The 138613-nt window shown below is 38.2% G+C and overlaps 14 protein-coding genes and 2 long non-coding RNA genes across 21 annotated transcripts in view; 7 read left to right on the top strand and 9 right to left on the bottom strand.

Moving 5' to 3' along the window:
- LOC131784871 (monocarboxylate transporter 4-like) overlaps positions 1-4415 on the top strand; it is a 5719-nt gene extending 1304 nt beyond the window's left edge. Inside the window, exons 2-4 of the mRNA XM_059101700.2 lie at positions 1797-2410; positions 3108-3480; positions 4222-4415. Coding sequence (XP_058957683.2) covers positions 1797-2410; positions 3108-3480; positions 4222-4415 — 1181 coding nt within the window. The remainder of the gene's footprint in view (positions 1-1796; positions 2411-3107; positions 3481-4221) is intronic.
- A 1360-nt stretch (positions 4416-5775) lies between these two features.
- On the bottom strand, positions 5776-13293 carry LOC131784853 (coiled-coil domain-containing protein 42 homolog). Its single transcript, XM_059101683.2, has 9 exons — positions 13099-13293; positions 12946-12997; positions 11416-11592; positions 10877-11034; positions 10231-10313; positions 8922-9031; positions 7913-7972; positions 7433-7660; positions 5776-6556 (listed from the first exon to the last, which is right to left on the bottom strand). The coding sequence occupies exons 1-9, from the start codon at positions 13167-13169 to the stop codon at positions 6341-6343; spliced, it is 1155 nt and encodes a 384-aa protein (XP_058957666.1). The 5' UTR covers positions 13170-13293; the 3' UTR covers positions 5776-6340.
- A 597-nt stretch (positions 13294-13890) lies between these two features.
- Positions 13891-16225, bottom strand: LOC136282363 (uncharacterized). Its single transcript, XR_010718230.1, has 3 exons — positions 16027-16225; positions 15003-15082; positions 13891-14310 (listed from the first exon to the last, which is right to left on the bottom strand). It is a non-coding gene; the product is annotated as an uncharacterized lncRNA (long non-coding RNA).
- Positions 16226-16352: 127 nt separating this feature from the next.
- On the top strand, positions 16353-20346 carry LOC131784779 (uncharacterized). The gene is made up of 4 exons (XM_059101606.2): positions 16353-16824; positions 17818-18218; positions 18884-19049; positions 19556-20346. Exons 1-3 carry the CDS (start codon positions 16759-16761, stop codon positions 18951-18953), a joined length of 537 nt encoding a protein of 178 aa, XP_058957589.2. The 5' UTR covers positions 16353-16758; the 3' UTR covers positions 18954-19049; positions 19556-20346.
- Positions 19257-19900, top strand: LOC136282570 (peroxiredoxin-like 2C). The gene is made up of 2 exons (XM_066170248.1): positions 19257-19301; positions 19556-19900. The coding sequence occupies exons 1-2, from the start codon at positions 19257-19259 to the stop codon at positions 19898-19900; spliced, it is 390 nt and encodes a 129-aa protein (XP_066026345.1).
- Positions 20347-20574: 228 nt separating the features above from the next.
- On the top strand, positions 20575-43916 carry LOC131784844 (uncharacterized). 5 transcript variants are annotated; one of them, XM_066169448.1, is made up of 20 exons: positions 20575-20745; positions 23505-23541; positions 23838-23925; positions 31364-31435; positions 32077-32322; positions 32560-32874; positions 33612-33977; positions 34703-34864; positions 35134-35340; positions 35891-36277; positions 36795-36938; positions 37460-37621; positions 38426-38819; positions 39335-39540; positions 40108-40147; positions 40704-40775; positions 41186-41255; positions 42164-42259; positions 42562-42768; positions 43454-43916. In XM_066169448.1, exons 2-20 carry the CDS (start codon positions 23509-23511, stop codon positions 43625-43627), a joined length of 3441 nt encoding a protein of 1146 aa, XP_066025545.1. In that variant the 5' UTR covers positions 20575-20745; positions 23505-23508; the 3' UTR covers positions 43628-43916. The 5 variants fall into 5 exon arrangements, with proteins under 5 accessions (XP_066025545.1, XP_066025543.1, XP_066025542.1 ...); XM_066169446.1 differs by having other exon boundaries at positions 20575-20800; positions 32083-32322; XM_066169445.1 differs by having other exon boundaries at positions 20575-20800; positions 32080-32322.
- Positions 26334-29896, bottom strand: LOC131784780 (uncharacterized). Its single transcript, XR_009340229.2, has 3 exons — positions 29825-29896; positions 29213-29696; positions 26334-28238 (listed from the first exon to the last, which is right to left on the bottom strand). It is a non-coding gene; the product is annotated as an uncharacterized lncRNA (long non-coding RNA).
- Positions 43917-53818: 9902 nt separating the features above from the next.
- On the bottom strand, positions 53819-60839 carry LOC131784816 (epithelial discoidin domain-containing receptor 1-like). Of its 2 annotated transcripts, none has more exons than XM_066170071.1 (7): positions 60641-60839; positions 59023-59113; positions 58052-58350; positions 57065-57206; positions 56092-56424; positions 55271-55416; positions 53819-54757 (listed from the first exon to the last, which is right to left on the bottom strand). In XM_066170071.1, the coding sequence occupies exons 2-6, from the start codon at positions 59084-59086 to the stop codon at positions 55295-55297; spliced, it is 960 nt and encodes a 319-aa protein (XP_066026168.1). In that variant the 5' UTR covers positions 59087-59113; positions 60641-60839; the 3' UTR covers positions 53819-54757; positions 55271-55294. The 2 variants fall into 2 exon arrangements, with proteins under 2 accessions (XP_066026168.1, XP_058957630.2); XM_059101647.2 differs by having other exon boundaries at positions 53819-54791; positions 60641-60838.
- Positions 60840-62153: 1314 nt separating this feature from the next.
- LOC131784805 (atypical kinase COQ8B, mitochondrial) lies at positions 62154-69958 on the bottom strand. Its single transcript, XM_059101637.2, has 13 exons — positions 69415-69958; positions 68012-68078; positions 67409-67480; positions 66769-66894; positions 66481-66566; positions 66162-66302; positions 65697-65778; positions 65323-65416; positions 64590-64731; positions 64206-64313; positions 63728-63793; positions 63086-63172; positions 62154-62936 (listed from the first exon to the last, which is right to left on the bottom strand). Exons 1-13 carry the CDS (start codon positions 69823-69825, stop codon positions 62664-62666), a joined length of 1755 nt encoding a protein of 584 aa, XP_058957620.2. The 5' UTR covers positions 69826-69958; the 3' UTR covers positions 62154-62663.
- Positions 69959-70426: 468 nt separating this feature from the next.
- Positions 70427-77655, top strand: LOC131784811 (coiled-coil domain-containing protein 85C). The gene is made up of 7 exons (XM_059101642.2): positions 70427-71100; positions 71345-71448; positions 71961-72038; positions 73182-73242; positions 74444-74496; positions 75507-75680; positions 76045-77655. The coding sequence occupies exons 1-7, from the start codon at positions 70569-70571 to the stop codon at positions 76135-76137; spliced, it is 1095 nt and encodes a 364-aa protein (XP_058957625.2). The 5' UTR covers positions 70427-70568; the 3' UTR covers positions 76138-77655.
- A 369-nt stretch (positions 77656-78024) lies between these two features.
- Positions 78025-84070, bottom strand: LOC131784812 (cyclin-K). Its single transcript, XM_059101643.2, has 9 exons — positions 83851-84070; positions 83403-83484; positions 82881-83012; positions 81812-81917; positions 81223-81280; positions 80773-80939; positions 80017-80150; positions 79565-79613; positions 78025-79031 (listed from the first exon to the last, which is right to left on the bottom strand). Exons 1-9 carry the CDS (start codon positions 83985-83987, stop codon positions 78238-78240), a joined length of 1659 nt encoding a protein of 552 aa, XP_058957626.2. The 5' UTR covers positions 83988-84070; the 3' UTR covers positions 78025-78237.
- Positions 84071-84119: 49 nt separating this feature from the next.
- On the top strand, positions 84120-91545 carry LOC131784782 (elongation factor 1-gamma-A). Its single transcript, XM_059101607.2, has 9 exons — positions 84120-84166; positions 84298-84444; positions 85669-85732; positions 86449-86591; positions 86718-86861; positions 87641-87770; positions 89090-89288; positions 90526-90823; positions 91343-91545. The coding sequence occupies exons 1-9, from the start codon at positions 84155-84157 to the stop codon at positions 91493-91495; spliced, it is 1290 nt and encodes a 429-aa protein (XP_058957590.2). The 5' UTR covers positions 84120-84154; the 3' UTR covers positions 91496-91545.
- A 623-nt stretch (positions 91546-92168) lies between these two features.
- Positions 92169-96143, top strand: LOC131784808 (tRNA (guanine(6)-N2)-methyltransferase THUMP3-like). Its single transcript, XM_059101640.2, has 3 exons — positions 92169-93625; positions 94229-94391; positions 94831-96143. Exons 1-3 carry the CDS (start codon positions 92641-92643, stop codon positions 95153-95155), a joined length of 1473 nt encoding a protein of 490 aa, XP_058957623.2. The 5' UTR covers positions 92169-92640; the 3' UTR covers positions 95156-96143.
- An 85-nt stretch (positions 96144-96228) lies between these two features.
- LOC131784809 (uncharacterized) lies at positions 96229-99827 on the bottom strand. Its single transcript, XM_059101641.2, has 5 exons — positions 99720-99827; positions 99388-99646; positions 98795-98831; positions 98266-98485; positions 96229-97801 (listed from the first exon to the last, which is right to left on the bottom strand). The coding sequence occupies exons 1-5, from the start codon at positions 99754-99756 to the stop codon at positions 97317-97319; spliced, it is 1038 nt and encodes a 345-aa protein (XP_058957624.2). The 5' UTR covers positions 99757-99827; the 3' UTR covers positions 96229-97316.
- Positions 99828-100712: 885 nt separating this feature from the next.
- Positions 100713-102545, bottom strand: LOC131784855 (DNA polymerase epsilon subunit 2-like). Its single transcript, XM_059101685.2, has one exon. The coding sequence runs from the start codon at positions 102504-102506 to the stop codon at positions 100938-100940; it is 1569 nt and encodes a 522-aa protein (XP_058957668.2). The 5' UTR covers positions 102507-102545; the 3' UTR covers positions 100713-100937.
- A 575-nt stretch (positions 102546-103120) lies between these two features.
- On the bottom strand, positions 103121-137687 carry LOC131784814 (anaphase-promoting complex subunit 1). Its single transcript, XM_059101645.2, has 60 exons — positions 137453-137687; positions 136414-136467; positions 135205-135370; positions 133871-133965; positions 133039-133118; positions 132854-132924; positions 132318-132448; positions 131279-131546; positions 130361-130520; positions 129986-130084; positions 129590-129674; positions 129265-129330; positions 128372-128446; positions 127612-127663; positions 127426-127514; positions 126812-126872; positions 126555-126733; positions 126054-126110; positions 125368-125486; positions 124616-124685; positions 124458-124528; positions 123994-124088; positions 123315-123400; positions 123157-123213; positions 122782-122866; positions 122080-122137; positions 121605-121651; positions 121027-121149; positions 120819-120886; positions 120425-120478; positions 119896-120002; positions 118986-119063; positions 118759-118848; positions 118446-118557; positions 117492-117632; positions 116550-116599; positions 116291-116475; positions 115882-115973; positions 115478-115564; positions 115158-115205; positions 114251-114333; positions 113912-113990; positions 113058-113132; positions 112471-112544; positions 111541-111631; positions 111127-111180; positions 110755-110811; positions 110254-110390; positions 109799-109885; positions 108945-109062; positions 108402-108479; positions 107986-108053; positions 107472-107547; positions 107085-107132; positions 106624-106710; positions 105922-106017; positions 105673-105786; positions 105098-105173; positions 104211-104339; positions 103121-103514 (listed from the first exon to the last, which is right to left on the bottom strand). The coding sequence occupies exons 1-60, from the start codon at positions 137579-137581 to the stop codon at positions 103423-103425; spliced, it is 5559 nt and encodes a 1852-aa protein (XP_058957628.2). The 5' UTR covers positions 137582-137687; the 3' UTR covers positions 103121-103422.
- Positions 137688-138613: the final 926 nt, after the last annotated feature.

Raw genomic sequence — 138613 nt, 5'->3', positions numbered from 1 at the left:
TACTATTTAAGCATACATTAACTTGTACGCTTTTTCAGCAGCATGTGTTTTTGTACATTCCTCTTCAGGAGCAACCAATGTAGAATTCGTATCTGCTTTATGTTTTTCACGACAGGGTGAACATATAGCTAATGGAAAGATAAAAGAAAAGTAATAAAAAATACCCTATAAGACAAGCACTGTAAAATAAGAAAATTTTTATAACAAAGAAATCCTCCAAAAGTTGTGTGTTTTATTCTTACGTGAGCCTATCGGCACAGATATATCAAACAACTGAAACACCTCCTTGGCCATGGCAGGGTTGATCACGTCACGACTTTTGACGCTGGTAAGTGGTCCTTTGTGCCTTGGATACTGACACAGCTTTGAAGGCCTTCAGTACTTGCCCATACCATAGCGATGGCGAGCACAAACACGTAATGTTTTCACTTCTTCATGAGACAAACAGTCGAGGCCAGCCCTTTGAAGGATGACCTCGTATTCTTTCAGATTTGCACGCGACAAAAAACAATTTTTAGATGTGTAGTTACATCATCTCGACATTCATACAGAAACACTGTTTCCCTACGACCACGTGAAGATTCGCAGTCCAGGAGACCCTCTTTTGACAAAGTACAGGCATCCGCCATGATTACTTGGTTGTTTCTATTTTTACATCCGCTGACCCCTGTAAGTTTTTGAAAGGGAATACTTTACATTGGGACAGATTTTGCTACAATCAGACGTAACAATTTCGCGGCTCGATATTTTTGGTTTAAAGCGAAACTGAACCAAAAGAAATTGATTTTTAAATAGTATTAGGTAACCTATAGTTGGAAGATAAAAATCGGCCGATTTTAATTTTGAGCCAGAAATCATCGGTCGTTTCTTAGGCGCAGGGCCTTTTAAGTTTTTTACCATTCGGTTACTAGTTTTGTTACAATTCGTTTTCAAGCGATTCTCCTTTATCCTTTGAAGATAGTCTTTTTGTGTGTTTGTTTTAAAGTTTTAGCTAGTCTTTCTGGATATTGCTTTTATATGGGAATGATTGGAATGTTGGTTCGTATATTAGAATTTAGCTTAGTTTTATAGTTGTCGTTGAAAATTTGCTTCGCTTGTGTCGGCCACTACATTTTTTTAAACAGTGTTACGATATAAGTAAAGATTTCGTAGACAAGGTTGTGGTTATTCATCGTGTTGAATAACAATAAAGCTAAGTTTTTCGTTTGTCTCACAATGTAGTCACGCGTGATGTAGATCTCGATGTTTCGACTGCATACTGCTAATATCACACCTCAATCCCACATTAAGGTCGTGAGAACAACGGAAATGATATAACCAACTAAAGTTAGCACCTTAAGAAATTAATAGAGAACAGTATAGAGAATATTCAAATGATGCAAACTGCCCAAGTTAAGTGATTTTCTCCAGCACAAACTGCATGGAGATTTTGCTCATTACCAGCCCACCTGACAATATTTTTATGCAAATTATGGCCATTACTCTCTCTCCACTCTGATAAAATACTGTTGGAAGTACGCAGGCATAAATTACCAGGCTGTGCATGTATGTATAAGTGGCGAACATACACATGAACTAATCCCAATGAGTGCATTGCTCATGATCTGATTATAATAAGCACATTCGGAGTTGTCAGTTATTTGCACCTTTTGAACATGTAACTGCTTGGTGTATGTTGGAGTAATAAATTAAATTTCTTTAATCTAAACTCATCATTACACACACTACCAGTTTTTATGTTGTTTTGAAAAAAAGTCTAGTCACAATTTTTTGTTTGCCTTTATTTTTTATTGCAGCATGGGTTGGCTCACTCGGAATAGCCTTAATATTTGTCCTTGGACCTTTGACGAGCATGTTAGTGAATCGCCTTGGCTGCCGTTTAACAGCAATGTTGGGTGGATTATCAGGATCCATTGGTTTGTTACTCTCATCTTTTGCTTCAAGTATTTATGTTATATATGGGACTTACAGTATTCTGTTTGGATTTGGAGGCAGTTGCATTTTTGTGTCATCTTATGTGGTAACTTCACAGTACTTTGAAAGAAATCGTTCTATAGCAACTGGCATTCTTGCATCAGGAACAGGGCTGGGTGTTCTTGGCATGGCACCAGTTCTTCAAGGCTTGTTGGACTCCTTTGATTGGAGAAAAACTTATCGTCTAACTGCGGCAATTTACTCAGCTGTTTGTGTCCTTGGTCTTACATTTAGTCCAGTTTTAGTAGATAAGGGAAAAAATACAGCTGAGAGAGAAAATGAGGGACTTGAAGACTTAAATGAAGAGGAAAGAAGAAGAATAGGAAAATCAAACAAGTGGATAGACTTCTCGGTCTTTAAGGAGAAGGTGTTTGTAGTTTTAACACTTTCAATGTCAGTAGCCTTTATTGGGCACCTCACCCCAAGGTTACACTTGGTACGTTGCTGATAAGATTATTGCTCAAAGAATAATACAGTAATTACCTCGCTATAGTCACCCAGAGTAAGACCAGTGAAAGTTTGCTTAATGACTGGTTGGTCATGTTAATAACCATTATAGTAGAGTAGAGTTCAAGGTGGTCTGTGATCTTACAAGTCATGTTCCAAGTCAGATGACTACAAAGTAGTGGTGTGATTTATAATAACCAGAACACATCATCTCTGAACACATCAACTCTGAGAGTGAACTTGATGGCCAGCTGCCTCTCTGGCCCTAGCCTGTTATCAGGCTCTCATTATAAGCACTAATAGGCACAAGCTTTTCTTCACCTTTAGGAAAGTATGAAGCCAAATTTTTAATTCTCCTTACTGTCAACCATACAATTCTTGTGTTATTTCAGAAAATTTAGAAAATTGGATCAACTTATTATCTCCAAATTGATATTTTTCTTAATTCTCATCACTTGCCTGGTTGATATTGTATTGATATTGTAAGGAGAAATTCTCTCTCTTGGTCACTCATGGGAGTTAAAGGGTTAATTACTCCCAGCTCTTGCCATATGCCACTTGTACAGATTTTCAGTTACATATGATAACTGATAAGGACAGATTATAAAGCCAACCATTTTTATTTGATAACTAAATGCCCACGAACTTCAGAATTGAATACAAATTCCTGTTCATTCAATTTTTAGGTGAGGTTTTCAGAGGGCCTCCATGTTTCAGCTGATGCTGCATCAAGGCTTTATATTTACATTGGTATCACAACATTTATAGGCCGACTGCTTAGTGGAATCCTGTGTAACATACGTGCTGTGAATCCTATTTACGTGTTCATGCTTGGTCTTGCACTAGACGGCTCATCTGTAATTTTGCTCACTCAAGCCAAAAACTATGGCAATCTTATAGCATTTTCTTTTTTCTATGGCCTGGCAGATGGTTTTGAAATAGGCACGTTTAACATTTGCATGATTAATAATTACACAGAGCCTAGGAAAAGAGCATCTGCTTTTGGCTTAAGTGCTATCTTCTATGGCACAATGACTGCAGCTGGACCTCCCTTAGCTGGTAAGTAAAACAGAAATCACCGAAATGTGGAATTATTCAGAATTTTGTAATTGCAACCAGACCTAAACCAACAAATTTATAAGAAATTGCTAAATGTAATCGGTAAGATAGAGGTCAAAATTATGTTTAGTATTTTTTTCCCGTCAAGGCTACCTTTAAATTTGAATCTATCCATCGGCATTGTCTAGTTTGGGGCAGGTGAGGTAAGCAAGAGACAACTGATAAGAACACAATAGGATGTGGGTTCATCAGCAAAGAGAGAATTTAAGCAAGCTATATATTTGAAGCCTGGGGAGGGGGGGGGGGTGGGGGTGTACTTCCTAATGATAGGCTAATGGGGTTGTGCCACTGGATGGTGTCACATTGTCATGGCTGGATTGGCTCTGATGGGGTTGCATTTTTAATGGATTTCCTGGAATGAGATCACATATTTTCAGGATTTGGTAGTAAAAAAATTATGTTTAGAAGGGATTTGAAAATTACAAGATTGGCTGTTATAAAGTGACTGAATTGGGATCACAAAAATTACACTCTTCCAAAAGTGTCCAAGATGGGGTCTTTGATTGACCACAGAATAGATTGCAATAGGGTAGGGTCCTGATAGGCTAACGGCACATACTCAGCAAAAATTGACTATAAGAACCCCTGGCTGCTCCCCCTTCCCCCTTCCAGGATTTCAAGAAGTCTGCATGGTTGAGCTAGTGAAGCTGTCATCATTTGTTGTTGCATTTCCATCAACAGGTTTTATGACAGATTACTTCCACACTTATGTGCCATCTTTTATCATGGTTGCTGTGGTAGAGTTTACAGCAGCAGCACTGCCTTTAATCCTTGTCTGTGACAAAAAACAGATGAAATATAGACTTAATGAACATTCTGAGAGAGAAGATAAAGGTGAACATCTGAGACCAGTGGTGTGGGAGACAACTTTGTAAAGAACACTAACTTGGACAAAAATTATGCTGACTAGTTCTCTACCGGTCATAGCCCACGAAAAATGCACAATTTGGCAGAAATGGTCAAGTCAAGTCAAGTTTGTTCTTCCGTCTTCCCAAATACAAAGCAGCTTAATTCGTTTAAATCAATATTAGCTAACAAATTAATTTTTCACACTTGTTGATGGTTTAGTTTTTAAGCCTCTCCATGAAGTCTTGATGAACGGCAACCTATGACAGAGAAAGCCAGACTCGTTACCCTCCTCAGTACCCTATGTGACCTGCCACCCACTACAATTGCCTGTGACATGCAACCCTCGACCTGCGAACGGTAGTTCGCAACCGTTACCCGACAGAGAAAGATAAAGGTTTTCACCAAGAAGTCCTAATTATAGACATAAATGTTACAGTTCCCAAAAGCATGTTTCAGAAGGAGGGAAAAGAGGATGCTGAAGAGGGTTGGAGTAAGGACGCAGCCTTGCTTCACGCCTCTTTTGATGTCAAAAGGTTCGGACATGCTGCCCTCGTATTGGATGGTTGCCTTCATACCGTCAAGAAAAGATCTGATCATGTTGTGAAGCTGCGGGGGGCATCCGATCTTCAGAAGGATGTTGAAGAGCCCGTTCCAGCTCACCAGGTTGAAGGCCTTGGTCAGATCTATGAAGGCAATGTAGAGGGGCTTCTGCTGTTACCTGCACTTCTCCTTTAGTTGGCGAAAGAAGGAGATGATGTGCACTGTAGAACGTTCTGCTCGAAAGCCGCATTGGGACTCTGGGTAGATGCGTTCCGCCAGCTGTTGAAGATGCAACAACAAGACTATGGCACACGGTTTGCCCATGATACTTAAGAGGGAGATGCCTCTGAAAATGTTGCAGTCGCTTCTGCCGCCTTTGTTTTTGTACAGGGTGACGATCTTGGTATCTCTCATGTCTTGTAGAACACCTCCTTCACTCCAACACTGGCAAAGGGTGTCGTGTACAGGCTGCAAAAGGGTGGTCTTGCAGTGCCTGATCAGGTCTGGGGGGGGGGGGGTGCCATCATTTCTATGTTCTCTCATTACACAATCTAGTTGTCAAAGAAATGTAATGAACAAATGATACGGCCTTGGCCATCACATGATAGGAATAAAAGGTCGGGGATAACACTTCCGTTCAAAGACTGTCTGCAAATAATATCTGTAAAGTAACCTCTATCTGTGGCTACGAGGAAGGAAATGAGCAGGAAGAAATTCAAAGAAGTTTCATGACGTACAAAGAAACACCAAACAAATGGAATAAACTTATTAAAGAAATCGATTTATTACTGTAAAAAATTGTCATATATACACAATAAATATAATTTCAGCATTACAACATTGTTTCTTACAAAATTCCAACGACTTGTAAAAAACGCATTCATAAAAAAGGGAGATTCATGAAAAGAGAACAGTAGGAAAGTTATTGATTCAATGTTCGAAAACGTTAGAGATCAACTTTGATTTTTAAGCTAATGATCAGTAATCTACTTCCAAGTCATTTCCAAAAATAATGTGGATTATTTTATACTGAAGTATTCACAAAACTACCTATCCTCCCTTCCCATTTGCTCCCACTTTTTGGGGACCAGCAGCCCACGCAGTCAAGAGAGTTATTGCACCCCTCTCTATGAAACTCTGCTGCCAAAGAACAAATTCTTTTAGTTTGATTTATCCCCATGTCGATTAACACCGAGGGACTACTGCATTTTTCCCAATAAAATTAAGTGAAATATAGAAGTAATTTTTTCATCTCAATCTTCATTATTGCAAGCAGGGGTTGTGGGCTGAAGGGCAAAAACTTCCTTTACAACAATTGCGTCAGAGGTACACCTCTCGAGGCTTGGCTTACATAATTATTGTTATTATTTGCTGCTTAAGTGGAGACTTCTCTGCAGAACTGCAATTACAACTATGATTGCTTGACATCAGCAGCAAATCTCAGCGCCATCTGCACATTCTTGAGACCTCTGGATGGACTAGACTTAAATGGCGAGTCTACCAGTGCATGCCGGGATACTCTGTTCTTGAGGATGCTTGATGGACTGGGTTGAAGTCCTTCAGAGGCCGCCGCGGACTCTGGGAGTTTGGCCAGCTTCAGGATGTCAGTGTGCTCTATGATGTGTTCCTGAAAAATGAAGAAAGATTAACTCATGTCGTATTATCATTACAGAGGCTACGAGCTAGAAAACGGTTACTTTGTAAGATTTAAAGAAAAAGAAAATGGTGCAATGAAGATGTCCGACGTATTTCCGCGTAAATAATACATAAAAAAAACTTGCTGACTAAATTCAACTATTTTGGTTACATTCTGAGGGAAAAAACAAAACCTCTTCTATTCTAAGAATTGAAAGCTTACTTATTTATTCCTTCCAAGTGACTCATGGAATAACAAAACCAATTAATCGTTGTTAGTAAGTCTCAAAAAATTGTCTCACACTACTTAACGTTCTTCTTTTCAAAAATACGTTCTTGTACAATAGAAAATAACTGAGATACTACCCACGTACTGATTGGTCAGTAGAGCGCTTTTTCGATTGAGCGTCCTCGTACAATGACCAAAGTAATCACGAAAGCCAATCATGGGAAGGAAACTATCATGGAGAACCAATGAGAACTCAAAGAAAAAAAAAGCAAACGGCTTGAAGCGCGGGAAAAAACGAGGACCAAGTCGCGATTGGTTTTAGTTTTGAATCCGATTGGTTAAGAAAGTGGCACGATTTCTTGACCAATCACATAACGAAGTAAACCCAATAAAGAGCAAGTTCTGGATTACTTTCGACAGTCATTTGAAAATTGCTCTACACACCGTTCACTTAACCGCACTTACCAAGCTGAGGCAAGAACCCGCATTGGCATTCTACGACAACACTAAAAAAAAATTGCAACTCACTCCCCTTTGACCACGATTGAAAGCTATTCCTCATGTTCTCCCACCATTTTGTGTAGGTTAGAGTATAACTTTAAGCGTAATCAGAAACAAATCTAATTATCAAATACTTACTTGAATTACTTTGAGCTTTGAATCGACATCGAGTTTCTCTACAGGCGTCCCTCGCAGTCTTTGACACTTTTCTGCGATGTTGTCGATTGCAAGTCTTATGCAGCCGAGCATTTCACTCTGTTGTCTAAAAACGCCTTTACTACTGATTAAGAACTGATCGACTTTCTCCTTTCTTTGCACAGTGTCCTCCAGTTTTTCTTGAAGAGATGCTAGTTCACTGTTCATAAGCTAAGGGGAAAACAATTGTTATCAATTGCTGAGCTTTCAAAATCACTGGGTGGTAGAAGTCTATTTAATTTTCCCTGACGTTTCTTTAGATATATTAATTAAAATTTTCCTGACGAATCAATATTTACTAACTAATCCACCCAACCTCAAAGAGTTGTCTCTCCGACTTTTCCCTAACTTGTGACGCTCATAAACACGTTTTAAAATTTCACTGTAAAATGAAATGTATAATGGCTATGAATTGATTCTCACCAATAAGTTCTGAGTGTGTTCTTGATTCATGTCTTGTAATTTCTGCTGTTCTGCTTCAACCTGATAAGATTTTTTAAAAAATCATAAATATATACGAAGCCCTCAACTCCTCCAAAAACAAAAAGTGGTCTTTCAGGGCCCATCCCTTGACTCTCCTGACTCACTTTACCATCCCTGCAACTCCCATGATCTAATTAGTAATTCTCCCAACTAACTGCCATACATTTTCTTTTTAAATATACCTAAGAATTTGGTGTTATATCAAGATAAGACTATCTGACTGATCAGTGGTCTGTTCTCATAACCTTTTTGCAAAATAAAATATTAAAATTGCAAAGAGAATTTACATGTTAACCAGTTCTAGGATTAAAAGGGTTATACCTCTCTAGACTAGAGGCTCACTTTTTTCTGCTCAAGAGCTTATGAATATCAATTTTTGATCACGAGGTAGTCAATGTAACCCTTTAGAATAGCCTCCTAGTTCACTGCAGAGAGCACAGATTGTACAAAATGTCCCCTTAACAATTCTGTGGTGCCCATTGACACAAAAACACAACACAATGAACTCCCCAAAGTTCAAACATGAACAGTGAGATCCAGAAAGCAAAAGTAAACCATCAGCCAGTGACACGAGTCATCTAGCTAATGTTTCACAAGGGAACAGAAGCCCAGGCCTGAGTTGTTTAAAGCTGGGTTAGGGTGAAATTTGATTTCAGGCCTGAAAGCTTTAAAAGAAATTTCAGTTCATATCTTTTTGGTTACAATTTGGTCATTGGATGTTCTAAAAAGAATAGGTAAAATTTTCCCTTAAAGGCTTTTGATCAGAGAAATGAAGAAACCTGGATTAATTTAACATTGAATTAGCACTAATTAGCCTTCAAATGACTGGGCCCAGAAGTCCATCTCCTGACTGCATGGAAAAGAGCACCACAAAAATTGATGGACAATGGACAACTAGTAAAATCCATAACTGTCCTCCTTCCAAAAATTACTCTGAATTCATATTCACCTGATCTGAAGTGTCCCCTAACATCTGCACCAGTGATTGGTTAGTTGCACTCAGCGTTCTAAACCTCATCATGATTCCCATCAACATGGAGTCATTTGCCTCAAGGTAGTCTTAAGTGAGAAGAAACAAACAATCCCTTTCAATTAACAGTTTTAATCACCATAGAATAAGAACAATGTCCATTTTTTCAAATACTGCTTTTCCTCACATAAGAGCCTGGGCACTTATTAAATTATGAGCTAAAAAGAAGGGGGGTTGTTATTGGAGGGAGTACCTAATCTGGGGGGGGGGGGGGTGCTTATAATTCTCCTAGGTTGATTTGCTGTAGTTGAAGCTTATAAAGTTTTAAATAAAGTGGCAATAGAAACAAGTTTTCCATGTATCCCTAAACCTTAAGAAAATGAGGCAGGAGAGGGGGGGGGGGGTGTTTTCTGGCGAGGGGTGCTTGTTTGACATTTTGGTCTAGGGGATGGATGCTTTCTCAGGGAAGGGCACTTTTAGAGCATGGGAGCTTATTTGAGCGGGGTGGGAGGGTCTTTACTGGAGAGGGGTACTTGTTTGACATTTTGGCCTAGGGGATGGATGCCTTTTAAGGAAAGGGTGCTTTTAGAGCTTGGGGGCTTATTTGAGGAAATATAGTACTTGTAATCTTGTAAGTCTTAATTACTAACTTAGAGAGGAATAAAAAACACCCCTAAGCCTCTTCTTCCAACTAGTTTGAAGTTAAATAAAAGATTAAAAAGTAACAAAGTGTTGATTAAACTTAAAAATCCCACACACTCCTTTCTAAATTGATATGTGCAGATCACCTTCTGATGAAAAGCAAAAGGTGTTGATTACAAGCATTGTCAAATTTAAAATTTGTTTGTAAAGTGTCTTGGCGTGAAAGAATAAGCTCTGATTCTGTCAAAAGGTCTAAATTATGAAAGACTTCTTGAGATTTAAGAAAATGTATACCTAACTATATACTTAGGTATATTAAAAAAGATTTGCATGCTATTTCAGTTTGTGTGAAAGCCTAAATATTTCTTTCTGTGGTACCTTCACCCTTTAACTCCCATGAGTGACCAAGACAGAATTTCTCTTTACAATAGCATAACAATATCCAGCAGATTAGTAATGAGAATCAAAAAATTATCAACTAGGGGATTATTGATTGATCCAATACCAAATTCTTTGAAATAAAATCACAAGAAATGTGTGGAAAACACCAAGGAGAATTACTCATGAGATCTTTCTCTCAGGAGATGAAAGGGTTAGGGTGTCTCTATTTCATGCTAAACATTAAAACTAAAAACTGTGCTGGTACCTTCTGGTAACTGATCAAGAACTTTCATCAAAAACTTTTCATAAACTGAGTATCTTGCCAGCTTTGCCATCAGAGCTTCTTTTCTGGGAATAAATAGATGAATTGATAACTAAATATTTGTGCTGAGCAATGAAATTATTCCTCTAAACTGTTTGTGCATTGTAAAAAATGCTGCAAAAATTAAGCCACATTAAAGTGGTTTCAGAGATGACCAAATAATCAAGCAAACTACTTTTCCTTAACTCTTTAAATCAAAATAATTACCTCAATTTAGCATACCATTACTTTAATACTTAAAATACAAAGAAAACGCTCTCTCCAATAGTTTCTCATAAGTCGGTGAAAACAACTTAGTTTTCATTACAAAAAACCAGTCAATAAAGTAATTATAAAATAATTCAAATAGTACGCACGCTCTGATTGGCCATAAAACCATTTTACATGAGCGTATGTAGACATGGTTTTCGTTCCTCTTTCATTAAAGATAAGCTGGAAACCACTCTGCTTTGCGTCGTGGTTTCCTACGCTTGTCTCGTGTTCTCCCAACCTCCCACACGTTTACATCAGGCTATGTAAACACAGAAACCATTTTACATTTCTTCAATATAATTTAATCTGAAGAGCTCCACAAGTCTAGTATGCATACCTTGTTTTCAGCTGCTCTAATTCAGTTGATAAAACATCAAGCTCCCTATTTTTCTGAGTTTTAAGTTTTAATTCTGTTTGATACTTCTGTATTGCTCTTCTTCTCTTTGCATCATTTTCTTCTATAAACTTCTCAAACTTTCCAACTCGTTCACGAATCTACAAAATATCACAATACAAAATACCTCTTTGATTTTTGTCAAAACCAGTAGCTTTAACACTGAGGAAATTCAGGTTCTTGGCAGAAGAACAGTATGCAAAGCTTTTCAAGAAGCATCAGTTAATTTTATCACCTTGCAGGTAGACTACATGCATGAGCAGACACTCCATTTGGGCAAAGTCAATCGCCCAACTCCGAAAAAATCAGGAAAAGAATTAAAATTGAGGTTGGGTGCTGTATGGAACTGTGAGTGAGGCATGCAAAAAGTAGGCATTGCACTCACCAAAATTTTTAGATTTTTACTGATTTTTTTAAGACCTGCGGTTAAGACTTCACCCAAAAGGAGCAAAGCCCAGTTAGGTTTGAATTTTTTCCTTCACCTGAGCTTGTTTCTTTTTTAGCTCCTCCTCTTTAGCCTTGCAGGCTGCCATGCGTTCTGCAAACTGACGTCTTTTGATATCCAAATCTTCTTGAACCTTTTCAACTTCAACTTGTTTCTTAAGTAGTAAAGTTGACTGTACTGTGTTAAGGCCTGTGTCAAGCAGTTTACTTGCTGACTACAAATTAGAAAAAAATAAGAAAAACTTCATTCAAAATTTGAGGAATAAAGAAATTGCTGTGAAAACAAAGCAACAAAAATTGTGAAAAAAAGAAAAGCACAAAACAAGACCAACACTAAAGAGGGTCTTTCATTTTCTGGGGACATATATATACTTTAGGTCTGTTGTCCTGGGCAAAGTACTATTAGTAATAAGACGCCTGATCATAGCCTTCCCTAAGCATGCCTGTCTCAATAAATCACAAGGTCCTTGCATTTAAGGTCTGTATTGTGCTCTAGTCCAAGACATATCCTCAGAGCCTCTCCCCATCAAGGAGTTATTTTTCCAATTAACTGTCCAGGGAAAGCTGGAAGCTATCCGCAATTGACACTGCATGGTCAAGGATCCCGTAGGTGGAAGAAGTGGACATTCTCTCTTCACTTAGTGGGCTAGGGTTAACTGATAATAGGCAGATTTTGACCACACAGCCATTACCAAGGCAGCATATAGTTTTCATTTGCACGGAGTAAGCACAGGGTTAAATTAAGTCAATCTGAAACACCCTGCCAAGAGCCTGTGTGTTTAGGTCGACCACTACCCACATGTTTGATGGACTTACACTGTGCATTTGTATAAGCTTTCAATATTTTTCATGTGAAGTCAAAAGGAGAAGTTTAATTCATGGTATACAGTAACAGTACAGGGCACTGATCCAGAACTATTGAACATATCTCCAGAAAACGTATTACGTTGACTTACAACTGTGTTCGTTGATGATCATCTCGTGTTAATGATTTCGTTTTTAAGCAAAAAAAAGTGTTTTAATGTCCGACGAATGGCCACTGATTAATTACACTACTTTTATCGGACCCTATGAATCGTTCATCGACTCAAGGCTTGGACTTGCGAGAAGGGTTCACCGCGCGCGAGAAGTAACATCGAGGAGTTTAACTTTGTAGAGATGCTTCACAACTTTTCCTTATAATGCCCCCGTAACCGTATGGCGTATGCTACGCTGTTGTACCGAGGAGTATATGCAATTATTTTCAGAAAATGAAAATCGCCATGTGGTGAAAAAAGAAATGTAAACAATTTCGACATTCACTGTTAAAAACCTTGCGGTAAAACGAAGTTAATAAGTTAAAAGTGATGGTTGCATTTCAACAATTTCATTAGTTCTCTACCATCTCCATTACCTATTCATCTAACCAAGAGTTGCGCAAATAGTAATGGAAACATAAATTCAAGGGGTTCCAGCGGAAGTTTCGACCAAGAGCTGTTTACCAATGAAAGAGATATCATATGAAAACGCTTATTAAAACCGGAACAAGATGCTATATACAGCATTTACATAGAATAATAGAACGATACCTCTTCAACAACGGGAAATTTGCGAATCTCGGCGTCATCTTCCTCTTCCTCTCTGTACGAAGAAAAAAACCGCAATTCAAATAGGTTAGGAGTATTCTCGCAACTACTAAATAATGCAAAAATTATGACATCCAAAAGTGGCTTGGCGCTTACCGCAACTGTGTTACAAATACGTTCTTTTTCTGCGGTTCTAGTTCAAGCCTGTATGATCCTTCCGCAGACATGTCTGTCTGTTAAACAAACCCAACGTCGTCGAAAAAAAATAAAGGAGATAAAGTTCTCTAAATCCCTCAGTCAAAACGTGTACCCAGCCGTTCTTCTCGACGTTCCAAGATGTTACGCTCTACATGTTCGAGAATTCGTTGGTCTGTTGCCATAGCTACGGCAGTGACTTGTAAATATGGGAACTGTGTACTGGACTATTAGAAAAGTACGGGAACTTGATAATTCTCTCAGCATAAAGATTTTAAAATTTACGTCTCTCTGCTGGACTGATCCGAAGATAACATATCATATTGAACTCGTAATAATAAAATAAACCTGAAAAGATATTAATAACAACTTTTTTACACCAGACATCAGCCTAATGTCTCTCAAATGTGTAACAGCTCAGTTAACCTTTAACTCCCATGAGTGACCAAGACAGAATTTCTCCTTACAATATCAGTACAATATCAGCAGACAAGTGATGAGAATAAAGAAAAATATAAATTAAGGGAATATAAGATGATCCAATACCAAATTCTCCAAACAAACATCACAAGAACTATGACTGACAGTAAGGAGAATTACTGATAAGATCTTGGGAGTTAAAGGTTTAAGTATGCCAGAGGAGAGGAAAAAATGTCATAATTTTTTTCTCTAATATCATGTATTGCATAAAACATTATATATGGAGGAAACATACCAGTATTTCTTTTAATTAATTTTTATTTATTTACCAATTTTACAATAGATAGATCATTCTGAGCAGCTAATTACTTATAAGAACCACTTGTATTAAAAAAAAACAAAAATACATTTACAGTGAGTGCCATTTTAAGCTGTTTCAAGTTAATTCCACTCTGGAATCACATCCTGAGAGTTCTACTTAGGGCAGGCACTAAAATTTTTAACATATCCGTGAAAACAGATGTCAGAAGATCTTGCAGAAAATTAAAAAACTCCCTTGTGGTCCACAACTTCTAGAATCACAGAGAGTTCTTTTCTCCACATGTCTATCTGTTAAAATCCACTCTGCAATCACGGCTTTCCCATCTTGTTACAGGTACAAACAGATTGCCACAGTTTCTTTCTTTGCCAATTTCACAAAGGTTACTGGTCTTCATCTTCCTTGAAAGGATCTCTTCTTTTAATTTTAAAAAGCTAAACAAAATAAAGATTGTTAAAAATGAAAAAAGTTAAGTTTGGTAACTACCAAATGAACATCAATGATATCTTAGTCTGACTCCCTGAAGTAATAGAATTTAATTCTTTCTTTCAACCCTTTGATCCCTAAGAGTGACTAACATCTAATTTCTCCTTACAATGTTATCCCTGAATCACACATTAAGGTTATGAGAATAAAGGAAATGATCACCAAATGAAGAAGCTCTTGAATCCTTTGACCCTTAACAGTGACTAGCATCTAATTTCTCCTTACAATATCACCCCTGAATCACACATTAAGGTTATGAGAATAAAGGAGATGATCACCACCTAAAGAAGCTCTTCATTGTTACAAAAATTCTCCTTGTCAGCACCTTAGGAAATGTATAGAGAACAGTATGGAGAATATGTATGCTGATGTTAGGATGTTAAGGGTTAATAAAAGACCTCTCTTGACGCATGAATGTAAATGACCACCAGTTATGAACCTCTTTGTAGAACAATTCACTGAACACAATTTTGGCTTACGATTATCACATTCAACTTTAATTGCTCTCAAGCACTGTTCCTTGTTATTTGTAAAAACGTATCAGATCATTGAGCAATTTTGCCAATCACCAATGTCAATAGAAAAAAAGTGAGGCAAAAACAATTTTTTCCAATTTTAATATTTGAAGTTATAAACTTACTGGGCTCTTTGCCATGGTTCTTAGATACTCCTCAAGTTTTTGTATCCCAGGTCCCTTCTTGTACAGCTCTTCCTCAGTTGCTGTAATTAAAAATGTATCCTAAATTTTAAAAATACACAAATGTATTGTAATAACACTGGATCTCTTCCAATAAAAGGACAGAGCAGGCCACCTGGTTCGCAGCCATGAACAGTTGACTGGGGACCCTCTCTTTTGGTGGTAAAGGAATTTTTTTTCTACACATTTTGTTGCTGAGACACACTATCACATTATCAATTTGATTTTAAGGTCTAATTGTCCAGATGGGAGAAGTTCTGAGAATGAATTTTGTCAATAAAGGTGACTTACATTTTAACAACTTCAGCAGATGTCATCATCAGAGTCAACCCTGATGATGATTTTGACACACCAGTTCCCATCACTGACAACAGCCCCTCTCAGGAATATTATCCAGTTTCTCTTATATTCAAAACATTTACTGTATTACATCATAAATGTGTCACCACATATGGCCAAATAGCACAAGCTCAGTACAAACTGTTTTAGTTTGACTTGTTGGACCCTGATAAGAGCTTCTGCTGTAAATTTTGGTGGGGAGCCCCGCTGACATCTTCAAATTCTGACCCTGATTAACACAAAACAGTTCAAATTCTCAAGGAAAAATGCAACTAGAAACCCTGTCCATTGCAAAACACAGAAAGCTTCAATTTGACTTTGACAGGTCATTGATGAACAGACCAAACGTTATTAACTACAAGAAACACAGGAAATCCTCAAAATCTGCAATTGATACCTTGTAAGCCGAAAAAAGGTTACTCTTCCCACCCCCTTCTGGAGACATGGGCATGGCGAAGTTACCTTCAGGTCTAAAATCAATATTTAAGCTTTCACCTCTTGAAAATATTTTTTTGGTATAATCTTACGCTGTTATAAATAGACAAAAAGGAATTTTTACAAGCTCCTGGTCGAGATGACTCAGAGAGAGGATTGTAAAGTTTGCCGGTGACAGCATGGAACTACTTACGTTTGATTCTCTCCCCTTTGTACCACTTGTAAACCAACACGGCTTGAACACAAGACATCATTGCGATCATAGAATACAGAAGATGGTTATTATATTTATCTGCAAATAGGCGCCAACGCCACCATGGATTCATTGTTAATGTGTTCTTGATCACAGAAAAAAGTCAGCTACCAATCTTCGCTGTAACGACGGCCGCCATAATTATTTTTAACGTGATAACGCTGACCATCTTAAAGCGCAGGAGGACTTTTTACTAGCGTCTAGTCTCTACTCTGGGCCTTATCATCCAACAGGAAGACCACCCTGTGAGTAACCCTGTGAGTACCATGGGCATCTCTTATGACTCTTATGGGGCATTTAACGCTTTCCTTTTCGTCCTCTTGCATGTTGTGGACATGTTACATGTTGTAATACCAACGGCGAGAGTGATTCAGTGAAAGTACGACTCGGAGAAGCAAAAAACTACTACAGCGCGGTGCATATAAATTTCATTTTACCTTTAATGAGATTTTTAGACGTGTGAAAAATTTATTACTCAGTCCGATATTTGAAACCGTCCTACATTTATTGACCTCTTGCGTGACAACAAACTCGTCGAGTGATTTCCCTGTGAAACAAAATGGCGTCTGATCACGTCGTGGCTGGTTTCCCAACGATAAACTAAATCGTTTCGGGATACTTGGAGATGTTTTAAAGCTATTTCGTCGCTAGGGGATGGAGTAAATTTGAGATATGTCTGACACAGAGGAACCTAAGAAAAAGCACGCGAGACTTGAAAATACTGAGGAGAACGACCAGGTTAGTAGTTCATGGTAAGGTACTGACGTGGATAATTTAAGGTGCTCCTCAGATTTCATGGGTTCCTGAGCGAGGGAATGTGATAGTGGAGCTAAATAAAAAAACTATGGGTAACGGGTAGGAGGGTGTTTAGTACGTGATTTGAGAAAGGGCCAACTGTTATTTATAGAGAATAAAGAATATGAAGGTGAGCTGCAGTTGCTGATCATGATATGCAACTACAATCGAATACTGAAAAATTTCAGACTTCAGCAGGATGCAAACCCGTGCCCCGCCAGAACGTTTTCTGCTATTTCTTTGATTACATTTCATTTGCATCATCTGCAGATCAAAATTTGATTCATTCAATTTGATTGTATTGCAATCAGTTTCCTTAATGGGTGGCTTCTTAGCTCAAGCATGTGTTTTCCTGTAAAAGCTCAAATTTTTTTTACAGGCTCCCCAACGGCAGTTCTTTACTTGAAGCTCGACAATAAGGAATTTTCTCTACTTCAATATTTTTAAGCCTTCATGCAGATGCTTGGTCTCACTTTGAACTTTCTGAGCCTTTAGCCCTTTAACTCCCAGAAGTGATTAAAATGTAAATTCTCCCTATAATATCCATACATTATCCAGCACACAGATAGTGAGAATACTCAAACTCATCAGGTACAAGATATTACCTTGATTGACCACCAAATTCTCATAACCAATTTACAAGAAAATGTCTAGCAGCTACAGGGAGAATTGACACATCATAGGAGTTAAAGGGCTAGCCCCATCTGTCCAGGAATGGACAAACCCGTAACCCAAACCATAGATTTTCAGATCCTCATCCAATTTTTTAATCTTCCTTTTTTGCACTTTCACTGATTGCAGCTGCATAATCATTTCTTTACTTTTATGGAGTGTACAGTTCCTTGTGCTACATGGCAAAACAGCACCTGTTCAGAGGGTTGGGAAGGGGACACAGTAGTTCTAAAACAGCATTTTTATTGAAGTTTTCTTTTTCAGGAATATGTAGGGAAAACATTACTAGAACAGCTAAATCATTTACAAAAGGTTCTGACAACCATATTAAATGAAGCACAGCAAAATGCTGAAGAATCAATGGAGGAGTTTGTTGCAGACAAAGTGCGTAAAATGGGGGCTATGATTGGACATTACTTTGATGCATTTCAAACACTGAATGTCATGTCAAGAAGAGATATAGATGAAGAAGTCGCCAAGGTCTGTCATGATAAATCTATTCGAGATGCAGCTGATGAACTCTTTCAGGCCGAGGACGAATGGAACTCTTTCCTAGAAGAAACAGATGCAAAGATAAATCCTTTATGTAAAGACAAGGCAAAAGAATTAGTGGAAGGCTCACACGGCCCTTGTGATCTGAAACTTATTGATGTTCACACAGAAAGGTTGGCAAAATGGTCAATAAGGTGTTTGCTTATTGTGATGTAATTATTTTAACTGTGTTTTTGTCAGAAAGCCAGCATTTTCATAGAGGACATGAAAAATTATCCATTTAGGCACTAATAGTTTACTGAAGATGTTCTAAATATTTAAAAGATGTCCTAAAGATTTGGCTCAAATGTATCCAATGCTATGCCCTCCACAACTTAAGGTTTAAGATTATGATTTGGAATGATGATTTAGGATTAATGATTTAGGATTTTGCATTATTTTATACAATTAAAAAGCTTGGGTCTCTTATGCTGTGACGGATGAAATTTCACAGCTGGATGTGAGAAATTGATTGGCACATGTGATTTGCCATGATGTCAGAGTTTTCAATCCACAAACATGGGAGTTGGCAGTTACTTATAAATACCTTCCCAATCTTTTCATTGAATGGTTTTATTTAGAGAGGTGTGCAAATTTTGTACCTGATTTAAAGTTGAATTATCAAAGTAACTGCAGCATGGTAGAGTAGCTTCATTTCAACATGTCTAATAATTGTAGCACATCCTGGATATGTTGTACAAAAAGACTTTTTGAGATACTTTTAAATGCTTGCTGGAACAATTTTATACCTTACATAGCTACGAGGACATGAATGTTTTACTTTTCTTCCCATTGTTAGGGAATTCTCCATTCAGGATTTGCTAACATCCACATCTACAGTTTTTATACTTTTGCGCCACTTTGCATGACTGCCGTGACGTGACCATGTAGCCCAAGTTGAGTCACAAAAGACAAAATTTGAGGCCCTGAATGGAGAAGTCCTTATTATTAGCTTTGGAAATTTGGTGAGTACATGGAAATCTTGCGCTGCTATCTTCTTGGTTCTGCAGTTATCTGTAGTAATCAACCAACTAGAAGGGTTGCCTAGTAGTTTTGGCTTGGGATTTTGCAAAGTTTGGATTTGCTTTCCTTTTTTTTTTATGATAAATGCAAAACATTTTTCGTAGAATCCAAAGGCAGAGGTTTCAGTATTAGGGCCAGGCACTAGGAAAATGGACAGACCATCGAGGCAACTTTGCCAGGGTCATTGTCTTTATGTAAGACCAAGTTTTAGGAATGGGATACAAAAAAATATTTGCAAACAGTTTACATGAAAAAAAAGTTTTCAAAAAATGGTTGAAATTTCTACGTAAATATTGAGGTGCAAGTTCGAGGCTTGTACAAGGATCACCTGTGGAGAAAGCATGTGGAGTCAAAAGGATGCATACCAGCATGTGTCTCCCTTCCACAGCTTGTGTTGTGATTGCCTTTGCTCTCTGAAAAACAGTAATTGTCATCTCCCATGTTTCAGGAAGGAGCAAAAAAATGGCTTCAAGATACAAACTGTGAGTTCAGGATGTTTGTTGACCCAGAACGTCAGCTGTACAATGCGCTTGGTCTGAAACGCTCTGTGGCTAAAGTTTGGAGTATCTCTGCCCTAGTTTACTATGCAGAGCAGAAGCGTGCTGGCAGGAAACTTGTGGCCATGTTTGATGAAGATGACCCCACCCAGATGGGTGGAGACTTTGTGTTCGATAAAAATGGTAAACTTGCACTAATCCATCGCAGCAAGGTCTCCACAGACAGACCCTCAGTGGAGAATCTTCTGAAGTGTGTTAGGGATCTTAGTGTGCTTAAGAATAAAGAGAACAGTTAAAGTGGCTCTGTCACCTTGTCGTTGAGATATAATTTTGCTTGTTTCTGCTAACCAAGAGCCTTGAATAGGCCACACTGCAGCTGTCAGTAGATCCATTCTCATGGTAATTTAGTGTGTTGTTAGTGGCATTTTTCACCATGTTGACTGCTTCATAAGGAAGCTTTCGTGAACTTTTTTTCAATTGACTGCAGCACTGTTTATTTGCTTAGTATATTATAGATGTGAAAATATCACGGCTAAAAGCACATACAGCTCATGAGTAAATAGAAGCTGAGAATGATAGCTTTGACTGAAACAGTCAATGAAGTCACTGCTGGAAGGAGAAGCTTCATATATGAGCTGTTAAGCTAAAAAAGTAGGAAGAGGATTATTGTTTTGATGTGCATTCATCTTTTACAAGGTTTTTAGCGATGTGTAAGAATAAAGAAATAGATAGTGTTAGTAAAGTATTGTACTCGCTGTATTGTGAGTAATTTGAAATTCTGTTCTGTGAGTTTTTTAAAAACAGAAACTGCTAGCATCGAAAGTACCATGCTGATTTTAATGACTTTTTATGCGTGTTCTGTTTTGCTCTTCAACCGTTCCTGCGAAGGATTGGACGAAAGCACTGCACTAAGGAAGTCCGGACCCTTTGCATCTGTCCAAGCATACCCCGCGGCCTTCACGATGACAGCTTTCCCCGAAATAAGGTCATCCATCGCATCTTGAGTAACATATATTAGTGAGACACGAGAAGAACTCGTAGGCAAACAATGTGGACACATTACTCGTCGGTTCGGTTTTGTTAAAGAAAAAAGAAGACATGGAAAAGTCAACGATGCAATAAAGGACGACACACACAAGCTGTGGGTTTATTATCCTCTTCAATTTAATGTGTAGTCCATATCTTGTAGATGACAGGTAGGCTTGTGAGAGAAGAATTCATTCCCAGTGTTCTCCCTTATTTCAAGCATGACAGGTAAAATAAATTTTCAAACCGGCAAAGCAATCCTTTTACCTGTTGAATTTCAAGAATTCCAAGCCATTTTAAACGGTAATAAGGGGTACTCCAGGCGGTAAATGTTACCGGTTACCGCCCGAAAAGGAGAACACTGGAATCATTCCACTTTGGACTCGAAGCTTCTAACCTAGGTAATAACAGAATAGATATGGACAATGAAGGAGCTTGCAGTTGTGAACAAAGAAAGACGGAAAAAAAAATTAAAGCTACTTTTCTCATCTTGTTTTTCCCAAATCGTGGCAAAAGCTGAACGATGAGCAGGAGTTAACATGTATTGAACAGAAAATTTGTGTAACTTCTAGGATTTTCTGGTCGTAAAAACACCTCACTCTGTGAAATACAAAAATTCTCAGCCTACCAAACAGAGTGCAAAACTTATCAACAATGAGTCGCAATCTGTTTTTAAACTCGTGAATCAGCAATTTTTTAAGTCGGAATTAAACGCACTCCTTGTTCTTTACCCGACCCGACACAGACCTCTCTAGCTTTTTCGTTTATCTGCTACTATCGCGCTACTGTTTCGCTCCGTTTTACTAACTGAATTCCTGGAATAAGCTACAATTTATTGGCATAAACGGTTGATAAAACCATTTTACGAGCATTTTTCTTGTATATTTAAGACAAGATGGCTAATCATCTATTCTTACTTACAGTATTTACGATGCCGCAGTGCATCTGTTGCAAAAAATACAGCCAATTGGATGCTTCTCCAAAGAAGCACTTAAAGATGTTGTCATGAACGATCTAATCAGAAACTAGGCTCATATCATGAACTCATTATAGAACTTTTTCACAATTATACTACTGAGTTTGAACATCTTGTGCAAACTGACACCTTTTGCAGCAATTGTATGTCGGCGCAAAACTGAAATATTTCGTGCAACTTCAGGGCGACGGAGATCCTTTACTCAGTGTGTGTTCCTTGCAAAGGGTTTCTATAGAAGTGAAGTAAATTTTTATTCAAACTACTTATTAACATCTTGAGGTGAGTGAGAGCAGCCAAGTTGTTTCTCGAGTTGAAAAACAAACTGACGTTAATTTTTGCTACCAGATGCGTCAAATATGAAAACTTTTATTCTTTCTCTTACACACAACTCAAACAAACCGTTATCATCTCAGTTTTATACCTCGCATTAGGCATTATGGTGCGGGTAAGACTCGAAATTACGGAATTCAGAACAAATTTGTTCATGTCTAATGCATACATGCAGACCGACAGCGAAGGAAATTTATTGCAAAATATATGATTGCGCTGATGCAGTCCTGCAAGTTTTGTCCTGCGATTGAATCTTCTTTCAATTTTGTGAACTTAAGGGATATTACTTCGATAGTGTTCTAAATATTATGAAGGTTTTCGTATTGCAACTTACACATACGTAAAAGTGATACCAGAAGCTGTTTCAGGTTAAAATATGATCTCATCTTGAGCCAAGATCGGCCACTAATATATTAAAAATTTCAAAACTTGTCTCGAAAGTCAAGTTCTGTTGGACAGAATACGCACTCGAATGGGTCAATGATTCACTGTTCAAAGTTATCAGCTCTTTTCAGACGAAATCCACACTTTCTTAGTGACTGGAAAAACAATCCATGTTTCTTAAAACGGCAAAAGTTGTCTTAGTGAAACTTTTTAAAAATCCTTAGACATAGCAACATGTTGATAAAAAATAAATTTAGACTTCATTCACACGATTGCTGGATAAAAGGGAAGTTGACATCAACTGATATATTTTTCAGACAAACACCAGTTTCCTTCTTTGAATTTTTCGGATCTACATCTCTGAAAATACAAATTAATTTCAATAGATAAATCGTGCTACTTCGTGAGATTTAAGTCAGAATTTAAACAAATTCTGACAAAGAAACGAAAAAAAAAACCATTGAAAAATAGAGAAACAGAAAATCGATACGAGCAGCTGCTATTGATTCGAGGAATAAAATGATCTCGTTTGATGTTTATACTTCTAGTTTTTATAATCATTTTTCGATTGGGTATACGAAATTTTAAGACGCCTTCAAGTGTGACAAAATGTTCTCTAGAATATTTCCATATAAACTTTTCAAGGATCTATCAGACACATTTAATATTCAAAACTCAGGAAAATTATGCGTGTTATTTATCTTAAAGAACCAGCTGTCCATAGATATTAACAGGAAGAAAAATTAATCAAGGTATATAGGGCGTATAGTTAAAGTGCACATAAAAAAATACGTTACATTGGGTGCATAATCTTCATTTTGTATTCAGCTTAAATTTCGCCCAAAATGCTTGAAATTAAAAACAAATTTAGATACCTGTGACTGTATGCACTAGACTGGCTTTCATTAATATTGCCAAGTGTCGAACTGCCTATAAATAGAAATAAAAACTGACACCACTAATATTTGTTAGAGAATCGATATAAGCCGAAGAGGGCTATCAATATTGCAGGCTCTCGCGTATTCCTACTTCACTGAACGAACAATTTTATTTCTTCCAATTCCGACTCGAATCTTTACCGAAGCTTGGTTTATCTAAGATGGAGATAAAATCTTCAAGGAACATCTGGTTCAATACTAGTGTCAGTTCATTGAGTAGTACTCCTCTTTCCTCCAATTCTTTAGGAAAATGAAGACTGAAGGGAACATGATCTTGATTTTTGTGAGTATCGAGTTGAATCTGGAAATTTTATTGGTTCAAGACATAACTCATAGAAAAACAGAAGAGGAGAGTTCTCTCTTACTCAAAGAGGGTCATGACTCAGCCCGTAGCGGCAAGCTTTATGCAGGGAATCACTCAGGCTCTCGCTCCTTTCCATAAACTTGTGGTGACTCAGGGCAGCTTATGTATTTATCACCAGCCAACTAGGTGACGAAAGGATGTTTCTGTTGTCTTACATGTTTTCTCTTGTAACGTCCGAGCAATACTAACATATGACGTCATTTCTTCTTCTTCAGTTGATTGGCACAATATGTACTGACATGGTATTTACTCATGAACCAGGAAGAGGCCACCATGGCCGTCATCGTCCCCAGGGAGGGGGAGGTAAGAAATGTTTTCTTCTAAATTAAAGTGGCTAGGACATGCGCAGAGCTGAGTCATCGTCATAACATCATTGATTTTTAATTCTTTATTATGTAATTCACAAAGGTAAGTGAAGCTGCACAATTTTTACATTTTTTTATGCTGTGTATAGTTAAACCAAAGGGATGGAAGTCTGATAATAACATTTGGCATCGATCTAAGCAAGCTGCTGATACATTGCTCCATGAAAAAAATATGCTTCCATCAATCTGTATCAAGAAACGTAACACAACTTCCACGAAAGATGATAAACTTTCAGTTAATTAATCTCGAGATTTTGAACAAAGAATTATGAACAGTTAAGCAACAATCGATTGCAGTTTGTATTCAAATATTTCGTATGTAGTTATTTATGTAAAAGTTGGCAACACTTTATTGAAAAGAACCAATTAAAAGTTGCTTGAGAGAGGAAATTATTTCTTAGGTAATTAAAAAAAGGAGTTTTCCAGTCATTAAGAAAATAACTTGGTTTCTGCTATGAAAGTGATGCATTATAACTTTGCGAGAGTTAGTGATAAGAATTAATATCAGCATTAGTGTATCAGCTAGAAAGATACAATTATAAACTATACAAGCATTTCGCATAAGAACAGCTTTAGATCGTCGTAGTTATCAACACCTGATACATATTTGGTTATTAGTTAGTTATTAGTGATTGATATATTAATAATAACTGAAAAGTATCAGTATGAGCTTGCATGTTATCAATTGATATTAAAAATGTAAGTTGTGTTGCGACATTTTTTTTTTTCAAGTTTCTTGCCGGAAGGGGGGTGCCATTTATGTTTTTATGCATCAGTAGTAGTAAGATGAAAATCAGGTTCAAAGTGATAACACTAAAGTATCAACAACGATTAAACAGTATTAGAAGATATGCATTAGTAGGCATGATTGGTATGTGATAACCTCTTAGTTATAAACATCAATGAAATACCGAGTGAGCTTTCGCGCGAAAACTTGATTTCTTCACACGTGAAGATAACATGTTATCTTCACACATGAAAATAGAACTGTTGTTATGGTAACATATAAAAATCGCGCCTTTCGATGCAGTGCCTTTGATTTAGCATTTCATTGGTGTTCATAAAAAATATTTTTTTAACACTCGAAGAGGAATTTCGTACATCCGCGCGACCATGTAATATCCTTTATATTAGTTTACAAATTGATTTAATAATGGTTACACAATTGATATTCTTGATCTTCTTTGATATATTTTTTATGTTATCATTATTATCATTATTATCAATGTTTATGTTAATTTATAAAGCATTTTTCAACTTCCAATTTTTGTTAGCTTTATTGACGGTACCATGTTCAGTTAGTATCAAAATTAAGCCATGAAGCTAAATATGAAATCGGAACTCGTTACAAAATGTTATTGAAATCGATGATGGCGTTTGTCTCTTGTCTTAGGATGATGATTATTGTTTTATTAATTCCAAAATCAGCAGCATCTACCATTAGATCACGTTCTTTAATCAAAAATAGAACTGTTTAGTACATTACTTAGGTGACTGTCAGAGTCACACTGTCAACACTCTCAAAAGCTTTAGCATGAAATTAACGTTTTCTCAAAGATTAGTCGGTACTTTTTATTATTATTGTCAATTAGCTTGGTTTTTAGCTTCTTACGGGTTTCTTCATCATTAACATTCTTATGATCATTAGTAATTAGCATTTATAATGTATGCTTTGCTTTATGAATTGCAATCAAAGAACTATTCGAGGCTATCATGAAAATGTTAAAAAGTGATGTGTGTGTTAGCGTTAGTATTATCACAAATGAAGTACCTCTTATTTCAGTAGTAGGATATGACAACGTGACTCATAAATGTTAAGATTAGAGCATTGAAAATAATCCCATTATTTCTCGTCAAATATTATCACAAATGAAGTACCCCTTATTTTAGTAGTGGAATGTGATAACGTGATTCAAACATGTTAAGATTATAGCATTGAAATGAACTTATTACTTCTCTTGTGAGAATAGGACTAGGTGTCGTTCAGTATCGCATACAATTATTGTGACAATGACAAGGTTGATAGCCTTGCAGCAATGTGAGGATGCAAAATGTTTTCGAATAGACGTCGTGTCAGGCATTTTATTAAAAAAGCATTTCCTAAATAGTGATGTTAGAATTAATGATGTTATTTCTAGATATAAATCACTACCGCTTTTAAAATAAGCATCGCGTCACGTGAAATCCAATGAGCCAATGATAATTAAAGTAAACGAGCTGAAGCGCGGGAAAAGTTAGCACCATGTCAATTTCATTATACTTTTGCATATGATTGGTTGAGAGGATAGCGCAAGTTTTCAAGAACAATCATAGAGAAAATGGTAGTAAATGTGATGAGATCTTGAATAATGCTTGGCAACTTTTTATTAAATTAGTTTTCAGATAAAGAATTAGTATCGCAGTTAAAATGGCTGTTAGTATTTGCATGGAAATGTGAGCGTTAGAAGCAAGGCTGTTAGCACCAGTATCAGAATTAAGAGGTGGAGTCATGCTAGTAAATCAATTGTTAGTAGCACAAGCATTAATATCGGAGTTACTGTCAGAGTCGAACCTTGTTATTAGATATGGAATTAGCAATTGCAGCTAGAAGAAATAGAGCGGAGCAAGAGTATAGCGTTTAAAAAATTGTTACGTCTCAGAATTAAAGCAAAATTATTGAAGTTAGTCAGGCTAAATAAAATTATGATTAGGATTAGTCTTGAAACATCTGATTGTAAGGTGCTGATATTACATATGTATCGACATTAAGCTTTGCCTTTCATTTGTAGACAACTTGGATTACTCTGTGTCAATATGATTGGTATTACTGTGGTGTTAAGTTCAGCGGTATTAAAAGCTTTCTTTAGTTTTTGTCTTATTGACTGGTTAAGCAATATTCCAGTAAGCATTAGTAGCATTTTAGATCCTGACATGATATTAGCTAAATGAGGGATATCAAGATTAGAAACCGTGGATGAAAGTAATAAGGAATATTTGGTTTCAAATGAGTGACGAAAGACAAACTTGTCTTTCTGGTGCAAAGCTTTCAAAGAAGTGAACGTTAGCTCCCGAGTAATTTCGAGCATTCCTACTTTTAAAAGCACGTCTGCCTATATGAATGACGTATATTGAATTACGCTTGGTAATCACGTGGATTCTTATCTATGTGAATGACATGTCACGGAGCATTTGCTTATTAGACTCGTGAAGAAAATCAGATATTGCCAGATAATAGTTTAAAAGTATCAAAACTCCTTATGGCAAACTCGTTAGTATTGGTTTCCTCAACTAAATTCAAATCTGAACAACATGAAGCAACATTATTTCTAAATGCATGGTCGAATTTGAGCAAAATCGTTACTGATTGTGTTATGAGGCACTTGGTACGAAATACTTAACAATTTTGTGTTATGGAGTTAGATGAGTTTGGATATCAGCATGCAATTAAGTGCAATGTGCCTGCAGTTATTTGGAAGTTTACATGGAATGTGTGCCTATGTTAAAAAACAAAGTGTTAGTACAACGTGACAGTTATGGTTATTTGTGATGCTTAATTGTTGATTTTGCAACATCTGCAATGTTAGTGGTGAACATCTGAGTTATCCTTCTGGTATGTGATCAGGTAATTTGTGAAGAACCGTGTTAGTCTGTGATTTGGTAGTAGGAAAAGTGGTTTAGATTTAGCTTCTCTCATGTGATTATTGAGTGTGCTCGATCAGCCAGCTGCTCTTTGGGTCATGTCATGTTCAGTAAAAAGCCCTTGATTACTGTCGCAGGCAGAGGTTGAGTGTGTTGTCAAGTTATCATTAGTAAACAAGTTGTTGCCCATCTTTTCAAACCATTCTTAGAGCTTGGCGAGGCTATGAGCCACTAAAGAGCTTTTCGATTGAATGTCGTGAGACCAGGACCAGAGAAATCACATCGATCAGTCAGAATAAAGGATAATATCCCAATTAGCCAATAGCAACCCAAACCAAAACCATGGAAACTGCTTCAAACGCGGGAAAACGCTAATGACCAAGTCGGGATTGGTTTCAGTTTTTCATTCGATTGGTTGGAAATTGGGCGCGAGTTTTTTTAGCCCAATCACAGAGCGTAGTGAAGTAAACCAAAACAATTCATAATTACTTCCAACACACAATCGAAATTGCTCTGAGATGCAGGTATCGTTACGTTAACTCTGAAATGTGAACTGAAGTCCTCTTCTTAGCACTGCATGGACATGATATCTTGCTCTGTCAATTCCAGTTGTGAAATAACGTTGAGGTTTTTCTATCAAAAATAAGTGTAACAGACGCAAGAGGTAAATCCTTACTTGAATGAATAAAGGAATAAGAATCCCTTATGACTATAAGGGAATGATTAGAAATTATAAAGTTGAAAAGTAATCATAGCCTTAACTTTTGCATTCTCTTGTGTTATCTTATGACAGAAAAAACTCGTAAAAATGCTGCACTGATTTGTGTACTTTTTTTTTTGGTGGGTGGACGCCATTTGTTGAATTGTGAATGGAGTGGTTTTTGAGATTAAAATTAATGCAATTCATCCTCTTTCTTCAAATGAAACTAATCTATTGGCATTAAACAAGAAGATGTATCAGACAATAGAGTGCTTTTTGATTGAGTATTATCAAGGCAAAGCCAAAGTAATCCCTACAGCCAAACAAGGAAAGGAAAATACCATGCAGAGCCAATCAGAACTCAAAGTAAAAACAAGTAAACTACCTAAAGCGCGAGGGAAACGCGGGAGACAAAGTCGTGATTGATTTTAGTTTTGCATCTGATTTGATGAAAGAATGACGCGACTCTTTCCGAAAAAATCACATAGCGAAGTAAAGCCAAACCAAAGCAATCAGGGATTACTTTTGAGTCATAAAAAAGGACTCGCCCTATATAAAATCTTCGTCATTTTTGATTTGTTAATTTTAATTACAAACCCTCAAAGAGTGTAAACATATTCACTGATGTTAGTGTCGCGATGTTATATTTCATCGGGCTAATATTTTATTTCGAGCTTTCTTTGGAAAGGTTCTTTTAAAGAAATGGTATGGGTTTTATGCTATTGTGTTACGCACGAAGTGTGTGAAGGTTAGATGTCTTTGTACTAACTGAGGTCTAAGTGCTTTTTTAAGACAACCCAACTGCGAAGTTTGATGCTTCTTCAACGCCAACATGAATAAAATTCAACTAAAATTTCATTGTACCTTCTGAAAAGGCATCAGCTTGTGATTTTTATATACCACTCACCTTTTGATGAACGCATCATATATCAAACAAGGATTCTAGCTTGTGAGCCTTCACCTGCTGTTTGAGTTTAACGCCTTGTTAACTGCCAACAAAGTGTCACAGCATTTTTGAATTCCCCTCCGGTGGTTGCCCATTGTAGTCTTACTCGTTGTTTAACAATAAGCCGATGAACATAAAGATTTACTTCGTACAGTTTTTCAGGCTTGCCTCACACACACTGGGACAGGCTTTGCTGAGTGATATCATACTTATGGTACAGCTTTATCGATCTTTCTTTCTCTTATTTTCGGTCGTGGCTTCACTGTGCTCTGTTGAAGTTCACTTATTGTACATTTGAATAAAACGGAAAATTTGTTCTTATCCGCCATTGCCGCTTTTTTGGCTAAAACAGATGAGTCTTCCTGCTTCTTCAGAGGAAATATGAGCCCTCCCCTTCTCTGCTTGATATTGTTAGGCAGACAAAACCGTCTCTGAAATGAGCAATCTGCGCGCAGTAAACAAGGAAAATTAGAAGAGATTGAAATTAACCTACCTAACCCTAAGCAATTTTATGATAATAAATGATATAATTATGTAATTGTCAAAGGTAGAAAAATATCATATTTCACAAACCTGGTTTTAGGTTGATATTGGTCGAGACCGGCCCTTGCTGGCACAGCATGAACGCTTGGTGGAAGAATGACACACTCACCGCAATGTCAATTGATTTTACGGAAAAGTTAAAATAGCGTGAGACCGGATGAAATCATTTTCGTTGCTGCGTTTTGATTGGCTAGAATTTCGAGTTGTTGATGTAATAAACTATTCATGCATGGTTTTATGGATGACTCGGTTGAAATGGCAGCGACCTATTAAGACAAACATAACAGGTCATTCAGCTCTGTGGGTACCGACGCAATCCCGGTACCTGCTTTTGTTAAGTGGCTGTGTCGCAAAAATACACTGGAAATTTTTTAGGTGTGACAATACTCTGACTCTTGCCAATCATTAAAAACAGAGGGCAGTGTGTTCAATCAATTATCTTTTCTTCCGCGCGGATTTCTGAAACACTTTTGTAGGATAGCTATTTCGCAGCAGGTGTGGAGCATGGAGTGGTTGGTTTACTTGACACATGCTAACGCAAACAACTGACTGAACAAAATAAATATCTGGATGTAAAGCCTGGAATTCAAAACAAAACCTATTTGTAATTTTTCTTACAGGTAAAATCAAATATCACAAGTTTGCAGTCTATTTTTTCCAAGAAATTTATAAGAAAATTTGTCCACAGAAATGGACTGAAGTGTTTGGCAAATGAATGACCTAAGACTTCTCAAGGGCCATTAGATATTATAAGCCACTTATGTTTAGGCGGCTTATTTGAAAATCTGTGTTCACCCCGGAAGTGTAAACATTGGATACAATGATGCCATTTTTTTTTAAAGATGGCACAAATAATTTTGTTTTCTATAGTTGGAAATTAAGCACTTATGGAAAATAACCGGAAACATTATCAGTAAGACTTAAATTGCCTTTGGACAAGAGTCAATCTTTTCAGCGGATAGAGGACGAGATCGTCAGAATACATATTTGAAGGCTTAAAGAAGCTAATCTTACGGAAAATTCCGTTCATCCAAAATATCTTTTTATTTCAAATTCATAGCCTAAGGATTGATCTAATTTCGTTAAAACTACGTTCTCCTTATAGATTTCGGTCTTTGTACTGATCTTAGCAAAGAGAATTGATCGGTTCATTATAATTTTAAAAAATATTCGACAGTTAACAATTTCTTTTAGGACTTAACGCGTCACAAGTCTGTTTGAGTGGATAATGTGAAAAGAATAGAAATTATGATCGTAATAACGCTAAAGCGTCAGCTTTTTTTTACTCGTTTTATCTTATTACTTAATCCTATTAGAAATGCGAAAAAGGTACCTTGTCGACTCATTTATTAAGAAGTAGCTTTTTTTCATGTTATTGTGATTGAAAAGTCATAATCCCCACCCTTATGAACCTCCCATCGCCTCCAAGAACCAGGCCTTATTTTCACTTCTGTTCACGCTACTGTGATCAATACTGCAAAGATCGCTTTAATATTCACATATATGATCTTCATATATCCACAATCAGTTGCTCATAGAACAACATAAACTCTCTTTGGTCCACTCTAGGGAGACCTCATCACAGGCCCCCCAGTGAGAGGCCCTCAGGGCCCTCAGGGTATCCCATAAAGAGAGGAACCGGTGAGTAAGTTAAGCCTATCTTGAGTGTTTTTGTAAACAAACCAGCGAGGGAAATATTTTTTATTTAGGCACCAGTCATTTTTATCGCCTGAGGGGGAGGGTCCAAGGACTTTAGGGGATCGCGTGGTTTTGATTCCGAGGGGGAATCAGTCATCACCAACAAAGTATAAAGAGAGACTGTAGAAAGTTGACTGCCAATTAACTGCCAAGAAAGGGGGGATGGGGGGTGAGCAAATTAATGTTACAGAGCCTTATGGGGGATCACGTACATCTTATCATGACACACCAAAATCATTTGACCCCCCCCCCCCAACCCTAACCTCTCAACCTCTCTCCGGGCGATTATTAATGACCGATCCCTGAGTGTTTATTCAGCGACTATCGAAATCACTGTCCTTTATTAAACGAGGTGTGTATTTTTTTTACATCTGATATACATCTTTTAAAAGTGCTAACTGTAACCGACCACTACATTACGCGCCCATGCACCTTCTTATTTCTTTGCTTTATTTGGAGAGTTGATACCTCAAAAATTGCATGGTCCTCGTTTATCAACACCGTTTGTTACAACATGACCAATGTTTACGATAAGTCCACCTTACCATGGACATGTTGGTTTTTTTTTTTTTTTCATATTCCAAAAGAAGAAATACCCAGGTGTCTTCTGGAAGATGCATCATCCATTCTAAGTGCCCGATTAAACGCAAAAGCCAATGTTTCCAGAAAAAGCAACTTCGCTACGTTTTTTGCACGCTGCAAAAGGGACGGAAGTTTCAAGTGTTATCAGGAGTGGCCAGCAGTTGGTTTATCGTGGCAATCAGATCATCAAGGCCGCGTAATGGAGAACACCTTGACAAGGGGAAAGATTAGTTGTTCGCGCGAACAAGGTATTACCGATTTGCCAACGTTTCGGATGTTTGGACCCGAGCCAACCTCATTAATCCTTTAACCCCTAAGAGTGACTAGCATCTAATTTCTCCTTACAACACCTTCCCTGAATCAAACATTAAGGTTATGAGAATAAAGGAAATGATCACCAACTAAAGAAGCTCTTGATTGTTGAACAAATTCTCCTTGTCAGCACGAAAGCAAGTGGACAAAATGTTAAAACTGGATTTATTTAGATTTCAGGTTAGCCTTGGTGTGCACTCATGGCTCTAGAATGTTGCGATGCAGGCGAGGAACCATTCTTTACTTTATGGACATCAAAGCAAATCACGTCCAAGCCCCCAACCATAAGTGCAGTCGTCATAGAGAAAACCATGGCAACAACACAGTGGCACGTAATCGTCTTTGTAACGTGACGAAGATGATCGAAGAATTACGCAGCCGTTGCCAAGGGAGAAAGGATTGCTGGATAAAACTAAGTGGAAGCCTCATAGGGAAAGCTTGCACAAGAGAGGTGGCATTCTTACGGGTGAAATACACTTGTGAACAAGGTAAGGATTTTATAAGTCTTGTCTTAAGTTGGCTCGATACCGTTTTCGCCTGTTGAAAGGTTTGATGACTTTTTCCATTGAAATTCTCATCTAATCAGTATCTTCCTCCATCATTTGAGTAGTTTCAAAATTGAGTGTCGAAAATAATCCTGCGTTGCTTTGGTTTCGCTTTACCTCGCTGATTGGTCCAGAAACCTCGCTCCCTGATTGGTCCAGAAAACTCGCGCTACTCTCTCAACAGTCAAAATGGAAAACTAAAATCAATCATGCCTTGGTCACCCGCGTTTTCCCGCGCTTTAGGAAGTTTGGTCATTTTCATTTTGATTTTCATTGGATCTTAAAGGTATTTTCTTTTCTTAAGTGTCGGGTTTAAAAACACCAAAATATGAGACTATTAATTATTAATTTTCGATTGATCGTCGTGATTACTTTGGTTTTGATTTTACGACGCCCAATCGAAATGTGCTCTAATTATTCGTCTCCCATTTTAATGCTTTTAAATCCTTTTTAAAGCAGCCAAAATTATGGAAAAGACTTCTAAAAATAAAATGTTGGGTGAAAAATCGAGAATTTAATCTTATGTTAACATGGATGATTTTGAATTTGGTAACTAACAAGCCCTATCATGTGACTTCATTGTATCGAATTTTAGACATAAATCTGGGAGCTTATAATAGCTCACCCAACATGTATACGAACCAGTGCAATATCTTATTTTCTCTACATTTGGTATAAAGGAGTAAATGATTCGGTTGAAAATCCTGAGAGACCAGACCATCCAACGTATTCGGATCACCTTGACAAGCTTTGCCCTGAGACTTATGACGAAGAAACAGATGATGTCAGTGGTGATGATGATAGTAACGCATATGATGACTACGTTAATGATGTTGATGATGGCTTGAGTGATAACGATGACGATGAGAACTACCCCACTGGATATGACGAAGACGTTCATAATATTCTTGACGATGAGATGGCTCAGATCAACGGTTTCCTGTTCAAGCTGTTTGAGCACAAGAGCGGAAAAGATCACCGCCCGCGGTATAACTGGATCAAACAACCTGACTTGTACAACGAATTCAAATTTAATTTTTCTTCAGGTAAGACCAGTTTACAACTTTAACATAACGCAAACTTGTAGGAAGACGTTTGTCGTCTTGTTACTAACGTGGGACAAGGAAAAAATTCTGAGTCCCTATGTGGAATCGAACTTCAGACCTTTGGATTCCGCGCTGCAATGCTTTACCACTGAGCCACAGAGACTCTATGGTGAGCGAGGTCTATTACGAAATCGAAGTCCATATGACACGCTTCTTACATACTGCTAGGATCAACTATGTCGATAGCGTCATGTCCTCACGGGGAATTGGAATTTTTTTTTTGGTCCCACGCTCGTGACAAGACGAAAAAAAAATTTCTTTATTTCTTTACCGGGCTCAAAACTTACTATCTTTCCTATTCTATTTATAACACAAACGTGCATATCAAGGGGTTAGTTTAGGCCAAAATTTATAAAGAAATTTCACCCTTTATAGCTTCTGTTACTTACATTACGGAGAGGGAATATAAGAGGGAAAGTACCCGGCTCACCTCAGCGAAAATCTGTTAATCAAACAAGAGAGGTCTGAAAATGAAAAGCGGTATCTGCAAAAATATTTATCAAAGAATTTGAGCATATTAATGATGGAATGCTTTTTCCTTTGCTTTCATGTCTGAGGGAAAAAACCTATCCGAAGATTTTATTACTATGGTATATCTTTTTAATTTATATCTTTGTGGTATTTACCTACTTTTTATTCATTTATTTACTCATGTTATTTTTCAGTTTGCCCGCAGAATCAACCACTGCTGTCGAATTGCAACCAGAGACTGTGCGAGGATGTGAGGTGTGACAATCGGAGGAATGTAAGGTGCAGGGTAAACCCATGTGGTACTTGCAGACCCGAGTGTTACGACGTGGAAGGAAACAAAGTGCAGACTCCTCGAGGTAAGAATGAAAAGTGATTTAATTCTTAATAATCTTCAGTGAGGAGCTTGAGGTGTTATCCAGCTCTTTATTGGGAAATTTACGAAAAAATTCGCCCAGCTTTCAATTAGTTGATGTATGAATACCCAGAAATTAGGTTTATCTACAATGTTACGATTTGCTCATGCGCAAGAAGAGGTCTGAAGATTTCAATTTCTGGTTAACACTGAAATTACCAAAAGCTGTTGTGCTATATATCATCCTTGTTAGAATATTGGTTTTTTTCACAGCCTTAACAAAGTGCGAGTATCAGCGTAAAGAGATGCGCCACCAAAGTTTTCGTGGCCACGTTCCGAGATGCAAAGAAGACGGAAGCTTTGCTGAAATTCAGTGCTATCACGAGGTCAAGATATGTTGGTGTGTTGATAAAGAAGGAAGAGAGAGGAATGGTACGAGACAAAAAGGAGCCCCCTCAAACTGTAGCGCAGGGGGCCAAGGTGAGAGAAACAAAATCACTCTGTCTTTGAGTTTAGAAGGAAATTCCTAAAGCCACCGTCGTTATGTCATTTTGACAGATTGGCTTTTTAACTAAGGCTCGTTATCTTTGGACGCAGGCCAAGTAACAAGTACCAGGTCTATCGCGAAACGTGCTCAAGTTCGTCTCTTCGCCAGCCTCGACTTGATTTCCTCAAACCAGGTTTCCTGGCGGTTGTTTAAATATACTGAGCCAGTTCAAGATCTAACGAACATACCTGCCTCTCATATACTAGAGTGCTAACCCATCTCCCCCGAGAGTATGAGAAAGGTTAACGAAATTTATAAAGTGCATATATTCAGCTTAACAAAACAGAATTTCGAAGAAAAGTTTTAAGAATGTAGGCGCTTCGTCGGTGGAATAGATTTAACCGAACTGTAGCGCGTTCTACAGGTTTTCGTTTTACGAGTGAACGAAATATGTAGGTATACCTGCGATCGAGTACGCAGAAGAATTAAAACTTAGCCCGATCATGCTATTTAGAGTGATGTTGTACTGCTGTATCGTTCTAGTCTTGTCACCTTGTCAAACAGCCCAGCTCAGCAACAGAGACCTCAAAAAACATCTCCGTGTGATGTCTAAGAGGTACGAAAGGACCGCAAAGACTTTAAGACTTAGAGCACAAAATGCGACCCAAAGGAGGCAGCAAAGGAATGAAAGCTGGCAAAATATTAGGCAGTGGTCGCAACGGGCAAGAACCTGCCGCAAACTTGCGCGGATAACTCGCCAGCACGCGGTGTATACAACTGTTCCGAATTGTGCTGCAGACGGAAGTTATGACAGCAAACAGTGTGCATGGTCTAAAAAATTCTGTTGGTGCGTTGACGAAAATGGGGGGCCAAGGGGAAAAAAGCAATTAAAGCGATATGAAAAACTCAACTGTTCCAGGACTGCAGCTGGTAAGAATGAGATAATTTACGATCGTTAGGTAGGGCTGAGTCTGCTTTTGAGCTGCTGGGATAGTACAGAGACCAATTTTTTCGATTGAAAACTACATAGACAAAGGATGAAATAACATCTTTTTAGCTAGAATTCACAGTTTTCGTCTAAAACGAAAAAACACTCCGAGTAGAATCGACTATTCTATGCCAAAGTCTGGATGTTCCCTCACTGTTTCCACATTTTCTCATGAAATAAAAGCTCTCAAATTCGTTTGTCACTGACTTGAATTACTGGAATTCCCCTCATTCAATTACTTGCGGAAATCAATTATCGTTCCTTATCATCCGTTGGTTGAATATGATTTCCCTTTTTCAATCCAAACATATTATAATTTTGGTGATATAAATTTGGTGTGAGAACAGAACCCCCGGCTGACATTTGTCGTAATTTTTTTACCCAAAGAGTAATTTCTTTTTGATCGAGTTTGTAAGCGGCTAAATTGGATCGATTCAAAGCCAGCCTTTTCTGTTATAGACAAACCAGGTATGTGCCCTGTTATGCCAACGTCCGCCGCCTACAGGTGTAAATCCCAATGTGCGACTGACGCGGACTGTGAAGGGGAACACAAATGCTGCATGATGGGATGTGGGAGGAGGTGTGTTCCTCCGAACGAACCAGGTAAGAAACAGGCACGGTGGTGTATCTTTTAATTTTTATCATTTTCAGTTTCCTTCGCAAATGAAAGAAAGAAGAAGCTAAAATGACAGCAAAAAGGTTCAAACCCCAGACTGGACTATTACTCAGGGTCATAAAATAACTGGGAAGAATTTGCTGCCATTGCTTTGAAATCGACAAATGATTAGACATTCTGGTCTTCTCGGAATGTAGGCCCCCGTCTCTTGTCTCTTCTCCGTACTAGTTAGCAAGGGACGTTAAAAAAGAACCCACATACTTCCCGTAAAGAGTAGGGAACATGGCTCCCGGTGTTGTGATCTGGCCTCGTTATTGTTTAATTTAGTCCGCCATTTAAACCAGCATTGAGCTGAATTGGAGCAGCCTATCTAAATATCCCAAATACATACATGTAACAAACGAAGTGAGGAACCCCACCCTCATACTTGAAGCCCCCAAAAAATTATTACAATTATAATTACATCGATCTAATAAGAGAGACGAAAATTTTCTTTGTTTAATTGCAGTGTGCCCTAAGGACAAGCCTTTCAAACTGTGCATCTATGACAAATGCCTCTCATCCCCAGGCTGTTTCAATCATCCCACAGCTTATTGTCGAATGAATTATTGTGGAGGATGCGTCGCTGAATATTTTGATAAACAAAATCGAAAAGTAGACTGCAGTAATGGTAAAGAAAGGTCTTTAATACTTCAAATTATTTTGATGCATATCACGATTCTCCATGACTTTACAGTCCTCATCATAATGATGATAATTCCAGCCATCTTTTCAGATGGTGTGACATATTTACTTTAGACATTGCCAATCGAGCGAGTGGCTTAATGGCTCAGTTGATGGTACCACTCGACCATCATCGGAAAAGTTCCAAACTTTTCGAAGCTTGAGTTTTCTTGGGCTTTATATTCTTGACATATTTACTTTAGACATTGCCAATCGAGCGAGTGGCTTAATGGCTCAGTTGATGGTACCACTCGACCATCATCGGAAAAGTTCCAAACTTTTCGAAGCTTGAGTTTTCTTGGGCTTTATATTCTTGACATATTTACTTTAGACATTGCCAATCGAGCGAGTGGCTTAATGGCTCAGTTGATGGTACCACTCGACCATCATCGGAAAAGTTCCAAACTTTTCGAAGCTTGAGTTTTCTTGGGCTTTATATTCTTGACATATTTACTTTAGACATTGCCAATCGAGCGAGTGGCTTAATGGCTCAGTTGATGGTACCACTCGACCATCATCGGAAATGTTCCAAACTTTTCGAAGCTTGAGTTTTCTTGGGCTTTATATTCTGCCTTTTCTGCAATTGCAGACCAAAATGCTTCTTAAAATTTTTTCTTTTAGACGAAATTGAACTGGAATTCGACCGTTATCAAATTTACGATCATCAAAATTGACTGATGTCCCTGACGGTACTCAAAACAGAATATTATAATAATTCCTGAGTGAGGTATTTGTACACGTATGTTCGTAGGAACTCAGTGCCAAATTCAGCGACATTCGGCCTCAGAAGTGTACAAGAAGAAGTTTTTCGGAGTCTTTGGTACTCTGCCAGTGGTCATTCCAGGATCTCAAGTTGAAGACTACGGTCCAGGTAGCGTAGGAGGACAGGATGAAAATGGTGGTAGCCAAACAGGCATTAATGTTGGCAACCCAGGTATACAGAATGGATTTCGAAATGGCGCCTTGGGATCAAGTGGATCACGTGGTTCACGTGGTCCATGTGGATTCAGTGGTTCAAGTGGATCTAGTGGAAGTAGAAGATTCAGAACCCGAAGAAGAGGGAAAGGATCCATCAATGGATTTCGCAAAGGAGATCAATCTGGACAGGAAAGACGTACAAGCAATAACAACGAAAACAATGGAAGGTAAATCTCCAGGACTCTACTGAAATCTTCCAACGATTTGATTGATGAGTCTCTATCGTTACTGCGCTGCCTTCGATGTCTTCTATCTCAAATGCAAATTGAAGTCCAGTACTTAATTCAACTAGAAAATGATGAGCTTTAGTCTTTATAGCCCAGAAGGCTGATACTTTCAGAGCTCATCCCAGTTTTCTCTTAGAAATTAAAGGATACACCTTAAGTCCATCGCAAGGAAAATCCTTGGCAATTCCTCAAGTCTCATTGACCTTTTGGTGGTGTCCCATCTATAAATGAGAGTAAAAGATGTTGTATGAGAATGCAATATAGTGATCCTGCCAGGCATCGAACCTGAAACTCTCTATCTCCAGTGTAGTTTGCTAACTATAGAACTTAGCATTTATCACTAGGTCATCGAATCTATCACAAAACACGCAACAGACATGTAGAATCAGTAGCAGTGCCATAACTAACTATGGCCACTAACTGAGTTTGATTGAATGACCGATTGTCTCCTGCAGGGAGGAAGACCTTGGTGTGTTCATCCCTGTGTGTGATTCAAAGGATGGAGCGTTCATAACAGAACAGTGTAACACCACGGCTGGTGTATGTTGGTGTGTGGACGGAAATGGTCGAGAAATACTTAACACGCGCGAAAAGGTGGAAAGAGGAAAGAGAAACTGTACAGCAGCTGTTATCAAGTTCAAAAGCGATGAAAAGAAAGGTGGTAAGTCTAGATCATTACCAGATAATGAATGGACAGATATCACAGTTCTTGGGTCGCCAACAGAGTATAAAGGAGGGCTAATTGTTCATGTTTGTTAGAACACCGCTATCTGTCTTTGATAGAGAAAGTGGTAAATCTTATTCCGGCATTTAATTCTGATAGAGGTAGCATTTGTTGAGTCTAGTGCAATCTCAAGGTTCGAACTGTCTTGGAAATTTGTGATTCAAGTTATGACGTTTTAGTCACATGGTACCAAAAACTGTTTATAATGTTGGCGGTTTATCGGCTAATTTATTCCCAAAAATCCTACTCAAAAATATGACATATTACATGATACATTAAGCCAAGAGAATACAAACTGAGTAAATTCTCTTGATTAAGCTTAATTTTTTATCTGTAGACACTTAAGAGTGATCACTTTCAAGACTTCAGGGTATATGCTGGTCTCTGGAGAGTGGAGACATTTAAAAGATTGAAAAAGACTTGCTATCTTAGCTCTGTATGTTTGAACTGAAATGAAATGCATTTCCGCTTGAATTCTAACGGTTTTTTTATCATGTTGTTAAGTCAAACGTGGAGAAGGAAAGAAGGGGCAGAATGAATTGAGGTAAATATTACAATCTTGATACAGATATTTCTCGTGTCGGGATGGAAAGAGGAGAGCGATATTCTTTGGTAGTTAAGTTTCTCCTTCATTTTACATGACTATCTGGCGTAAATATGTCTGCGTTCACAGGGTAACCACAGAAAGCAAACCTCCAAAAACGTTGGTAGATTTTTGTAAACAAGCCCAAGAAATAACCCCGTAAAAATGTCGATGCTGTAGACCCACACAGTATGTTTTATCACGAAAAATTTTGTAAGGGTGGACTTCATGAGGGCGGAATTTGATTGGGTAAACAACGTTATTCCCTTACTGTAGGGCTGTGAGCAAAATACAGGTTTTGATAGCGTGCATTATTTCATTGCGGTTTCCAAATTTATCACTCTTGATAAAGAATCCTTCAGAGATTCCGTAGGCTGTCAGGACTCTACGACTTAGAAAGGCCATTATCACGAATAATGTAAACCAAGGATTTCACAACAGGTTTGAATTGACAGCTTGATCATGGAATTTGATAGGGAGGTCCTTTAACACTTGTGCATGTTTGTATTCTTCACAGGGTGGCAAGAGTGACTTTAAGGCTGGCGGGAGACTATGATGAAGTCGCTGCGAACAAAGAACGTTTTATCAGGTGCGGGCATTTAAAAACAAGTATACCAAATCAAAGCAAATGCAATCTCAGACAACTCTCCACACTTGCGTGAGAATTTTTTTTAATCGTCAGGGCTTGTAGAGTAAATGGGTGGAGCCCTTTTGATTAAAAGTGGTAGGTACCCATTCGTTCTGACGAAGGGCTAACGCTCGAAACGTCAGCTTTGAAACTCTTTGCGGTTGCCTATTTACGTTATAAGCTCAGTTGATAATAATAAATGACCCTGTTATACTCTCCCACCGAGACAGCACCACAGTTTCTTCAGAAACTCACCCCCTCTACTTAAGTCAAACTTCAATCATCATCTACATCTAGCCCTCAACGTAACTAGAAAGGATCTATTCTATACAAGATGTTTATTTGCATCTTGTTTTCCTGACCTTCCCTAGGTACGTAGAGGACGAAATTGTCAAGAAGTGTAATAATAGGATCAGGAAGAAGCAAATTCGGAATATCAAGGTAACTGAAATAACTACAATAACAATAGATAGCTTCAGCGTAAACTTAATGGAATTCGGAACGAATTCCCAGTTGTCTTCCCACAATCACAGAACGACACATGTTGCCATTCAGAAGTGTTTTACTTGGAGTTAGTAGTCTAAGCCTCCATTAATTGGCCAGTATGAAAGGCACTGGGTCACCAAATTCCCTGGGCCGAGTTGTTCAAAGAACGATTAAGCTAACCGGGGATCAGTAACAATTCTTGATTTAGTTTTGAAACTGTACAGACAGTTTTAAAGTTTATATTTTTCCCTTCATTTTTGTATTACACCAAGGTAAAACCCTTCAAAACGTAAGCCCTAATATACACTTTATCTCACGAGAAATCAAGGACAAGTTAAAACCTCGATCCAAGGTTATCACTAACCGCGCGCCTCTCGAAGAACTGGGCCCAATTCTTTGGGGATATTGAACTGAAGAGTGACAATCCCAAGGCTTTTATTACAGTAGCGCATAAGAATAAATAAAAACAAACAAACAAACAAACGATTTAAAAAAAAGAACAAATAAATAGAACAGAACAAAACACAATAAAAACGAAAGAAAGTAAATCTCAATATTTATGTCATTCATTAACTTCCTGACCAAAACAGATTTTTCCTACGGTATTAATATACTTTCAAGCAGAAAGGTACTAAAAGGGAAGATGGTTATCAATCAAACGGTATTGTTTGAATGCACAAGAATTTCCCTTAGCAAAGATTATGCGAAATTTAATGCCGAAAGTCGGGAAAAATGATGTTTAGACGTTGGGGGTGAAATGCGCTGAAATGGGGAAGTGATACCTTACGAGAGAGAATAAGACATTATTGAATATGCCTGAGTTACCAGAATGCTAATGTCAATTTTTTCGCTCGGGCGGTCAGCTCGAAAGGGGAGGCATCAAAGTGACATTCGAGATCGTCGAAGATAGTGAGTCTACGGCTACGCTGGATGAAATCTTGGCAACGTTGGAAAGTCATGTGAGTCAGTTTTAATCATCAGGCCATCACTTTCCTTGGTCTGTCTTTGCTTATTCTGTGGCTGCAACCTGATTCAGATTGATCAGTGATTTACGTTTCCTTGTTTCATGCCCCACTATCTATCCTGTTTGCTTTACTTTTCGACTTTCTCTTTGGAAACGTGAGCCAACTTTGGTTGCGATTCACCATGGCTATGACTTGAAACTGTCATTGGCTTTATCACCAAGCTGCTTGCACATGGCGATTTTCATAGGTGATTACCTGTAAGTCCTAACGTTGCAACTTTGTTTTCTGTAAACCAGATTAGATCCAAGAATTTTGTGGTCAAGATGCAAGACAAAGAATACCCTTCGGATGGAGCCTTTCAGGTTTTGTTGCATGTTCAGCGTGATGACGACCGAAAAGAGTCTGAACCCAAACGTTTGCTGGCGATGATAGACGCAGCTACTATCGGGGCCTTTAGTGGGATTATCCTTTTTGGAGCAGTGTTGTTCGTTTTGAAGCTCTGTGTAAGTATTGACCAGGACTCAGTTGTTCGAAGGCCGATTGGCGTTAACCTAGGGTTAAAATTTAATCCAGGTTTCTTTAAAAGCCTTTGAAGGGAAAATTTTCCCTATTGTTTTTAGAAGATCCAATGATCAAATTGCAAAAAAAAAGACTTAAACTGAATTTTATTTTAAAGTTTTCAGACCTGAAATCTAATTTCACACTAACCTGGGTTACCTTAACCTAGCTTTGAACAACACGGGCCAGGCGGTTAGTACTAATCCAGGAAAATTCGAGCTCTGTTTTGATTTTTAGTACAAAAGAGCGTATCCAAGGGCCGGATTTTGATGGTTGTATCTTGCTTCAAGGTGAAATTGATTGGAAAAAAACACATAGGTAACAGACCTGTTTTGAAAGCTGCAAAGCCAAGTAAAAAATTTGCAAATCGCATAAGTTTGCATGTGGTGGCTCAGAACCGTTTCGTTACTTCCACTAATTTCATATCCTTGAAAAGAGTGTCAAGTTCCTTCGTGTCAGGGATTCGTTTATCCCGGCCTAGCAGATGGTGGAGAATTATGGCCAGTGATGCTCTTCTGAAGCTATAATCTATTTCAGTTGATTGCGCCGCACTTTATCAGCTTTAATCTTAAAAGGAGTGTCAATTTTTGTTCCTTTTAATGACTGAATTTTATCTCTCATGTGATCTAGCTCCGAAGGAAGAAAAAAGACCCTGAGAACTGGCAAGACAAGGTTGAGGAGAAGCCTCCGGTGGAACAGTACGTCATGCCGGGGCCCGAGGCAGTGACGAATCTGCCTCCTAAGACTGGGCCTGAGCTGGAGACAGGGCTATCATCAAAGCCTGACTCTCAGGATCATGTTTGAACTAAGATGTCGAATTTTTCCTTTTGTAGCTTGCAACAGTAAAATGCAATGACTTTACTTGGTAAACAATTAAAGGCTTAGCATTAATGAGAAAGTTAAAGTTAGAATAGTGTAGAAAATTTCTAGCCATCTCGCCTGTGAGAGAGTTAAGGGAAGGAGAAGGGCCCTTCAGTATTGAGCTCCCTTCTGAAGGAAGAGTGGAGAGCGAGTTTTTTAAGCCGTTGTAGTTTTACCATTTACGCATGTAACCATTTGTTGATCACTCTGCTGATTAATAATAAACCTTTGATCGAAAGGAACTGTGTATTTTTTCAGGATTTCTTTTGTCTCCATACATTCTATGTTTTAATTATTTTTTTTCAACTTTCTCTGAATTTTTCTAAGGGTTAGGTATCAGCCTTTTTAGGGTACCTGTAAAAGACATTTTCCGTTTTCACTTCTGCAGATCTTTCTTTTGAAAGCCTATCAGAGCAATACCTACGTCTGTGGATTGTCGAACGGAGGAAATTTGGGCCACTTTCTCTACCATTCAGACTAAACCTGACGTAACTTGGTCAATCACGTTTTTCGGCCTGTTTATTAAGTACGAATAATATTTCCACTTTTGGTTCTTATTGGCTCGTTTCAATATTTACCTTGTGCTGATTGGCCATCGTGATTATTTAGGTCTAGTGATGTGACAGTCAACGAAATACTACACCATGCAATTTACAGTTACATACATTCAATCACGAGTGCATTGATAAAGTTTGACTAGTGCAAGTTAGAAACTCCTTGATCACTACACTCTCCGAAAATAAAGGCTTTCATGTTGAATAAATTTTTCTTTATTTGCAAAATATTAAGAAAAAAAAACAAATTTTTAAAGGCTTAAAAAAACTAAAAAAATTAAGCACTTTGATAGCCCTATTAGACCCACTTAAGTACAAAGTGGCACCAAGAGGGGATTTTGTTCAGAAGCTGAAGCTAAATGAAAATTCCTACCAACTGCTTGTTCAATTCGTTATTTTTTACCACTTGGGACCTCTTTTCCGTGAAAACTTATGCAACATTATGAGTGAGTATAAATCCAAAAATGTACCCATGTCACCTTAATTTGCCTTACACAGATCGGCATCAGTTCATCGAGGTTCCTTGGTGCCTTTAACTGCACAGCGCTGCAACGAGAACGCCTGATAGCATTACAAGGCCACTCAAACCAGCCCGTGAGGCTGCGTTGCACATGTCTTCTTCACAGCAAGATATTTTACAATCTGACGCACCAAGATGAACTTTGCAAACGGGATTTGCAGTCTTTGTGCAATAGGTTTTAGGTCCACAGGACTTCGCAAACACTTGGTTAGTTTTGTCCTCAGTAGAGTAGTGAACCTTATAGCATGTAACGTCATTTCTGGCGCACGTCACTTTGCTTGACTTTTTATCGTCGCATTCTTCCCAAGATTTTGTGCTTGAACATTTGTGACAATCCAGGCCAAAGGCTAAGATAAAAGAAACAGTATATTAATTTATCGTGAGAATTACCATCGGAAATGATTTGACTCTTGCCCTTTTGCCTATTTCAACGGCGAATTTAAACAGGAAAATCCATGACAGTAATTTTGAGGAAGCAGTTGTTGAAGTCCTAAATGTAATAACTGTCCTAAATGTAATAAAGTCCTAAATGTAATAAAGCCCTAAATGTAATAACGTTCGGTCCTAAATGTAATAAGCCTCCTATGCAATCGTTTAACTGCGCTAACATTGAGATGTTAAATAACAGCTGTTGCACCAAAGAATCCTCTGACCAATATTTATGGAATATTGCGGGCTCACTGATATTAATCAGCGGCTTTTTATTTGTTAAAGACGTAGGTTGAGAAGCATTGGCTACAAAACCTTATTCTAATACTGATGTGCTTTTGGCATCAAATTGACGGACGCAGAAGCAACGAGAACGTTGACTAATAGCTCTCTCTATATCATTGGCTCAGACTCTTAAGTGTAACAGATTTTGACGAAATACTTCTGTCCTCAGTGCTGAAGTTAACACTTGATGAACCAAATTACAAGGAAAAAGAAGTCCACCGACTTATGCGTTAGACAAATTCTGGGCTCAGAAGGGCATTTTTTGTACTGTCTTCCCTTGCCAGATTTGTACGGGTTTGCATAAAATATATTCATATGCGTTATTGACCGAACGTGAGGTCAAAATGGCTATATATTGGCCGAGTTCTTTTTTTTTCTTGCGTTTTTATGGACTGAGACGAAGTCACGGTCCATAAAAAAGTAGAAAAAGAACGAGGCTAATATCCAGTAATCTTGACCATACAAGAGATGTGCAAAATTTCAATAACGCTACTGATAATAATAATTTTCTTTTGGATTAACATGTGACACAGCGAAATCATTCAAACTGCTCTAAAATGGTGCATCACTTCTAAAGACTTTAACACGAACGATAACATCAACAATAGCATGCTAGTTCATCATCAATTGTAGTAAATTTCTTTTCCAAAAAGTCTTAATGGTTACGTACCAATCGATTCCATCCTATTGAGCTTCCAGCCAAGCACTTGCCCACTTTGGGCTGGAAATGATTTTCTTCAACTCGATCAATAAACCGCTATAAGGACCATACTTCGACTGCTGATATTTCTTATGTCTAGCAAGTAAAAAGACGCTGATTGATATCAGCGGGCCCATAATGTGACATGTATACTGGTCAGCGGTTTTTTTGGAGCAACAGCTGTCACTAACATATCAATGTGGATGTCCGCCATAACAAAAATGCACTGCAGGAGTTAAACGATTGCATTAGAGGCTTATTACATTTAGGACTAAATGTTATTACATTTAGGACTTTATTACATTTAGGACCAAATGTTATTACATTTAGGACTTCAACAGAAGTATGGTCAAGTAGAGAGCGCGTTGGATTCTCCAGCCGGAGATCCTGGATCCGTGAGACGCAGGACATAACGGGCAAGTAGACAATGACTGAAGGAAATGGATAGCTTTGTTTCTGTCACTGACGTCAAAGCGTCACACATATAGAAAGATTTTGAAATAGAGGGAGGAGGGGGTATTTGGTTATTATCTGGAAAATCGGGAGGAATAATATTCGGGGAACAAAATCCACTTTGTTCGGCCCCAAATGGAGGCGTATCAACGACATCCTTTATAGATGAGGGCTTTCTTTAAGTGACTACGTGCCTGCGACAAATTCTATACAAAACTATCATTGCATGACAAAAACTAGACGATATATTGTTTACTTTTAGCACAAAAGTTATAAAATATATAGAAGCTGGATATACTAATCAGACTTCAATAACCTCAAATGTAGCACATTTGCACTGTTAATTTAGCGATGAAATTGACGCTCTCTGTTTGAGAGGATCACTCCTTTCATGGATATTTGAAATAATGGTTGTACATGCAAATCGTTCGATATTGTTCAGAATGCAAACAGCAGAACTGACAAAAAATTACAAAACACAATTCGCTTAAACAAAGTTTATCCTTGGTACCGGTAATTTCCTCCATATTGAAGAGCAGAAAATATGCCGGCTTTATTTGGTGACAAGTTCAATTCGGAAGTGAAGATTTAAAATAATTATCACTTACAACGAAGAAAAGGCAAGCAACTCCACTGATATCACGTCAGATCCGAAACGCAACAAAGGGCAGTCAAACCGCCTTTGAATGTCTGAGCTATAAGTAATATCAAAATCTCAATTTATTGTCACAATAGTCAGCCAAAGTATCGCTTCTTTACGGTTGTTGGGTCTTATGAGAAACACGACACTTTAGGTTTAATAAAGAATTTGCCTACACTGTCAGGCGAATAGTCAAAATGCCCCTTAACAAGAATCGGTAAACAAGGGCGCTAGCTCGAGCAAAAAACCAACACAAAATCCTAGACCTTGTGAGGAGTCCAACCTCAGACCTCATAATTTTGTGATCGAATATTTTACCAACTGAGATACAGAATACTCGAAGGCGAACTAAGCGATATAAAGTGTTTCTGCATGCAAATAATAAGTCTTTACTAAAACATTCGCTTCTTCCGCAAAGTGACACAATTCCGCGCCTAAATCTAGCAGTATTTGTTATAATTCCTTACCAGCATAGGGGATAGCGAGAAGTACAATAATCACCACCTTGAGCTTTAGATTCATGTCGTTCTCCTTGCTTCTCAGCTCGCAGCTTTCTCTTATTTCAGTGGAACAGCAACTCAGACGGTTTCTTTGCGATGGATGATTGAGCAGAATATGAAAACTATTCGCATAAATTTAATTTGCTGCATGATATGGATCTTTCATCCTGATACACATGCTGTTATTAAGTTAAATGACGCGATCAACCACAAATCTTTAAATAGTCCTTTCTGGGGCTGCACTTCAGACTGAATTCAATAGAAGCGTTCTGAAAGTAAATTCTCGTAAGCGCAACCTCAGCCTTCAACTGCGTAAAATCCGCCCGATGCAATTTCTGTATTCTTGCATTATAATTCGCAGTTTGTTTTAAAACGCGAGTAAGCGGGCATTGTTTATCCTATGTATTTTTATCTTTTTTCTCCCCTTCTTCATTTTCCGAAGGTTGAGAACACTTGTTGTCCTTTTAAACCTTCCGGGAAATTCCTGAAGACTTCCTCGGAATTCCCTTTAAGTACCACTTAGTTATAGAGACTCTAGCCTCCTTCGAAGTCATTGTTTGGTCAGGCATCACCTCCCCTACCAACATCAACGGTTACGAACCTGGAGACTTCCTATACCACGAATGGCTCCTTTTGAGTATCATCCCCGTTGAAACAGCGAGCTCCAGTGATGAGATATTCTTACGCAGCCTAATGGTTTCCGCTTATGGAAGCTTCAACCGAGTATTTAGTAAATAAACCCCTTCAGGCGGTAGTATGTCGGCTGATAATGTTCAGTCGCGGCCGAGAGATTGCCCAAAAAATTATATTTGGCTGAGAGGGGAAGCTTCAGAGGCAAATAAGAAATTTTGAGGGCAACCTCTCTCGGCCAAGGTTGTTATCAGCCGATATACCAGCAAGCCAGACCTGGGTTTATTCAGTTTATAGTCCTTCCATTAATTTCATATCGCGTGTCGACAGAAAACTTTGTTTTCTTTATTTTTTGTACATTCCGAGCAGCATTTGAGACCAGTTTCGTTCTGCCTTTAATCATAACTATTACAATTTCCTCAAATGTGATTGGTGCATCAGCTGCTTCATTTTTCATTAATCATTCTGAACAGTTGTAATCGGACAGTGTAATCGGACAGTTGGCTGTAATCGGACATCTGTAATTGGACAGTTGAAGTAGTCAATCATACCAGGTCCACTCAGCTAAATCCACCAATCAGAGCATTGGTCACAATAACCATAGCGACAACCACTTATCCAAAGAAAAACAAGGCAATTTCCAAAAAGGAGGAATATTTAACTAAAGATATTGTCTACACTGGAGATATTTGTTCTAGGTGTATTTGTTTGTTTCGGACATTGAAATGGTTATGATTAATTGGTAACAGGATTTCTTGTCGTCCAATTCTGTCAGTAATCATACTCATGATAAACAAATCGGACTCCCGCTTCGCGGTCGTCCAATTTTGTTAATCACTCGTATCATTGCAGACCGAATTGGACTCCACTCGGTCCTTTTACCATTATTAATACTAGCCTCTACAAAACCAATTCGTTTTCCTTCTATGTGAAGCTGAATTTTAGTTCCTCGTGACGTAAAGTAGTCAATTGAATCGCGCGAGAATTAAGGGTGAGTTATAATCGCATCTAAATGCGTATGCGAACTTTTACTTGACTTTTATTCACGTATCTTCAACAAATCTTACAACTGTGATACTCTGACAGACGAACTACTCGAAAGGATCATTTTTTATTCCGATGATTCTCGCTCTTTCCAAGATTTGCTCTTAGCACATACCTCCCATAATTAATCGCGATCCTAAAATTACATCATAGCGCCCAGGCAGATCTTTCTTCATGCACGGAACTCTCGTTTGTGCGACATTCTGATAATTGATGCATAAAAAATTATGTTTAACATGAAAGCATTCAGAGGTTCGTATCTATTTCGTGTTCACTATACGTTACTTTCGTAATTTTTAAGTTAGAATACTTCACTGAAAGTAACCGTTCACAAAGGTGAGTTTACTCAGCTCGAAAGAATACACTGAAGTTATTTTCCGACACCAGAACAGCCACTGACACCAGAGCGCATGCGGCCAGCAGCATCCCGCTAGTAATGGTATATGATCCAATATTGCACAGATCATGTTCACAACAGTAACTTTCGCATGTGGCATTCTGTGTCGTGGCCGCAAGGCATATTGGGTGATTTCCCTCGATGCAGTCATCTTCTTTTGCGCAGAATTTTGTGAACGTTTTCCTCATGTGTAGCTTGTGATGATAGATGGCTTTGTGGCACCTCTCGTTGTGTACATCGGGACAAGTGTATTCTATGCGTTTTTTCTCGCAGTCTTTCCAAGAGCTCCAGCTGTCACATTTATAGCACTTGAGACCTAACGCTGCAGGGGGAAATATCAGATTTGTTGAACCGTTGTTGAGTTAGACCGTACACTTGTTTTATGTGTGACAAACGTTATTCATGCATATTCCTAAGTTCTGTTCAAAGTTTTCCATCAAAGCCGAAGTACCGGGAAATTTTTCGAGAATGATGCATGATCAAAATGGCATGAGCAAAATGATGAAGGTTTGCAATAGAACAAAAGAGACCGAACCTCCTCCGTATTCGGCACAAGAAACGAAAGCCAAATTTCAAAAAGGGGAAAAATTACAGCCAAAATTGACAAAAAAAAAGGAAAACAGATTATTTAGAACGTAAAAACCAAAGAAGCGATTTTAAAAATGAAAAAAAGAGGGGGGTAATGGGAAAAGCTTTAGACGCCGCTTGAATTGGTCATGGGAACATGAAAAATTCATAACCTACAGTGTGATAAATAAGATCCGAATACTGAGGTAGACTAAGTGTGTACAAAATAGAAAATTGTCAGAATTTGTTAAAAGTCAGAGCACAGATGAAATATATCTTTTTGTTGGTTCCGTTCTTGATAGCAACGTTTTTAAGGTAGATTATTACTTTTTAAAGTAAAGCTGGCTTGAAGAAAATAATTTACAGCCTGCTTGTCCATCTCACATATTGAGCGCCATGATGGATAACATAGGTTTACTAATCATTTGAATTTCGGCGGAAATGAAACAAAAATATATTCAATGGAAGGCTAAAATTTTTTGATAATGCTGCGGGCATTCTCTATTCGAGAAGTGAATATATCGAAAAGACCGACGTCATGAGAATTTTTAAGAATTTAACCATTGATGGAATAACTCATTCTTTCCATCTGTTAACCAAAAGCTTACTGATAGAACTAAGTGGATCTTAAAAACATCAATATCTGAATTTCGAAAGACTTTATCATTTAAACACTTCGCTAAGAACAGTTTTCACTCAATGGACCATTGTAAGGAACCTAAGGCTGAAATAGCTTGAGACCGTTACCCGAAATAAAAATAAAACCTACCCATGCTATAACTGTTGTTGTACGTGTGGTTAAGATAAACAATTTCAACAATCGATAGGAGATCGAAAAGAATCATTAAAAACTGGATTTTTTCCACTTACCCGACGGGATAAAGGAGAAGAGAGCCGAGATAACACAAATTTGTCGAACGTGGGTAAACATGGCGATTGCTCTTTAAACAGCTACGACTTCCAGATGGAGAACACCTTTGCTATGTACGTGTTGATTGCAAATGTCATGGGGGAGGAGTGGGTGACAAAGGGAAAACGAGGATTTGGTTGGGAGAGAGTAGAGAGGCAGACACGGATGCGAGTAGGGATTTTCTTACTGGAAATCTTCAATTTATTCAGTCTCAATGTTTAAATGCAGATTATTTCTACCTATTTAAAACGGCATTATGTTATAAACGCAATCTGGTTGCAGAGTCTAGATTGACACCGGAAATAAATCAGGTTGTCTGCTTACTTTGTTACAGGTCGACATTGAGGAGTGTTTCATTTTCTTTCCCTATCTCTGGTTAGCTGACTATACTCTATAACATGACAATATTCTATGCTAAACATCTTGCTTAAATTCACACTTTTAGCCCTTCAGTCTTATCTTGGGAATCGAGAGAGCATTACATCGTGATCTCTTGAGACATTACATTTCGACAGACAAGCATAAACAAATCTTTTTTAAAGCCTTCTCTAACCAGCCACCTTAGTGCAGTTCTTTAAGGGACCAAAGCGTGAAAGGAACATCTTTGACAAGATTTCTAAAAGCCAACACTGCTACTGCGCATACCAGCATCGTCATACCGTTGGCATGAGGTTTTGAGCCCCCGTTGCACAGATTACCTTCACAACAATCAATTTTACATTTACTAGCGCCTGCGACCTTCTCAGCGTTGCAAGTTGGGTTGGCCTTTTTTTCACAATGTCCTACTATGCCACAATACTTCTTGTACATTTCTTCATCACTGTGTTCGAGGTAAACTTTTATGCAGCGATCGCTTAATTTCGGGCAAGTCATATTTCTGTGTTCACAGTCATCCCAGGAAGAACTGCTGGCACAAATGTAGCAATTCAGGCCCATCGCTAAGGAAAAATTAGTTGTAATTTTATCATTCAAAAGATTTTAAGTCTGTCTTATGGATTAAGGTCGTATCTACACTTTTCTGTATGAATTAAAGACACAGTTTAGATTTATCTACGAGCGCTACCCTAGTAATAATTCTTGTACGGATGGAAAACATTTGATCAGTTTGCAGTATGAACGGGATTTGTTATCATTATTATTATTTCTAGTTCATACAGATTGAAAATGCCGTTTTCAAAATCATTATGGGTAGTTAGGAAGGGGTCTTGTATTTTAATTAAAATTAAAACTCCGATACCAGAAATGAACAGCAGTAGCTGGATTCCAACTCCTTCAGTCGCCCTGGATCCAAAAGGTGTCATGAGCGCGTAAATGCGGGCAAAAATATTTCTACATTTACCAAAAGAATTTAAACTGTACAACAGGTCTTGCCATCATATTTTCGTCAATAGATTTCTATAGCTACAGCTGAAGACAGAAATCAATTCCTTTTCCCTTACTAATGGCTTCTTCCTCAACAAAACATTAATGTTTCCCCTCGCTAACACTTACCTAATGAAATGAAAACACCTAGGAACACAGCAGTGATGAACACACTCATAGATTTCATACTCGGGATCAGAGCTCGCGATCCTGAGGTTGATTATAGACTGATGCGGTACACTCATCAGTATCGACACTTATGCAAACTCAGTGGGTACTTCTTGGAAAAACATTACTAAAATGTAAATATAATTTGACTAGTACCCAATCAGGCGTTTGGGAAAACTAAAGGAAAATCGTAGCAAACGGGGTGTTTATCAAATTTTCAAACAAGATTTGATCGGGCGCGACCTTGTAAACTGTCCACGATGATAAACTTTTTCATTTTGACACTCGCCGGTGTCCAATTTTATGTCTTCAAACATTCAATCGAAGTCACATAACAGACCTGAAAATCACTTTGTGGATAGTTTGGATAGAGTGCCATGACAAACATGAAGCGATCTTGAGCTTAGTATCGACGGTAACCTGCAATTGTGAGGAAGTTAGAGCCGGCCTCTTTGAAAGAAGCAATTAGCGGTTAGTATGAATGAAAACGATTGGAAATTCCTCTCAGTGGCCGCAAGAGTCTTTCCTACTTGCTAATGAATCAGCTTTTAGTTCTTTTTGTCAAATTGATTTCAAATGGCGATAAAAATTACTAGCTAGCCGAGCAAATTATGAACCTCATTTATTTCGACTAAATCTCTCAATCCCCAAATTTCAGGGAATTGAATAAGGTTCTCGAAAACCAATTGGTTATGATTGGGCGTAGTTAATTGTTGTGGTTGAATTTTTTTTGTTTGAGAGGATGGCACGAGTTTTCAAGACCAATCTCAGTGTGAATAAAAAAAACAAAACTAATAAAAGCAATTATGGACTAATTTTGACACTGAATGGAAAATCACTCTAATAAAATTCATCGAAATGTCTTTCGCAAAAAGCTAAGTGTGCGCCGTAACCCTTTCCGCGTCCTTCTTCTCCAAACATTTTTGTTCTCATAAAACCCACACTTACATAAATCTATGAGCTGCATGATGGACCTCCAGTTTTTGTTTTCTTTTTAATTCATATCAATATGGATCGGGATCAAAGTATTGACGACTCAGTTACTTATTCCTTCGTTCTATAAAGTTACATGGAGTGATGAAGGAACGCTTACAGCTCAGCTAAAGATTTAGAAATCTCAGATACAACGAAGTATTACATTATAATCACTCTGTATTAAAAAACAATTTAAGCACAGGCTGGATGCCAATAATCCTTAAGACTTCGCTATTCACGGCATCCATAAAACAGAGTGTAATCCGTCCACGGGATTTTGATGAGACTGATTCATCTGTAAGATGCCGTTATCCAGAGATTGCAAACGAGCGCATGACTACGATTCAAAAGTTCTATATTTTTGTGCAGAAACTTCGCCTGTGAAACACTTTATAGAAACTAAACATTAATTGTCAACTTAGCTGCAAAGACTAATAAGGGCAAATATATAAAAAAGTGCATTCACATCATAGAAATGGCCAAGGACAGAATGGGCCCGTCTCTCCTTCTACTTTTGCAATTTAGCGCCACCTTGAAGCAAGCCTTTACTGAGGGTAGCTAAAGGGAGTCTAGATGCTGTTTCACGCACGAGTTTTAGACAAATTCACGAGTCACATATGTTTTAAACAGAATTTCGAGCGGCACGAATTGAAAAGGGAGCCTTCAAATCAGTTTTCCTATGTGCAAGGTGTCAGAGAAATCTTGAAATTCTCATGAAATGAAAGATAAAATTCACGCGTCACATGTTAATTTTGGCGATAATCGCGCGTCACGTATAACTCCTTTACCACCCTCTTTAGACTTGTTTTAGAGATATATTCAAAATTGTGCGTATCTGAAAAAAATATTTATAGCCAATTCCACGATTCCACGGTCAAAGTCTATGTTCTTTAACATACGATGGCTAAGGGAGTCGTCTTCATGCTATCTCGCTTGAACCTAAAAAATCAAAAAAAATTCCAGGCTACACCACCTATCAAGACTAAGAAAAAAAACGGTAAAATATAAGCCGTAATTTGGAAAATAAATGAATTTATTCAGGAGCTAATTTAGAGGTAGGGGGTGGCCAAGGGTAAACTCTTTTGTCGAGGGATGGGAAGGAAGGTTGTCACGAGCACACTTTTTAGTGTTACTTTGTGGGTTATTGCTCTGCACAAGCCCCGCCCCCCCGCCCCGCCCCCCCGCCCCGCCCCGCCCCGTCATACTGTCAAGTTTCCCTCATAACTCCCTGGTACCAATTTTATAATCCTGAGTGGAATAGAGCGAGGCACTTGGAGAGTTAAGTGTGTTACCCATAAACGCAAAAAAAAAAAAAAAGACCCAGTCCGGCTAGACCCTGGATTAGACTCGACTCTTGGATCTTTGCGATCCGACGTGTTTATCAGATAAGGCTATAGGTTCAGTTAAAAGGTTGACCTTACTGAAAAAAAGATTATTTAAGTCACTACCTACCTGTGAGCCAGACAAATGCAAAACTTAATACCAGAGGGTCAAGAGGCCGGAAACTGAGATCCACAAGGTAACCAACCAACCGATGAAAGAAATCTTTCGCTGTAGCGGCTTCAGCGTGGTGGCGTCGGACGTTGGGGCTTCGGTTGCTTTTAAAGATAACAGACCCAGTCGTTAGATAGAAAGAGAGAAACCTGTATTTTTTTTTTTTTTGCTGTAAATTTTTTTGCAATTCATTTTTAAGCGAACAGTAAGCTGGAGAACTTTGAATGAATGAAATCCGACCACTGTTTCTAATTCCAGTCCAATTCAAGCAGGGCGCGTAAAACATACAATTTTAGAATGTGGATTTGACCCTAGGTGCTCAAGATTTCTGGGAGCTATGATAGATTGTAATGCGTTCAATAGTCATGATGAGACTGTTGAGATACTGTAAGGCTGGGCTAATCACAAAACGAAGTAAAACAAAAGCAAATCTAACTGTGGATGACTTTCAACAATCAATTGTACGATGCAGTGTTCATAATTAGTGTAATTTTCGACTAATTGTCGCAAAACCGAAACCAAAACTATCACCATAGTCAATCCTCGGTAAGAACTCGAAGTAAGAAAACAACAAACAACAAACAGACTACCTGAAGCGCGAGAAAAAGCCGGAGACCAAGGCACGATTGACTTTAATTTAAAAACTGATTGGCTGAGAAAGTAGTGTGAGTTTTCTAGACCAAGTAAAAAAACCAAGGAATACCGGTTTTCTTTCATCACTCATTTGAAAATTGCTCTATAGCAAGTAACGATAACAAAAATTTGGAGAGGACACTCACTGGTAGCTGGAAGTTCAATCCTTATGTCGCCCACTGTTTCTCTTCTGTCATATTTGCAGTTGATTGGAAAGAACATGTCCATCTTATAAGAAATCCCAACACCAGTTATGCGACGGATAATTTCGTTGGTGTACTGTATGTAACTATCATTCAGAAGGATTCTCTCTGTCCCGCAGTTCCGCAGAGGAATATTGAAGAGAATGTGAGTGGCATTTTCGTCATCTGCCAAGCAGCTTGTATTTTTCAGATGCATTCCTTCAGCTTCAAGACCTGGGTAATGCGCTTTCTTGAATTCGGCGATGATGTATTGTGGCGTACATGTCACCTTGGGACCTGAAAAGAAAGATGTATGAACATTAAGGACCAGTAATTTTTTATCGTCTAAAGGGGGCATCCCCCTCGTTGGCAGTTAAATTTCTATAGTCTCCCTCTATAGGAACGACTGATTACCCCTCCGTTCCCCTTAGCTAACCTTCCCCTTCCCCTTCCCCCTCCCCCCCTCGTGATCGATAATGACTGACCCTAACCGCTACTTGATGTCTGTAGTTCAATTTCGGTACAGAATCGGTGTGGCGGTTATTTGATTAACAAACAACTTAACGGTAATAAACTATGGCTAGTTTTTGAAAATGATAAAAAAGAAATCGATGACATTCTTGTTCGTTAAAGGGAGAACACATTTAAGAATCTATCGTTGGTTTTTTTTTTCATACATGAGAAGGCGTTTTATGATTCGATGTCTATTTTTGGAGATTTCATTTCTGCTTTAATGGTTTTCCTTTTTTCTCTGCTGCTATTAAAAGGTTTTTATGTCGCTCTCACTTCGAGAATTATGAACATTATTCACTTACTAAAACACCAGACCATGTATTATTATAAGAAGTAAATTTAAACTTAAAAGGCTAACAATATAACACCGATGTCTTCGGGGCCGTTTCTGGGTTTCAATGTATGTTTTTTATTTGTTCAATACCTGGAAAACCGTATAGGTCCAGTCGGGCACACGGAAAGTTTCGGATTTTTCGGGGATATAAACGAACATATCTTCCAACTGGATATGGCCCCAGAGGGTGAAACTCAGCCTCTTCTTCCAACTGGTTAACTCTGACCAAAGTCTAAACACAACAAAAATCATAAGTCTGAATCTTTTTCAAATCACTTCAGAAAGAATCAGGCCAACATAGTAATGCATTGTAGTGTTTCTTTATTTTTTGGGTAATGATGCGTTGTGTTTAAGTACTTTGGTATGGTGCAAATTATTATAGTGCAGTGGAAGGCAGTGTAGTGCAGTTAAGTGTAATTTAGTCAGCGTTGTCAGTAATGTACAGAGCCGCAACTTGTCACACCGTGTCGCGTCGACTGTGCCGTGTCGTGCCGTACCGTGCCGTGCCGTGCCGTGCCGTGCCGTGCCGTGCCGTGTCGTGCCGTTGGATGTGATGTGGTGTGGTGAACGCAACGGTCAAACGTAAGGCATGCGTGAGAGGATTAGTTTTAGGCACCCGTGCGCCAATTTCCAGCGCAAAATTTATATGAAAAACATAAGAAACAACCGCTGTCTAGCAGAATATGCGAAAGAAAATTGAAGCAATGATTTAAATCTGTAACAATACACAAAAGTAGGGAAAAGGAATACTCGAAACTTAAAGCTTATTCAAGTATGAGTATCTTGTTCATTTACCATTCTGTTTTGAGTTTTACCAAAAGGGTTATACGCTTTTAAAAATCGTGACTAACTGACTTGTGTGGTCGTTTGTAACTTGTGTGTGACAACTTGATTCTGACAGTCTATAGAAGCACTCCATCTAGTCGTTAAAACTTTCACACGTGCGCAGACTTTTTACCAATGTGTTAGGTCGGCGTAGTGTTGAGTAAAAAAAACAGTGAAGAATTTTCTCTGCCAATACGAATTGAAGAAACTCGACCGGGAACTTGCCCATAAACTGAAATAAGTGTTCCTCACCTTAGAATATGGACTAAAAAAACTGCCATCAGTAGAGAATTCCAGGTCGAATGAGTCGACGTTCCCGTGAATTCCACCCTGTACTATAACACCACACACGACATAATCTTTTCTCAAATCAACCTGGAGATACTCATTATTTCTGCTTTCCTGGGCGCACCATCCCTCACCTTCCGTATCGCCTATGCGGGCGTGAAAAGGGGCTGTCTCGGGACTTAAGAAAGATGAAGCTGTGAATTGGTCGTCTGAAATCTTACTTCGGTCATTTAATCCTATGTTGAATTTCTGGCACTGTTGACCTTGAAAAGAATAAAGAGGCATACAAATTTGGTTTTGTGTAAGAATCTCTCCGATGATGAATTGCACGTTCTGGTAAATGATAAAAAAGTGCTTACTTCACACCTAAAAGAATGTTCGTGTAACTGACTGTTGACTGAATTTCTGACTGCTTCAACTGAAGAATGTCTGACTGACGGATTGATTGTGAGGGGGACCGATTAACTGACTGATTAACTGACTGATTCAAGGAATCAGTGAGTGAATGATTGTCTGAACATCTTTTCTTCATTTCTGTATTTTTCTTCAACATTATTATTTTGTCATTTAAAGGCGTTTGTGTGGGGAAATGAGCAGTGCCCCCCTCCTTTATCTCTGGCTTCTCGATATAATTCATAGTTACTGTGAAAGTTCTTCCATGTGATGTTTTTTCTGACCACCTTTAACCACGCTCTGTACAGACTTTTTCAGACCTCTTCTCTTTAAATGGTTCTTTTCTCTATGCTGCCTATTAGGTCTAATCTGAATGTGAAAATGCTTGATTACAAGTTTAAATCACAACATCATTGCTTTCTCTTCTGCAGATTTCACGTGGGAAAAACAAACCGCTTGTCACTACCTCTTGTCACTGCGTACTCAGCGCAGTGTAAGCAAAATATTATATTTTTGTTGTGGAAGAAAACTTTTCGTCCTACCTTCAGCACAACGCCAACCAAGAAACAGAAGCTCCAATATTACCAACCAGGATAATTGTCGCATTTTTGCTGCTGTCTTCAGAACTCTTAGCTTCAAAACAAACAGAGCAGATTAGCTTAAAAGCAGGCTCTCAAGCACTGATAATACTGCATGTATTTGTATCAAATAGACCGGACTTACACTCTGGGTCTTAAACTGATAACTGAAAAGAATGAGCTGCCTTTACTATGGCAAATGCTTAGACATTCTAGTCTTCTTTAAGGACGATGAACCTTAAGTCCCATCTCCTGCATCTTCTCTGTACTTGTTAGCAGGGAACGTTAAAGAATCCACGCATCACTCGCAAAGAGTAGGGAACCAGTAGCCCCCGATGTTGTGATCTGACCTTAACTGTTACTGTTTATCCAGGCTCACATTTAAACCAGCTGAACTGGGCCGGCCTGTCTAATTATCGTAAATAAATAACTAATAAAATAAATAGTTTATTATAAATTATTTGAGCAAATTCTGTATTTCTACAAACAGTGACGTCAATGTTAAATTTAGGGTTAGAATCAGCAGTCTTGTCAGAAGCTGCTCACCGGGTGTAGAATTTCCATTTCTTATGAGCCAGCAGTTTTTTTTCAGTTTTTTTATGAACCAGCAGTTTTTGATCGTTAAAATGTGATAATTAATTCAAGCTAGGGCACGCAAGATTCATTGTCTTGCAAACAAGATTTACGAACAGTTTCTAGTTGTAATAGTGTTGTTTGATCGTCCGGGTGAGTGTAGTCCTGAGAAGTACTGCCGAGGGTAATGGTGACTGACGTTTCGACAACCTGAGCTAAAGTCATCGTCGGAGTCAAATATTTAGGTTTATGGTTGCTCTGAAGGAGCATCCAACCAAACCAAATATATCTCGAGCAGAATTCTCTCTAGTAATTCTGTTAAATTATCTTGACTAAAATATCTTTTAATCCAGCAAAATCTTGAAGTTTAGGTAAACTTTTCTGTTTGTTAAGACATTTCTAAACAACGTCACCGAAGGAAGATTCACATTCTTTTCATGCCGTTACGATCTCCTTAGTAGGCACAAAATCCCTCGGTGGAATTTAAGCCAATACAGGCAATCCAGGATGAAGAGAATGAAAAAAAAATGTGAGGCCGTGTTAATCTTGTTCAACCTAGGTAATAACAACGGATTTTATCAAAGTTTCCAAAATTGCTTCAGTGGGTTCAACGGACCATGAAAACAAGCTTAGAACACTCTGGAAAGACAAATAACTTTCTTCGCTTTCGTCTCATTCATAATATTGGAAGTTCTATATGGCAAAAAATCTTCTATTTAATCCTAAACACACTTAAACTGCATTATTTTACATGTATCCTTCGTGTTTTCCGCTCATTGTTACTAAGTCATAATATTGATAGCGTGAGAAAGGCTCGAGACATTTTGAATGACTTTCAAAACAACACAACCACAAAAAGTTTCGAAACTTGCCGAGTTCTTGCCTTAAGCTTTTGAATAATCTTGATCCTTACTGCTAAAAATTTAAACTAGTTACCAAGTACTTAAATCGTATTCATCATTATGAAATAGCTTGTGTTGCTAACAAAATAAACAAATGTCTAACTTACAGCATCCCAAGCTCGATGGTTTAATTTACTGATCCTCCACGTGGTAAGAATTCCACGATTATTGCGAAGGGAAGGTTGTGCTGTTAGTGGTTTCCTCAAGACTTATTCGCCTTTTGACTTCGGGAATTTATTCCACACAGATGTGAGCTCTGTTGAGCTTTTACTACGCTTGCGTGATGCTTGCCAAGCTTGCGACAATTTGATCATTGTGTTGGAGAACAAAAATGAATAGACCACGAATTTATTAGTTTGGGTTACTTACTATCATTGGTAGTTGATTACGTCTCCGGCAAATGCGAAGTATTATGCATTCATTTACTCAGTGAACCGGTACATACCTTAACAGCAGTCAATAAGTTATTTTCCTACTGGTCTTCCAAAAAGCATAATTCTCATGTTTGTTATACTTTTCGATGTCGCGAAAAATTCTTTTATAGCGGCGGTTGTTCCGTTGTTTAAAATCTTTCCCACAGTGGTTCAGGGAAAGTCATTGAAGTATTAACTTCGCTGTAGAGGTAGAGTTGGACTCGTTCGACTGCAGTTGTCATAGGAAGCCTTAAACAGAAATCAAAACAAACGATCTTTCTCGATTTCACAGGAATTAATTCAATCAACAAACTTTTTCTTTTCTTACTGAATGTGGAATGGTTTTGATTGGTTCGGTGCTATTCCAGCAGTTTAGCGATGATAGTTAAGACAGTACAGCCTTCATTTATGATACTCTTGATATTAGCAAGAGTATCCCGTAAATAGAGGTGTTCCTTCAATGAAGCATTTAATTTTTCTCAACAGTGTCTACCATAAATGATTGAGAATAAAGAAATTGATCGCGAACTTAAGAAGCTAATAATTGTTAGACAAATTCTCCTTGCAAGTTCCATAGGTAACGTACAGAGAAGGGGCCTTGCACATTAATGTTGGGGTGTAAAGGGTTTGTTTTTGATGGTTCCTTTGACACAGATTACACTCTTTTAACAATTAACCAAATCCACTTTTGGGAAAATGAGTTGCACCAGCCGTTGACACTTTCAAGCAAAGAACGCTTCCTCGTTTGCGTGTACAAATAACCCCTTCCTGGATTACGGATAGAGAGCAGTAACGGACAGTCACAATGATTTAAAGTATGACTTTGCATACGTTCCAGTAACAAATCAACACCTGCTCCTTATCGTTGATATAACGTGGGTATCGCTTATAATTTGAGCGTGATTATTGTTCTAGTCATGGTAACTTTTACATGCATTTCGCGGTTTAAAAGTTTGCGAGGTGTGAGAGATTTAGGTGACGCGAAAGTTACATGTGCAATTGCCAATTTCGAGTTCTTTGAGGAAAAGTTCATAATAGAGCCATAACTCGTTTCCATGATTGTGTCGTACACGTTTAGCAAGCCCCTCTCCCCCTCCCCTCAAAAAAATAAATGACAAAAAAAGCTCAAAGGTTTCACCTTTTCGACTCATTTCACTCCAGTTCTCAGTAACGTCATCAAGAGAGACAGACAACACTACTACTTAGCTCAGGTCGGAAAGTATACCTTTAATCAAAAACAGTATTTTCATCATCAACAAAATAATTTTCCTTTTTATTTTTTATTAAGTCTTCAAATGGTCCACTTTCAAAACGGTTGCCCGCGAGTCAGGGAGACTGGATCTAGCAAACGAAGTGACCTTCCAGGAAAAAATGAATATACAACGACATTTATCACTTTCTATCCCTGTTCAAAAATGCCTTTTTCCCATAGAAAATCTTCTTAAATACATGTTTAGCTGAAAGTTTGAAGCAAAGGGAAAGACAAGAAGAGAAACAAACCGAATTACCAAAAACAATTTCGCCGCTTTTCAGTCACTCTTCCTTAGAAAACACGAGGATGACTCCTCTTCATATGCTCAACCCTGGCCTCTTGGTTCCCGCACAAAGATATTGAACCTGGACTATTGAGTTTCAACAGGAGCACCGTGGCTCAAATTTTGCTTAATGTGGTGACCTAACTAACAACCATGATACGCATGTGTAAGTGGAGTCCCATTTAATCAAACTTATACTTTTCCCATACTTCGTCAAAAAGCGGTTTGCAGTTGATTGAGGCAGCAAGTTTGGCACACAGTAAAAACGAACCCGACATCTTCCGATGGAGGGAGTATGTTTCCTCGGGGGGTGGGGACAGGCGATGACGCAGCATGACCGGTATGAGTTCCTTGATGCGACTGGTGGTGTCCTGGGCCTGAAAGTCGAACGGCTCGTTCTTGGAAAATGGCTCTCCAAGGATCATTACTGCGTCTGCGTGTGCGTTGATCATCACCTGTACCATAAGGAGAACAAGAAATCCGTCAAATGGATTAAAAACAGATCCCATCTGGTGCGCATTCAAACGACTTGTCCACCATACCATTGACAGGGAGCCGAAATGACCCTGGACTCGACATCAAGAAAAACATTTTGAATAATCACCTTCGACTCGTATCCAGTAAGAAATCCAAGACCGATAGAGTTTTCAATCACCATGTCTCGGTCTCCAATGGCTGCACCTCGGATTATCTGGGAGAGAAAAGGTAGGCACGCACAGTTTACAGAGACGTGTTTAGAAATGGTATGAAACGTGGTTTGCAGATCATTGGAGGATGGAGGAAGTTACCTCGTTTGATACAGTAGAGAGGAGAGAAATTCTGGGAATGAAAACGTTACTACAGGAAAGTAATCTGAATCAATGATTTCTGAATGAATCAGTGAGGGTATATGCCCGTAAAGTAAACCACGATGGGCACCTCCACATCCTTGAGGAGAGATATCACCGCCTAAATAATCTGCGATGACAGAGCAAATACAATACTTCAAATGGTACTGTGCTGAAACACAGATTAATGTTGTTATTTGGTTCATTTTCTTTATCTTCTATTTATTGCTGAGATTCTGAGCTACTTACCCAAAAAAATTTAAAATGTCTGATTTTGATGAAGGAAGAGGAGGGGGGGGGGGAGGTCGTTATAATTGCTGCAACCCACCCTACCCCACCAGTGTCTAACAGCGGAGGAACACAGGGGCAAGGTATGCCCTTTTTAGCGCATAAAGGAAAAAAAGGAAACACACCCTTACCTTAATATACTTATCAACAAATGTCTTGCCATACGTCCGAGAGGCACCAAAATCAAGTAGACAGATCTGAAAAGACGTAAATGAACTTTTATCAAAACATCGCCCTTTGTCAAGTTGTAGCAAATTCAACTGATTTGGCATTCAATTAGCTGAAAAAATTATAGCAAATTTACTGGTTAGAGTTGTAAACTCATAACGGAAAGATGTCATAGCTCAAAAAATGCAATAGAAAGGTACAGATTGTCTAGGAATAACTTTGCACAGGTTGGATTGTCATAATGTGTTTTGTTTCATTTTGTTTTGTTTTATTTTAAAAGTAAAAATGCTGCAAATTATCACCTTGAATGAGAACCTGGCAGAAAAAAGCCAAGTTACACCATGATTGAAAAAAGCTCTCACCTATAATAACATTAAAGTAGCCTTGGGTTTTCATATTTCCAGCACTTTCTGTTGGATATTTATTTTATGCTCAACAAACCTGTCCAGTGGTAGGATTGTAGAAAAAATTTGACCAGTTAGGATCTGTTTGCATAAATCTGAACTCAAACAGCTCTTTCAGACAAAGTCTTAGGATGTCCAGGCACACCTGTAAACAAAAATAAAGCAAAATGAGGTGGATAATTTCGACCATAACTGGAACATTTTTCATGCTCATCTCAAAATTACCCAATATGTCTCACGTTAAATATACTAGGAAATTCATCCCTGTTTCTTTTCTGGTCAAGACACAGCCATTAAACACCATTATGGGTCTGATAATTTGAAGTTTCTACCTTAAACAAGCACGGCAACCTTTGAAGCCAAAGTTTCAAGCTTGCCTGAAGGAACATGACAGCTAAATTTGTTCACATACTAGCAGTACCTTATTAATGGTATCTTGGTCAACATTTTCAATTTTGTCCAGTGATGTTCCGTCTATCAGCTCTGTAGTCAGCACTTGTTTGGATGTGAGATCTTCAATAACCTCTGGTACATAGAATTCTGGCATATCCTTCAGTAATTCCCTTTGAGGAAAGATCACATAATAAGTAAAAATCTTAGGCAGTATGTAAAGGGTGGACGTTCAAGCTGTGGATATTAATTTTTCTCACTCCCAAAATCTCAGTTACTGTAGTAATTCTCCTTTCTGTCTGCCACACAGTTCTTATGATGTTAGTGTGGAGAATTTGGTATTGGATCAATTTATACATCTAATCCCCTAATTTGTATTTTTCTTTATTCCCATCAATTTTCTGAAGAAAATACAGCATTGGTCTTCCTTCCGTGTGAGATGCACGCCATTGCAGATCACTTATTTGGACAGGTCTCTCTGTGTAAATTTACACTGTGAGAGTAAAGGGGCCTGTCTGAAAAAACAATGTAAAAGGGGCTTCCACCTTAAATGATCAGAAATTGAGTTAGTTCTGAACTCACAATTAAGATTTCTCTCAAACTTTGGAGAAATAATAATTACTTGATAACACAAAATGAGAATCACCAACCCTGATTAAGTGCACATTAAGAGTGTTTTAAGAAGCTGTGGTGTTACTTTGGCAACTTATTTTGTCAAGAAAAAAATAAAAACTATTATAAACATAAGTGACCTTAAGACCTACCTAAACTGCTGTGAATTCTTGGCTTCTCTGAGGTAATCTACCTCCCAAGCCATTTCTCGCCGAGCCACATCAATGGCGTTCTCTGCATACAAGCCTGGAGTATCACAAAAAAGCCCAAAAAATTGAGTAGGTTGAGGAATTCATTACAAAAGAATTAATTCCAAAACTAAATAGAAAATTAAGCATGCATAATTGAGTTAACTAAAGTTACTTGAGTTAACAAAAGCTCAGAACCTTGCCAGGTGTGGACTGAATGGAAAAGGAATCAATTCACAAGAACTGAGTTTAAAGGGTTTTGCTAAAAGTGATCCTCCAAATACTACATCTCTCAGTAATATGAATCATAGACTTTGTCACTGAATGATGTGACTCACCTTCTGGTAAAAGATTACCAACTTTCAATACAGTCATCAAATTGTTAATATCACTGTCAATGCTCTCACCAACACCAGGATACTGGTAAGTAATAAATCACAATCAAAATTAAACATTAAAAATAACAAGTCCTGGCAGCTTAATGACAGTCAAATTCTCTCCATTTCTCTAGAGCAGATAGAAATCTTCTGCGCTGGATTTAGGTGCAAATAATTCTCCCTTCTCTTAGTTTTGCTGAATTCAACACACAGGGTACTTTTTCATGATCATTACATACTCCAGGCCTAATTTTCACTACTCTCTAGAATACAGCCTTCCTTCCCCTTCAAACCAGGAGCCAGTTATCAAGCCTAAATATATCTATTTTGACACCATTAGCATGCATATGTGAATCTGAAGGCAAAGAGATTTACAAGGTTCAACCATCCAGTGATTCAGGACGAAAAATTAACTGACTTGAATACCTGAATCTTAATGGCCACAGATCTCCCATCATTTAACACCCCTCTGTGGACCTGCCCAATGGATGCTGCAGCAAATGGTGTCATATCAAACTCTGAGAGTTTGTCACGCCAATTGGCCCCCAGCTCCTTCACAAGCACTTTCTGTGGGAAGAAAAAAATTGTCTTCCGCTAAAACACAATATAGAAACAGTGCAACACTTGGTTGTACTCCAGTTAGCTAAATGTACAATCATGTGCATTCACTGAGCCCTTAAATGCTACAATATACATGTAGGACATCATTCATAGCAATATATTCTGCATTTAACTTTTAGCTTACCTCCAGTTGCCAACGTGGCATGAAGTCTGCACTGTCACGCACCCTGTCAAATACTCTCTGTAGCTCAGGTGAAATAAATGAGTTGTCTGAAAAGGAGAAAAGTCATTTTCAACTTGGTTTACAATCACAATGTTTTATTCGAAGAGTCTTTTTTTCTCATTCTCTGTAAAGAAGTTGTAATAACCCTTGTTTATAATCTTCGAAATTCAACTGCTGATAAACATTTTTCCACACAAGAAATTGCTGATAAATGTAACTGTTTTAATAGTTACTGAGTGACTGATTTACCTTGAATGCTCAGCATCTGACCTAACTTTAAAGCGGCTCCCCTCATTTTACACAGTGTAGTCACAATCCTTTCTGCATTTGCTTCTGACAGAAAAGCGCTTCCAGTAAGGTCTGTTTTACTAGATCCTGTGATGTAATTCATAAGTAGAGTAAAAAGAATAAAAAGAATGAGCACCTGCAATGGTCAATCTAATTTTAAAGATTGTTGATAATTTTTTGTGCATTTCTCTACTTGCAGTTCAACTGCGAGCTAGGATAATTTTGTTCCTTGATATCATCCCCAAATATAAATATGATCTACTACAATAAATAAGTTATTATATTAATATTTAATTTCCCAGACAAGGTCATTTGTTGCATGACAAAGCAAAACTCTAAAAAACTAGTCAACCCTTTCACTCCCGAGACCTCATTAATTAGTACCGTAATTAGGTAAGTAAGGTAATTCTCCTTATTGTCTGCCACACAATTCTTGTGCTGTTTGATTGGAGAATTTGGTAGTGGATCAACTAAAAATCTCCTAATGAACATTTTTCTATATTCTCATCACTTTCCTGCTTGATGTTGTCATGATATTGTGAGGAGAAATTTCTTTGTGGTCACATTTGAGAGTATAAGGGTTCACAAGATTCTTAAGTACCTGTTTTGCCAAGACCAAGCTGTCTTTTCGCTACCTCTGCAAGAGTACCAAGACCTAATCCAGCAACAAGACCTATAAATCATAGAGAGATCCATGAAGAGAGTAACCAATGCAATTTGCATATCATAGAAATTAAATAACACAAATCAGAGAAGTATGACTTGCACTGCATCAATTCTGACTGTCAAAGTATAGCCCTATTAAAGAAACCAGTTGTCTGAGAGACAATGCTGATGACATGATTGCAATTTACACTTATAGAGACAGAGGAACCTCTTTTTGTAATTGATTGGGAGAAATGCCCATATAGGGGGACATCCTTGGGACCAAGAAAAGTGTCCCCTAAATAGGGGTTTCCCTTCAAAGAACATAATCAATAAATATATGTAAGTTATATGCACAACTTTAAGCCTGGATCAAAGATAGCACTCCTTGCCAAATGGGCAGAGGTATGACCTATGCCTCTTAAGGCAGTATCCCAAATTAAAGGTTCAACTCTCTTATAAATTGTAAATTGATCAGTTTTGTGCAAATCTTTATTTATTTTATTGGGTACTATCTAAAATGAGGGTGACAAGTTCTATATGTCAAAGATGTACCTACCACTGTAGTTCATTAAACGTCCTACTCTGGAAGAGGGGACAGCCTTTTCCTTTGATCTTCCACTCAGCTGATGGAAAATAATTTGTATCAAAGGTAAAACATAGTTATCATCCACTGCCTAACTCTAGTATGTGGCCATACCCTGGCCCAAAGAGGTTCATTTGAAATTCCAAAAGGGTTAGAAAGCATTAATCCAGGCTAGAAAGTTTAGAGAGTTATATCTGGGTGCTGAAACCAAAAACAGTGGTATGGATATTTTTACATACAAAGTACTCAAATATTTTCATGTTGCTATCATTAACATCATTTGAACTATAGTCACTATGATAACAATGATTATTACGAACATAGTCATCATCATCATCATCATCAATATGATTACACCCAAAATAGTAACAAAATGATTGGACATGATTGGCTGTTATTTGTAATGATAATAGGACTGATTGAAGTCCAATTTGGTCTGTCATCATACATGTGCTTGACAAAATTAAACAACTTCTAGGCTGGAGTCCAATTTTTTTCATGATAAGTGTGACTACAAGGAGAATTGTACAACATGAAGTCCTGTAGCAAATTAATCAAACCTGTGAAAAATTTTAGAAACAAACTAGCCATTGTATGAAATATGCCACAACAGCCTGTACATATGATGTGTAATGTTTAATTACATAGTCATGATGCCTATACTGTCCAATCACAAGCATAACACACACACTATCCTATTAGCACTTACATTGGGTTGATGATAACCAAGCAGGTTCAAGAATTTTGCTATAGTTTTGATTATAGCACTAATAGGACAGTGTACACCTCACTATTGTAATAAGACAGGGTATGTGTCATGTGCATGAGCTGTTGTCCCACATTTGACCAAGTTAAATGTTGTTCTTTAGGAAAAAGTATAACCAATAACCAATAGCTACTTTGAATATGCGAGTGATCTTTTGCTATGATGGCTACTTTGTTTCTGAAATTTTGTCATGGTTTTGATTAATTGGTAGCAGCACTACCAATATAGCCTTCAATTATATCTGTAATCAAACTTGTAAGTAACAATTTAGGCTTCTGCTTCATGTTCATGTGATTTTTTTCATCACTCGCATGATTCCAGACCAAACTGGACTCTTCTTAGTCCTATTACTATCATTAATTATAACTATTATTTTATACATAATTATTAAATGATATTTAGTAAATGGTTGACATAGGCCTTAAAATAACAATAAATGTCACTGTTATGAGGAAGAATTTTTCTGGTGACCATGGCAGGAGTTTTGACAGCCTGCGTAGAAGTCAAAACTACAATTTATAGATCTAATGGCTAACAGTGAATCAAACACACGTGTATCTTGGTATTACGTAACAGTGCGAAGGCGATCCCAGTCAAACAAATGCCGTACCTTTTGATTTGTGGTAGCACGTGGAGCAATGTTTGGGTTTTGCGATGAAGGCTTCCTCTTTGTTTTACTTTGTAAATCTACCGTTGTTTTATTGGTTGGGGCAGTGTGAGTGACTGCAAGGTTAGACGCTGATGTAAACAATAAACGCTTTGGGTGTTGTTGATAAACAGTAGATGGCTGGGATGATCCTCTTTTGCACGATTTCAGCCTTCCCGTGTCACCTTGATAAGCACAATTTCCTTGGTAAGTTTGTACGTGTTCATAACTTGTTTTACTCGATGAAGCAGTGGTTCCTGAATATGATCTCGAAAGACGTGTATCCGATGTAAAAATCGGTCCTTGCTCTCCGGAGATATGTTTCGAAACGCTAATCAATCTCTTCCAAATATGAAAATGCCTTTCTCGCAGCATGATCAGTCTCTTGCAGATTGCATGAACTAGGAGCTCTGAGATAGCACGGAAAAATACTCTTGATCAGAAAACGCTTGCAGCAAATCGTTCGAAAATACCCGTAGACATAAACATTTGACCAACGATACACGACTTCACGCTTTGTTTTCTTGAACTCCCGCGGTGTTTGTGAACAGCAGATAATGTTGTGTAAGCGTCAAGGAGTGTCCCCAAAAAGTGCTAAGGTTTAAGAGTGCATAATGAGTCAAAAATTTTGTTATTTTGCAACAATTCATCCTGTTCGTTACATTTTCAGGCCATTTAATTACATTGTAGATTTCACTTATTCTATATGCCGGTGGGATCGAAGGTCAGAATCCACCAGAGTGATTAAAGGAACGTTTTTCCCCCGATAAAACGCTCTCGTTATCTTGATTTCGATTCTCTGTGAAAATCAAAAGAAAATATTCTCAATTCATGAGGTTTTGTTTGCTCTCAAAACGCAATGGTGCAAATAATTGCGAATAATTGGTTCTAAGCCGTTTTGCGGTCACGGTGGTTTTTTTTAACTCTGTGATCTGATTGGTCAGTGACAGATGACTTCACTCATCTACCTCTTGTGTTCGAATGTGGTTAAAGCCGTGTAATTTACGCTGTAAACTTCAGACGTGAGGTCTTTCCTGGATGAAATACACATTATTTTGCTGTGGTTTGCATTTTTTACTCTAAAGGAGGATATCAGGAGGATCCAAAACAATTCCGCCATGAGTGCGGCGGACAGGCAGGGGAGAGATTACTTCGTTTCGAGAGAAGACTACCACAAGATGGTCGAAAAAGTAAAACAATGTGAGGCCGAGAAACTCCAGGTTATGACAGATCAGGGAAGTTTAATGAGAGAGTTTAACAAGAGAATGCGAGTTCATTTAGAAGAAATACGTTTGCTAAAAGACGTAAATCAGAAACTTCAAGCAGATCTTCAAGAATTGCGGGATCTGACTTGCTATTTGGACGATGATAGGCAGAAGTGCCGAAAACTTGCTCGCGAGTGGCAACGATTTGGACGTTATACGGCATCAGTTATGCGAAATGAAGTAGCAAATTATCAAGAGAAATTGAAAGTTTTAGAGGATAAACAAAGTGATCTTTCACAAGACAATGCAGAGTTAAAAGAACTTTGTCTGTACCTTGATCGAAAGCGGGAATCCGTCGCTTTAGAAAACCGAACTTTCTGCACTAACTGCTCACAGCGTGTTGCGAGTAACCCGAGTTTGTCTCCAACCAAACAAAACAATACAGGTATCTGAATTGATTTTGCATCTGTACTCTTTCGGATATGTCTAGTCTGAAGCACGTTTCTTTCAATCCTGTTGCAACTATTGTCGGTAGAAGGAATAATACGCGGTCGGTGATAATCTATTTCTATCAAAGTAGGAATTTGAGATAAAACTTCAATGGTTTCCGATTTAGTTTTGCTCAAAGTGGATTTCGTTTAGAAACTCTTCATACCATTGTCACACATGTACACTTTTTTCGTTTTTAGGAAATGTCGTCGATGATCGTAGAAATTCTTTTTCTGAGAGACTTGAAGCGAAGTTAACGGATATTCAGGAAGGAACAAATCATGAGCGATCGCCTTCAGAAAGGGTAAGTGTAACGATAAGGAAGTTGAGAGGCGAAATTTACAATTTTCTTGATTTCTAAGCTGGAGACTTGACGATTTTTTTTCCGATTCTTGGAAAACATTGTTATAACTTGGTGCTAAAATTCTAATCTTATCAAACGATACTGGAATTTGCAAGGGTCTTAAAACAATCTACACACTCGAATGCGTAATTTACATACAAACATCCAGTACAAGTGTTACGTTGTTGACATGTATCGAGTATCTGGGCAAGTGAACTCACGGCGATGAAAGATCGATCGTATCCTACTTCAATGTGCAATCGCCCTATTATGAGTTAATTATCTTTACAACACGACGTCTTTGATATAAACGCATGTCTTTTTGTTTTTGGGATTGGGCAGCGTTCCGCGCCATTTACTCCGCATAACACCAACGGGTGTTTGGTATTCAGGATCCTGTCGAGTAATCTCGGCGTCGTAAAATATTGTACTTCGTAGCCAGACTAAATGTCATCTCTTGAATTTGATCTAAGGAGATATCGTCCGCCTCACATAAGGCCGATGTCGCAAAGAAGAGAGTTTCTTTTACCTTTCCCGGAGACGTAGACACAGTAAGTTTATCAAGTAAATTTTCTTCCGATTTTTATGTTTAAAAGCGATTGTAACTCTACGGATTATCCATCTACGCCCGGGATTTTAAAAAAGGCTATCCTATCAAATATTTGAGGAAGTTTCATAAGAAGATTCATATTATCTTACTTATCATTATCTTTTTTATCCTAAACAGGGCAGTTTTTTGTGGTTTACAATGCACTTAATTAATATGTGATACGTGTTCAGATATATATTGGTATGGGAGGGGCAGGAAGGAATCATGTTCTAGTCAACCCGTCTGGCTGTGATAGAGGGCAAAGTCTCTATTAATCACCACTGTGACATGAAACATTGATTTTAAAAGGAGCAGAGATTGGTCCTTCTAAAGTAGAGACTATTCTTGCCAATATATTGAGTCAATAGTTTCTTTGACAGGTCTCTCCAATTTGTGAGTCTGACACCATCTTGATTCTGCTTGCAGGGTTTAAAAACCACAGTGAATTCATGAATGAAAAATAGTAGATTATATAGTTGCAGAAAAAAATTCTTAAGATGTGTCATATCTCACAAACTCTCTCCAGCACCAATACCAGAAACATGCAGACATTATGTTTTTTTAAGAGGCACTGGAAATACTTAAATTTCAACTCAAATATCCTTCAGGTCATGATCAATTAAAATATACAATAAATTAGGATTGGGACATGGCACCGTTAGTACTCTTTAGTGTTTTATATGAATGATACCTTTTATGATTTACTTGTCGTCTTTGTTAAAAAAATGGGTGTAGATGTGTAAGGTCTGATCACTTTTTATCATCAATGGATTATTAAATATGACTCACTGGTCCTTAATTAAACCACCTTTTACTGAGTAAATTATACCACATAAGTAAATAGTGCTTTTTGCACATGCCTATTGGCTAGTTTGAAAGTAAATAGAAAATACTATTCACCTCTGAGCAGTTGATGAGACAAATAGCATGCCAACAGTTTAATTTCAGAATATTTTTCAGTATATTAGAATAAATTAACTAATTAGTTTTTCATATCAATATGAGTGAAAGTGGTGGATATTTACATCACAGCTTCATGGCTTGGTAAATAACCACCACTATTCACCTCCACTATAGTGGATAATTGTTAATTATATTTTTGTAGGATACAGATAGTGTTCCAAGTGACACCCCACCAAGAATTCCCAGGAGTAATGGAATTAAAAGTAAGTTTCAGTCAAATTTCAAAAACTCAGCTTATTTTGATCTTAGAGCTTTGACATAGGTCTAAGCTAATTCAGGATAAATAGTTTAATTTGTAACTTGCAGCAAATGACCAAGGAATTGATTAAAAAGGATATGTTTGAGTTTCAAATAACTTACTTTGTTCCCTGATGATGCCGTAGAACGGCGAAAGCTCGGAGTAAATAAAGTAAGAAAGAACCACAGTAGCACTTAAAGGCTTCATTCGATCAATATCCCACAACTTACGTTGTTATAACAACTTCCAGCTTAAATCAATTAACCCCTTAAACCCTAAGAGTGACCAGCATCAAATTTCTCCCTTCAATATCACCCCTGAATCTCACATCAAGGTCATGAGAATAAAGGAAATGATCACCAACGAAAGAAGCTTTTGATTGGTAAACAAGTTCTCCTTGTCAGCACCATAGGAAATGTATAAAGAACTGTATGGAGAATATGTATACTGATTTAAGGGTGTAAAGGGTTAACTCATCAAGTATTCTTGTGGGAGCTGCAGTGTCCTAATGGTCAGTGCACCGAAGAGGTCTGGGTTCAAGATCTGGTCAGGTTAATGTGTTGTGTTCTTGGGTATGACACTTTCCTCCTGCAGAACCTCTCTCCACCCAGGAGGGGAAGGTCACCTTGCGAGGGGTGAGCATCCCATCCGGGAGGGGGTAGAGATATTCCTAGTCACTTCCAAGAGGCTCGGGTAGAGACTTTGCCTTTACCTTTATTCCAGTATACTTGATTGCATATTTTGCTTACTTTTACAACACAAGGACAGCAGTTCAGATGCATGTGGGTGTATAGCAGAGTTACCATTCAGGGCTGGGTTGTTCAAAGCTGGGCTAAGATAACCCAGAGTTTATGTGAATTTTGATTTCAGATCTGAGGACTTTAAAAGAAAATACAATTTGATTCTTTTTGTGTACAAGTTGATGACTGAATGTTCCATAGTAATTGGGAAAATTATCCCAAAACAGCTTTTAAACAGAGAAATATAGGAAACTGGGTAAAAATTTAACCCTGGATTAGCACTAATAGGCCTTTGAACGACTGAGCCCATATGTATTTTTACATTACCATTGGGGCTAGTGCTTTTTATTTTGTGACTAAATCATACACTATGTGATGTAAATAATTTATATGTGTGTTTTGATTTTATTTATGTTTGTAATATAGATGGAAATCAACCAGGAATTTTGAGAAATGGCATGAAACCACTTCCCAGACAGGTGCTTTGAAAATCCTTGAAAGGATACATGAATTCTTATCAGTACTTTTTGGTCATTTGCAAAATAACATTAGATTTATATGTAACTGATCTTGATCATTTGATGATAGATCTGATCTCACTTTGTTTTACTGTTCTCAACTTTAAGTTAATAATAACAATTATTGAATCAAAGTTGAGTGGATATTTTGTTGATTTTACTCCAATTCTCCCAACCCTTTGGCCCAAAGAGTGTCTAACACCAAACTTCTCCTTACATCATCACCCCTGAATCACATATCAAGGTCAAAAAACAAATTCTCCTTGTCAGCACCTCAAGAAATGTATAGACAAATGGAAAATATACATACTGGTTATAGGGTGTAAAGGGTTAATATTAATAGTAATTTATATTGTTGAAAGATTTACCAATGATTCAATCTAGGGCCTGGGGCACTTATTTACTTTTGGTACCTCAAAGGAGGGGGCTTATTCAAGCTGGGGGGCCTATTTCTTTTTTGAGAACATCAGAGTGTGCAAAACAAAGCTTTCATTGATGTTTTTTTGAAAAGTGTCAAGAAAACTTGAAAATGGGCTTGTTGTTCAGCCATAGATCCTTCTTTGCTAGAAGGATTGGCCAAGCAATGGCTACAAAATTTTGAGAGAAGATTATCTGTTTGAAGGCACTGTGACTTATATGGACATAGTTGTGGAGACTGACACAAACCACTTTTTTTGTAATAAGGCTTGAAATGAGAAGGAAGATGAACCACAGTTGATCTCAATGCACATGTACTCTAGCAGTTCCATCACAAAAACAGAATAAGGGCACTTATTGGAATGAGAGTGCTTACTCAATAGGGATGCTTATTAGAATCAGGGGCACTTATTAGCAAAAACTAACTTCAAGGGGGGTTCTTATTAAAGAGGGGGTGCTTCTTGGAAGGAGGGTGTCAAATCGAATCATTACAGTAAATCATCTAGAGTGTAAAGAATTAAAAGAATGACAATTTTTATGTAAATTTTTTGCAGGGTGACCTTCCCTTTCCTTCACCTCAACACATGACGCCAGAAGCAGTTGCTCAGGCAATGAAAGTTTTAGAAATACATGAGAAGTTAGAGCATCCTGATAACCCAGGTGATTCTGATGAACCAGCAGACAGACTGGGTGACAATGAGGTGGAAGTTCTCAAAGAAATGTGTAATGTAAGTGTATATTGTGTCCCTCCTTGTGCATGTTGGTTCCCAGCCAGGTAAACTGGGTGTGGTGTGCACATGAAGTTGAGGTTTAATCCTTTGACCCCTACGGGTGATAAACTTCTAATTTATCCTCTCAACATCACTCTTGAATCACACATTAAGATCAGAAGAATAAAGGAAATGATCTCCAACTAAAGAAGCTCTTGATTGTTAAATAAATTCTCCTTGCCAATATCTTAGGAAATGTATAGAGAACAGTATGGAGAATATGCATACTGATGTTAGGGTAGAAAGGATTCATGTTAAATGCACCACATTTTTTTAGCTTCATATTTCTCATTTACATTTTTCTGAAATTCATGGATTTTAGGTTGTGTGGAGAAAGTTATCAGACGAGCCAGAACAGAGGCAAAATGGTACCAATGGGCATGAGGAAGAAGAAATCCTTGAAGATTTGTTGTAGATCCTGTTACAGTAGTTGCTTTAAATCTTTGCCTTGTCAACATTTTTTCTTGGTAACAGTAGCTAAGGAGATTTATATTTATTATTTAATTGTGATCAGATAAAATACTGTCAAACCTTTCCATAGTAAACATCTTTGGACAGAAGGCAGTAGCCATTGTAGAGAGTTGGCCTATATGTAGAGGCTTTACCTGCAAGCATGTCTTCATCATTAATGCTTTGACACAAGCAATTCTTTGCCTTCTAGAAAGTATGAGGCCTCTAGCATTGGGGGAAGGGTTGTGGCATGACAGCTCACTCTGATGTTCTCAAAGGCTTGAATATTGTTTCATTTCTGCTTCAGCTAGTTTTGGCACATGAACTGGCTATGCAGAGTGGCGGCCATGTAAAGAGGTTGAAAAAAAATGTTTTGCTGGAAAAAATGATAACACTGCTGTGGCACAATGAGTAGGTTCCTCTGTAATACCCTTTATTAACCTTCAACTCCCAGAAGTGATATAAATTTCATTTCTTGCTATAATATCCATGTTTTCCTGTAAACAGGTAATGAGAATACTCAAACTTATTAGGTAGAAGGTGTTACCTTGATCTAACACCAAATTCTTGTAACTTATTCACAAGGAATTCTGTAGCAATTAGAGGGGAGAATTAATAATCAGATCTTGGGAGTTTAAGGGTTAAATCTAATATGGATTCAAAATTTATTTGTGGTGTTTTTAAGTGCAGTGAAATTGTTGTGTATATAGAAGTATCTATTAACTGCACCACAGTTTATATAACTTGATTTTACCCATCACACTGGGGTATTCGATATTTTTTGTGGTACAAATAATAGTTGGACCTTTTTAAATTATTTGCCATGATCATGAACTGCAAGGTGAAATCTCTTCACTTTATTCTTGAATAAGTTGAAGTCTTGTGTAGAGGATAAGTAAGAGTATATGGCCTTTAGTCAACTTCTTATATTTTCATGGCCTCAGAAAACCTTTTACTGTTTTCAAGTAGTTCAGCTCTCTAGTGGCAAGTTATTTCCATCCCAGGGTTTCAATTACAGTGGTTCTGAAAGCAAAGGGAGTTTTGGAGGTCTTTGCAAGTCTCAAAATTTGGAATTTGCACCAAGGACTTTGTTGGATGAAGGGTCTATTTTGGTCTGTGTTGGTGAATTTTTCCAGTGGTTTCCTAATCTTTAACCATTGGGTGAAGTTTTTTTGATAAGTAAATATCCATGTTTGAAAGGTAGTTAATTTGATCAAGCTGTAAAGTATTACTGAAGATTTTGCAAAAGCTAACCTTTTGAAATGTAAAAAGACCAGAGAACATTTATGCAGTTTTTACCTTTCATGACAGAATTATGCATAATATTTATTTGATATTTAAATGTTTTAGCAAGGTTTTATGATTTTTGTTATACATGGAAAGGAAAACTGTCACCTGAGAAGGAAATGCTGTTAAAAAAATATTTACCAAGTTTTGTAAACAGAAGAGTAATTTATCTATGAATAAAAATATTTGATTGAAATCTGAAGTTTCAAATAGAAGATATAAATGTTTTTGCTCTTGTTATTAGCATTTCTTTGACCTTTGAGTTGGCAAGAGGTCTGAAAGGGGTCTGGCATTGATAGACCCTGGTAAACCTCTTCCCGACTCATCTCAAATCTTTGTGGGGGTAGAGAAAGGTGCATCTTGATCAAAATGAGGGCCTAATTGCCAGCTATGGTATTCCCTGTCCTAGAATTTGTATATAAGAGGTCCAGATTGTTGGTCATGGTGTATTGACTGAGAGGCCTTGCTCTCCATTTGGTACAATTATGTTATTTACAATACTTGTAATTAAAATAAATATGTTGCTTGAGGGGACCAGGATATATAAATTCAAAGTAGAAGCAGTAAACTGGAGACAACAACATTTATTGTCAATATTTTATAAATAAAATTTTAAAAATAACAAACTACAATGGAGGACCCTTCAATCAGGTTGGCTCTGCACGTAGTCTTGAAAGTTAACTTAATCTACTTTAATAACTTTAATTGTTGTCAAGAACACAGATATTATTGAGGTTACTTCCGGACTTATAATTTTCTATACAACTATCATCTTTTATCATCTCATCCAACCTCCCATCTGTTGGTTCTGTGATGGAGGAACACCAAACTGTCTTGGCCATTGATAATCTTTTGAGCCAACCTGAGGAATTGGTGGCATTTGTCCGCTGTGCAATGGTGGAAGGGGAGGAGGAGGGAGTGACATCGGAGGGTGAGGTGGTCTGCCTTGAGGAGGTGGTACCCCATATGCTGCAGATGTCTGCAGGGTACTGACACCGCTTGGAGGTGGAGGGTATACTGCACTGCTGGGCATGGGGGGAAGGGGTGGAGGAGGAACATTGGGGAAACCAGCAGGGGTAGCAAAGTGAGAATATCCTTGAGTTGGTGGCAAATACGACTGGTTTTGAAACTGAGCAGGTAAGTGAAATGAAGGCACAGAACCAAGAGTTCCACTTCCTAATGTAGGCTGAAATGAAGCATTTGTTGTCAGTGTTGCAATTCCTGCTGGCTGTACTGTCTGTTGGTAAATGTTCATAGCGTAGGCTTGATCCGAATTGTAAGACGATGTAGCCACAGCAAAAGACGTCAAAGTAGGTTGCAAAGCAGCAGGTGCCACTGCTGCTGATGTTTCAATTATTTGCTTTCCTGTTTGAGCTGATGCAAATGTAGTGTCAACAGTTTGGGTAACCTTGGGTGGTTCAGTTGTGACTGTTGCAATCAGAGGCTGCTGCTGCTGCTGTGTGGAAACTGGTGCAGGACTGACATTCTCCACTTGTATTTGAGATGACGTCAAGGCTGGAGGCAGTGGCTTCAGTGGCTCTGTAAGGACCTGACTTGTAGCAGTAGGAGTATCTGATGAAAGAAAAAAATCCTTTGAAAAATTTTATCTACTTTTACAATTTAGTCTGCAGCAAGAGACAGACAGAGTCAAAAAGAAAGCAATCCATTCACCTTGAACAACATATTTTTAACTTTTTTTTCTTCCCAGGTCACTTATTCTCAGGGTACAGCAGTAAACAGTGCTGCATTGCTGGGGGTTATAACAAGATCATTTGTTTTTTTTTCAACAGAGTTGATAAATAAATGTAAATTGGCCACTGCAGGGAGTTTCTATGAGTAAATGACGATACAACTAACCCTTGAAATTTCAGCCCTAGAAACTCTTAACAGTGGCAAATTTAAATTATTAACAAAGTTGGAAAAAACCAAATTGTCACAATGTATCATCTAAAGCACCACAGTTTCTTTAGAAACTCACCCCCATTATTTCCTTGTTACTTTGCAGCTTGTTTTTGCAATTTCCAGTACACAATACTTCAAGTGCCCTTAAAACTGCCAACCATGCAGGTCAAATTAAGATATTATTATTATAAACTTGTTCATACCTGGAGCCACCGTCTGGGATTTGACCTCTGAAGATGTACTTGTGTGTTTCTGACAGGAGAAATAGTTATTTTTAAATGTCAGTTTGTCAAGACCTCACTCACAAATACAAAATAGATCTACAGTCAGCCTCAAAACAAGTTGACACATCATGTTTGAACAGTCCAATTTATGTGTAGATTAACACTCCTGTGTCTACCCCACTCTTAATCACTAAACCCCCCCCCCTTCACTGATTCAATGTTGCCTGTACATGGCTAAAAGTTCCTGGAATCATCACACAACACTGCTTTTTTTTGGGGGGGGGGGTGGGGGAGGGTGGGGAAGGGGCAAATGGATTAGCTTAACATAAGCAAAAGATATAAAATTGAAGTCATAGGGGGTTGAAAAGGTCAATGTGTCAACAATTTTGCTGCCGATTGTTATTCATCATTTATTGACAAGAAAAACTCACTCTCTTCTTGGCAGCTGGTGGACTGGGGTTTATCATTGGACTGGAATGGTTTGATGAGCTTCCTTCATCACTGGCTTCGGTTTTCCCCTTCTTTTTTTCACCACCATAGAGTTCCAGCATCAGATCACAAATATCTGCAATCAAAAGATTTAATGCAAAATTGTTTGTTCACAAAAGAACACCACTATACAAGATACTATGTTGAATGAAGATTATATAGAGCTTCACGAGGTGAAAAAGATGTATTGTGAAATCCAGGGTTGTTCTTGCCAAACAATAAAATAAGATAATAAAGGGGTAAGTTTCTAAAGAAACTGTGGTGCTGCGTCTGTGGGAGAGTATAGCAGGTAATTAAGTGTTAACAACTGAGTTGAAAACGTAAATTAGCCACTGTAAAGAAAAAAGCTGATGTTTCAAGTGTTAGCCCTTCGTCAGAGCGATTGATGAAGGGCTGAATTGTCAATCCTCAGAATGATTGATGAAGGGCTGAAGCTGAAGGGTTGATGAATCACTCTGAAGAAGGGCTAACGCTCAAAACGTCAGCTTTTTTACCCTTTGCGGTGGCTAATTTACGTTTTCAACTCAGATGTTAACACTAAATTACCTGCAATAAAATAAGATATTTAAGCTTCGGGCTAAATTTCAAATCCATCTCTTTCCAGAGGAGGGCATTCTGATTCAAAACACGAAATGACCTTTGAAGCCCCCAAAACTTACTGCAGTGTTACCATTTCCTTTGGACCAGTCAAAACTCACCTTCAATCACGGACTCTGTAGCCCCCTTAGTGAATGAGTGGTACCAGGTTTTTCCAGGAGCACTAGAGGTGGCTTGTAAGTCATGATTGTTAAACTTTGCTGCTAAAGCTATCATGGCAACTGAGATGACTTCAGGTTTGTATCTCAAACACAGAGGAGTAGACAAGCTGAAAGGTTTTGAATAGCAGCAATGACACCAATCATATTTAATTTAATAAAAAAATCTAAAAAAGTCATCACCATAGCCTTGCTTGTTAAAATTAATTCTGTCCAACTGCAGCTTGGTGCACCCGGCCAGAATTGAAAGGAGTAATTTTCCCCAAAACAGAAAGCAAAATATTTAATGCAAATCTCCCATACAGAGTTCTGAATGAACCTTTCAGAATGGTTGATTTTACCCTTTGAATCTCTAGGTCACAGTTCCAAAAGGTTACGTGTGAGAAAACAAACCTGTCATTTAAGAAAGTCCAAGCCATTTGAACCAGCTTGTTTATCTTTGCACGGTCACCTGGTAAGATTAAGTGATTTTTCATAATTAAATTCCTCTCTCTCTCTCTCTCTTGTGATCTGTCTGATAATTAACCCTTCTAGCTGCCATTAGAACATAAGAGGTAAACGCACCACACAAGCCAAAGAGGCCCATGACAACAGAGCTTATCCCCAGTTCCTTAACATATAGCAACAAGGAGAATTGCCACTTCTCCTGGATTGGATGCTTTTACCACAGTACATTACAAACTACTCCTAGCATTTCAAGAGATTTTCAAATTCCCCTTGCTGGTAACCATTTAACCCTTAAACTCTCATAAGAGATCAGATTTTGGGAGTTAAAGAGTTAATATACTCCTGGTTAGGGAAGGGCTCTGTGAGAGATTAGTATCTCTCCCCTTATAAATCTGTTCATGAGAGGTAAGAAATTTTGCATTGACCAGCAAGGCCTCTTAGGAAGATGCTTGGTAAAAAAATAACATTCAGTATACAAAGGCAAATAACTCATAATCCTAAAAGAACAAAGTAAAAATTTCAAAACAGACTGAACCTTTTAGTGCTTTGCCAAACTTGAGCAGACTTGGGTATGGGTGTTCCACTTGTAAATCAAACTTGATTGTTTGTAGTAAAACTCTTTCATACATCATCACTTCTTCCTGCAAATACAGAAAACAATGCAACACTTATTCACTGAATTTGCATTTCATATTCTGATACAACTTTGAGGAAAAACAAGCTTTGCACTTGTTTCACTGTAATTTTAATCTGACCCGTAATATCACCCTCAGCTGACAGTGATGTAACCCTTTAACTCCCATGATCTCAATAGTAATTCTCCTTACTGTCTGCCATACAATTCTAATGATGTCAATTTGGAGAATTAGATATTGGATCAACTAATAATCCCGTAATTGATATTTTACTTTATTCTCATTACTTCGATGCTTGATATTGTATTGATATTGTAAAGAGAAATTCTGCCTTGATCACTCCTGGGAGTTAAAGGGTTAAGAATGCTGCACCTTCCAAAAATTCTCAGATTCGACTTATAAAATAACAGGTTTATATGACAAAGATCATTTTATTAAAATTAATACAAAAATTAACCTTTACACCCTAACATCAGGATGAATATTCTCTCTACTATTCTATACCAATACTATTTTCTATAAATTTCCTCTGGTGCTGACAAGGAGAATTTGTTTAACAATCTAAAGCTTCTTCAGTTGGTGATCATTTCCTTTATTCTCATAACCTTTATGTGTGATTCAGGTGTGATATTGAAAGGAGAGATTAAATGCTAGTCACTCGCAAGGTCAAAAGGTTAAATAGGGACTAGTTCATGACAGCTGTAACACCTTTTAAAATCCTGAAACACTGGCATAGCTAAAACAGTATTAAACCTTTAACTCCAAAGATCTGATTGTTAATTCTACCCTCTAGCTTCTATACATATCCTTGTAAATTAGTTATGAGAACTTGGTGCTGGATCAAGATAGCAGCTTCTACCTGATAAGTTTGAATATTCTCACTATCTGTTTGCTGAATAATGTATGGATATTATGGGGAGAAGTTTCATGTTAATCATTACTATAAGTTAAAGGGTTAAAGACTGTTACCTTTGGATCCTCACCAAATGTTTCAAATTGATTATCATGCAAAAGGCTTTTGGCTGTTTTAATAATATCACGGCATTTCTTAGGTGTTTCTTCAACCTTCCCAGCAAGAAATAAACATGCTGCACCAGTAACCTAACATAAAAAAAAACAAACAAACAAATAAATTTCTTTTTATCATTGGTCATTGCCAGTTGTAACTGCAAAATGAGGAGAGAGCTTGAAACAAGAATACCGCTGTTATTAGCAAAGGAATAAGTTTGTGTCAACAAGCAAGCTTCTCTGTGGGGTCTCTCTTGTTTCTACCCCTTGGGGTGAGGGAGAAGAGAGACTGGGAAAATGATAACAAGTGGAAAGCCCTAACCTAAAAAAAGACCCAAAATAAAATATTTAAAATTAAGAGTCTTAATGACAAAACAAAAAACCTCAAGTGGCAGTAGATCTGTTAAAAGTAAATGTGTACACTAAATTCATTGGGGGGGTTAATTCTCAAGAATTTTCCAGTTCACTTTAAATCAAACATACCCATCGTGGAAAGTTCTTGAATGACTGCACCATGTAGAACCTATGAAAGTAAACTGCTCCTGTAGCCATGGTGTCATAACGTCTAAAGTTCACTTAGTCAAGATGAAACATTTGTGAATTTTAGCCACTAATCACAAGTGCAAATAAACATGCAAAATATTTCCATTTTACTACAGCTTTTTTCAGCTTTGCTGAAGTTTCGGAAAATATCTAAATAACCCTTTTTTTTCATTTCTTTCACCTGTTTCATCTCTGTAACCACAGTGTGAAACAAAGGAAAAATAAAAATTTAAGTGGTTGGAGAATTTACACAACATGTACATTTGTATGTACATAGTGAGCTTCACAAAAGTAGTCGATATGGCAAGGTATTCAGCGGCTGAACCGCTAAAATGTCTCACGGGAAAACTCTGACGAGTACATTTTTGAAAACAGAATATAAGGATACAATCTCATTCGATTCCCACAGTTCATAATGAAGCGGGTTCCCTCTCTTCTGTAGCGTATTTCAGTCATGTAATCAATGCCATCAAGCCTGGAAGGCGTTCGTAACAACCCCTCTTTACTAAAGTACCAGTTAGGCATGATTGATCCGGTTCCACGAGGAAATTAACAGCTTAGGAATATTTCCACGCTACATCTTTCTAGTCCGCCATTTTGAACCTCGATGTAACATTTGGCCCGGCTACCAAGCTTGTCTTTGAAGTAGGACCCAGCTCCTGTTGATTGTCCTCTTTTTCTTCGATAACGATATGGCTGCCGGTGTAAGTGTGTAGCAATAGAATCCTCTTTGCTTTATGGCAATCACTTGGTTTTTTATGATTCCAGTACTTGTTGCTTGTGCGGAGAAAATTAATAGTTCCTCTTGTCGTGTTATTTTTATTTAATTTTACAGGCCTTGTACACTTACCCAGACAACTTTCGGGCCTACAAAATCCTCATCGCTGCTGAGTACAGCGGTGCGAAGGTTACTCTTCCATCCTTCAAGTTTGGCGAGACGAACCAATCGGCGGAATTTCTGAAAAAATTCCCCCTTGGCAAGGTACCTTAGACCTTGGTTAAAAATAATCCAAAGTTAATTGACAAAATATTTAAGGTATAATCTTGACTGATATTTCTAATTTGAACAGAATTTTGTACATTAGGTAGTGTAACAATAAATGCCCTTACCTAAGCTCCGTTAAAACGGTCAGGATAGCTGGTGATAGTTTAAACTATGACGCGCATTTGAACAGGAACTATCATTGACTAACATTGACTATCATCAACTATCATGTGGTTTGGACATGTTAAAATTCGACATGATAGTCGCTGATAGTTTCTGCTATTCAATCGAGTGGATGATAGTGAGTGATAGTTATTGGGTCAGCAGTTTAGCCAAAAGCAAGCTCAAACCGAAATGGCAAATAGTAAAATGACTAAAGTAGCTGCCAAAATTCTGCAGAATGTCGCAGAATTTATTCTTATCATATCCTGGTAGACTTCAGTATCTTCAACTTGCTACTCCTTGACTAAAATCTCAAGATGCCAACAAAATTACAGACCTCAGCATGCACAATATTTGATTAGAGGTATGCCATCTTGTTGCATGATTTTTTCAACTATCATCAACTTTCTTGAACCATTTTAATACAAATATTGTAGTCAATGATAGCGAATGAATGTTGAAACTATCATCATCTATCATGACTGTTTGAACTGGGTTTTATTACTTAATTAATTTTTAGAGAAATCTAAGCAATGTATGTCCTTTGAGTGAGACTAACTTTAAAATTTTAATAAATTAACTCATTTATCTTCATCTATTCCAATCCATTACCAGTTTTATTTTTTTTATCACAAGTGTGTCGTCAAGGAAAGACCCGCTTCAATTAACCCTTTAACCCCTAGAAGTGATGAACATGCAACTTCTTCCTAATATTGTTGTTATAAAAATAACTAATTTATATGGAAATGTGTTACAGTTAAAGGAAAGAATTGACCATCAGATCTTGAAAGTTAAGGGTGTAACATCTACCAGCTGCAATAAAGATTGATCAGTCAATGGTTCAATCAATCATCAATCAAACAATCAATTCGTCAACAATCAATAGTATTTACAATAACATTACAAACAGTTATTTCATGAATAGCAGCTAGTAATTTGATGTGGCAATGTAATTTGAAAATAAAAGCAATTTATTTGTAATAGTGTAACAAAACTGGCCTTAAGTAAGAGTGGTCTGAATTTTGCCCTAATGTTTCTTTGTCTCATGTTTTTTCTTAGGTTCCTGCATTTGAGACTCCGGATGGAAAGTGCATTTATGAGAGCAATGCTATCGCTTACTATGGTAATTTTTCTTTAATGTTTGTGTTTATTAACATGGCTGAATTAAAATTTTTTTGTGGGTGGATAAAGAAAGTGTTGGAAGCAGTCTCCTTTCAGCTGACATAATATATAGATTTAGCCAAGGCTAAAAGCAGAGCCCGCACATCTCAAGGGCACAACGCCTTGCCCTGGCCAGGACTAGAACCCAGGTCATCCGACTCGGAGCCCAGTGCACTGACCACTGGACTACTGGACAAAGCCGCAGCATTGGCGTGCCCGCAGTACAGTTGACCACGCATGTTTAAAGTAGCACCTTGTACGGTGGTATGGTCGTACAACCAAATTTTTTCGGCTTGATGGGTTACTACTATTTTGTATAATTATGGGGCTGCGCTCTGCGAGCTCCGCCATGATAAATTCTCTCTTTCCCTTGCTAATTGAGAGGGTAGATACCCAAACTGAGCATTATGTGGTATTTTTATTAACATCACAATATCCTCATTTTCATTCAGTGTCCAGTGATCAACTGCATGGTAATTTTTCTTTGATGTTTGTGTTTTGTTGGTATGGCTGAATAAAAATTTTGGGTGGGTGGATAAGGCAAGTGTTGGAAGCAATCTCTCTTCGGCTGACACATAATCAAATCTCTCTTTTTCTTGGTAATTGAAGGGGTAGATACCTTAACTGAGCATTATATAGTATTTTTATTAACATCACAATATCCTCAACTTCATTTAGTGTCCAATGATCAACTGCGAGGGAAGACACCCCTGGAAGGAGCATTAATCCAACAGTATGTGAACTTTGCTGACCAAGAAATCTTGCCTGCTGTTGTCACTTGGGTCTTTCCAACCCTTGGTTTGATGCAGTTTAACAAACAGGTGTGTAAGTTTTTCTTTTCAGGCAAGCCTTATATCTTGAAGTGTTGTCATCTAGGTCCTGAAATATAATGAATTCTTTTCATTGACAGTGGCTTGCCTGAAGTTAGTTTTGAACCTCTTTTACAGGCCACTGATAAAGCCATGGAAGATGTGAAGAAGGCTTTGACAGTACTGAACACTGCTCTCTTAACAAGGACATTCCTTGTGGGTGAGCGTGTGACACTTGCTGACATTGCAGTTGGTTGTAACCTTCTTATGCTGTACAAACAGGTTAGTCCCAACAAGAGTAAAGGGGGTATGTTTCAAAAGAAACTGGTGTGGGTGGCATTAATTTGGTTGGGTGGGGTATTATAAGATACAATTAAATTTGGTTTTATCAACCAAGTTGTTAATGTAAATGGGCTACTTAGAAGAGTTTCTAAAGCTGATGTTTTTAGTGTTAGCCCTTCCTTTTGATGAGTGTTGCTTTATTGATGGGCCAATGCTTGGAATTTGAGTTTTAGAAACTCTCTACCATGGCCAATGGTTGATTAAGCCAAATTGTCTAGTCACAGAAATTTTTCTTGTACTGTGGATTGTGTGGTCTGCATACAAGCCTTTCAGGGTGGCTCTACGAGGCTTTCAAAACCTCAAATAAACAGCTTAAAGGTGTTTTGGCCCTTTATCAGAGTAGTGAACTCTGGATCAAGAGATCTAGACTCAAGCCCATAATGTGTCAGTTTACTTTGTTCATGGGCAAAATACTTTACTATCAGGATGTACTTTGCAAAACTCCTTTCTCTTCACAGGAGCCTGAAAGAGTAACAGGAATTGGGGGGAAATCTCACAAACTGCTGGGAGTAACCTTGAAAAGACTGGCATGTAGCCTTTTTGCTCACCCAAGAAGGGTCATGAGAATCGCACCAAATGAAATGATATGAAATAGCATGAACAAAAAATGTGATTCTCAGAGGGATGGGGTGTTCAAAAAAGAGCACTTTAGTGGGTGGGGTGTAGACATTTTTTCCGCAAACAACAAATTAAAATGGTAAATATGATTTGCCTTACAGGTGATGGAGCCAAGCTTCAGAGCACAATTTGGTAATGTAAACCGGTGGTTTCTCACCATTGTGAATCAGCCTCAGTTCAAGAAGATCCTTGGTGAAGTGAAACTTTGTGAAACCATGGCTAAATTTGATGGTAGGCCCTGGTTTCTCTCTGTGGTGAACTAAAACAGGCTCAATAGTCCATTTTACAGTTGTTTGCATGGTTGTCAAGCCTTTGAACAGGGGTGACCTTGTTGTGATACAAACTTTGCTGTTTTTCAAATGCAAATTACAAAATGCATGTTATCATGCTAACTAGATATTGGTCTCTATCACCACAAGGTCACCTTCAGCCTCACTCCAAATCAAAAGCTTGGCTACTAAGTACACAACTGTAAAATCGCCTTTTACAAGATTTAATCCGTTTAACCCTAAGAGGGACCAGCATCTAATTCTTCTTTACAGTAATACTGCTGAATCATTCATTAACATCTTTAGAATGAAGGAAATGATCACCAACCAAAGGAACTCTGATTGTTAAAAAATTCTCCTTTTGAGGGACATAGGAAATGCATGGAGAGGAGTATAGAGGATATGGTTACTGATGTTAGGGTGTAAAGGGTTAACCTTGAACACCTTAATATCAGTATTCACATTCTCCATACTGTTCTCTGTACAATCCTCAAGGTGCTGATTGGAGAATTAGTTTAAAAATCGAGAGAGACTTTGACTGGTGATCACTTGCTTTATTCTCATGACCTTAATGTGTGATTCAGGGAAGGAGTTGTAAGGAGAAATTAGATGCTAGTCACTCTTAGGGGTTAAAGGGTTAATGAATTTTGATCAACTCACAGAAGATAAATTTACTTCTGGGGCCTGGGTCTGGCCCTAGGAAGCTATCTCAGCGTCTGAAAGAAGGCTGGGATTAGCACTAGGAAGGATTATAGAAAGGAAAGGCTAATAGATTTACATTTTTTTCAAGTCTCAGAGTGTACTCCTTTTTTTGACCCAGCTTTGGGGTACAGTACAGCTCAGAGGTAGATGGCCAACACACATGCACACCCTCACAAATTTTGCATGGTCTGCTTGCAACAAAGTGTACATCAAAGTGCATTTCTTGAGCGCATTTTTGCTTTTGTTATCCAATGCCTCTGTCGAAGCAACAAATTAACATTTACATATCTCAGTACCTAAAGGATGCAATGGCTGCTGTTTCAATGAAACATTGAAATGAGTTGTCATGATGCCACTAGCATTTTGTAAAATATGTTTGTGTTAAGATATGAATTACAAACTTGATACACCATAAGCTCTTTATTATTCCCTTTATTAGAAAATGTTCAGCATATCTTTGTTAGGTAATAGAATCTACATCCTGGCCAGTAAAGGAATGTAAAACAAACAGTCAGGGTAAAAAATAAGCTGATGGGGAGTTAAACATTAAAGTCAATTTATTTTTCTTTACCTCTACAGGGAAGAAATTTGCTGAACTCCATCCAAAGAAAGATGAGAAGAAGGATAAGAAAGCCAAATCACCCAAAGAGGAGAAGCCAAAACAAGAACAGCCCAAGAAAGAAAAGAAGGAAAAACCCAAAAAAGAAGAGGATGATGAGGTGGATGACGTACCAAAGGAACCAAAATCTAAGGATCCATATGCCGGCCTACCAAAGAGGTTAGGAGAATTCTACCTTCCAAACCTACAGGCAGGGTTTTCATCAACTTTTGAAGTAGAAGGGCACTGCTGCGTGAATAGGCAGGTACCCTGTAAAATTGAGGGCCGAAGGCCCAAACCTCTGAGGGGTTGGGGGGCATGTTTCCCTGGGAAATTTTTAGAACGCAAGTCTCCCAGAAGCGTATTTTCCTGCAATCTGGAAAAGGAATCTTGCTATGATGCATACTTATTCTAATTATGGTAAAAAAAAATGATACTCTGGGAGAATTTGTTCATTTTACTGTACAGCTATAGCTACATAAAACACTGCTGATGTTCTCAGAGCCTCCTTTTTTCTTACAGTAACAATCTGACTTAAACTTGTAAACTGATAAAGAGTGTAACTGGCAAATTTTCAGTGTCAGTACAGGCTGAAGGGGATTTTCACGTTTGAGATTTTTTATAAGTTTTTGAATGCATTTCTTGGCTTAATCTTGAAAGAAAATTAAATTGGAAAAAAAGTTTCGTTTAAGTTTCTTTCACTTGCTTGGAATATATAAACTTTGAAAGCCAACAAAATTTTGGCTTGTTGAGACACAGTACAAGCTAACTACTGTTACAAGCTAACTTAAACTTATAAACTGATAAACAGTGAAACTGACAAATTTCAGTGTCAGTACAAGCCAAAGCGAAATTTTCACGTTTGAAATTTCTGATATGTTTTTGAATGCATTTCTTGGCTTAATCTTGAATGAAAATTAAATTGGAACAAAGTTTCTTTCAAGTCTCTTTCACTTGCATGGAATATTTTTAAAAGCTTTGAAAGCCAACAAAACGTTGGTTGTTGGTCGTACCTTCTTTTCCATTGGATTTTTCAAGATCATTTCATTAATTAATATTACAATACTTCAGGTTATTTATAAAAGATGCTACTGTTCTTCACGTGAACATCTGATAAAGTCAGTGTTTATTGTTAAAAGCCATAAAAGTCCTTGCTATCGCTATCTCCAAAGAGATTCTCATAGCTTTCTGGGTCAATTTCTGCTTGTTGCTGTTCGAAACTATCGGCGTAAAGCAAGTCCACATCTATGCCAGCAAATGGATCAGAATTGTAGTCATCTTCCCACATTAGTTGTTTGAGTAAAGGGAAAATTAATCGCTTGAAAGAATCTTGGAGAGCAAGATTATCACATTTATTTGTGTGCAAAGATCACCTCTGATACTCATAATTAATTGTTGCCTTTGTGTTTTTCCTCAGCTCATTTGACATGGATGCTTTTAAACGTGTGTACTCCAACAAAGACACTGTTACTGAAGCCATCCCATACTTTTGGGAACATTTTAACAAGGAAGATTATTCCATTTGGTTGGCAGAGTACATGTATGACGATGAACTGAAGAGAATCTTTATGTCCTGTAACTTGGTCAGTGGAATGTTTCAGCGCATAGAGAAACTTCGCAAGACAGCATTTGCCAGTGTAATTATATTTGGAGAGGATGGAAATATCTCTATTTCGGGTGTTTGGATCTGCCGCACGCAAAAGCTTGCCTTTGATGTAGGTTTTAAAATTTCTTTCCACTATATTTGTTTTGTTTTGTTTTTTAGAACAGTTTGTATAAATCCTGCCTGCTGTTTAACATTGATGCCTGACTACCCTCCCAGAGCTTGTATTAAAATACACAGGAGGTCAAAATTTTGAATGGCTAGGCTTGTGAAATACTTGCTAATGGACTTCACTGATAAGCAGGGACTGCCCTTAGTATAAATTGGCCTTGGAAACAGGGAGTGAAAAGCAATTTCAGGAATTTTTCATTGCTTGATATTTGTTTAATTTTGTTTTATATGAACTGAAAAAAATTGTTATTCATAGGCTGCATTGCATCCAAGTAAAAAGCCCCAATGATTATTTGTATTGTAGAGTAGTGGACTGAACAATGGTGTGGAAATCTATTTAATACTTGTATGAGGGGCACCATCTTAGTTGTATTCCACAACTGTCTGTACCATAGTTTCCCATAAAATGTTTGACCCTTCCTCCTTCCATTTACCAAAATTTAATGTTTTTCTTTTGTAGCTGAATGATGACTGGGCAGTTGACTCTCCATCATACAAGTTTACCAAATTGGATGCAGATAATCCAGAACACAAGAAGCTTGTTAATGAGTACATGGCGTGGGAAGGAGATTTTGGCGGAAAGAAGGTCAACCAGGGAAAGATCTTTAAATAGATTGTTACATTTGTAACCAAAATTTAAATGAATAAATGAATTGTCCCAGAGCAGTCTTGATTATAGTTTTTGGCCATTTTTTGCTACACTGCACTGCTGTGGCCTATGTACAGCCAGCCGCCGCCGCCACCCCCCCCCCCCCCACTTCTTGATTTTCTTTAAGGGGGTTGGGGGCGGCTGTACACAGGTCACACTGTAGTTGGGGATTAAGCTTGTGTAGTAAGGTGTGAGTGTGACTGGTTCGGCAAGAATGACACCAAATTTCTTGCAAGTTTGGTGATGCAGTTTTAACACTAAGGAAAATTTTAGTTAAACCTGCGCTCATCGATCTCCATCTTGCCGCGTGAGGCTAATCTCCACGTGCTCGAGAAACTTGAGTCTGCGATTTTGTCCGAATTGTTGTTAGGTAACGTGCTCGAAAGAAATTCGTAAAATTACGTCATGTGGTGTCCAGAAATTGGAAACCGTTTCAACGTTAACCAAAGAGTAAGAGAAAGGTGTACACACCTTGATTATATGCAAAATCACAGTTTAATAAAAGCAAACAAACAAATTACACAGTCTGCAATCCACGTCTTATCATCAGGGACCTTGAGCAGTCAGGACGGCAACACCAAGGAAGACTACGATTAAAAAATGAATTTCTGCCTTTAATTAGAATTTAAAAAATGACTGCATGTGTTTACCGTCGCACAGGGCGCCACAACTCAACTTCAGCATAACGTATAAACGAAGCTTTGAGTTCCAAATGGAAATTAATATAATATGCCGTCACGGTTTCGGTTCGCAGACAACGCAAATTGTAGTGATTTCACGTGTTGTTTTGCATAGGCCGGCTAAGAAATGTACAAAGTTTTAAAACGCACGTGCTGAGCTATTGTTCTACCAACTAGATCTTTTGTTTTTCCGTGTCCTCGTTGACGTCGCCGTCGTGGTTTGCTTAAGGTCCCTAACAATTGAGGCGTCCAGCAGTACTGGTGCGATAACATTAGGATTCAAATAAGCAACAGTAATCTATCAACAGAAGTCAAATATTTGAGCAAAGGGATAGATTGCCTATTACGCCATAAAAACAATTTCTTCCTTTTTGCCCGAAACATTGGCTTGTGAACTGCAACTCCAAACGCCATGCAGTTCGTGTTGTCATGTTTTTTCTCCACAGGTACGTGACAAGCTTATTACATAAAGCATTTACAGCCTGCCTCGTGCGCAAGATGGCGGACATTGTAAGTGTAGATATATGTGCAACGGTAACTACCGGTTTGGAGTCCGTGGCCGCAGAGGAGTGCGAAGAAAAGCTAGGATGCAAGTCTGTAAGGAAAGGAAGGGGACGTATATACTTTGACATTCCAACGAATTCGTTTACACAGTTGAAGTCCTTACGATCTGTTGAGCACTTGTTTGTCGTAGTCAAGGAATTTCAAGAAGACAGTAGCGAAGGCTTTGATTGCCACAGTCCAGATATTCTTGAAAAGCTTTACAAACTACCGCAAGCTCTTGACTGGAAATCGAGTCTTTTCATGTGGAAGCAATTTAAAGGATATTCGGGAGCAATTTTTAAAAACGAAAATGATGATTTGAATTGTAATCGCGATGGTTTTGTAACTGTAAAGAATGGTGAAGGAAGCTCGAAAGAAGGTAACGAGTCTGTGGCCGAGGAGATGGAGGATGAAAGTGAAGCTCCAGTGAAAAGAATGAAACACGGAAATGAAAATTCTGGAGAGCCGAAGGCAAGTGAGGAGGATGGTTCTGAAGAAACTGTTTTGCCCTCAAGTGTTGATCTTGGGGTAGCATCGACATCTACAAGCGCTAAACCTCTAGAGGTTGCAGATCAGCTGGTTTTACCGCGATTCCGTGTCACATGTACACGCACTGGCAATAACCATAGCTTCTCGTCCCAAGAGGCTGCAGCTAAATTTGGTGGTGGAATAAACGATGGGTTTGGCTGGCGAGTAGACCTTAGCCATCCAGACATCGAAGTACTTCTCCACATTGTCGACAACAGTGTTGTCATCGGTATCGCCCTGACTAAGGAAAGTAGAGGAAAACGGAATATTGCTCACTTTGGTCCAACGAACTTAAAGTCATCAATAGCCTATTGTATGCTTTCACTGGCAAATATTAAGCCAGGTAGAGAACATCTCTTTATTAATTACCTTTCACTTTTCTTTTTAATTTATGAGCTTAAAACATGTTAATTGTAGCATGCAGAAGTGGGAGGTTGTCACTCTCATGCTCAATTTTAGGAAATATGTTTTTCTCTTCTCCTACTTTCCTAAGTGTAGAATTAATTTTGCCTCTCCATATGTCATTCTAACCAATGGACATACTTGCAACTTGTTAACCCTTTAACTCCCATGAGTGACCAAGACAGAATTTCTCCTCACAATATCAATACAATATCAACCAGATAAGTGATAAGAATAAAGAAAAATATCAATTTGGGGATAAATTTGGTTGACCCAATACTAAATTCTCTGAACTAACATTATATGAATTGTATGGTTGACAGTAAGAAAAATTACAAATTTGATCTGGGAGGTAAAGGGTTAAGAGTAGCTACTAAAGTACCAAGATCCTCTTGGAATTTAGGAACACACTTGAGTCAGGGACACCTGAACAAATTAATTTACAGGGCTAACACTGGAAATGTCAATCTTAGAAACTCTATACAGTTGCCAATTCACAACAACTGAGGTGAGAAACTGAGTTGATTACTGTTTCTTTATGTAGGTGATGTGGTGTGTGATCCAATGTGTGGAGGAGGCTCCATTCCAATAGAGGCTTCTCTCAGTTGGCCCACATCTTTTCACCTGTGCGGAGACCATCACGAATTAGCTCCTGCCAGGACCTTGGCTAATGTACAGAATGTGGTTGAACTACAGTTGGAGAAAAAGTAAGTGCTTCAGCTGTACAGACTGTGTACTTCAAGGCTGCCAGACAATTGAGAATGGTTATAATTAAATAATTAATTATTGATTGAAAATATAAGGAATATTAGGCTATTACCAATAATAATCCTTTCCCTTGAAAAAAATATTTTCAAAGATAGTTGTTGAAAATGGTGAAAAAAGATTCTGACAGAGACAGAATTTCTCCTTACAATATCTATACAGTGTTAAGTGATGAGAATAAAGAAAATTATCAACTAGGGAATTGTTAGTTGATCCAATACCAAATTCTTAGAAATAACATCATAAGAACTGTATGGCAGATGGAAAGGAGAATTTCCAATGAGATCTTGAGAGTAAAATGGGTAGGGAATGTTGCCAGGTTGTCTGTGATCAGTATGCACTACTTGAGATTAATAGAGTTTCCACTACTTTTTAATGCAGGAAGACTCTTCCCCTGGATATTTTTCAATGGGATGTGTGCAATCTTCCCTTGAAGGCCAACAGCATTGATGTATTCATCTCTGATTTGCCTTTTGGGAAGAGAAGTGGTTCCAAGCATGAAAACTGGAAACTGTATCCCAAAGCTCTGGAGGAAATGGCCAGGGTGTGTTCAGTAGGAAGTGGAAGGGCTGTACTTCTGACTCAGGATAAGAAAGTGATGTGGAAAGCAGTGAACAGTTCAAGACAGTGGAAGAAAGATTTGACTTTGTGGATCAACATAGGAGGTCTCAAAGCAGGAATATATGTTCTTACCAGGACTAAATAGTGAGAAATACTGTGGCTGGTTAACAATGTTTGCATTACATGAAGTTGAATCCTGAGGGTGTCTTTGGCAAATGGGTTGTTTTTATTTCAGGAGAACTGTTCTGGTACTACAGAAAAGTCTTAATACAATGGAGGAGTATTACTTATCAATCCACTATAAATTGTTCAAGATCTCACCTTTCTTGTTGTTTCGCCCTTAGCTCCGGTTGGAGCATAGGCCATTAACCACTTCCGTCCTCCATCGGGTTCTGTCCTGGGCAAATCTTCCTAAAGTGGCCCAAGTGTGGCCCCAGTTTCTCATTTGGGACTCTACACCTCTTCTCTCACCTTTCTTAGTTCTCCAGAAATGATAAACACATAGATGTAGGATCTCACACTTTCAATACATTACTAAGAAAGTGGGTGATGAGAATGGACAGACATATTGGTCAGGGAGAGTTCTCTTCACAGAGTAGCAATACTGTAACTGATACCAAGGGAGGATTGGAGTGGTCAGGACCTTCCACCCCAACAGACAAGTGGGTTTTGTTTTTCTTGTGTGGCATTAAAATTCTGGCAACTACAGGGTTACTTATGACTTCTCAACTGGTTGTTGTGTGTGTTTGTGTGTGCGTGTGATCTGCCCCTGCAATACTACAGTTTATCTATTGTGCAAAGGAAAACATGGAAGTGTGGAGGAGATATAAATATCTCAAATCTTGAAGAATAGGAGTGAATGGAGCACTAGTTAGCTTGTTAGAGTTGTGGAAAACAACTAAGCCATTTTTTACACCTAAATGAGATGTAAAAATGACAATTGGTTGTTTCCGATGAAATGACATGAAACCACATATTACTTTGTCCACATCAAATACCAGGGTTTTCTTTAAGGTTTTAAGTAGCCAGAGCTTTTTTAAAGGTAAAGAATAAATGATATTCATATCTCGAAATCCAATATGGTGGACAAAACATCATATCATTTGTACTTTCCTGCCACCACAGTAAGATTTGTCAAAAAGACAGTCCCCATCAGAATGTTTTTAAACTAACCTTGAGTCAGAAGTCTTTTTATGTTTTCAGAAAAGATAGGCAGTGCAAATTTATATTTTTATTGAGCCCAAGTTTAGACCTGATAAACATCATCTCTGTACAGGCTCTCAGAGCAATGAAAGTAGCCAGTGAAACCTTGCAAAGAAGCCGGTGTAATTCGCCAGCTGCCGGCTCTTATCTACAACCCTGAAATACCATTTAACATCTTAATATTCTGGGCCACCACCAAAAGAATTTGCCTTTTGTTCAAGATCTATATCATTTCTCATTGTAAGCCTACCTGAACCAAGTTTAACATCTCCATAAAGGTGAAGGCCAAGCTAACAATAATTTATTCACAGGGTAAATTGAAATAAAGTGATAAATGTTTTTACTCTAAATGGTTCTTAGTTGTCATACACTCTATGTAAATTGTATCTGATATTTCTTAATTGCACACTTAGTCTAGTTGACCAAGGGTAACAGCTTTCTATCTTGCTCTTTTTTTTTTTTCAACTCTTTATACTGACTTTGTATAATAATTATATGAAAGTTCAATAAAGTCATTGGGAGATAAAAAGCTACAAAGGACTCATTCCATCAATAGTCATTTTGCAATAGGTGGAGGGTGAGCAGATTCCATAGAAAAGGTCAACTGTCTCCCGTTAGAGAAATGACGATTCGCAGAAAGCACCTTCCATCCTTATCTTTGAAGATAGTACTTCAAGATAAATAATTATAATCCAGTTACCACAAAGGTAAAATAAATAACAGTTTTGCACTGCATAAAATGGTGACATACTTCCCTGACTTCAGAGTCTTCGTAAAAAGTTATTAGTCTTAAAAGTAATTGCACCTAACCCGTGAAATAGTTATTAAGCAATTAGACATTGTTGATTATAAATGGGGTTCAGTGGCCACTGCTTTCAAACCCCTCATTAGTGGTCTTACTGCAAATCTGAAATTTTTGTTGTAATATTTGTATAAGCCTGGTTGTGGTCATAGCCACCTGTTCTATCGTTCATGGCAACATATAAAAAAATTTAAGAAAACTAGTCATCCCATTGTTTTCTCTTTTTATCTTTGACTGTTAAGCACTTAAATGGAAGAACAAATGTCTTTTGACCTAAACTTACGCGGAATAATTATTTTTTTCAGTCAAAGCCACAGTCAAAACTTCCTCCTGAAGACCATGAATGGTCAGATCCCCACCCCCCAAAGCCATGATGCCCAATCCCTCCTACAGTATGACCCAGCATATAACCCATTGCCGCTCCACCAACAACACCAGCAGCAGCTCCCATCATCATTTTGTTCCTTCCGCTGTGATGCTGCTGAGGAGGCTGTTGAACATAGACAGTCTGTGGCTTGCCACCCTGCACGTATGTTGTGCCTTGGGAGGGATAGTACGCCTGCTGTGGATAGTGACCAGGAGGAGGGGTTGGGTGGTAAGGTCCAGGGGCTTGCTGTGGGTAGGGATGGGGCTGTGTTGGATAACCTGGCTGTTGTGGGGCATTAGCAGGAGGGTAAGAGGGAGGTCCATATCCTGCTCCTGGTGGCCCTTGGGGATAAGGTGGTGGCTGGCTATATGCTGCTTGGGGCTGTGGAGGGCCCTGAGAATATGGCGGAGGGGGACCAGCTGTTGACAGAAATGAATCAAGAGATAAAAACAATGAAATGAATGTGCTACTTCACAGACATGTCAACCCCTTATAATAGAAAGTCTGGAAAAATCTGGAAATTTTATACGAAAAGGTGAGAGTCTCTGTTTCAGATAAAGATTAATTTAAAAAGGTATAATTAGCACTCCAGCCCCAGGACCAACACAACCAGAGCTTGTTCCATTATTTTGTATTATTGCATGACTAGGAAGTATCCCTACCCCCTCTGGATGGGATGCTACTCTTTTGCAAGCTATTCCCCAGAATTTGCTCAATTCACCAAGACAGTTTGACACTACCCATTTATAATCCTGGATAGAGAGAGGTATCGTGAGAGTTATATGCCTTGCATGCCTTGTCACACAACATACTGGCCTTTCAAAGACTCAAACCTGAACCTCTCAACTTCCACTAAGTTAATATTTGAGTAATAAAATCTTACATGGTGCTGCTCCTTGAACAACTGAAGGATTAAAACCAATTGGTGGAGGGCGTGATGCTGTACCATACCCAGCGGGAGGCATTGCTGCACCATACCCTGCAGAAGGTCCTGTTGCTCCATAACCAGGAGGTGCTGTTGTTCCATATCCAGCAGTGCTAGGAGCACTGTATGGAGAGTAGGAACCAGCCATAGGAGGGTTCTGTTGACCACCATACATAAGCTGATGAGGCAACAGAGAAAAAGTGTTCCTAAAAGATATAAGAAATCCTCCAAAAATAATTGTTTTCTGGCAGTAATCATCCAGGGGCATTTAAGATTGCAAAAAGGCAAGCCTAAAAAAGTTAAGCTAAGAGCCCTGATCAACTATCTGAATTTTTGCTGAGTAGATAAAAAAAGAAGCATATTCTGAACTATGACATTGGCTGTTGATTCTTACACCTAATTAAATATACAGTGTGGCATGTGTAGTGATATACTCTGCTTAGCACAAAACATTAGTTAACTAGAGTCACAAATAAGCTGTACTTACTGGAACCCTAGCTTGTTCTAAGACTGAAATCCAATCTCTGGAACAAAAATAATCAACAATTAATTCAGACAGAGAAAAAGATAATATTTTTAATACATGAAATAAAACATAAGCGGGAAAAAAGTGGTTTCCTTTCCTATCAGTGAAACATCCGCTTTCGTTTGTCTTATGAATGCAAGTAAATTATTCTACACGGAATAAACTTTGAGGAAAGGGAATCAAAATTTGTGGCAAACATGGAGTAAAGGAATAATTTTAAGACCGAGGGCGATATCATTTTATACTGACTAGATCACTTGTAGGATTCTAACGTGACTGAATATATATATTATTTACCCAAACCATACCCCTTTGATTCCTAAAAAGACAATTAATCCTAAATGTGAACACCGAGTTTCATATAATTAAGCTATGAAGGGCGGAATAAAAAAAAATAAAAAATAGTTGTTTGACCGATCTGATGTCACGTCTAAATGTAAGTCAAACAACTGCTTTAATGAAAAAACTACTTAGATGTAATGATCACCCAAAGAAGTTTAGATCAATGATAAAAACGCCCCAAATCTTGTCAAAGTTACTGGCGAGGTATTCACCTTGCTTCCCTCTCGCTCTCTGCGTAGAGATACCACGTCCGTTCGGGCGAAGAAACACAGAACATGGCATTTAAATCATTGTCCTTAGGAGGCTTTACTCCTTCTCCAACGGCTTGGCCAACGTTTATTCGTCGGCATTCTGTTTTCATGTGGATTTTACCGTCACATTCCTTATCCTTTGAGTCTTGGTAATAACAGAATACGCCATCTTGGTATAGAACGAAGTACCTTCTCTTCCAAGAATTCTTGAAGAAACCGCCTAAGAATGAGAAGAATTTGTGTTTCTATTGATTTCGGCTACTTCTTAGAATTCTCATTCGAGAGAAACTTACTTAGTTTGTTGAGATAACCGGCCTTTATAGTCCCCATGGCGTTTTACTTCGAATCTCTCGCTCGTCAACTAAGTGACTGACGTAAACATGTCGAGTTATGAATCTTCCGTGACTGTTGATTGTTTGCGTGATTCTTTGACAAAACTTGCGTGACAGGCAATGTAAGTTACATCGGCTAAACGAGTCATTGTCTCCAAAATTAGAGGGGATTTTCTTGTCACAATTCGGTAAGAAAAGCTAAAAGATTCGATAGATATATATTTTTTGCACCATCTATTGTCTTGTTATTTTTATTTTACCATACCGTTGCTTTTACAAGAATTTTGCAATAATATTGCTTTTTAGGTCATGCACTTTTCATTCATGAATCACATTGGTTGGAAATTGAAGTTAAAGAGGACTTTAAAATAATAATCCAAACAATCACACAGTTGATATTCACTTTGACATGGTAATCAGTTCATGAAAAAGCACCAATTGCTAACCACTTGAATGTTGCAGAGTATGCAACTCATCTTTACGAGGATGAACGTTATATTACAATAATGCAATCATAGTATTTTAACCTTGGAATCTAAATCAAGCACAAATACCAGATGCTATAAATTTCACTGGAAAGATTTTTTCACTGCAAGACTTGCCTTGGCTTTCAATATTTAAATTACTGTCAATAGGAAAGTCAAAGTTTCTCAACTTGCTAAACTCAGCCTGATATACCTTTTATAAACCTTCTTTTCTTATTCCATATTGTAAGTTACAGACCAATTTTTTCCCTCTAATTTAAAGTTCAAGCACAAAGCTTGCATGCAAATGATGATGTTGATGTTCCTTAATTTGCAGCAGGGAACAACAAAACTAGGTCAGCAGGATATCTATCATATCTCAGGTTTCAAATAACAAGGGGAAGATTTTAATTCAAACAGACTTTAATTTAGCACACTATGCAGTGACATACAGCCCAATAAATTGACCAATCATGGTACACATACCAAATGAGAGATATAATAAGTAAATTTATTCCTTCACATCAGTTGCATCTGGATGGGGAACTTTCCCACTTGGTATTGAAACATAGAAGTACACCCAAAGTGAGACGGTTCCTATTTACAAAGTAATGTAACACTGTGTTCAATACAGTCTTTTTTCCAGTATTTGTGATCACTAATTCACTTTACACAACATTCCTTTGCTGAATTGTACTCTCACCTCAAACGAACATTAGTCACTGATCTTACAGTCCTCAATCTCCCTAGTTGAAGGCCAGTACACTTTAAAAGCAAACTCGTTCCTTGCAAAGGAGCTGGGATTTGTACTAACACATTCTAAACTAGAACAGGTGTATGGATCATACTTGTCGGCTAAAATCATCAGATCTGGAACAGGATACACCCTGAGAGAGTGATCCTGAGTCCAGTAAATTGGCCTGACATGGGGTGGGATAGGGCAAATGTGGGCCTGTGCCAAGATTGTCTTCGTTAACTGAACAGGGATGTCTTTCAAGTCTGATGACAGATTGATTGAGTTGCGGCACATTTTGTTTACAAGGTCTTCTCTGAAAACAATGATCTCCTGGGTACAGTACTGGATTCTGCAAGGGTTGGAAGTGAATACACTCATAGGGATTTTTTCAGTGATGGCTGACGTGAAAACCATAGGGATTGGGGGTCTTGGAAGAATGTTTCCAGGTCCTGGATCTTGTGGCCCAGGTATGAACACAAAACGGCTATTCTCTGTCAGTGGTGGAAACTCTGCCACCAACTTGGCAAAAGCCTGGAATGACGCTTTGAGAGTGTGATAGTGTTTAGGGCCGTATGGCTCAGAGGTGAAGTTTCCACACAGAATGAACATGGCTGGTGGCATGGTTGAATATCCTGAAAACAATGCTCGGAGCTTTTCCATAACCTTTGGCTGGTCCAGCCATACATCTGACAAGATCACAAACATTGCATTGTGGTTCTCTCTTTCTATGGCCTTAAGCTTTGCTGATGCTTTTAAACTGGTGGAGGAAGGGCCGCCGAAGAAATTAACATTACCAAAATGATTTCTGGTCACTTTTCCTGGCTCTGCTGGGGGAAAACCTAAGGCTTTGATGCGGAATACACCATCTTCGTAAGTTCCTTCAGCAAGCACGAAGCAATTCTCTGTGTACAGACCAGTGTGGAAATTGGCTTGACGCATATCGAGTTCCACAACACCAGAAGGATCTTCCAGATAATATTTGCCCTCTTTGATTTGTGTTAGCATTCCCAGCACAATTATCTGTCCCAGGTTTGCAGTACTCCCTAGCAGGAATTCTACGGGCTTGAGAGCAAACTTCTCCGCCACTTGACTCTGATTAGCTCCCTCTACAACCGGCGAGAATAATTCATGCCTCATGGTTCGTTGATGAAGTACTCTGTACCTCTCTCGGAACACCATGGATTTGGCGTTCGGGTTATGTGCGTGAAGAGAACTGACATCGTTATGCGGTAGAAACTTTTTTCTGTCAGGGTTAAACGAGAATATTGGCACGCTGAAAGCATCAATGAAGGTAAACGCGTGATCGCTGTCGTCTTCAGCGGTGTGACTACATTCTTGAACGGCCTGTTCGACTACATCACGGTCGACAAGTGAAGTAGTTAGTGGTTGTTTTTGGACTCCCTCCACAATTTTATCCAGCCAATCTTCTAACTCAACCTCAGTCAAGGAACCTAAAACCTCTGCGAGGAATTTAGATGCGTCTATTTTGAGTGAAAGGCCATGTAATTTGAACGTTGAGACTATTTTCCCTCTAATCGTAGCAGCCATGTTGGTTTGTTCGACAAAAAATGGCGCCAAAATTCTCTAGTGCCAATCTTTACGCAGTCAGTTTTGATGGCAGGTAAAGACTGGAGACACTAAAAGAACAACGAAGTCAGCGGAGATCATAGCTGCCAGAGCTCAGAGGGTATCCAACAGCTGAACAGGAGGCCTCAAATGAAAACCTATCTGGTCCAAAACGGGAAATGTCTATAGGACGAAGGATTCAACAAGAACGAGGATAAAACCCGTAAGTACTAAGTAATAAGAAGGAATAGAACGTAGTGTGATAGAGGAAAAGGCTTAGCAGAGGGGGTGTAAGGGGGCTGTGATGCATAGCGGAACGCCTAGCAACCAAATAAAGAGAGAAATATTGAAGACACAGGTTCGGGGAAAGGTAAAACGGTGCTTTCATCTTGTAAACAAAAATCCTCCTAAAAATTGCAGAGGCTCAGAGGTAAATGAACTTCTTTGTGTCTCATATGATCGATGGATGTTCAAGGCGAATGCCACTTCTCAATCCTACATTAATAATTATATGTCATTCGATCTTGAATTTCCGGACTTGTGCATTAAAAAAAAAGGAGAATTATAAACCGTGTACTTTTTCAAATAACGTTTTATTCTGTACATATTATTTTCTCAAATTGTTTGGAACAGGTGAAAGAAAGCATGAAAACGGACCGTGAAAGAAAGAAGGAAAACAGAAATGAAGAGAGCGCTGACTCTTCCTTCTTTTCTCTAGTTCTCAGCAACTCGAGAATACACTCGTCCCAGGCCCCAGTCCTTTACTTTTCTTAACCAACCGGGTTAGCTTAACTGAGCATTTCAACCGAAAGTTTACAACTTAAAAAGAGCATTTTCTTTGTTGTTCATACCACCGTCACGCAGTTGAATAGATTCTTTGCAAAAGCAAGGAAAGGAACTAGCTTTGGGCTTGCAGTCTCAGCATTGCAGTTAATGTCAGTGGCAGATCTTCTGAACCCTGCAGCATCTCTGCTAGACTGGGAACATTGCCTGTGGAAGCAAAACCGACAATATTCTAGTTCAGTAACGTGAAATGCAACCAAGCCTTTAAATGGCAGCGAGACTAGAAGTGACTTTACAATGATAGAGGAAAGGAACTCAAATAATAACAAAGGGATTTTTATTTGAAGTCATGATGTTTATATCAAGATGGAGTTAGCTTTAACCTCACTTCTATTCAACAGCTTGGCGTGGAAGCACACAGCAGTTAAAGTAAATTTTACATTGAAGCTAAATGAACTAAAGGGGTAGTTTAGCCCATCAAAACCGCTGAAACAGGAGGAAACGTAACCTCGTCTCAGAAAGATGCTGGGACGTACGGACAGTGCGTTATGCCGCGGAAAGTCTCCACACGCGCAGCCGCCTACTATCCAGTTATTGAGGAAAACGCAGAATTTTTTCTTTTTCCACCGCCCACTGGTTTACAATGGCGCTCCCACTACCTTTTTAGCGCTTAAAACTGGCTGATAACAATCAAAATTGTTCCACAACTGTGTTACCGTCCTCACTAAAGGAGAAATTTGAAACAATTACGGAACACTTTCAAACAACACAACTGCTTAAGGGGTTACTCACATCAAAACCAAACTTGGATTCAAGCTAGGCGAGAAAATTCATCGAAGGAGAAAAAATTCACGAAGAAACGAACTAGGGAGGTATACATGAAAAACGAATTACAAACGTCACCTTGCTGGAGTAAAGACGGTAAACTGCACGGCAACGGGACGTCGTGATATACAGCAAAACAACACACCGCTGGACAGAATTTTCGCTTTTGTTCCTCAGCACTATAACAGTCTTTTGCTAATATTGAATCTTTAAAACAAAAACAGCAATGTTTCAATTTACCTATATTTCCTTTTTTCACCCATTCCCCTCTAAAAATATCAAAATTAGAGCGCTTCTTCTTGTAGTGTCGTTCAGCCAAAACCAAGGTAATCAAAACGGTCAACAGAAGAAAGATAAATACCCTCCAACCTGTTTTAAGCGACACCGTATTAAGCGGTCACCCTGTGTTGGATAATCCCAAATTTGTTGCCCCTTAAACACTGTAATTTTACCCATTTAAACGGTCACATCTTTTGAGCAGGCGTGGTCACCTTTGAGTGAGTCCCAACGGCACGTTATTATTGTCTTCACCTGTATTGAACGGTCACGTAAAGCGAAACCATTCAAATAAAATTAAGAATAATATTTCAAGTAAAATTTAATCAATGTTCCTCTTCCGAAATCAATCTTAGCAGTATTTTTGAGCGACGTGTTTTTTTCTTTACATTAAGTAGCGTTTTTTATCTTTTTTAGCATTGCCCCTATTCTACGATACCTGTATTTAACGACCACCTTGCCTTTCCCCGTCGCTGACCGCTTAATACAGGTTTGACTGTATTACAAAGAACCAACGTTACTCAAAGACGTAGATTTATACACTTAAACGGCTTTGTGCGCCAAAAAATGTGAGTAATCACTACAAGACGATAGATTTTGGGTCTAATTTGACCTCGTTCAACAATCACTTGAGGTAAAATCTTTCTTTGTTCGCACTAAAAACTGGGTGAAGAGGAAACGTAACTTACTTTTATTCATAAGGCGGTCGATGGATTCTTCTAAAAGGAACTTATATTCTTCAATAAAGTCCCCACTAATTAGAGGCTAAAATTGGAGAAAAAAAAGACAGTTTTTGGCAACCCATTAACGGTTTTGGGCAAAAGGGTATCAACTCTGATTTCACCCACTTCTACACGCGATTCATGTAAATTCTATTCACAATATCAACTCATTTCCCAAGAAAAGGGTTATGAAAATACACACTCCCACCATTTAGCGAGAAATCTTGATACGAGAGCAAATTCTCTCAAATAATTTGCGAGCAAAGGTGAGGCAACAAGACGAGACAAGTATAAATCAAATCCTTGAAGTTGAATTGTTAATAACACATAGCACCATTCCTAAAATCGCACCAGGCGAAAACAGATTTCGTAATTTTACTAAATAGTAAATTGTGGAATAAAGTAAGAGTTCACTAGACTTCTAGAGTACCGACAACTATAAAATTAGTTTCTTGATTAATAGTGGACAATCTGCGATGACAATGGGACAGATGTAGATTACTTCTTGTTGAGAGTTCACTCCCTTGTTACACTGAGCATACCTTCCTGCGCATGCGCATAGACATTCTTGAGAACACTTTCTTGTAGAATGTTACGGCCAGCTTCATCTGCCAGACAGAGCCTGGGTCGGGTTCATACTCCAAATTATGAACAATCTACAATCGAAACACCCAACAATCACTCATTAACAACACAAACGATATTTAACCACGAGAAAAGAAAGCTAAGCTTAGATATTGAATTCCCCAGAAACCGTGAAGCATCCCGCCCCCTGTAGCGGTCTACAATACCTGCCACATGCGCAACAGTATCTGCAAAACTTCGGGTTTTTCCTCTGTAACAGTTTCCACTAGCGTCGATGCAATGAACGAACATAACCTCCTCTCCTGTAAAAGAGTAAATACATACGATAATCTTGAGTATATACACAACCAAAAGGCATAAAAAGAAGGTGACGTAGAGGAATTGAAAACCCTTCAAAACTGACGAAAGGCCTGCGAAAGTTGGTTCAATTACTTGCAGATTCAGTGAGCGTACACAACTCAATAAGGTGAAATGCTGGCTCTATGGGGAACGCTCTGAACACTTGGTAAACAGATCCGGGGTAGAAAAGGGGTGTCAAAAACTGTTGCCATAAGCGGCTGATGATGATGTAATAGGCGGCTGAGCCGTAAGGTGACGCACAAACACAAGAGCTTACTGGAAAGCAGTGGTGAGAGGTTTTTAGGGGCGGCGGTAAACCGTCTTAAACCTGCTTTTCTGGAAACCCCCAGGTAAAGCCTTGGTCATTCTTTAAGTTCCCTTCTTCGACAAAATATTTTGCTCACAGTGCTAATTAACCCAGGAGTAGAAACGGGTATCAGCAAACCAAAATTTAAGGACATCAAAACGAAAGACTGGCTATGGAGGGGGGGGGGGGGAGAGTTTTTTCAAACTTCTTAAAATGTGGCGTTGTTGATGGTTCTGTTGAAACTACAGAGTGCCTCGCTCACCCTTTCGTTTGAGGGATCTTTGTCACCAAACAACTCCACCAGCGCTATGAGATTCGGATCTGATGAAAAGCTTCGTACCACTTCTATCTAGCATATAAGAAGAAAAAAATCAAAACATAATTTCTTGTTTTGCAAATTTGAGTACCCAAGACGGAGGGTACAGTGCACATCACCATCAAATACGATGCCGTAATATAAAGATTTTTGAAGCCCAGTTCCATTAAAATATTAAAACACACCTTAGTTTAGCTGGATATTATCATGAAAAGCAATACAACAAGCGACTTAGTATGAACAATTCTAAAATGCCTTTTAAAATGGATAAGCTTTAAATTATACTCTTAAAATTTTAACGGGAAGGAGACCAAGTCGTAAATGCAAACGGGTCTCAGAAAAGTGGGAGCTACACAGCTTAACGTGTGAGCAATCAATAGTTTTGTTTCAACGAAGCGGTTTCTTACCTGGTCTGTTTGGGCAGAAAATGTCTTGGCAAGAATGTTTCGATAACCCTGGAGAGAGGACAGCAATGTTTCAGCAAAGTTAATTCTCCAGACACGTTTGCTGTTTATCATTAATTCTAGAGAATTCAAGACGCTTGCACAATAAAGCTTTCCACAAATTTTAAAATTCATCTGAAATTTTCAAGTCGATGAAGCTCAGATCATGTCAGATACGACATTGCTCATAGCTGAGACGCTTGTACGAATAGGACCATAAATATATCTCCAGTCGGGCTTTTTTTCAAATTTCAAATTACACCTGGCTGGATGAAACTTTGTAAGATAACGAAATACAGAATGCCTGTTGAGGACATACTTCAATTAAGAGTCATTTTATGCACTAAGTACCTGGGGATCGTCGGCATAAGATAAAAAACCCGTTCTTCTTTTAACAAATAAAGTTCCTTGACTGGCAGTTAGTAGACTGAAAAAAAAATTATAACAACTACAACAAACAGTTAAAAAACAGGAAACAGCAAAAATGAAAAAGAGAATTTGAACATCCACAGATTAGTACTTCGTCTACTTACTAAAACTATTGAAGCAAGGACGAGAGCAAACAACAAACTCTATTCCAACATCTTTTCAGTTGACTAAGGGACAAGTCCTTATTCATCACGGAAGGAGGAGGGGAGGGGGGTGGGGAGGGTATTGGGGGAGATCTACTGGTTCTCAGGGAGAACAGAAAGGGGATTAAGGGGGGAATGTGGAAAATTGGCTCTGGCCAATGGAAAGGGGATAAAAAGAATATTATAGCCTCATAGGGGGGATCAGGTAAATCGTGACACAACCAAATTCCTCCAACTCCTGTAAATGAATAATGAGAGAGCTTTTCACAGTTTTACTCTGAAAAAAGTCTTACCTAAAAGAGTCGTTGCTTTCCGTCAAATCGATTGTGATTGGCCAATAACGCAACCCCGAAACACATATCTAGAAAAAGAGGCAAAAACGTCAAATGAGTATAAAATTGTTGCGACTCTAACGGAGGAATAGTCTTAAAAAGTAACGTCAGTTTAACAAGGAAATAGAGTGGATTTTTTTTCTTTGCAAAGTTATTCCCAGTCAAAGATCTAAGCAAAGCCCAGTTTCGAAATCAAAGATACCCTGAAAGGTTCCCTTAAAATAACTGACGCTCCCCGAGAACGCTTCAAGTTCTTTTAGCTTTGACCTTGAAGACGTAAGAGAATGTACACGCCTTCTATAGGCTCAGTGTGACTTGTCAAGACTAGTAGCCTTAACAAACAAGTTGTGTGTTCAAGTGTGTGTTTGCCGGCCTACCTTTCTGATAAGCTGCAGTTCTGGTAGAATGCAAGGCGCGGTGAGTTTTAAAACTGTCTCTGGGTAAAACTGCGTTTCCTGAAAAAACGTTAAAATGGTGAGTTTAGGATCTCTGGGAATTTTAATATGAATAACATTGCGGAAGACATGAGAAGGACAAAATAAGAACTAAAAAACTGTGGATGGAAAAGCGTTGTCAAAATTAGATGCCATGTTATCCTGAGACACAGTATGATACAAACAGATTTTAGATACATTGAGGTTGTATTTCCTATACGAAAACCATGTGATTCCCCCAAAAATCCTACCACCCACCCCCTCCCTGGACGGTATATGACTGGTCCCTAACTATTCGAAAATATGTTTGATATCGAAGGTGACAGGAAGCAAAGGAAACTAGAATAGTCTGATATCGAGGCTGACAGGAAACGAAGGAAACAGGACAAGCCTGTCTATTCGTCCCCTTCGTTTTGATACACAAACCCTCGCCATTGCAGCTAAATTTTGATAGATCGAAGGTGGTTTATTAAGTAAAGGCCTCACCTTGAGCGTGACTTCAAGAGGAACATGACAGGCTTTGTTTGTGTCCACTTCACGAGGAACAAGGACTCGAGGCTCGGCTGCAAGTACATACAAATGTCTAAACGCCTGCAGGTGGTACCTACAAAAATCAGAACAGTTTTCGACCATTTAAGTTTGGTATTTCTGTGTGCTCCTTTCTAAGAACCAAGAGAAAAGATAATTAGTCTGGGAAGTAGATAAAGAGGTCATAAAACTAACTGCAACTTTACTCCTTCCTAGTGGCCAGTACCCTAATCGAGAGGTCTGGGTTTGGACTGACCTGGTCAGTGTGTTGTGTCCTTAGACAACCCAAGTTTATTAACACATAATATCTGTTATTGCATCAGCTTGAAAATGTTGGTCCACAGAATCCTCTAGCAGCTAGATCCTACCCTTCATACAGTGGCCTTCCCACAGTTGGATATAATGCTACAGTGCCTCCTGCAGGGTAGGGTGGAGCGTCACACCCTACTCCCCCTACGTGTTTCAATTCCTCTGTTGTTCAAGGAATAGCACCACACGAGATGTCTTTCAAAAATGTTAACTTACTGAAGGTCGAGAGGTGCGGATTTGAGCTCTGACCAGGGTATTTTGGTGTGTTCTTGGGCCATAAACTTGCTATCGCGATGCCTCTCTTAGGATCATAACTGGGTACCGACAAAACTGTCAAAGAAGAGGCTGACGAAATGAGTCCATCTCAGGAGGACTGGCCACACCCCTGACCACTTTATGATACAAAAAGCTAAAATAAACTACAGCGATGCAGGTGATAAGGCTCCTCAGCATAAATCTAGTCTCTCTAGCACTTACCAGTGCTTATAGTATTTTTAACTTACCGGTTATCAGTGCTTGAGATTGGAAATCTAGGATAGAAGGCGCATATCAACGCAGCAATGGAAGGTCCGTCGGTACTCAGAGTGAACCTGTATAACAATAATGAATGAACCTTACGGCGCTTTTTTAACTGAGTGTCAAAAAAAACCAAAGTACACAATGGCCGATCAGAACAAAGATAGACAATACAACAAGGCAATGAGAGCGTAAATTGAACTCTTTTCACCAGCATGAAGCTTGAGGAAACGCCAACTATCAAATCACAGCTGGATTTAGTTTTGCATCAGACAGATTGAGGAGGTGGCGCGAGTTTTCTGGACCAATCAGTAGTAGCGAAGTGAAATGTACAATCTCGAGTTTCTTTCAACACTAAATTGACAATTCTTCAGTTTTGCAATTACGTTGCGGAAAAGTTCTTGAGGTAAACTGAATAATAAGTAAGTAATTCAGTTGATACCTTCCTGCACCCAAGAACAAAAGGCCGATTGCCATATGAACCGCCATGTGACTCCCATACGGAACATCTGGGGAATGCCTTTTACGCAGCTGTCGAGCGATCCTAAGCACATCGAGATTACCAGTTCCCGCCATCACCTGCGAGCCGAGAGAAAATTTTGGACCAAAATAAGAAAATGCTATTTGACGAAGGGCTAGAATCAACCTTCAGTGGTCAATTCACATCATCAACTCGGTTAGTACAACTAAATTTTTCTGTTATACCCCACCGACGCAGCACCACAATTTCTTTTAAAACCTACACCCCTGACTTACTTAGCGTTCGAGTGTTTTTATACCAGAATACCCCAAGAATTTGGGGCACGCAGCTAGTGAATGTTGACACACTGAACTCAGGATTGAAGGGTCCAGGTTCGAGCCCCGACCAAAGCCTGGATGCATATTTCCGAAGTCTACCGAGACGATCACATGGCTGTTTCTATGCAACTTTTACAAAACTTACCATAGCCAGCGATAAGAGGATTGTGTTGAGGCACGTTTCAACTGTAGGCTTCCCAGCCTAAAAGTACAAATCACACGGTAGTAATTTTAACAATTATCAAAACAAATTTAATTCAGTAAGGCTGTAGAAGGAATCCTCTCAAGACTCCCAAGACATAGGCCACGTAAAGTTCGACTAAATTGAAAGGGAGACACAGAGACCCTGCACTTATGCCAACTGGGATTTCTTCGCGTTACTGGTGGAGGGCTGTGTCACGTCTTTCCATGACAAGTTCCTGGCGGCAGGGAGTTAAATTTTTACCGTTTCCCATTTTAAGAGAATTAACATTACAACAGTTGTTATATTGATCTTGGAATTGGGAATGATAAGCACCTGTTCCACTGCACTGTTGCTCAACAAATCTTTACAGTATTTAGTGTAATGCATCTGAAAAATAAACCATAACACAAAACTTGAAAATAATCTGCAACTGAGCTTTATCGAGATATGTCTCATCGTTTTAGACCACATAAATAACTTGATCGTGTATAAGCGTTTGGCATGAAAGGAAACATGATGGCTTTGAGAGATAAAGTGAATGAAGATCTACTGGGCAAGGGCTGTTTGTCAGTTTCCATGATGACCTCCTTATTAAAAAGGAGATTGCTGCCCTCCTCTCGCAACATTTACGGACCCTTCCGTCCAAAACTGTTGCACAAAAGAACAAAACTTGACAGATCCTGGTAGATGTAGTCAAATAACATCATCGTGCAAATGGCCGATGGTAAGTTCCTTTCCTACACATACCAAAGAGTTGAAGGCTTCCTGATTAGCGGAACCAGCAAATCTTAATCCCATGGCCATGCAGCAACCGGCAATGATATTGATCTTCGCCTGACTAGATGAAACGAAAAAAACGAAAGCGTTTTTATTTTTACGAAACACGCCGCATAATTCGTCAGAGTAATTGGCCTGGCTCAGTAGAAAAGGTATATCGTGTGGTGTGATCTTCCTTAAAAAACACCGTTCCTGACAGTGATTGACATTTCATTTCGATAGAGCGATTTTCGATTCAATGTCGTAAAACCAAAACCAAAGTAATCATAACGTCCAATCAGGAGAGAGGAAAGTAAAACTAAACTATCTAAAGCGCGGGAAAACGCGGGTGACCGAGCCGTGATTTAGGTTTGCATCTGATTTGTCGCGAGAGTGGCGCGAGATTTCTTGACAAATCACAGAGCGAAGTAAGTCAAAATCAATGCAGTCTCGGATTACCATCGATGTCATTATCAGAGTCTAGAGGAGTTCAGATGTCACTATCGGAGTCTAAGGAGTCGAATGTTGTAAGTCGCTCAAAGGACGACTCAAAGGACAAAAAATACCACCACCTTGGCTCAAAAGACAATGTACGAGGTCAGCATCCGTCGGTTATCGAAAAAAGAGTAGTTGACGTTATTGTGAATTTTTCTTGCGACTTGTGCGTAGTATCACAACCTAACTGGGCAAGAACTTTTAAAGTGGACTGCATCTTAAGGAATATTGCAGCAGTTAATGAAAGATTTAAGAATAAAGATTACAGCACAAAATACATCTGGATTTAAAGCTAGAGCATTTTTCATGGTGGACCGTGCTATTCGCTTAAGTCATAAACTTTAGCAACTCAAGTCTCACAAATATCTCGCTAGAGGAAAAAAATCTCGCGAAAACACAGTACAGTAATAAGTAAGAGATAATTACCTCAGACTTTCCATGTCGATGTCTGAGTTCGCTGCTTCACTTTCAGCCGAAGTGGTATCGCACTGATGAACAATCTAGCAAAAATCAATAAATAAATATACCTCATGAGCTAAAATAGCAAATTATGTGACCTGAGACCAGGTTCAAACGGCGAACTCTACATGTGCAAACGATCTACCTATTTGGGTCCACCTAAATGATTACTTCGGCAGCTGATGCAAATGTTAGACTATTTCACATGTCAAACCACGAGATTATAATCTTTTGCTCAAACTTAATTTGCGGCAAGATCAGAACGATATTTTCCAGCAGCATACCTTGTGGGAAGAATACGTACGAAGAATACGAATATAAATCGTTAGCAAACAATTTCTTCGCTGTGATAAAAATTTGAACAGTTTTTGAAGTGTCCACCAGTCTTGCTCTCTTCTCATTCTTAATTCAATTAATGCCTTTCAGCTTCTGTTCTAGTTCTTGCATCCGTACATAAATTCGAGAAAGAAACATGGGTATATGCTCTTTATACAAGCTGTCATGACGTTTAAACCTCTGTACCGTGAGACCTGCCGAAGTGATCCCAAACCTACCGCAGGAATGTGGCTTTCCACCCAGTTTGTAGAGGGATGAATGCTATCCCACATGATCAGACCTCGACTAAGAAGCTGAAGAATTAATAAATATTGTTACCACAAGAAAGAAACCACAAAGACCACTGACAAGATTTCAAAATTGTTATAAGCGTCAATGGTGAAATAAGAAGATAAAACTCTTTTTCTGTCTGTAACTGAGAGAGCATTAACCTTGGGGATTTAATTTCCTTCCTTTTCCCATTACAAAGCTATTTTCTTTCATTTTCGTATTCGGCGAATCGAGGAAGTAACTGATCCTTTGTCGAGCATTTTGCGCAAGAGTTCTATTTGTTCTTCACCAAAACATTCCAGGAACCTCTAAAACACACTACTTCCGGGAGACAATATAGCTTGAGTCTGAAAATAACTTAAGAGATTACCTTTATAATAAGGTATATGCGAAGTGTCAGTCTCTTGGCTTTATCATCTCGTAGTATAACTTAAAGCAACTCCTAATAAATCTGAACCTAGCTTCCTCATCATCATAACAATCGTCGGTAGACAAAGCTTAAGGATTTAACACATCGAAACATTCTCCATAGAAATGCTAACGATCACAGCAACAGTGATCCCAGCGATCACTAGGAAATCAAGCTTTAGGGTTTTCAGACTTTACAACTGTGTTGGCGAGCTTAGTGGTGAAAGGTACAATGCAGTTGGCCGTGCGTGCTAAAGATAGCACCTTGAGCGTAAGGTCGCACGGTCGAACACTATCAAATTTTAGCGGATTGATGGGTTACTAACATTTTTTATATGTATAGGGATTCGCCGCGCGCGCTTCATACACAGCGAGCTCTGCTATTACACCTTACCCGGAGCAAGAGGAAATCTGGACGAATAAAATCCAACAGGACCTGAGTGTCGGGAGCGTCAAACCATGCTGCGACAGATCTAAGAGAGAAGTGTCTCTCATTAATCGAGATATGAAATCTTGTTACGATATTTGTACATCTTGGAGTTAAAATACTGACAAAACAAGTTAATCCCCAGCTGACCATAGCGATTAAAATTCAGTTCTAGGACAAATTGGCGACCAGCTGGTCGAAACTTTTGGAACTTTTTTTCTAGATTTAACACCAAATTCTTAGCACTAATTGATAAAAAATATACGGTATTCTTTTCAGAGAAATAGCTTTTAGATAGTAACTTACGTGTTTTTCGTCTTCATAAACATTAGTCCTAGAGCAAGAGTAGCACCAGGTCCCGTCACATTGATATTCACGCTATCACCTTCCTACGTGACAAGAAACTAAAAAAACTTACTTCAAAGACAACAGAACGTTTTTCTTATGAGTATCCTGAAACTGAAACCAAAACCAAAACCAAAACCAAAACCAAAACCAAAACCAAAACCAAAACCAAAACCAAAACCAAAACCAAAACCAAAACCAAAACCAAAACCAAAACCAAAACCAAAACCAAAACCAAAACCAAAACCAAAACCAAAACCAAAACCAAAACCAAAACCAAAACCAAAACCAAAACCAAAACCAAAACCAAAACCAAAACCAAAACCAAAACCAAAACCAAAACCAAAACCAAAACCAAAACCAAACCAAAACCAAAACCAAAACCAAAACCAAAACCAAAACCAAAACCAAAACCAAAACCAAAACCAAAACCAAAACCAAAACCAAAACCTAAGAAAAAACCAAAACCAAAACCAAAACCAAAACCAAAACCAAAACCAAAACCAAAACCAAACCAAAACCAAAACCAAAACCAAAACCAAAACCAAAACCAAAACCAAAACCAAAACCAAAACCAAAACCAAAACCAAAACCAAAACCAAAACCAAAACCAAAACCAAAACCAAAACCAAAACCAAAACCAAAACCAAAACCAAACTAATTGCAGCGGTCACTCAGGACGAAGAAAAATATTACAAAGAGTTAGAAATGTGAGGTTTTAAACGAGGGCTTATCAGAGAAGGAAGCTCCTATAGCAGCGTTCACGATAGATACAAATTCCTCCGCTAGGGCTGAAAAATTTTGCCCTGCCTTTTACCTAATTCATGATATCTTTGCAAAAAGAAAACATTGAATTATGTGCAATCACCTTGATTTGATAGCTTGGAGACTTGAACTTCTCTTTTTGCGTTCCAGTCTTCAGAAAAAAAAGAAGTTGAAGTGAATATCTGCGTTTAATAGATGTAAAAAACAAACAACAAACAAACCCAATGACAACTACAAAAAGAGATACAACTTTCTTAAAAAAAAAGTAAAACAGGAAAGGTACACTGAAATCTTGAATACATAACAAGAGGTTGTTAACTTTTCATAAATTAATATGTTAAAAAAAAAAAGGAAGCTAAATTCATAATAAAATCAGTCTAACCCATTTATTTACAACAATAGGTATCATTTTACTAAGCTGACCTGAGGTTTGGTTTGTCCACCGACCATGTAGTGATACAACTGGTCGGCGATCTTAAGGTCCACCACACTGGCTGCTTCGTTCCCGTGCTGAAGACACATACAAACATTTCAAAAGTTTAGAAATATGTGCACTTTCGTCTCATCACGAGTGTAGGACGAAGAAACAATTTTGAGCCCCTGTAAGGCATCGTACCTTACACCTTCTGATTTGGTCTTATCGACTGAGTTGATAATGTAAATTTGCCTTAAAGAGTTTCTAAAGCTACCAACCCAGTTGATAAAACCAAATTATCCTAAATAACAAGTGGATTGGGCATAAGTTCAAACCATCAACCAGAAAAATGCTTTACACAACTACGTCCTCATGTCACATAACCTAACTGAATAGAAAGCAGATGAAATACCTCCAACATGACAAGTCCCAGAGCCAGACCAGCAGCAAGAGAATAAGATTCTCTATTCACAGCATTTTCCATTTCAGGACCGGGTGGTCTACCTTTAGAGCGAGATTTTGTTAGAAGCAAATCAAAAATTGACTAAAGTAAAATATGTTATATACTTATTGACTGAGTGAGAGGACCGAACAGGATAACATTTGGCTTTGGGTCATGACGCGCGGACCGAGCACAGCATGATACGTGCGTCATGACTGAGAGCCAAATTTTTTTCCCATTCGACCCGACCTGACTAAGTCAACACGCATTTCATCATATGAACGTCGCCCTCATTCATCTAAGGAGCAGACTACACCATTAACAGGTTGTAAAGTGAGTAAAGGAATTGAGAAATGACTAAAATCCATCAGTTCATCACCTATCTCAGAGAGAAGCACCTCTGCCATTCGCCTCTGTGCAGTGCCTTGGTATAACAGACCCACTCCTAATATGGCGGCTACCTGTGCTGAATGATGCAGATCAAGTTCTGCTGACGTTGGAGGCAGAAGGGCGTCGATATGAATGCTCAGCATTTTAGTAATGGTCACGTCCATTGTTCCTCGCCTACAGGCCAGATACAACATTCATTAAACTACGCAAAGGTTTCGAAATAATTTGCAGTAGGATAGACTACTTACTTAGCAGCTGCCGTGCCAAGCAAAAGCGCGACGGTTGTAAGTTCGTGTCCCTAGTGGAGAAAAGAAAGTACACATTAAATAAACAAACCAGCAACAAATTCTTCTATTACAGTAAATGGTTTGAATGAAGCCGTATAGTGTCATCGTCCAGATTAGGGCAGTCTTGGGAATAATTTCTAGCCAGGTAGGGTAGTAAGTAACTTGCACATTTGATTGGCAGACGACCTTGCGCATGATCTGGTGACGACGTCTATTCGATGATGATATCTCGTTGTTCAGCATCATGTTATATTTGTAATTCTATTTGGAAAGATGCGTATGAATTTGGAGTTTCCCCTTTAGATCCTTGCTCATTAAACAAATTTGGCGCGCGTTGAGGTCTGTCATTTCGGTGGCATTTGAAATTTCAGTCAAAAGTTGCGATTTAAAGATACTGAAGCCTACCAGGAGTGGATGAGAATGAACTACGTGACATTCTGCGAAATTTTGACCGCCACTTTAGTCATTTTACCATATGCCATTTCGGTTTGAGCCCATTTTTGGCAAAACTGCTGACCGAAAAATTATTACTCACTATCATCCGCTCGTTCAAACGGCAATAACTATCATCAAGTATTATGTCAAAATTGAACATGTCCAAACCACATGATAGTTGATGATAGTCGATGATAGTCAAACTATCACCAACTATCATAACCGTTTGGACGGGGCTTTAGAGTCTGTCTGCGCTAATCTGCGCTCCATTCTCGACATTCATAAAACAGAGGGCTTAAAACGAACATTCTGTCTAGCAATCGCAGTTCCTGCATTTGTCGCAGGACAGCGATTTGTGTCTTTACCTGTTGTGCCTTACCAGGTCTTACCTTTCACAAGCAGTCCAGTAGGTTTATTGTGTGTGACATGAAGTGATGTTGTTACTTACAGTATCTTATAAGTTCTCACCTTACACAAATAGTCATGTAGGTTCATGTGAGACAAATTTTTAAGGTGGCCATTGAGTCCAAGAGCCATAAGGAAACCAGCATGTTCTTCTGATTGTTGATTGGTTTTAGGTTTGTTGTAAACGATCCAGGTACTGTCGATCTGTTAAAGCATATAAAGAATCAAAAGGACTTGAACAAATTTCCTTCATCAAGACTTTGGAATGTGGTTGGATTGGACACCTGTATATCACGGAAGAAGTGATGGCAACAGATACTTATACGAAACTTTTCTGAGGGAATTCAGTAACGACGATTCAAGAAATTGTAATAAATCATGATAGCAAATCTATTCTCCCCGTAACCCGTTTGAATCAAGCCTCCTCTTGGCTGTAATAGGTCCAATAAGAGTAAGATCGACGCGAAAGATATGCAAGAATCAGAATTTCCGACTCTCATTCCACGATCTTGTTAACTCGTAAGACACTGACGCCTTCATAATACCAGATCTACGTCGCTATTTTGTATTTTTGAGAAAGAGATTTCATTTTACAAATCCAAATGCATCCTCTTCCTGAGGATGTAAAAGTGCACTAACAAACTGTGACGCGGTCAAATATCCCCAAGCACGAGACGCAGTACTGCCTTTAACCATTAGTACCCTAACATCAGTATCCAAATTCTCCATACTCTTCTCTATACATTTTATTTGAGACTAACAAGGAGAATTCAGTTAACAATCAAAAGCTTCTTAGGTTGCTGATCATTTCCTTGTTATCACGATCTCAATGACTGATTAAGCAGTAGCGCTGTAAGGAGAAATTACATGCTGGTTTCTTTTAGGGTTAGCTATATGCTAAGAGGTCAGGCTTAATTCTGGAAGAATGAACCAGTTACGTATCACCTGCTCTTCCAATTGGCACACTGATCCGTCCTGTTCGAACTAAATAAAGACAACTACTGTCGGTCTTCACACCTGTGATATTCCTTGCGCAATCCTGAGTCCCGTAGCTACTCCGTTATGGAATAGCGGCCACATCTTCATGTCTGATGGAGTTTCCACGTGTTCCAAACCAACCGTGGTATTCCTAGAATTTATAATGATAATTGAACTGAGTGGAGTGCAATTTGGTCTTTGGTAACCCTAAGCAATTGCTGAAATCATTCGCCTGATTTCAAAACCGAACGAGTGCATAGCGTGAGTTTGATTTGAAATCACAACTGTGATTTTAGACTGAAATTACACGACACGAAGTGCAGTTATCACTAACTAATACAAGACAGCTCACCTAGGCGGGGCCCGTCCTGTCAAATCCAGTGGTGGAATTGGAATAGTTTCGGTCAGTACTGGTCGAGAGGTGGCCATTGTAAACATCCCTCTTCAAAAGAAAACAGATTTCATGTGAACACAACGATCCTACGGCGATACCTCCGAATTCTAACGCACTTTTTTCACAAATAACTCAACGTAGGTCACAGATAAGACAAAATACGAAGAGCAAAAATTTGTCCACACCTTCCGACAGGTAACGCCATGGTTCTCTTGCACATCAAAAGTAAACGATTTTCTTGCTCCTGAATAAAATCATGGTCACTGAAAATGAAATTGAATCGTGCCACTATTAGTGTATTTGACTGAGGCTGTGGTCTCTTACCCAGTCCTAAGATAAGTGCCATGTTTAGCGATCTATTTTGCGTTCAGCTCTTCATAGTTAAAACAAAATTAAGCGGAAAAAAACCAGGAAATCTGGCACATCCAACATAAAAAGACCTCCACACGAGATGAAATTGAAACCTGGCGACACGACACGGTAATATGTTGTGATAACAGTGCGACATGGAGCCGGGATTCTTGAGAGAATCTTTTGCCCTGATAGTCTCTGGAATAAGAAGCAATTTGAATTTGAGCGTACGATTGCAGAGACCAAATAAGACATAATGCCTTGTTTAAGAAGAAATACGAATGAAGCAGTTGGTCGTGAAGATTAATGCCCAGTAGCCTGCGGGGAAGGCACTCCGCGAGAACGACAGTAAAACACGCGCGAGAGATCAAACACCCGGGAAAAATCTCTCTCTGAACTTTGCGCGCCTGACTTCTCTCTCGCACGTATCAGTTGAATCACTCGCATCAGGTTAAATAGAGGGTCTGCTGCGAGGGCTAAATTACCAAGAGAGTCTACTCCGTCAAAGATAAATAGCAGAACGAAATTAGCAGACCCACACCGGACAGAGGAAAACGGCTTTTCAACTCTATATTACACATACAAAAGTCATATTGGACAGGCAAGTGTGGAACTGGCACACAGCACTCATAGTGTCGCGACTGTGACATCTGAAAATGACACAAGGCAGCCAGAGTGATACATGAAAGTTTAATATGACATTGAAAATCGAGAGTTATGTTGATATGTGACAATCATACATACCTGACATCAGGCTTCTGTAGAACATTCACTGTGACAGGTTTGGAAGACTGGAGCAGTCTTTTCATCTCCTGGACTCTCAAGTCTTTACCAAAGCGCAAGCGGAGTATCTGAAAAACAAGGCCAGTCGAATTCAAATATAGGAAACATTATGTAAGTCTGTACTGGAGCCACGTGACTCACCCAGCCGGAGTTTATCCCAGTTACTGCAGCATGAAGCGACTAGAAGTATAACCACTCCTCCCCCCTCTACATGGAATGCTGGTCCATCGCAAGGTAACCCCCCTGCATTTCGTCCGCTTTCCCAGACAGTAAGCCCGTACCCATTCATACTCCTGGGTAGAGAGAGGCACTGTGAGAATGAAGTCTTTTGCCCAAGAACACAACACAGCAACTCGGCTTTGTCTCAACTGGAACCAGGTAGTTTTGACACGGAGTTCAGCGCGTTAATCGCTGGGCCAGCGCGTCTTCGCACATGATGCACGTGAAACATAAAAATACCAGAGATTATAGCTAAACATAACATCCTCACCTCGTCATCTATATTAAATCCGTCATCTATTTCTCCATCTTTCAGTGTTGCTTTCTACATGACAAAAAGACATAAATTTACTGTAGCACTTAAGTATGACACTATCTCTCTTTTAAAGCGAGGAATTTGCAAGAAAAAGTAACTTGCTGACAAAATTAACTCAAAGAAGCTGCGTCAAAGAATTTTAAGGAAATTGTTGCATGAGGAACTTTCAATATTACCTTCTGATTAACGGAAACTACAGAAAATTAGCATGATAGACAGAGGAACACCAAAGAGGCAACAACAAGCCAAAAAGAAAAATACAAATTCAGTTAAAATTGCGACTTAAAGCTCAATGACTATGGAAAAATCGAAAGTTACTGCAGCAATTGGTCTAAAAGTGTCCAGATACCTTCAGAGGGATGTAAGTATTTAGTTTTTTTGCATCTGTCATTAGCATGGAGGCAAGATCTTCACGGCCTAAAGTAGGAAAAAATAATTAATGAAATCTTCACTAGCTGAATAACACGTAATAACTTTCATTCCCCACCCCTAAAAACGAATTTAAGGCCGTGACTCTATCCCCCACATAGAAAGCACCACTTGACACAATTATTTACCAATGAGCTGGTAAGCACCAGCTGGAAGAGTTAGAGGTGGGTCGTCTGCGGACTGGTGGAGAGCTTCTCTGATTGGCAGAGCGACTCCAAACGGCAAACAGTCGATGTCTTTACGAGTCAAACCTGACAGTAGATGGAAGAATATGGAAGTAACACATCAAACCACAATATGGTAAAGGCGGATAAAAGATTCTATAGAATACAGTGGTTACCTTATCCACAAAGCAACACCATGATAAAAAGTGAAATCCGTACTCGCGCCAATTGGCTCACTCAGACGGAGCTTACCTTCCTTAGCATGAAGTAAATTGGAGTATTACTACTACCCCTTAGTGGGATTCTGGTCCATCACAGTCTAAACCCCCTCCCCCCTCCAGCATTCAGGCTTCCCTAACAATTTGCCATTTGTTTCGGCCAGATCTCGAACCCAGACCTCTTCACCCGCACGTCACCGCGTCTTGCACATGGTAACGGAAGATGATAGAAATGTAACAAAAACAGTGGTTACCTTACCCATCAAAATAAACTATAGTAAAAGACCATAAAATAATTCTCAAAATTAGGGATGGTTTCCTTACCACTGCTCGCGAGGAATGCGACCACTTTATCAGCATCAGAATCAAAACTAAAAAATAAAGGTTCTCATAACTAACTCTCCCTTTTGGTTGTTTTACGTTTCTTTCTTCTGAAGCTAAGAGAATTTGGTGTTTCATCAAAATAAAACCCTGCAATGATGATATGGTCTACTTTCAACACCTGTTTATTAGATAATGTTCTACCAATATACGAAGTTAATGATAATAATTACAATTACAGTAATAATAATGATAATGATAATAATGATGATAATAATATATTAATATTTATATTAATAATAAAAGGAATAATGCAGTGGACATTTCATAAGCTGACTCTTCTTCTCCTTCAATTACTTCCTAAAGTTAGGGTTTTAAAAAACAAAACCCAAGAAAAGTTACTCGTCAATCTTACTGCACCTTTGCACGTGCAATATAATTCTGCCTGTAATAAGCAAAGATCGCATTTTAATCTTACCACCTAAGCTTCTCCTGTGTGGTTACAAATGATTCCTTGAAAGTGGCAATCACCTCTTCTACAGGAAGGAAGGTCAAAAGTTGTAAATTTTAACATCCTTATCTAGCCGAGTAGATGGTCAATTAATGGGCGATGAAATTTTGTCAAAGCCTACACTTTTAAAGTTATCCTTTCAAAAGTAAAGATCAAGGCCCATTTGCGTACATGATCCCAAACGCATCGACACAACAACCTGTGTTGCCATGGTTGCAAACAATATAGGGCGCGCGGAGACTGGAATCGTAGCGGGAAATTTTATGGGAGTATTACATAGTGTAGTAACCAACCACAAATTCAACCAAATCTTTTTGTGAAGAATGAACAATACAACGAATTTTCGCCACGAAAATTCGCCGCATAGAACGAATTTTCGCTCGAAATTTCGAGTCGCATTTACGCCATCAAGGAATTTGTCGCCGAAAGTTCGAGCCGTTCAAAACAATACATGCCTCGAAAATTCGCGGAAATGTCGTCGAAGTTTCGTTTCGGTCAAGAATTCGTCGAAAAGCCAGGAATTTCGCCGAATTTCGTCGACAGGTGTTTGCATTCCTTTTTCGTGATGCGCGTTCTACCGGATAGAGATTTATCGATTGCATAGCGTTCTTCTCGCCGTTAAAACAAATATTTTAGTTATGCTACAATAACGAGATTGTAACGAGATACCTGAATAGCTGATACATTTGAACAATTTGTCTGCATCATCTTCAAGGTTGTTTTTGTCTTCTATGTTGTTGAAAAGTGAGTACAGCTTTGACATAAATAAAGCAAAACAAATAACAACATTAGGGGGCAAAAAAAACTGCGCAACAAAATTATATGAAATGAATACAGTATACGGTAGAAAGTTAGATGAAAGTAAAGCTTGAGATTAAATCAAGCTTGAATTGGATATAGCCTAAGATCTTCCTGTGGTAACAGTGCAGTGGGTGCATTGCTAAAGATAAATGAGTTATTGTATCCTGTTCGAAGTTATGTAAGCTTTTATCAGGTAGCTATGATGACCATTCGTCCACTAAAGAAGAGATAAACCATCCTCACCATAATGATATTATACGTGTGCTTGGTAGTTCTTGGTAGCACAGGAAAAGGTTCAACCTGGTGTTTGAAGCAGAAGAACGTCAGTTTCATTTTCAATTGTCTTGTCCGTAAGAACGAAAGATTCATTCCACAACGTTTCGGTGCCATCTCTCTCTTACCGGGTGTCCATTAAGAAAGTTATACAGCCATTGGATTATACTGGGAGGCTTCTCACACAGAGGAAGAAACATCTCACTCTGCTGGTCTGTAACAATACCATAAAAAAAATTCAGCGTTTGGAATAAAAGAATTCTCAATCATATAAGTTGGGATGGCCAAACACACCTCATCTCAAGATAGCGGAACTCATGGCGCGCACGGCGAAGCACCATACCTCTAACGATGTGGTAACCCATCAAGTCGAGAAAATTTAGTCATGCTTCACCTAACGTTTGTCCATAGGCCCGTTCGCGCAAGAAGCAATTGTTATAATGCGACTCGACAACCCTCTCTTTAACTGATTATTTCAATGATGACTTGGTTACACGTTTCAACGCTTTCCTCCATTGATGAGAAATCGCACTAATCTAACATAACCTTCGATGGTATTCTGAGCAAGTCGTAAACCTGTGAGATTTCGACTACGTCATCAAAGTTAGTTGTGCACATTCATCAAAGATGCAAGATGGCCCAGTATGTTGTAACGTTATCACATTAAAGTGCAGATATGTGCTATGTTGCTTTTTGATATTTTTCCCAACACTATCTGTTATCTTGCATGTTACACAAACCTATGAATATTATTTCATAATTTCTCTAAGTATGAAACACTATTCGCAGGCTCGTGAAGCGTTTTACCTCTTGTGATATGGGCAGGACTATCCCGTGAACCAAGGAAAAGAGAAGGAAAGTCCCTGCAGTAATATTCAACATAAGCATGCCAACCAAGAGCTCTGCAATATCAAGTACACGTAAAGCTTATCACCACAAATGTTCCTACAGGTTTCTTGATTGAAAGAACAACTTGAAAAGGTCAGAAATCATCTTTGTGTATCTCCCAACTGTTACTTTTCCAGTTAACCATAACTGAAGAATAAAACTCTACCACATTCATCATTTCACTTGGATGTGACGGGCCACAGTTTCACTTCTTAGGTGAAAGTAAAGTTGAAATTGATTGCCACTAGCATTAGCATTAGGCAATTGATAGATTGTCCCTAGACCACCCTCCTGTTTGGCTGTTTTTGAGAGGACAGAAATAGAAAATGAAAATCGAAATTAAAAGGACTTAAATTAATGTTTGATTAGGACTAATAACTCACAATGCAAGGTCACAAAGAAACTGAGCCATAGGACACAGAGAATCCTTCCCCAGAATATTTAATTTGAGATCCTACAAAGTGAGGAAAAATTTTAAAAGTAAATTTTAGGCAATGACAAAATATCACTGTAAATTCCAAGTCTAATAAGTCAAAAATACCTCATAAATCAAATGCCACGCAAACAATATGGAGGAAATGTGGTTATGAAGAAGGGCATCTTTTTGAATTCTAAGTAGGTAGAAATAAACATGTTTATTTATTTAATCTGAACAGATGTTCCTTCACTGATTTGTGAAAAAAACAAAATATATATCATTTAAGTTTGTCTCCAGTCAGTATTTACAAAGTTACAAAGTACTACGGTCCAACTGATACAATGTGCTTCTGAAACAGGCCATCAAGGATTTCCCCAACGCTCTCTTTGCTCAACATGTTAATCCAATAGATACCAATACCTGCTCATCAATATATACTAATACACATACTAATACACATACTAATCAAATAGATCTTGTGGGAACTTCATGCTTAACCTAGACGTGATCTTTTAGTTTCAAATGAGCCAATTGAGACCTCTTACTGCACAAACTTTATGAATTTGTGGCTCACAGGCAGTCTGGGTGCAGTGTACTTAAATAATCTACATGAAAAACGTATCACAGAGAGTCAAGACGGACGAAATTTTGCCGGCGCACGCCCGCGTTTGGTAATTTGCACTCGTGTTACAACTTTGCACTCGAGTTTCACGAGAAATGCACTCGTTTCCAGCCAAACACACGAGCGTAATTTTTTTCACGTATATCGATAGGTGACACGTTGTTGTGTTTTTGTCTTTGTTGGGCACAAGGTCAGCTGTTACAAGCAAAATCCCTGGCTTAGAAGAACTGTCTAAAGTTGTATGGTCACTCACTGCATAGGAAAGGAATGCTTCTCCTCCCCTGGGGTCTCTTTGTTTAACAATGGTGGCAGTCCAATGCCTTGCCTTGACATGTTTTGATGAAAGTCACTCATTGTCAACATTTCCCAAGCCTACAATTTAATGCACATGAAATGCAAAGATTTTATCATGAGAGAGTGTACTAATATCTTTATGCTAGAAGGAATCTTCCATTACGGCAAGAAGTTGCCAGGACCAAAATGAAACAACACTGGATACAAACACAAGAAATATTGATGTGCTGCATTCCTCAGTAAGCACGATTTTGAATTCTATGATGTCATAAAGTTGCCATTATTACAATCAAACAATAGGTCTTTTTTTCAAAGAGTACTGAAAGTATTATGCAGACAAAAGTAACAACCATGAAGTGTCATTTCATCTACCATGGTGGCAGGTGAACACTTAATTCCCATTAATGCTCTTAAATTTAACTTTAAAAATTATTTTTCATAAGTTAAGGACACTTTGTTCCAGAAGTGGGGGGCATGAGTCGGAGTGAAAGTAACAGTGTTAGATAGACACAAATGATGTCATTCTAAGAAGGGCTTACATGATTAGACATAAAGCAGATTGGTACACTTAAGAAGTACCCATTAACCTCTGCCCATCAGAGAAGAGAACTTTAGTAACACTTTAACTATACGTTTTCCTTGTACCTGGTCCTCTTCCTGGGTTTTTGATTTTTTAGCTGCAGGCAATTCTGGTGAGTCACTCTGAAAAAAAAAAAAAAAACCAAAATAATATTAATTTTTTTAAATTACTAAGCAAAGACAAACTGGTATTTCTAAGTTCAACAGTAAAGTTTAACTCAAATTCTCCTTAATTCACCTTTTCAGGTATTGACTACTTTCAAAGGCAGCTAACAAGTTGTAATTTCTTATGAAAACTCTAGATATGTAGATATGGAAGCTTAATGGTTGATGTGTCAGGCTCGTAGTCAAGGTCTTGCTTTCCTGGCCAGGTCATTATTATTATTATTTTCTTGGCAAGACTCTCTACTCTCACAATACCTCTTTCACCCAGAAGAAAAAATGGCTTAACTTTTAGAGAAACATGGTTTTGGAAGAAGTAGCCATACTTCTTAATACTTCATGCTAGAGCAACTGAGATTAGCCCCAGTGCCTTATGGATGCCCCCACAATATGGCAATTAATTACCTTAAATTTGTCCTCAGTTTGAAACCCCATTAACTCTAAGACACACTTTGTAAACCACTTCCATTCTTGTTCACTATCTTGCAAATGAGGGACTTGCGCCACTGCATAACAGGCCAGTTGAGCCTGAATCACCAACAACCCAGGAAGAATGTACTTCAAAGCTTCTAAACAAGCTGTAACTAAGAAGCATTTAAGAGAAGTAAAATGCAACATGGTAGATTTGGTGCATACTTTGACAAAAAGTTTTGTGTACTAACCTGCCAAGTTTTGGGACAATATTGGAAGTTTAATTCTGTATATTGATCCATCTGACAATACCTACAAAAGGTCAAAATTTTTCTTTATTTGATTATTTAATCAGGTATATTTGAGAGCTCAGGAATGTTACTCTATGTAACTGACAGATGACAATGGTACAATATTTGTGACTATACCCTTGCCATTTACCAATGGCAACTAATTCCTCATTGTTGTCTAAAGTTCAGACTGGTTGAGCATCAAACTAGAAAATCAAGTCAGACTCTATGGTTTGAATTCTTATAGAGGATTGAGGTAATTGCCAGTGGTGTAAGTAACCAGTATTGTAAATACTGTAAGTAATGTATGTAATTAGCCATAAGTGATATTAATAGTGTATTGTCATTAATGCAAGTAAGCAGTATTGAAAGTAATGTATTGTATTACATTGTACTCTTGAGTACTGTAAAATTTATTAGTATTATTATTAAAAAAAAATAGAGGATTTAGACTCTTTCTCTTCTCCCGCATTCAAACTAATTGCTAAATGTCTGTCTCCTCTTTTTCTTCCCAACTATCATTTCAATTCTGTGGTTAAAGCATCAAAAATCAATATAATAATGTGATTAATTACCAGATTACAAGTTTCAGACACTGGATCTCTCAGTGATAAAATTTTCACATCCTGTAATGCATTTCCCAGTGATGGTTTACCTTCTACATCTATGGCAATAAAAAGGCAAACAAGAACATTTAATTCTGTACTTATAGGCAATATCAAAAGTCATCAGAACCAATGTACATAATTCTGTTAACTCACCATCCATGCTAACTTCATTGTTGCTCAGCTTAATTGATGAAAATGACAAAACCTGATGAGATGATGAAACATTCACTGACATAGAATCAAGAAAATGTGAATCAAACATTCTCTGAACAAGAAAATGTGAATCAAACAAAGAAAGATTATCTCAAAAAAATGCAAAATGACCAAAAGGCAAAATGGAAGGGCTGGAAAAACTTAAAGAACCACATACTGAACAAGGCTTTGACTGACATTGGGGTACAAGTACACATGCCCTTGCTCTCGTTGCCTCCCAGCTTAGAAAGAGTGGACAAATCACATCCAAAACAGTGAAACTTGCTTCCAGATGACAGAGCAATTGAGTGTCAAAAGTAATCCAGGATTGCTTTGGATTTGCTTCTTTTTTTTTTTTTGTTCCATAGTTTTTCAGAAACTTGTGCCACTTTAAGATTCAAAACCAAAACTAACTGCTTCAAAACTTAGTCACCTGCTCTTTCCCACACTTGGGGCAGTTTGCTTGTTTTTACTGCGAGTTATAACAATATTCCAATATTCTCATTGTTATGGTTGGTTGTTGCGATTGCTTTGGTTTTGATTTCATGACACTCAGTCATAAAGTGCATTACTACACTAGTATAGAGATATAAAGGTACAGCAGCATCCAAGAATTCTTGCCCCCAACTCCTTAATAATTGTCCTTTCCTTTAGAGTCCATATAAACATCTCAAAATCCCTGACATTGAAAAAACTAAAAAGCAATCAATAGTCTCTTTACCTTCTCAGGTGTATTGAAATGCAATGATTGATCAACTTCCAACAATGGCAAAATTGGCAAATTTACTTGACAGCCCTACGGGTTTTACAGAATGCATCTGTCAGTTTTGTAAATATTATCAATAATCTAAATGACTAAAGAAATGCAGATCTTAATGAACGAATGAGCAAACATGGGAGGTCCTTCACAGTATCGACCATTCACCTCTGGAATAAGATCCCCAGTGAGATCAGAAACAAACAGAATCTTATAGGCTTCAAGAAATCCATGTTAGAACATTTTGTGAATAGTTATAAAGACTTTTGTCATGTAATTTTAAATCATGTCGTTTCATTTTAAATTTCATATTTTATTAACTAGCCTTATCTTTGCTGTTTTAATATGCAAGATAGTTTAAATTTTAACTTTTATATTATAGTTGTATTTTAATAACTCCTTACATGGTTAGTCTTTGATGCTTTCATGTAATGTTATTAGTTTTTAAATTTGTACTATTTATTGAGGGCCACTGGTTCTTCAGTATATTTACTGCTTTGCGTAACCCTCGTTAGATAAAGTTGATTATTAATATCATTGTTATTATCATCATTATTATTATTATTATTATTATAAAGGGAGTGAGTTTCTAGAGAAGCTGTGGTGCTGTGTCAGTGGGAGAGTATAACAGGGTAATTTGGTATTATCAACTGAGTTTATATCATAAATTGACCACCGTCAAGAGTTGAAAAGCTGAAGTTTCGAGCATTAACCCTGTGTCTTTTGCCCTGACAAAGGGCTAACACTCAAAACGCCAGCTTTCAAACTCTTTACTATGGCCAAATTACATATCAGCTCAGTTGATAACATCAAATTATGTCACTTATCTAAAATTCAATAAACCACTCTTTCAGTACCTTAATCATTCCACTGTAAATGACTAGTGAATAATTTGGCTCCAGAACAAGCATCACATTTAATTTCTATAAATGAGAAACAAAATTCCACTGATAAACTTTAGAAAGTTAAACATAATAGAGGGTATTATCACTTGTTTTACAACATTACCACTTGTAATGTAGGTGATAAACTGAATTATAGACCTATTGTGATTGGTTCTTACCTTATAACTTATTAATAGTACAGTGAGTAAGGACTCAACTGTTTGCTGTTTAGTGCTAAATTGACGGCAGACATGCAAGAAGGAAAATGTGAACAATCCCATTTACTTTACACTGTTACCTCAACTGGAACAGCATCCTTAGCAGGAATCTCAAATGTATTGTTCAAATCTACACAGTCCCTCTCCTGAATAACCTGAACCCCTCTGCAAAAGTGGGCACAAAAATGATTTAAACTAAAGTATGAAAATATTGATGAAAATGCTGATGAAAATGACTTGGATCAGGGATTTCATCACCTTTAAGCTTAATTTGACACAGGAAGCCACTTTTAACTGAACTTCAGAAGACATTGAATAGGTTATGGTCAGACATTTTTCAGTTCTGCATATTTAGCTGAAACACATACCTGTAATATTGATCTTAACTTTTGTAGATTCATGTATTTATTAAAATTCCAAATTCTGCATTAGAGTGTGTAAATAAGTGATAAGTTTCACTGAACAAGAGCCATTACCTTAATTTTTCTAACTGCCCAAGAAGGTAACAAAGAAATGTGGCACCAGATTTGTCTTTTGTTAAGAATGCTTTGGAAGCTTTCCCTTTTGTACCATATCTAGAATTAAAACAGGATAAGGTAAAATTGGCATTCACAAAATAACTTTAAATCTCTCTTTAATTGGGGCACAATTTTCAGACTTATACATGAATAAAAGTGTAACAATTGAAAACAGATTAATATTGACACACAGTCAGTGGACTCTGCACCAGATGCATGAAACCTATTGAAAAGTCCCAATGCTTTCCTTTTGAGATCACTCGCTGCTCCCAAAAAAGCACAACTTACTGATTCAAATCCCAATCCAAAAAGAGTATATTAAGAGTATTATACCTGACAGCCACTTGTGTTTCTTGCCAAACCTGGGTGAGGCAGACATCTGGGGACAATGGCTGAAAGCTGTCCCAGGATGATTCTTCTTTGCTTGAAAAGAATGACATGGGTGGGGAAAAGAAAGGAGCAGGTGACCTCAGTCCTACCCTTACTGGAGAATCTACAAAACAAAAGTTTACCATCACAGGTTGCTTTACTTTCTTCAGCATGAAGGAATTAGGGGTATTACCACTCCTCAATGTGGGAGACAGTCTCCTGATGGTAAGCATGCTTGCCTGTGGGTTGAGAAGTCTAAGCTTGTGTCCTAGCCACAACATTTGTTTTGTTCAAAACATTCAATCTACTCTGACAGTGCTTTTCTCCACCGCAGAGTATAAATGGCAATTGGCAAACTGTTGAGAAAGTCTGTCAAAATGCTAGGGGGTAAGTCTCGATGGACTTGCATCCTACCCATGGGGGAGTAGCCATACTCCCTTACCCTGGGGATAAGCTTGGGCTGGATGGGCCATTCAGCTTAAGTAAATAACAGACTTTCAACAAAAAAAAAAAGAAAAATTCAGTACTTGAGCCCAGTGGCCCACCCAGCCAGAGCTTATCCCTGCCGGTTACCCTAACATGAAGTGACTAAGAGTATTACTACTACTCCCCCTAAATTACAAGGCTATTCCCTTCCCTCCCCCCCCCCTCCACCAATTTCTCTTTTTTTCTAAATGTTCGCCCATACCCATTTTAATTCCTGTGCTACTAACTCAAGGTGTGAGCAGTTTCAGGTATCAAGGATTGAGTTTAAAGTCTTGTTTATCCAAGATTCAAGAACCACATTTCTAGTTTTGATTTTGGAGGGTAAGGTTTCAAGAAGCTTGAAGAATTATTCAATGCATGAATGCTGAAAAAACAAGACAGATGATCATAACTTACCAACCGCAGGAGATATTGTCATGTTTAAAGATCTCTGACTCCAAGCAGATGATAACAAATGAGCTGGTGCAGGAGACTGGACACGAGAATGAGCTTTGACAGCTGATGTCGGAGTGAAAGGGTTGAATGGGGAGAAGGACTGGGTAGGAGTGGCTACAGATAATCGAGAGTGAGCACCAGCTGATAGCAATGGAGTAGGATGATGAAAAATGTTGCTAAAATGTAATTCTGAAGGGTGCTCTACATGTGTTGGAGATTCTGGGCAGTCCTATAAAAATAGCAAAGCATTATTGTTTAGTTTGGAAAAACATGCATTGCCAGAGATTTATATATGTATATATTTATATATGATTGTTTCCTCAAAAAGTTGGTTGGCACATTATGCTTAAAATGAAATCTGTGGAAGGAGGCAACTCCTTGAGTATTTCAGTAGGAGAGAAAAATAAGCATGAAACTGACAGTTCTAGATCCTATATTTTAATAGATTTTTTTCGAAACTAAGGTTACACAAAAGACAAGTTTGACAACTCCTAAATAACAGATAACAAAGAGTGAGAAGTTGCCTCCACTGCCCTTTGCAATGTTTGTAGGAGGGGAGAAGGACAAAAATATGATAGATGTTGGTCTGGAGAAGTGTCCCAAGTTCACAATGAGGAAGGTCTAATGCTCAAAACATCAGCTTTGCAACTCTTTACGGTGGCCAATTAACATTTAATCAACTCAGTTGATAGAACCAAAATTATCTAAAGTATTTATACTCCCCTACTGATGCAGCACCACAGTTTCTTCAGAAACTTCCCCCCCCCCCCCTTAATTACATTGTTTATCTGGGAATGTAGGTCACTTTCATTTGAAGATTTTTCTTCTCCAGTAGTCATTATTAACACGCTTATCACAGGTTTGAAGGAGCAGTGGTGCAAATGGAAATCAGGACAAAGTAAATGGGTCTCTGAAGCCAAAGGAATTGTTCAAAATCATACAGAAAAATCCAAACTTTGGTGAAACAGATGGAGCTGTTAGTAATGAAATGTAGCCTCACTTGAGCTGTTGCTTTGGTCACATGCCATACTGAATGTAAACCAATGACAAAGTCATATGTCATGACTAGTGGAGGATCACTGCATGAAAATACCACGCTAACCGCTGGGTCACAGATGTAGAAGATCTTTCCTATGTAAGGAAAAATAAGACCATTATATTTAAATCAGAAATAAGTATATACCACACATGTGAATAGTGCTTTTCATGCTCACTGATTGGTTCATTCAGAAGTGAATAGCAGGTACTATTCACCTCCTAGCAGCAGACAAGACAAAATTGCCGCTTCATGGCTTGGTAAATATCCACCATTATTCACCTCCAATTTGGTTGAGTAATTGTTAATTACTGACACTATTGTTACCAGTTTTTACTCCTGGGAGGGGAGTTTCCACTTTAAAGATGCTCTGCACAAGAACATAATGATTTGTCTAGAACACAAAGACAGGCTTTTTGATTGCAAATTGAGTGCACTGAACATTAAGCTATTTTGAAAGTATTTTCTATTGCAAGTACAATTTACATGCACAAAAGTACCTTCCACTTTAGATGTGATAGGTCTTGGTTCATCCAAAGGATGCAGGACACTAAACATTGTAGGGACATCCCTAGAAAAAAAAAACATCCTCGATCAGTGACATAATTAGCTATCCAGGTAAAAAAAATTGTAATTTTGTCACTATCACATCACTTTAAGTAACTATTCAGTTACTCTCAATTACCTCCTCTGCCCAGTGATTTCTCCTGGTGCTGTTGCTCTCTCAAGCAACAATCCCTCTTGCAAAGCAACCACTTGTTTCACCTGGACAGAGAATTCAAGACATGTGGGTCATTCAGTCCCAAAATGAAGACACAAAGCTGATTAAATAGTGTCATGTTTTACAGCAAAAATCTCTACTATTGTTTTGTTTTAAGAATTTTAATGTGGAAAAATTGAATATGAGAGGCAATTTCATCTGATTTCCTAAAGTTCACCACTGACATAGAAATTTGCAATTCCATTGTTTTTTTTTATAATGAATTCATTGACAACAGAGTGACTTTTTAAATCAACCCTTTAACTCCCTAGATCTAATTGTCAATTTTCCCCTCTACCTGCCACACATTTCCTTGTAAATAAATTAAGAGAATTTGGTGTTAGATCAAGATAACAACTTCTACTTAATATATATGAGTATTCTCATTACCTGTTTGCTGGATAGTGTATGGATATTGTAGGGAGAAGTTACTTTTTCATCACTTTTGGGAGTTGAACGGTAAAGGAAATTTTTTTAGCTAGCCAGAGCCTGAGAAGATTCAGTTTTCAAGGATCACTGGTAATTATGCATTCATCTATCCTGATTTGAATTTTATCACTGCAAATTAATATTGTGCATCATCCGTAGCAAACTATACCCTAATGTGCTTTGAAAACTCTTTTCAGAGACTTTGGTCAGACTGCATTGAACCATTTAAAATTAACTAAATTGTTTGTCCTGTTTTAGTGATTTGTGAAGTTACAAGTCAAACAATATTTTTCCTGAAACAACATTTCTAGTACTATTAATTACTTACTGGAAATGGAAGGGTTATGGTAAATAGAGCACCATCCTCAGTCAGCACATCAATACAGTCATTCTGGACGACACAAAGGCTATGTAATGTTTCCCCTAGAAATTGTAAAATATCACAGATCAGATTAACAACAAAACAGGAATGGGGCAATGTTCTACTCTAGGGTGAAGAGAGGCACAGCGAGTGAATGCAATGATCCAGGCATGTCTGCAGGACCTCTTGACTGGGAGTCTAGCAAACCAACATTCAGGTTGCAGTGCCTCCCACAATTAATGTGCAATAATGCATTTCCAATTTCATTAGGTGTGTCATTTGCATGATTAAAAAACATAGTAAATGCCCCTCGTATTTTTTAACCCTTTAATTCCCATAAGTGACCAGGACATAATTTCTCCTTTTAATATCAACAAAGAATCAAGCCGACTAGTGGGGAGAATAAAGATGAAAACTCAATTAGGGGACTACAAGTTGATCCAATACCAAATTCTCTAAATTTAAATCATAAGTATTTTAAGGCAGACAGTAGGGAGAAATACTAATGAGATCTTGGAAGTTAAACGGTTAAACCCCCCACAAGCAGCAAAAACAATCTGAAATCATGCAGGCTGTCCAAGAAATTAACCCTCTATACCCTAACATTAGTATGCATATTCTCACCACTGCTCTCTGTATATTTCTGTGGTTTTGATAAGGAGAATTCATTTATTAGTCAAGAGCCTCTTTGGTTAGTGACCATTTCCTTTATCTTTATGACCTTAACCCTTTAATCCCTAAGAGTGAGAAGGTTCTAATTTCTCTTTACATTCTATCCCTTGAATCAAATGTTAAAGTCATGAGAATAACAGAAATGATCAGCAACTAGCATGGCTCTTGATGGTTTTACAAATTCTCCTTGTTAAAACCTAGGAAATGTGTAGAGAACAGTGTGGAGAATATGCATAATGATGTTTGGGTGTAAAGGGTTAATATTTGATTGAAGGATGATACAGTGAGGAGAAATTAACTACTGGTCACTCACTCTGAGAGGTTAACCCTTTCACTCCCACAGGTGACCAAGACAGAATTTCTCCTCACAATATCAAAACAATATCAAGCAGGCAGGTGATGAGAATAGAGAAGAATATAAATCATGGGATTATTAGTTGATCTAATACCAAATTCTCTGAACTAACATCGTACGAATTGTATGGCAGATAGCAAGGAGAATTACTAATCAGATCTTGGGAGTGAAAGGGTTAAGGGTAAAATACATGTGCCAAACAATTTCATTTACAATCCATGTTCAAAACAATTTCACCAGTGTGACAGCAAAAGAAATAAAATAATGAACAAACCAGATGAAACTTGATTCTCTCCTCTGTTGCAATATTCAGATGGAAGGCTAAATGTGCACCACAAACAATCTACTATCAGAGACATGGCTGAATAACATTTCTGCACTGTTCTCACTGTCTGAGACTTTCCAACACTCCAAACAACAGTGTTACCTTGCATAAATAACTGAAATCAAAGCAACAACGAAAATTTCCTCTACATAATTGAGAAAAATTATCATAATACTTTCCTCTTATCATGAATCAATAACATGCCTGTTTGCTATATCCAAGCCAGAACAATGACTTAAGGTTCTAGTTGTAATGACAACTAATTATTACACTTAGAAACTTCCACAGTATAAAAAATTCAAAGAGGGACCATTCCACTATCAAGAGCCTTCTCAATCATAAATGAGTCCCCCTTCATAATTTGTACCCTATCTTAACCCTTTAACTCCCAGAAGTGATTAACATAAAACTTCTCCCTACAATATCCATGCATTATTCAGCAAACAGGTGATGAGAATATTCAAACCTATCAGGTAGAAGCTGTTATCTTGATCTAGCACCAAGTTCTCATAAATAATTTACAAGGAAATGTGTAGCAGCAAGAGAGGAGAATTAACAATCAGATCTTGGGAGTTAACCTTTTAACTCCCAAGATCTGATTGTTAATTCTCTCCTTCAGCTGCTATACATTTTCTTGTAAATCGATAGTAAGAATTTGGTATTAGATCAGGATAACACCTTTTACCTGATAAGTTTTAGTTTCTTATTACCTGTTTGCTAGATAATGCAAGGATATTATGAGAAGTTTCATACTAATCACTTCTGACATTACTTGACATACAGCAATCATAATGCAAACAGAACATATACTGTGTATACCTATTTGTAAAATACTTCAAGTAACTATAAGTAGGCAAGTGAGCTTAACTAGTGAATTGCAAGTTTTGTATTGTAATGTACTGTAAGTCATGTTCTGTTTAGTAATGTAATGTAAATAGCACTACGCTGTAGGTGACTGTTAGTAAGTGACTGTTAGTATAGGTAAGAAATAAGTACCAGTGATTAATCCAATAAGTACAGTAATGTAATAAATAGAGTGATGTCAAGAAATGTAAGTAGAGTAATATAATATAAGTTTAGTTCTGGACAAATGTTTCTTCAATAAATGCTTATGGAATTTAAAAAAAAGAAATATATATATATATATATATAGTGTACCTCCTCATAGCACTCTGGGTGATCTTTCGTGGACCTCAAAACCCATTTGCAAGTCTAGTGAAAAAGGTTGATGATATTATAACAGATGATTTCAGGATTCAAAAAACACAATCTGCAACGAGTTTTACTAGTCATGGAAACAGAACTGAGTGGTATCCACTTTGCAATAAAAAAAAATCAAATGATAGGCAACCATATTAAGCAAAAGTAGGACACATCTATTGAATGATATTGTCCAATTTAAAGCATGGTATACACCCTGTCCTGCTGGTGATTAAATTGGGCCGCTAATAACTGATCCTGTTGAAAAATTCCCCACTCCCCCTCCCCCCACTCCCCAATTCGATCAAATGCATAGTGCTTGCATCTTGAATACAGTCCCTTGCAAGATTATCAAAGGAATAGTCTCATACATACTCCTTAATAATTAAGATTTCTTGTTGGAGAGGTGGGGTGGGGGAAGGGGGGGGGGCACTGCCATTGAAAGGACATGGGTAAAATAAACAGAATGAATAATAGTTGGGGCTGTTGCGATAATAAACATCTCCCGATTTAAAATCTCTATAGGTTGAAATCTCTATAAATTTTCCATTTAAGACAATTTGACATCTGGAGAGGATTTCATTTGTAAGACTGACATATGCCCCAATTTGTCGAGGAAAAACTTTAATACCCTTAAAGAAGTCACCTCTCTTTACTCAATTGCGCAGGCGTTCACAAATGATCATGACAGACAAAATTTCGTACCATGGAAACTATAAGTGCACTTACACACAGGAAAAGTTACCCACATAAACCGAATCGATAAAAGAATAAAAAACAGCTCGTGTTCTAGGGGGAAGGGGAAACTTACAATGTACATACACATGATTGAGCGAGGATGTCATCAATTGTAAGAAGCTAATTAATTTCAGGTGAACTTGTCGATCATTTACTGGGTTGATCTCCAAGCTAAGGAGCCACACCATCTCAAACCATCGTTCATTTCTCTTTTTAAAAGTCGTTCAATAGGTGCTTTTGGCGATATAGGCTGACTTACCGGTTCGATTTCGCTCTCAAGGATCGATCGTTTATTGCTAGTCTTGGGAAGAGACGCAAATGGATGCCGGGAACAGAAAGCTTTACCGAAAGGCTCAAACTTCTCTACTTTGACAGAACTGATCATCATAAGAACTTCTTTATCTTTCTGACACAGATCTGATTTTCTATTGTCGATTATAAGTCCCTTTCCACGATTTCAAACACCACCATTCTCGCGCCAAATTCATTTTTGCCTTCCATCATGGCTAAAATTGTTGTCCTAGTCACCAGTCTTTCACGTTACCACACGACCGTGGGGTATACTGTGCGAGATCCACTTTTGTGTTCACCCCTAAAGTCAAACCGCGGTAAGTAATTTTGTGGTAAGAGGTTAGAAGTTTCGAGACTTTCAGCTTTTTTAGATCGAAGTTGGCTTTCACCTGAAAAAAAATCAACATTAGAGCCGCCATCTTGAATTACACAGAGGATGGAGGTCCCTCATTTTAAACCCAAAATGTGGCTATAAGATTGGTTTATTGGCGTCTCCAAAGGATTGGTTATAAAGAAAATACTTCACCTCACATACATTTAAAGGACATACGTGAGAACTTTCGAACAGGAAGAAAAAAGTGTCGAGGGAGTTGAAGTACCTGAAAACGTGGACGGCAAACAGCGAACGTGACCGCTAGAGTCTGGTCACGTTACTCCTAAAAGTTTGCGGTCACAAGTACGCAGTAACAAACGTGGATCTAAAACTCCCTACTAACAAACGCGATCTCCTCCCCCTACTGAAGAATTATCTTAGTGTAATTCTTCATCACAAGTGACCGGGGTGAACTTGAAAACTGTTCATGAGATAAATTTAATCCAAAATGGCGGCGGAGAAAGGCAAGAGTTTAGACGATCTTATCGAAGAAGCGAAAGCTCTTTCGGCGAGATGAGAGCCCCCTAAAAGAAGAAAAAAAGCAAAGCGAATTTGATTTTTATACTGACTCAGTAACTGAGCATCGTACTCAGAGATGCAAGTACCGTCCTTGCCTTGCTTAGTTAAAAAAAACACCCGTTCGTTCAGCTTCTTGTAGCCGAGTTGAAGGTGTGTGTACTTGTTGAGTGATTTGTTTCGCTACAAAATTGGTTGTGATGATCCTATGACGATACAAAGGTCGTCGATTTTCATTTT

Source organism: Pocillopora verrucosa, chromosome 7 (genome assembly GCF_036669915.1).
Source record: "Pocillopora verrucosa isolate sample1 chromosome 7, ASM3666991v2, whole genome shotgun sequence".
Lineage (NCBI taxonomy): Eukaryota > Metazoa > Cnidaria > Anthozoa > Scleractinia > Pocilloporidae > Pocillopora > Pocillopora verrucosa.
This window is presented reverse-complemented; position numbering and strand designations above follow the sequence as displayed.

Excerpts from the sequence above, each read along its gene's own strand:
- LOC131784812 (XM_059101643.2), bottom strand. The coding sequence starts at position 83,987 with ATGCCTAACTGGTACTTTAGTAAAGAGGGGTTGTTACGAACGCCTTCC. Across the intron at positions 80,940-81,222 it reads TGGACTTTCTTAAATGACAG|CTTGTCTACTCCTCTGTGTT; the intron begins GTTTGTTTTCTC and ends AAAACCTTTCAG. Across the intron at positions 79,614-80,016 it reads CACCAGCTGCCAAGAAGAGA|AAACACACAAGTACATCTTC; the intron begins GTGAGTTTTTCT and ends TTCTCCTGTCAG.
- LOC131784779 (XM_059101606.2), top strand. The coding sequence starts at position 16,759 with ATGTCTGACACAGAGGAACCTAAGAAAAAGCACGCGAGACTTGAAAAT. Across the intron at positions 16,825-17,817 it reads ATACTGAGGAGAACGACCAG|GAATATGTAGGGAAAACATT; the intron begins GTTAGTAGTTCA and ends TTTCTTTTTCAG. Across the intron at positions 18,219-18,883 it reads ATTGATGTTCACACAGAAAG|GGAATTCTCCATTCAGGATT; the intron begins GTTGGCAAAATG and ends TCCCATTGTTAG.
- LOC131784814 (XM_059101645.2), bottom strand. The coding sequence starts at position 137,581 with ATGATGATCAGTTCTGTCAAAGTAGAGAAGTTTGAGCCTTTCGGTAAA. Across the intron at positions 136,468-137,452 it reads TTGAGAGCGAAATCGAACCG|ACTTGCAAATGGGTTTTGAG; the intron begins GTAAGTCAGCCT and ends CTTTTTCACTAG. Across the intron at positions 120,887-121,026 it reads TGGTGCTTACCAGCTCATTG|GCCGTGAAGATCTTGCCTCC; the intron begins GTAAATAATTGT and ends TTCCTACTTTAG.
- LOC131784805 (XM_059101637.2), bottom strand. The coding sequence starts at position 69,825 with ATGCTGCGAGAAAGGCATTTTCATATTTGGAAGAGATTGATTAGCGTT. Across the intron at positions 64,314-64,589 it reads ACCAAGATACCATTAATAAG|GTGTGCCTGGACATCCTAAG; the intron begins GTACTGCTAGTA and ends TTTTGTTTACAG. Across the intron at positions 63,173-63,727 it reads TTGTTGATAAGTATATTAAG|ATAATCCGAGGTGCAGCCAT; the intron begins GTAAGGGTGTGT and ends TTTCTCTCCCAG.
- LOC131784853 (XM_059101683.2), bottom strand. The coding sequence starts at position 13,169 with ATGTCTGCGGAAGGATCATACAGGCTTGAACTAGAACCGCAGAAAAAG. Across the intron at positions 11,035-11,415 it reads TAAAAAAGAAACAAGCTCAG|ATTCGTGAACGAGTTGGAAA; the intron begins GTGAAGGAAAAA and ends GATATTTTGTAG. Across the intron at positions 7,661-7,912 it reads AACACACTCAGAACTTATTG|CTTATGAACAGTGAACTAGC; the intron begins GTGAGAATCAAT and ends TTTTCCCCTTAG.
- LOC136282570 (XM_066170248.1), top strand. The coding sequence starts at position 19,257 with ATGGACAGACCATCGAGGCAACTTTGCCAGGGTCATTGTCTTTAT. Across the intron at positions 19,302-19,555 it reads GCCAGGGTCATTGTCTTTAT|GAAGGAGCAAAAAAATGGCT; the intron begins GTAAGACCAAGT and ends CCCATGTTTCAG.
- LOC131784809 (XM_059101641.2), bottom strand. The coding sequence starts at position 99,756 with ATGGGGACTATAAAGGCCGGTTATCTCAACAAACTAA. Across the intron at positions 98,832-99,387 it reads GAGAGCGAGAGGGAAGCAAG|AGATTGGATTTCAGTCTTAG; the intron begins GTGAATACCTCG and ends TTTTTGTTCCAG. Across the intron at positions 97,802-98,265 it reads TGTTCAAGGAGCAGCACCAT|CTGGTCCCCCTCCGCCATAT; the intron begins GTAAGATTTTAT and ends TTCTGTCAACAG.
- LOC131784855 (XM_059101685.2), bottom strand. The coding sequence starts at position 102,506 with ATGGCTGCTACGATTAGAGGGAAAATAGTCTCAACGTTCAAATTACAT.
- LOC131784782 (XM_059101607.2), top strand. Across the intron at positions 84,445-85,668 it reads AAAAATTCCCCCTTGGCAAG|GTTCCTGCATTTGAGACTCC; the intron begins GTACCTTAGACC and ends GTTTTTTCTTAG. Across the intron at positions 86,592-86,717 it reads TGATGCAGTTTAACAAACAG|GCCACTGATAAAGCCATGGA; the intron begins GTGTGTAAGTTT and ends CCTCTTTTACAG.
- LOC131784816 (XM_066170071.1), bottom strand. The coding sequence starts at position 59,086 with ATGCGACAATTATCCTGGTTGGTAATATTGGAGCTTCTGTTTCTTGGT. Across the intron at positions 57,207-58,051 it reads TTTTTAGTCCATATTCTAAG|ACTTTGGTCAGAGTTAACCA; the intron begins GTGAGGAACACT and ends TGTTGTGTTTAG. Across the intron at positions 56,425-57,064 it reads GGACCTATACGGTTTTCCAG|GTCCCAAGGTGACATGTACG; the intron begins GTATTGAACAAA and ends CTTTCTTTTCAG.
- LOC131784808 (XM_059101640.2), top strand. The coding sequence starts at position 92,641 with ATGTTTTTTCTCCACAGGTACGTGACAAGCTTATTACATAAAGCATTT. Across the intron at positions 93,626-94,228 it reads ACTGGCAAATATTAAGCCAG|GTGATGTGGTGTGTGATCCA; the intron begins GTAGAGAACATC and ends TTCTTTATGTAG. Across the intron at positions 94,392-94,830 it reads GAACTACAGTTGGAGAAAAA|GAAGACTCTTCCCCTGGATA; the intron begins GTAAGTGCTTCA and ends TTTTTAATGCAG.
- LOC131784844 (XM_066169444.1), top strand. The coding sequence starts at position 20,772 with ATGTGTAGTCCATATCTTGTAGATGACAG. Across the intron at positions 33,978-34,702 it reads CAAATTTAATTTTTCTTCAG|TTTGCCCGCAGAATCAACCA; the intron begins GTAAGACCAGTT and ends GTTATTTTTCAG. Across the intron at positions 36,278-36,794 it reads CTGTTCCAGGACTGCAGCTG|ACAAACCAGGTATGTGCCCT; the intron begins GTAAGAATGAGA and ends TTTCTGTTATAG.
- LOC131784811 (XM_059101642.2), top strand. The coding sequence starts at position 70,569 with ATGAGTGCGGCGGACAGGCAGGGGAGAGATTACTTCGTTTCGAGAGAA. Across the intron at positions 71,449-71,960 it reads AGCGATCGCCTTCAGAAAGG|GAGATATCGTCCGCCTCACA; the intron begins GTAAGTGTAACG and ends ATTTGATCTAAG. Across the intron at positions 74,497-75,506 it reads TGAAACCACTTCCCAGACAG|GGTGACCTTCCCTTTCCTTC; the intron begins GTGCTTTGAAAA and ends AATTTTTTGCAG.